General features: G+C 47.8%; 3 protein-coding genes and 1 pseudogene across 7 annotated transcripts; all 4 read left to right on the forward strand.

Moving 5' to 3' along the window:
• The first annotated feature begins 12162 nt into the window (after positions 1 to 12162).
• On the forward strand, positions 12163 to 88917 carry CORO1C (coronin 1C). Of its 4 annotated transcripts, none has more exons than XM_086348458.1 (11): positions 12163 to 12401; positions 39724 to 39923; positions 59844 to 59966; positions 74516 to 74645; positions 78329 to 78510; positions 80236 to 80355; positions 81224 to 81328; positions 82694 to 82839; positions 85042 to 85099; positions 85201 to 85446; positions 86512 to 88917. In XM_086348458.1, exons 1-11 carry the CDS (start codon positions 12299 to 12301, stop codon positions 86629 to 86631), a joined length of 1533 nt encoding a protein of 510 aa, XP_086204584.1. In that variant the 5' UTR covers positions 12163 to 12298; the 3' UTR covers positions 86632 to 88917. The 4 variants fall into 4 exon arrangements, with proteins under 4 accessions (XP_086204584.1, XP_086204585.1, XP_086204586.1 ...); XM_086348459.1 differs by lacking the exon at positions 12163 to 12401 and adding an exon at positions 12733 to 12822; XM_086348460.1 differs by lacking the exon at positions 12163 to 12401 and adding an exon at positions 13271 to 13476.
• LOC147355649 (translationally-controlled tumor protein-like) lies at positions 21394 to 22162 on the forward strand (annotated as a pseudogene).
• A 13198-nt stretch (positions 88918 to 102115) lies between the features above and the next one.
• SELPLG (selectin P ligand) lies at positions 102116 to 118359 on the forward strand. Its single transcript, XM_086348463.1, has 2 exons — positions 102116 to 102191; positions 116354 to 118359. Exon 2 carries the CDS (start codon positions 116359 to 116361, stop codon positions 117670 to 117672), a length of 1314 nt encoding a protein of 437 aa, XP_086204589.1. The 5' UTR covers positions 102116 to 102191; positions 116354 to 116358; the 3' UTR covers positions 117673 to 118359.
• Positions 118360 to 131437: 13078 nt separating this feature from the next.
• Positions 131438 to 137889, forward strand: TMEM119 (transmembrane protein 119). 2 transcript variants are annotated; one of them, XM_086348464.1, is made up of 2 exons: positions 131438 to 131519; positions 135773 to 137889. In XM_086348464.1, exon 2 carries the CDS (start codon positions 135785 to 135787, stop codon positions 136649 to 136651), a length of 867 nt encoding a protein of 288 aa, XP_086204590.1. In that variant the 5' UTR covers positions 131438 to 131519; positions 135773 to 135784; the 3' UTR covers positions 136652 to 137889. The 2 variants fall into 2 exon arrangements, with proteins under 2 accessions (XP_086204590.1, XP_086204591.1); XM_086348465.1 differs by lacking the exon at positions 131438 to 131519 and adding an exon at positions 133111 to 133259.
• Positions 137890 to 141918: the final 4029 nt, after the last annotated feature.

Genomic DNA, 141918 nt, shown 5'->3' on the forward strand with positions numbered 1-141918 from the left:
TTCAAGGCTAAGTTACAAAACGCATTGTAGCCTCTGTCTTGGTTTCCTGAATCGCTCAATCCGGGGAAGCCAGCCACCATGTCCCGAGGGCACTCAGTCAGACCTGAGGAGGAACTGAGGCCTCACCCCAACAGCCCCCCTGTTTGTCAACCATGCATGTGGGCCAATTTGGAAATGGAAGTGGGGTCTCAGGCAAGCCTTCCACTGACTGCAGCCCTGGCTTTCACCCGACTTCAAACTCATGAGAAGCCCTGAGCCAGAACCACGCAGTGAAGGCTTCTTTCAGATCTCCAGTCCCCCAGACATGATAAATGATATTTCTGTTTTAAGCTAACCTGTTTTGGGTGATTTGTTTCACAGCCATAGGTAAATAATATGCTGAACCGAAGACCAGAGCATTCTTTAGACGCATGATGGAGAGTGCCAGTTTTTTTCTTCCCTTTTTATATTGTCAGATTGTCAGCACTGACTTTGACATGTAATTGACCTAATGATTGAAAGTGGCCTCTTGACAGGAGTTCCCATTAGCTCTGGAAATGCGGAGTGAGTGAGTGAAGTTTCTCAGTTGTGTCCGACTCTTTGCAATCCCATGGACTGTAGCCTACCAGGCTCCTCTGTCCATGGAATTTTCCAGGCAAGCATACTGGAGTGGGTTGCCATTTCCTTCTCCAGGGGATCTTCCCAACCCAGGGATTGAACCCAGGTCTCCCGCATTGCATGCAGACGCTTTACCATCTGAGCCACCTGGAAATGCGGAGTATATTGGAAGGCCCCATATGTGACCAAAGCTTCCCAGGTGGCGCTAGTGGTAAAGAATCCACCTGCCAATGCAGGAGAATCAAGAGACGCTGGTTTGATCCCTGGGTCAGGAATATTCCCTGAAGGAGGAAGTGGCAACCCACTCCAGTATTCTTGCCTGGAGAATCCCCATGGACAAAGGATCCTGGTGGGCTACAGTCCGTGGGGTCACAAAGAGTCAGACACGACTGAAATGACTGAACACACATACACGCATGTATGTGACCAACAGCCCTTTCCAGGCTGTTCCCATATGCAGATTGGTTTTTGATTTGTGGCCTTGAGCCCTTCCAGAGAAAGATGTTCACAATTTGCTTCTGTGCCCGGCTAAAACTTCTAATAACCTGAGTTGCACAACAGAGAAAGCCCAGTCTGTTGTCAGTTAATTGCTCCTTGCTTTCTCTAGATTCTCAAAAGCTTTTGAAAGTGTCAAAGATAAAAACATGTGGCTCACGAGGACTATTTCACCAGAGGACATACAACTCGAATAAGGGTTATCATGAGCAAAGCGGCTTCCATGTCTCTGACTCATGTGCTCTGAAGATTCCCCACGTGATGTACAGACCTGGGGAACCTGCCTGAGCACTTGGAGAAATACCAAGGGCTCCATTCATTCGATCATTAGTATGCTCAGTAAATATTTATTCAGCATCTCAGACACTGTTGAGATGATTCAGAGGTGTGTAAGTCATGGTTTTTGCGCTTAGAGTCATTCACAGAGGCAGCAAATAGTGTAAAAAGTCCATAGTTGTAACAGTATGTACTGGGTTCAAATCCCAGCTAGCCTATCTAACAAACCGTGTGACCCTGGAATGCTTTCTGCCCTTCTCTGAGCTTCAGTTGCCTTTCCAAAAGGAAAAGATGACAGTAGAATCTGTTGCAATGGTTTGAGGTTTACATGAGCTATGCCTATGAAACAACTGGTTCTGGACCTAGAACCTGGCATGAATTAACAAGTACTGAGTTTCTTACGGTTGGTAGTAAAAGGTCCCACAGGGCCTCGAATGAGCTCACATCAGGAAACACGACAGATTCATATACGTATATTTTTAATTTTGTTGAAGTATAGTTGATTTACAATGTTGTGTTAATTTCTGCAGTATAGTAAAGCGATTTGGTTATATATCTGTCTATAATATATATTCTTTTTCATATCCTTTCCCATTATGGCTTATCACAGGGTATTGATTATAGTTTCCCGTGCTATACAGTACAGTACAGTATAGAACCTTGTTGTTCATTCATACTATATATAATAGTTTGCATCTCCTAATCCCAAACTCTTTATTCATCCCTCCCCCTGCCCCGTGGCAACCACAAATCTGTTCCCTGGGTCTGTGAGTCTGTTTCTAACGAGTACTGACTTTGTTACTATTGGTAATATAGCCTTGAATGAGTCCGCATCACAAAACAAGACAGATTCTTATTTGAATCCCAACTGTGTGACTGCACACGCATGCCTGCAGCAGTCAGAGCCTCTATTCTTGATCTGTAGACTAGGTCTAATCAATGCACCTTCCCAGCTATTGTGCAGATTAAATAAGACAGTGTCTGCCTACGGACACTCAGCACACAGACCTGTAATGGTCGGTAGCTATTTCTGTGAGGGAAGATGATCAGAAAAGCAAATTATTGCAATGCAGTTTTATAATTGCTGTAACCAGGTCTTTCCCATGGGTTTTGAGACTGGGCATGGATTTCTGAGGAATCATTCTGTAATCCTTTTGTGTAGCTAGGAACTGACTGAGCAAGTCCTCACTGACTCTGGAGCTGGAACTCTGGCTGCAGAGGCAGGACCCTGGGTGGTGGGCAGATGGTCCTGGAACTTCCAGGAATGATGGAGCTGTTACAAGAATTTGTCAGACCAGGGTCCACGATTCTGCGCACCATCAACTAGCCAAGTGAAATTAATCAATGCAGTCACGACTTTGAACCTCAGTGTCTTCATCTGTGAAGTCGTGTTAATGACGACAGTTGGCATGCACTGAGGGCCAGCTATGTGCCGGACCTTGTTTTCAGTGTTTATATTCCTTCACTCACTTAATCTTCATAACAGCCCTATGAAGCTGCTGCTAGTATCACATTCCCATTTTGCAGACAGGGAAGGCGTGGCCCAGGGAGGTTAGCTCTTTCACTGGTAAATGGCCTGGCCAGGATATAAACCCAGGCAGTCTGAGTCCTCAGCCAGCGTTCTTTTAACTCTGTGTGTGTGCGTGTGCTCAGTTGCTCAGTTGTGTCCAGCTCTCTGTGACCCCATTGACTGTAGCCCGCCAGGCTCCTCCGTCCATGGGACTTCCCAGGCAAGAATACTGGAGTGGGTTGCCATTCCCTTCTCCAGGGGATCTTCCTCACCCAGGGAGTGAACCTGCATCTCTTGTGTCTCCTGCATTGGTAGGCACATTCTTTATCACTGTGCTACCTGGGAAGCCCTTTTAACTCTGCAGCTTTATTTTTTAAAAAAATAATATTTAATATAACGTCCATATTCCAGCTACTTCTCACACTACTGGGCTTCCCTGTTAGCTCAGCTGGTAAAGAATCCACCTGCAATGCAGGAGACCCTGGTTTGATTCCTGGGTCGGGAAGATCCACTGGAGAAGGGATAGGCTGCCCACTCCAGTATTCTTGGGCTTCCCTGGTGGCTCAAATGGTAAAGAATCTGCCTGCAATGCAGGAGACCTGGGTTGGGAAGATCCCCTGGAGAAGGGAAAGGCTACCCACTCCAGTATTCTGGCCTGGAGAATCCATGGGGTCTCGAAGAGTCAGACACGACTGAGCGACTTTCATTTCATGGGGTTTAGGGAAGGATTAAATGAGGCAAAGCATGAAGAGAGCTGTACCCAAAGTCTGTGGCATAGCGTGTGCCCTGTAAAGGAAGTTGCTGTGTACTTTTTTTTTTTTTTTGCTGTTTTATTCCACCTTCTACAAGGAAAGTATTTTTTCATTGATCCATATTTCAGAAAGGTCCTACATTCCTCCATTGCTGGCCATGAGATACACAGAACAGGTGACTAGGACACAGAGGGGACTGGTCAACATTTGAGGGTCCCCCAGTGAAATGGTACCATGCCTGGGTTGGGAAGATCTACTGGAGAAGGGAATAGCTACCCACTCCAGTATTATTGCCTGAAGAATTCCATAGGCAGAGAAGCCTGGCAGGCTACCGTCCATGGGGTCACAAAGAGTCGGACACAACTGAGCAACGAACACATACTATTGCCAGGCACTGTTCTAGGCACCGGGAATACATCAGTTGGAAGAATTTCTGCATCCTGCAGACACGGAAGGAGAGCTCCCTAGACCCCACATCACACGGTTCCTTCCTACTACTAGCAGTTTGGGAGGCAAAAGCGTCTGTGTCTCAGAGCATTTGTTCTCCCATCTCAGCCTCCCTTTGGGAAAAGCCATTTTTCTCGCCTCTCAGAAATGGAGGTACACTTCCTTGGGGAAGAGAGATGATCCTCCATCCAGCTCTTCTGCTGGGAAAGGTAGCCACTGATGGGGACTAACATCAAAACTTGTAAAGAAAAAGGGAACAAATCCAAACCACTCGACAGGGGCTCCTGTGGCCCCGAGAACTGCAGGCTGGTGTGATGTCCCTCTGCGTGTTCAGGGAGTTCTGATTCTGCACGAGAGCACAGCACCCGTTAAGTTCCAAATGCAGCCCTGAGACAACAGTGTCTCAGCAGTTTGGGTACAGGGTGTGGGGAGAGAAGAGTGTAGGTGCTGAGTTAGGAAAATTTTTTTTTTTTTTAGCTGTACCACGCTGTGTGGCACGTGGGATCTTAGTTCCCCGACCAGGGATCAACCTCATCCTTGCCAGTGAAAGCACTGGACCCAACCAGGTCCCAACCAGGACCCATGGTCCCTGGTCCCAATCATTGGACTGACCACGAATTCCTGCAACATGATTCTTGTTTTGTTTTTGACTGCACCTCGCAGCATGTGGGATCTTAGTTCCCCGGCCAGGGATCAAACCTGCATATCCTGCATTGGAAGTGTGGAATCTTAACCACGGGACCACCCAGGGAAGTCCCCTTCCTTCAACACGATTCCTGATTCTGCAAGATGGAGTCATAATCTCAGGTTTCCTGCCGAGCAGACGCCTCAGTTTCTTCTTCTGTAAAATGGGCGAATAATGGGCCCTATCTCCTAGGTAGGATTGCTATGAGGATTAAATGGAATCTTTCCTGTAAATCCCCTGGTGCAGCCAGACTTAATAAGGTTCTGTGTTGGCTTCCCTGGTGACTCAGATGGTAAAGAATCCACCTGCAATATGGGAGATCTGGGTTTGATCCCTAGGTTGGGAAGATCCCCTGGAGGAAGGCATGGCAACCCTTTCCAGTATTCTTGCCTGGAGAATCCCCATGGACAGAGGATCCTGGTGGGCTACAGTCCATGGGGTCGCCAAGAGTCGGACAACGACTGAGCAACTAAGCACAGCACAGTACATGTTTGACCCAGGGTTTCTCGATCTCACCACCACTGACTCCTGGGACCTAAGCCTTTTTTGTTGTGGGCTGGGATGGGGCCTGTTCTGTGCACTGCAGGATATCAAGCGCATCTCTCATTATTATATACATTAGATGCCAGCAGCGCCCTCCTAGCTGTGACAGCAGCTGTGACAACCAAAAATGTCTCCAGACAATGCCAGATGTCCCCGGGCAGGAAGTGGGGAGCAAAACTGCCCCCGGCCTGGTTGAGAACCTCTGGTCTAAGCCTTTCTTGTTGCTATTATGAACAAGAGTTCCCTTCTCAGGTGAGGCTGAGGCACCTGGTTTGCAAGGGGAGGCCAGGTTGAGCTTTGGAAGCTGCAGCTCTTGCTGCTGCAGACTGCCTGGGCAGTTTGCAAGGTTTGTAATAAACCTCAATTTCAGTAATGAGATTGACACGGTTGAGTGATTTTTTTTTTTTCCCCAAAATTCATGTTTAAATTTTGGAAACTTTACAGGAGCATTGTGTGGAGAAATTGTTCCAGCTGGGGTTCTGCTGAGGTTGTCAGAGGGTGACACTGGGCTTGGAGTCTGGAGAGAACACCTTGAATTTATAGAATTTCTCCTTTCCCTTTAAAAAGATAATGTTTTTCAAAATGTATATCATTGAATGAACTTTGCAAAAGAAGTAGAAAACACAAAACAGGAAGTGTAACATGGAAACTCACCCATAACGTGGATCCTGTCACTCAGAGATCATTTCTATTATAGTATGTGTAAAGAAAATTACCGGCCAGTATCACTGATGAGCATAGATGCAAAAATACTATTACAAAATGTGTGTTTTATAAAAACAGGACATACTGTTTTTTGACCTGCCTTTTTCATCTAACAGCGTCTGGAATATTTTTATGTATCATTAAACAACAAATATTCTTCCATAAAATTTTTTTACTTTTACTGCTTAAAAATCTCCTGTGGCTCCTGGCAGCCTGGAAATAGTCAGGATTCACAGGGGAAAAGGCTGAAGCCATACTCCTTGACTCATGTTGTCCAGGTTTTACCTGGACACGTGGAGGCAGAGACCATGGACCCCATGAAAGGAGAGGGCAGTGGTTGGGTTCTGGGAAGTCATTTTTGCCTCCAGGGCGAGGTGCAGACATTTCTGGCTATTGTGCATTGTCTCCAGTGCCTAGCCCTATCTGTCTTTCTGATCGTGTCCCTCATTTATAGCCTTCTGTCCAGTTCCTACCCTGGAGTGTATTGATACTAATCCATCTCGTCTCACTGTTTCCCTTGAGGGCTGTTTCCCTAGCAGATAGTGGTGTGATAAGCATTCTTCCACATATAAACAGTTAATCTTCATTATTTGTGGACTCTATATTTTCAAATTCAGCTACTCGTTAAAATTTGTGACCCCCCCACAAAACCATACTCACTGTCCTTTATTAGTCATTTGTGGGCATGTGCGCATTCAGAGTGGAGAAAAATTTGAGTTACTCAATGCACAGGTTGCCAGCTGAGGTTGAAGGAGGTAAAGCTCTGTCTTCTTGTTTCAGTTCGTACTGTAAACAAGTATCCTTTCCCTATAAATCGAGTACCACATTTTTAGCATTTGTGTGTTGTGGCATGATTTTGCTACTTATAATGGCACCCAAGTATAGTGATGAAGTGCTGTTTAGAGTAACTGAGGACAAGAGGGATGTACGGTGCCTTATGGAGAAAATACATGTGTTCGTTTCATTCGGGCATGAGCTGTGCTGTTACTGGCTGTCAGTTCAGTGTTGGTGAATCAACTCTGTGCGTGCGTGTGTGCTCAGTTGCTCAGTCATGTCCAACTCTTTGAGACCCCATGGACTGTAGCCCGCCAGGGACCTCTGTCCATGGAATTTCCCAGGCAAGAAGTGGGTTGTCATTTCCTTCTCCAGGGATGATTCTTTCCAACCCAGGGATCAAACCCGCATCTCCTGCATTGGCAGGCAGATTCTTTACCACTGTACCGCCTGGAAAGTTGAATCAACTACACACACACACACACACTCACATATATATATCTCAACAATGTACATGTTAAATAAGATGTCTTCAAGCAGAAGCACACGTTATATATAAAACCATGTTATATATGATTGGTTGGCGAACATGTGACCAGAAGCCTGTAGGAACCTTATTTTATATTTCTCCCAGAATTAATGATTCAATATTCACTCATTTAGTGTGTGTGGTGATTTTATAGAATATATCTCTTGAGTAATGAGAGTTGATTGTGTTTTTGCATGTCACCATGATTATTGCCTTAGGTTAAATTTCTGAGAATGGAATTACTGAGCCCATATAGAATGCCTCTACCAAGGTCTTTTCAGTTTGTATCAGTTAGTTCTTACTGCGTAACAAACCTGTTTCCACCTCTGTAAAACACTGATTTTTAAAAAGCCATATTATTTCCCGTCAACTTACGAGGAGTCAAAGAGTTAGTGTTTGGCAAGTTGGTTAACTCTGGGCCTGGTGAGCAGTATGTGGTTAATAAGTACAAGCTCCATCATAGCATTTATTTGTATTGAAGATCTGTAGCAGGTACACACACAAACATAATCATAGGTTATTGTTATTTCTCCCCATTGAAGAGATAAGGAAGGTGAAGCCCAGGGAGGTAACACGACTTGTCTAAGATGTCAGAGCCAGGAAATGGCAGGACCAGTCATTACATCAGAGTTTCTACCGTCAGCTCAGTCCAATAGGGCTGTTGTGCATGGACTCATTATGATGGTCTAAGACTGAACCCACAGTATCTCTGAGGTCTGCCTGTACCATATGACCCAGCAATTAAACTCCTGGACATTTTTCCAGGAGAAATGAGGACCTGTGTTCACACAAAAACCTGTACATGAATGTGTATAGTGTTCATAGCAGCTTTATTCATAACAAATGATTCCAAACAGGAAACAGCCCAGATGTTCTTCAATGGATAAAGGGTTAAACAAATTCTGCTCTCTATGGAATATTACTTAGTCATAATAAGGGACAAAGGAAAAATGAAAAACTAACAACAAAAAGAAATAAGGAACAAACATGTAACAGTGTAGGTGCCATCTCCAGAGAGTTATACTGAGTGAGAAAAAGCCAGCCCTCAGCTGCTGCTGCGGCTGCGGCTGCTGCTGTTAAGTCGCTTTAGTCGTGTCTGACTCTGTGCAACCCCATAGACGGCAACCCACTAGGCTCCTCTGTCCCTGGGATACTCCAGGCAAGAAAACTGGAGTGGGTTGCCATTTCCTTCTCCAATGCATGAAAGTGAAAAGTGAAAGTGAAGTTGCTCAGTCGTGCCCGACTCTTAGCCATCCCATGGACTGCAGCCTACCAGGCTCCTCCATCCATGGGATTTTCCAGGCAAGAGTACTGGAGTGTTCATACAATATATGAATTCATTTGTCATTCTTTTTTTTTAAACATTTATGTACTTTTTAAGGGCTTCCCTGGTAGCTCAGAGGATAAAGCGTCTGCCTATAATGCAGGAGACCTGGGTTCGATCCCTGGGTTGGGAAGATCCCCTGGAGAAGGAAATGGCAACCCACTCCAGTATTCTTGCCTGAAGAATCCCACGGATAGAGCAGCCTGGCAGGCTACAGTCCACAGGGTCGCAAAGAGTCGGACACGACTGAGCGACTTCACACACACACACACATGTACTTTTTGGCTGCACGGGGTCTTTCATTGCTGTGAGTGGGTGTTCTCTGGTTGTAGCCAGCGGGGCTACCCTTCATTGTGGTGCACAGGTTTTCCATTGCAATGACTTCTCTTGTTGCAGAGCATGGGCTCTAGGGCCCAGAGGCTCAGTAGCTGTGGGACTTGGGCCTAGTTGCCCCTCAGCATATGGGATCTTCCTGGACCAAGGATCAAAGCTGGGTCCCCCGCATTGACAGGTGGATTCTTAATCAGGGGAATACCAGGGAAGTCCCATTTGTCATTCTTAAAATCACAAAGATTATAGAAATTGCCCGAGGTTAGGAGGGAATGGGGGCAGGAGGGAAGTGGGGGTGGCTGTAAAAGGGCAATGTCAGGGATCTTCCTGGTGGTGGAAATATTCTGTCTTGTATCAAGATATAAATATCCAGAGTGTGAGATTATACTCCAGTTTTGCAAGATGTTACCACCGGGGGAGAGCTTCCCAGGTGGTGCTAGTGGTCAAAGAACCTACCTGCCAGTGCAGGAGATGTAAGAGACACTGGTTCAATCCCTGGGTCAGAAAGATCCTCTGGAGGAGGAAATAGTAACCCACTCCAGTAGTCTTGCCTGGAGAATCCCATGGACTCAGGACCCTGGCAGGCTAGAGTCCATGGGTTGCAAAGAATTGGACACAACTGAAGGGACTTAGCAAAGCACACACCATTGGGGTAAAAAGCACATGATCTCTTTGTATTATTTCTTATATTTACATGTGTACCTACGATTATCACAAAATCGAACATTTAAATTAAGAAAGGCATTCCAGACTATTATATATAGAATGGATAAACAATAAGATCTTACTGTATAGCACAGGGAACTATATTCAATGTCCTGTGATGAGCCCTAATGGAAAAGAATATGAAAAAGAATGTATATGCATGTATAACTGAATCACTATACAGTAGAAATTAACACATTATAAATCAGCTATACTTCAGTAAAATAAATTTTTGAAAAAGACATCCTACCCATTGCCAATCAATGATTTCTAGTTCTATTTTGCAGAAAGCAGCACTCCAAGCAGTGAGAATCAAAATTGATCAATGGAGGGTGAATTTTTATATTCCCCAAGTTTTGTCCCCTTCTGTCACTCAAGCAGGGGTCTTGCCTACTATTATTCCAGTAATCTGAGATTACTTCCAGTCTTTCATTTAATTGTTTTATCATTTGTTAATGCTTCCATGGGGCTAATCCAGCTCAGCTTCCATGTTGCCCTGGCAACCTAAGACTAAGGTCCCCATTTGCTACTAAGAGAAACTAGAAAAAAAGATTTTCTTAGGCGCTTCCAAATGCAGGTCTCACAGTTCTTTCTTCTTCATACATGAGCTGGCATGTGTATCATGTAGGATATGGGACCATTCTTCTTTTTCCTGATCACTAAATTCACCGTCATTTAGCGTCTATCTTTTAAGGCTATTTCAGAAATCAGCAGCTTTTGAGAGCAGAAGACTTACAAATCACGCATCTTACCTGCACCTAAATCTCTCCATTTGGGGCCAACTTGGACAGACCCAAGGTTTCCTTTCGAACCCTTGAAGAGGTTGCTATGGATTCAAGAACAATGGGATGATTTTTTTTTTTTCCTCAAAGAGTTATGCAATTTTCCAGCTGCTTCTGGAAGTAGCAGCTCTCCACTGAGCACATTTGGGTCAGGTGTGGGGTGAGCTGGGGATGTGGCATTGCTTCTGGCTTTGGATCCTTTCTGTCCAAGAATCATCTTCCTCACCCTAAGGATAAAACTGGAAGACAGATGCCTTGGGATCCTTCTCAGTATATTTCATGGTTGTGGTATGGTGGTGTCATCTGTGGGGAATTGATGTTCTGGGAAATTTTGCTTTAATTTTATCATTTATAGAACTGGGAGATGGGAATCAACACATTTTAAATACCTTCTGAATGCCAGGCACTATGCTGGATGCTTTGCCATGCCTTAATTCATTGACTCTAAACTCCTGAATCTTCAAAACCATTCCCTGAAGTAAGCACTTGGATGAATCCCACTATATAAAGGCGGAGGGCTGGGTGCAGAGAGGGGAAGTGACTTGCCCGAGGTCACACAACTGGTAAGAAGTAGAGCCTGGATTTAGAGCCAAGTCTGTCAGAATCTAAAGTCCATGTTTTTTCTATTCTGTCATGTTGCCAGAGAGGCGTTTTAATGTTTAGCGTAATGACTAACTGAGGGCTTATGCCAAGTCAGGCTGCTTGATAAGTGTATTACTAACTGGGACCTCATGGAATCCTTCCTAAGGTGCGTCTATTATCTGTCTCTATTTTACTGAGGCTTAGGTGGGCCAGTGGTTAGGGCTGTGGGTCCAATGTAGGGGGTGCTGGTTTGATCCCTGGGGAACTAAGATTCCATATACTGTACAGTGCAGCCTGCTCACCCCCCAAAACCCTGAGGCTTAGAGAGGAAACATAATTTGCTTTGATAGCTGTTTTGGTTCAGGTGGACCCTGCTTTACATAACACACACTTCTCTGGCTGATGCTGAAAATGAAAAATTCCTCACTGTTAACTGCAAAGGTGTTTTGCTTTGGGAAGTAAATAGCCTACCCCATCAGAAGATCTGCTTTGTCAGTTCAGTTTACCAGGCCTGAAGATTAGCTTCCCCAAATCTTGACATTTCAGAGCTTGGTATTTGAGAAAGGGACTCTGGCTATCAAGAGGACAGCTTCACGCTATAGATCAGGAAATTCAGGTCGAGAGAGATGAAGGCAACTGCCCCAGGACACACAGTCTGACGGCAGCAGAGATGGACCCGAAGCCCCGCGCTCTGACTTTTTTAGGCCTGGGTCGCCCAGTTATTAAGTGAGGGACTTCGGCCAGGAAAAGAAAGGGAGAGACCCTGTAATCCTTCATTTCCCCACCTGCGAAATTGGGTCAAGATAGGCCCTCCTGTGTAGTGGTGGGGGATACGCGAGTGTGGGAGTCCAGGGGCCGCCACCTTGTGCTAGCAAAGTGACAAGGTGTAGTGGAATGAAGATCAGCCTCAGGAGTTCCCAGAGCGGTGGGAGGGTGTGCTGGCTGCAGAGGCGGAGCTTCGGGAGCCAGAGGCGGGGATTCGAGGGTTCTGGGCGGAGCTTGATATTTAAAACAGTTAGATGGGCCCTGGGCGGGAATTCAGTCGTGTCCGACTCTTTGCGACCCCATGGGCCGCAGCACGCCAGGCCTCCCTGTCCATCACCAACTCCCGGGCGGGAATTGCGATGCCACAAATAAGGGTAGTTCGCCCGTGGGCGGAGCTTCTAGAAGTTGGGACTGGGTTTGTGACGCAGAAGGGACAGTTCTGAAGGAATGGGAGGGGAGCTAGGCTTAAGGACCCAAGAAGCCGGCGAAGGGTTCGGATGGGGCAGTGGGCGGAGCTTAGAGGAGCTGATGTTCCAGTTTTAAGGGACTCTGGGGGAATTTTTGAGGAGCCAGGGAATGTGGCTCGGCCGAACCAAGCAGGTCAGTGGGCGGGCTCTAAGGTCGCCGCTCCCTGTTCTGAGGGAGCGGTGGGCGTGGCTCTCCGGTCACTCCGAGGGCTAGTGGGCGGTGCTTGCGCTTGGGCACCGCCTTCTTCCAAGGCCCACCTGCATCCCTCGGCGCGACCAGAGGAGGCGCTAGGGAGAGTGAGGCGTGGAACGCGGGGTGGGAAGCGGGCTACCCCTCCCGGAAGTAGGCGTGGCGTGCCGCAGCGCAGCGGCCCTGGTTGGGCGCGGCACGGCGCGGGGGCGGGGCCTGCGTGCGGCGGCGGGGGCGGTGGCGGCTGTCCGCGCCCCTCCCCCGCGCTGCGCTCAGTGCCAGGCGGGAGGCGGTAGCGGTTGGAGGCTTTGCCGGGCTTTGCAGTGGGGACTTCGGCAGCGGCGCCTCAGGCACCTCGGCCCTGGTGAGCTGCGCGCGCCCGGCAGGGCCGCTTGGGAGCAAGCGGGGCGGGTGGACGGATCTGTCCTCTCAGCATGTGCGGGCGCCGGCTGACAGGAGCCGGCGGGCCGTAGGGCAGGGCCCGGTGGAGCGGACAGGGCTGGGTGGGCGCGCGCAGCGCGGGTCCCTGGGTCGGGGGCCCGCCCTGGCCGGTGTGCAAGAGGCAGGGGTCGGGGCTGCTTCGGGAGACTTGGGGTCCGGCGGGGCGGGGAGTTGAGGACCGAACCGCTCGGCCTGAGGAGAGTGAACCCAGGTCGCCTGTGGGGAGGAGGCTGCTCAGGGGAGACTTTTAGGGGTCCGGAACCCTCCTGGACGGGTGAGAAGCCGCGTGGGAATGGGGCTACCCCGGGAAGGATTGTAGGGGTCAGGGCTCCGCCGGGTTGGGTGGGGTCTTGGGTGGGGTGGGGCTGCGAGAGGCCAAGGCGCTGAGCCCGGGGGCGCCAGGCCTGGAGGCGGGGCTTGAGCCGCCCTGGGGAGCGAGTTGGGGGGGTGCCAGGGGCCGGGCTCGAGTGGGGTCTGGGGGAGCTGGGTTCTGCTTGGGAGAGGTGAGGGCGGCGGTCTGGCCTCGGGGTGCCTGCTTTGGGGTGAGAGGCCGGCTCTGGACCCTGAAGAGCTCTGGGTAAGGGGTCGGGAAGGGCGGGGCAGGGCTGGGGCTGGACTGATGTGGGTGGGGGCTGTTTGAGAGGAGGCTGAGCCGGGCGGTGGGAGCCGAGATCTGGGACTGGCGGGGGAGGGGCGAGGGGGCAGGTTGGGAGAGGAAGAATGGGGCAGGAAGGCGGCAGGGTCGGGAGCCTGGAGCGTCCGCGTGCGCTGGGTGATTCAGAGCTAGGCTCGGATGAGAGCGGAGCAGCTGGCGAGGGACGCAGTTAAGACGGAGCGCGGTGCAGGTGGGGCTCCGCTGCGCCTAAATGACTGAGGATGAGCTCAAATGTAGAGGCTGGAAATACGGGAACCGAGCCCTCCCGCCTGTCCACACGGGCGCGCACACGCTGCCCTCCGTCTCGAATGATATGAATGTGTTGGGGGCAAGTGGCCGGCTGCGGGGAGAGCCGAGAAGAAAGGGGCTTCCTCTTGCAGGAGAGGCGCTGGTCCTCCCGTCCTTTTTTGGGAGTGTTCAAAGGGTTTTGATGGCTGGAAAAGGAAACGTAGCCTTTACTGCATCGCGGTTTAGAATCACATCCTATATTTGGCTTTAATGTAGGCTGTCCTTGTTTTGTGGTGTCTGAAGTCCTTGCTCTACATGTTGCAAACGTGGGATTCAGGGTACGAAGCAAAGCAAATTGCAAGTCGCTCATCTTCCCCAGGGGAGCAAGATACAGAGGCCTTTCTTTCCTATACGGCATTTAAGCAGAATTGAATATAGTGCGCGTTTGGGGAACGAATGTATTTACTTTTGGAAATGGTTACAACAAAATAGTAGGCCCTCTCACTTCAGCCTTCCTGCCCCGGGTTCCATCCTCAGACAACACTTGTAGGGCTGGTAGTCACTCTATAATAATACATTTCATTGTCCTTATCTGGCAGAACTCTCTCCTGACACCAGCCTGCTAGAATAGACAGAAACATGATTAAGTATAAGCAGTTGCTTTGTACCGTCTGCTGTTCAATTGTGAAGGCAAATAGATATCTGTTTATAGGACTGCACTTTCTGCACTGCCTGTAAAACTGAAGACATGGGAAGACTCTATTTTGGACTTGATTCTATGTATTTCAGAAAATTAATTTAAAGGAAACTTTTTTTTTTTCTTTTGCCTTGGAGGTACATTTCAGAGTCACAGCACCATGTTTGGATATGAAGCCTAATAGTAACTCTTGAATCTGAGAGTTTGCATAAATAAATAGGGGGAGAAAGTGAAATAAAACTGGGAATTGTGTTGTATATTAGGCCTCCAGGTGCCACGTTCTGTGGTAGATGTTTGTCGTGTGTGCTGGGGATTGAACAAAGATTAGTATAAAGGTTGGGTACACACCTTTTTGACCAATCAGGAATGTGCCCTGTCTGTGTTTGTTTTCAGTTATTTGTGGAAGGTGCATTAAAGCCTGATGGATTCTGACGGACACATACTAACGAGAGATCACTGCACAAAGTATTACATTTTTCATGACCGTTTGTTTCTTTGCATGCAGATTGTGCTAATCAAAAGTTATGTCTATTACTTTATATATAGTTTGGGATCAGATTCAGGGTTGACAGACAAGACTTTTGATGTGTATGCTGCTTCATTTTTTTTTTTTTAATTAAGATGTAATTGACATGTAACATTGTTAGTTTCATGTGTACAGCATAATGATTTGACATTTGTATACACTGAAATGATCACCGTAATAAACCTAGTTACCATTCGTCACCATACAAAGTTACATTTCTGTTTTCTTTGTGATGAGAACTTTTGAGATTTAGTCTCTTGACAACTTTTAAATATGTGCTAGGTTATTGACTGTAGTTACTGTTGTCTGTAAAATCCCATGACTTATGCATGTTGTTACTAGAAGTTTGTACTTCTTGACTCCATTCACTCCTGACATATAGCCCTTTTTAAATACTTGGATTTTTTGATTGAAGTTTTATGCTTACCACAGCTGTCGCTGTTGAGATTCACTCCACCCATGAAGAGAGTCACTCAGATACCTACGAAATGGAATGTACAAAAGGAGAAGCGATCAGTTCTTATGTTATGTCACTGGGGGTGTGGAAATTCATTTCTGTAAGATGGCAGATTATTTCTTAATACTGTGTTTTGTTGCAAACAGTATTTTAGAAATATTATATTTTGGAACCAAGTTGTTTTACCTTTGATTTCTTTTTCAGAAGTGGAACAATAATAAATTTTGCGTGGTATTTTCAGATGCAGGGTACAAATCCAGGTTTGTTTTCCTTTGGATGCATCCTGTTCCTGAGTTATAAGAACTCTTTTCTGACACGTGTATATCTTTTTAAACATAAGATGCCTTTTCTCTATTAAAACGTGGAAATACTCATGAATATTTTAGTATGACCTAGTACCCAGAATGTTAAGTAATAGAATCTCTCTGGGTTTTCATTGCCCTAGTTCAGATCCTTTAAAATGAGTGAACAAGATTCTGTGCTCCTTTTGAGAGTTTATTTTGTATTTCAGTGGCACAAAATGCAATCCTTTTTGTTTTATAACTACTTTATGGAGCTATAATCCACATATCATATAATTCACCCATTTAAAGTGTAGAATCCAATGATGTTTAGTATATCCACAGAGTTGTACAGTCATCATAACAATTTTAGAATATTTTCATCGACCCAAAAGAAACCCTGTACCCATTAACAGTCAGTCTTACCCCTGTCCCTCAATTCTTCTCCCCCGCTGCTCCAGACAACTACATATCTACTTTTTGTCTCTATGGATTTCCCTTGTTTTGGACATTTTCTATAAATAGAATCTATTATATGTGGTCTTTTGTGTCTTTTATTAAGCATAGTGTATGGAAGATTTATCTCTGCTGCAGAATGTGTAAGTACTTCATTCTTTTTCTAATAGTTGAAAAATACTCTGTTCCATTGTTTATCCATTCATCAGTTGATGGACATTTGGGTGTTTCTCCTTTTTGACTATTATGAATAATGCTCTGTGAACATTTGTGTACAAGTTTCTGTATGGACATATGTTTTCCTTTCTCTTGGGAATTACTGGGTCATATTGGTTACTCTGTGTTTAACTGTTAGAAGAACTGCCAGATTTTTCCAAAGCAGTTGCACCATTTTACAATCCCACCCGCAGCGTATAAAGGTTTTGGTTTCTCTGCATCTTTGCCAACACTTGTTATCCTCTGACTGTTTGATACTAGGCGTCCTAGTGGGTGTGAAGTGGTATCTCATTGTGGTTTTGATTTGCATTTCCCTCTTGTCCTTTGGGATCCTCCGTGAAACCTGCCTTAGTCCTCGCAGGCAGACGCTGTCCCTGTCCTCATGCCTCCGACATTCATCACTCCCATCTGCTACAAGGAACTGTATCTGAACTTGAGCTCACTGTCTGAAAGGCGCCTTCCTATAGAAGGCAGAATGTGAGAGAGAAATGGACACGGAAGGCAGATCGAGATTCGCTTGCTCACAGCGCGGTCTCTAGTGCTGAATGATTATTTTTATTGAAGTTAACTGGCAAGATCCTGAGGTCAGTGGTTTGTTTCTCTGGTTATTAGTTACACCTTTGTTGCCTATGTTAAAATAACATGAAGTACAGAGGTAATTCCCCTCTGCCTTTCTGGCACCTGAGTCCAACTCTTACCAAAAAATTGCTCAGATGTAAACTGAGTGTCTGAAACATTTTCCTGAGGGCAGAATATTCTCATCCAGGCTCTTTCCCCCTAATAAACAGTGATGACTGGCTCACAGCCTTCTCAGCAGGGCAGATGGCCAGGGAACACATTTGGTTGGTATGATTTAGCCCCACCAAGTGCAAGCAGGCCTACCCTGATGGTGTTGAGTCAGTCAGTCAGTGCTGGAACTGCTCGTGTGCACCCCTGATGGTGGGTGTAGGTTGAGTTTTAAAGGTGCATACTGCCTTCCTTTTCACTTGCTCTTGCTTCTCTCAGAGCATCCGATTAACACTTTAATTAAAAATACTCCATTTAGTATCTTCCTAAGAATTAGAAAAAAAGCAGTTGGCCATTTGAGGTTATGTTTTCTTTTTCGTGTGGTCACTGAAGTGATTGGAGTGGAGTGAGGTAAATTTCTAGGACTTCCTTGGTGGTCCAGTGGTTAAGAATCTGCCTTGCAGTGCAGGGGTCATGGGTTTGATCCCTGGTTGGGAAACTATTAATAAGATCCCACACGCCAAGGGGCACCTAAGCCGGGGTGCCTCGACTACTGAGCCTGTGCTCCACAACTAGAGAGTCTGGAGCGGATCCCTCATGACGCAACAAAGATCCCGTGTGCTGCAACTAAGACCTGACGCAGCCAAATAAATAAATAAATGCTTTAAAACTAATAAGAATAAATTTCACATTTGTTCTTTGTCTCATCAGGCTCAATGAGCTATCTGTTCTTACATTGTTTCTTGCTCTGAGAGTTTTGTCTTTAGAGAAGTTGAAGCAACGAAGAATGCAGACCTTCAGAGCCAGACTGAGGGGGTTTCACTCTCTACTCCTGTTTTTAATAGCTGTGATTTTGTCAATTACCTGACCTCCCTGAGCCTTAGTTTCCTCTTCTGTGATACAGAGATGCTAACGGAACCTTGCTAGGTTTTGAGTAGACTCCAAATAAATTTGTGTTCCTTCTGTCTTCACTCTTAAATGTCTATTAATGAATGGAATTGGGGAGAATCAACGAGGGGCAGTTTAACACATTTTATTTTTGATGTTAAGCTATTAGTATATGGATTCTCACTCCTACCTCTGCATTTTAGACTTCATATCAAACTTGAATCTCTGGAGAGGAAAAAAGTGTTTAATTTTAGGATAGGAAGGTAGTGTTAAAAATGAGACAGTTTTTGGCCATCGGTCTGAATTGGATCTGTCTATTCAGACGAGCTTCTCTTATGCAGGCCTTAGGCTGTATTAGGTCTGTGTATTTTAAGGAGAAAGGTTTAGCTACTGGCAAAAAAATTGATCTTTTTAGGATTTGGAAGGAGATTGTGCTGCAGTGTGTGAGATGCTCACGGGATGGAGTACGCTGTGAGTGGCAGTGTTGTGATCAAGTGTAACGTTCTGTGTGGGAATAGAGCCTCTGTTGTCTCATGGGATGTTAAATTAGGCCTGTCACTTGAATCTTATATTAATGACAAAAATCGTTCCTTCGGTTTGCCATAGTCAAGAGAAATCAAATTAACGCGGAGGTTGGGGTGAAGGTGTACTCTAAGTGGGAGTAGAAACGCTTGTGTTTTGCATGACTGAAGGTGGGAATTTCACAATACATATTTTTCCCCCTTTGGTCATGCAATTATCTACATTAAAATTATCAATAATGGATCGTAATTTTAGCACTGGTAGGTCACTGTCTTTTGACGAATGTATCGTTTTAGTGGGTTTGGGAGATTATTTCTCAGGCCCAGAGGTCCTCAACTTGATGCCCGTGAGGTTCAGCTTGGTCAGTCCAGCTGCCTGGGCTCCAGCTCCCTGGTGACTCTGAATCACAGCTCAAGCGGAAAGTACCTCGCTGCCTTGTTCCTCATCTGACGACCAGGGGACTGTGGTCACAGGCGCTTGAGAAGTCCTGGCATTCTTGGGAAGTCCAGGAATTTGACTGTCCCTCCCTTCTGCCTCCACCTCCCTTCATGGATGGTGTAAGTTCATTTTTGTAATTGGTGGTGTTGATTTATACTATAGTGTGGATTTTTTTTTTACAGTGTGAACCCTGATGGGCTTTCCTTAATTTTTAGTCCTTGACACAATGCAGCGATTCCCTCTTAAGCTTCCACCATGGTCTTTTGCCAGATTTACACAGTGAGCCCACTCACTGTTGTTTGCTTCAGTTCATCATAAAGATTGGTAGTAAGCACCAATTTCTTTTTTCCGCTTCTCATCTTCAGATTGTACATGTATTAAACTAGGAAGCTTGGTCCAGATTTTCAGGGTTTCTTTTTAGATGTAGTTTGGGGAAACTTGAAAATACATGGAATCTCTCAGATAAGCCTTTGGTAGACGTCCCAGTTTTCATGTAAAGCTCCTTGACAGTATTTTATTGACCCCTTTTTGTGTCCTCAATCTTGTAATCTGACCGTTATAGTATGTAGTTATGGTAAGGATTTATCTTGGGTGTTTCAAAGACCAATTAATATTGCAAAGGTCAGCCCCATTAGGCCATCCATACATGAAAAGGCTCATTTTGACAGGAACAAGATCCGACGGGTACTGGGACTATAGACAGGTGTAATGAAAACCCCACAGGGTTGGCAGAAGTTGATCACTGCTCCCCAGAGTGGTCATTATGTCTCTGGGGAGCCAGGATGGCCTGGGAGCCTGGGCAGGTGGCCATTCAGTGTAGGAGCCTTTTTTGCCTCATTGTGAACTCAAAGTATGTCCTTGTGTTCTGACAGCTGCTGAGGTCTTCATCCTGTGTGAACGAAGCCATAGTTTTTTCACTTTTGTAAATGGCCATAAACACACGTTGGAAAGAAAGTGTTGGGAGAGTGAAGCCTTTGGGGGTGTATTTTCCACTCTTGACATTATCAGGGTTCTTGACAAAATTCACAGGCTCCCCCTCTGTAGGATGAATGTTTACTCACCATTATTTGCTTGCTTCCCATGAAAGATACTTAAATTCCTTTTCATGATGGTCAAGCATTCTTTTCTAGTTAAAGACTCTAATTCCTTTCATTCTTAGGAACTTAAAGAATTGAGGCCGATTTATTAATATAAGAACTCAAGCGCTGCCTGAGCGGTGACTGAGAAACACATGTAAACTTGCGCTATCATCTCCGTTAAGCCGAAGGATTTATTAGGAGACTAGTCACTTTACAAGCTAGATGGTAAATTAATTTTGCGGTTAGTAGTGTCTTTAGTTTAACATTGTCATCCTAGTTTTTCTTGGCAAGCAGGCGAGAGGCCAGAGCCAACAAGTGTTGGCCATCGCTCTTTGGGGTGACACTTAATAAGCTGCGTGTTGTCTGGTTTAGAAATAAAGTAACTGTCCCCTTAGGCTCCCTGTCTTTTATGTGAACCGCTGTTGCTTTACCGTGTTACAGAGGAAAAGGGAAACTGGAAGTGTGTTTGTTTGTTTATTTTAACTCTGAGATGTCCTTTGTTTTATGTAGTATAGAGCTGTCTTGCATGCCCTGGGCTGAATTACAATGTCAAGTGGAACAAGTGATATGTCTTACCTGCAAAGGATAGTTGTGAGTCACGTGGTTCCCTGACCCTGAAGGGTTCAGCTACAACTTCTGTTCTGGAGGCAGTGTGTCCATTCAGTCCCCAACCCAGGATTGGGTTGCATTCCCAAGTCTAACTCAGTTATTTGGAACCGAGAAGGCATGTTTTTGGTATAGATTCAGTGTTATAGTGGTGGGTAAGTTCCCAGCCTAGACTGAAGAAATCTGTTTAAGTCTCAGCACAACTTTTTAAAGTGTTAGTGATGATAGCTGAATTCCGGGTCTTGGGAGCTGGGAGTCGAGTAAGGAAGGAACCCAGCTCTCCCCGGTGCCCAGCCCATGCCTGTCTGTGCAGGGACATCCCGCAGCCTCAGGCCACAGCAGGCCTCCAAGTTCAGCTTCCTTCTCTCTTGACTTGAAGCTTCCACTCCCCTGTTCAGCTGATGTCCTTTAAATAGAAGTTGCAAAGCAGGTGGTTCAAATGTGTTTCTACTAACTAATGTGCTTCTGGAGGGCCACAGTTCCTATGAGACTGCTGTTACTCAGTGCTAGAACAACTGTGGCCTTAATTGTCTCAGCTTATTTTGCTCATGTCTCTTGCCCCTCTTAGAGATACAGTATTATTATTTTTACAAAGGAGATTCCTTACTGATAAACATCATCTCTGTGAAATGTTGGCCTGTAGTCAGTGTAACAGAGTTTAAAGGGAAAGGTTGAGGGAATTTGAGCGGGCTCAGGCAGAGCCCATGTAGGAGGCAGCCCTGGTTCCTGGAATTGGGAAGAAGCCTTGTCTGCTTTAGAAAGGTTGCTTCTGGAGAGCAGATGATGACATACTCTCCCACATCCACAAGACCTGGGAGGTTGTGGACGGGCTGTGTCTGGAGGTGGAGGGGAATATGGTCAGTAGGACAGAGGGTAACACTGGTGACTCGCTCCTTGGTGGCTGTGCCTCTGCTGAAGTCCCCAAGGGCAAAGGTGCTGAAAGCAGAGTAATCACTGGTGTTGATATTGTCTTGAACCATCACTTGCAGAAAACCAGCTTCACAAAAGAAGCCTACAAAAAGTACATCAAAGGTGATATAAAGTCAATCAGAGGGAAACTTGAAGAACAGAGACCAGAAAGAGTAAAACCCTTTATCTTAGGGGCTGCAGAACACATCAAGCACATCCTTGCTAATTTAAAAACTGTCAGTTCTTTATTGATGAAAACATGAATATGGCAGGTTGCTCTGCTGGACTGCCGTGAGCGTGGTGTGACCCCGTATATGATTTTCTTTAGGGATGGTTTAGAGATGGAATATGTTGATACAGTTGACAGTCACTGTGGGTCCGTCACCTGTCGTCATAACTGGCTGGCTGCTGCTTTTCATCCACACAGCACCAGGGCTTAGACAAATGGGACTGATGTCATCTCAAGCTCTTCATTTGTTCTGAACGGTGATTTATTTGGCGCAAAGGCATTGTTTTTAAGCAAACATGTCGTGTACGTAGTCTAAAAATAAAATGCATTTAAACTCAAGAAAAAGAAAACTTCCTCATTCAAAACTCTCATGATCCTTTTTTTTTTTTTTTTTCTCTTTTCATTTGGGACCCGCGGCTTGAAAGGGTTTTAAGTTTTAGCAGTGACTTGGTTTCTGGAATCTTGGAGTAGTGGTAGATCAGGTCAGGGTAATGGCTGTAAGTTGGGGTGACTTGTGCTGGCCAGAGCTGTGTGCTAGTCTCCACCTGTATTTCTAATCCTTTATAAACTCATCACAAAGCCCCTTCTTTCCTCAAACAAAGGGAAATAATTGATCTTACCTTTTTGTTATTACCTCTTTAAAGGGTTTGGAAAACATCTTCAACATTTTATGAAACTATAATAAGGATTAGGGACTTGATTTTTCTGGTGCAGGTAGAAAAGACTTCTTCACAAAGTGTTAATGGCAGGCTTAATGTTTTGATTTACTTTTAAAATGTGTAATAGTCATAAAAATACAAGCTTCCTCTAGCCCCCAAGTATACAGTTCTTGATGCTGAATTCTCGGTGTGGGGCCTGAGCCCTGTGGGGGTTGAAAGGACAGGGCGGTGGAGAGTCAGTGTCTCTGGGACACTGGGTTGAGGCCCTGCCCTGGGGTTCACGAAATGGCAGTGTGCTGACTCAGGGCAGGTGTAACAGGGGAAGAGTAACGTCGATGGACAAGGCAGATGACCCAGATTGTCCGAGGTCGTGAGAACAGAGCACACGTTCATACGGTGCATTTGAGTAAAATGGAAGTGTGGGTTAGCTGTGGGGTTATAAAGGCAGAGGGAAATGTAATTTATGGCTGTCACTAACGGTGCTGATTTCTGTGCTAATAGCAATTACATTTTGAGCTAAACGAGTAGAAAGTTTAAAACAAGTGTGGAATTATTATTTTCCAGTTTGTGAAAGTGAACACTGGCACCACTATATGCCATGTTCCTCAAAGGCAGGGAAGTCTCAGGTTTTTTGGGCCTTCATTTCCCAGTCCGCTGCCATGTGCCTGGCATACAGTAGGTGTTCAGTAAATGCTAGTCAAATAATTGAACTTCAGTTTTGCATGTTATACTTGTGCTAGGAATTGTTAGTCTTCCTATTTTGCTAGAAGATGAAAGGAATAGAGGGAATTTTCTGTGGTATAGTACTGCTGATTGTAAACATTTGCTGGTTAAATTATGATAAGCTAGTCATCATTTTCATTTAAATAAATGTGTTAGCATATATATACACATTTACGTACTGAAACATGTTTTATCTGTGAAGCAGATTTTGGAGTTCTAGTTATTTAAAGCATGAATTCTGATGAACGAATTTATTGAGTAAATTGAAAGTACTGGTAGCATGGAGTTCTTAGGGCTTTGATTTGTGGTTTGGTTAGCAACTCTGGGGCTTCCCAGGTGGCACTAGTGGTAAAGAAGCTGCCTGCCAATGCAGGAGACACAAGAGCTGCAGGTTTGATCCCTGGGTTGGGAAGCTCTTCTGGAGTAGGAAATGGCACCCCACTCCTTTATTCTTGCAACTGTGACTTCAGAAAAAATCTGAAGAAACGTCCTAGTGGAAGTGTGCCTTCGGCTGGAGAGTTTCTGTCAAAACAGGTGTGGGAAGAAACCTGATCTGTACCAAGGTGAGGATTTGTAGTTAAGGTAGCCCTTGAAGAAATGGAGTTTCCCTTTATTGTCTTTCTCCTTCTGTCCAGTTTCCTGTCCTTTAATATACTTGCTGTAAAGTGCCCAGAGTGGACGCTGCAGGGCTCCCAAGCCAGCCCCAGGGAGTCACAGGGCAGGTCTCAGCTCATTTCAGTGGCTCCTAGATCTCCAAGAATTTAATATGTTTGGGTTCATTTCACTTGAAAAATTGACAAGAACCAAGTACATTAATGTAGGGTGAATTGGGCACCCTTCCAGCTGTTGAATCATTTAGGAGTTCATTTGTGCAGTATTAAAATTTGAAAATCCATAGGCTTTGGTTTATATCCCGTTATAACATGCGATCACAAAAAAAGAATCATTTTGTAGCTGCATTTTTGTGTGTGTTATTTTTGGCCATTTTTAGAGGTTCCTGCAAACTATACATGTAAGCTTGTTATAAATGTAGTTTTTAGACAAGTAGTGTTAGGGGGTGGGGCACCTCTGACCTTCCTGCTGGCCTTCTACTCACAATGCCTAAAGGATTCTTCCTGGTTTCATTTGAGGCATTTGAAAATTCTCTTTTAGTTACTATTATGTAGTCCAATTAATTTAACATAAAGGATTAAGGACTATGATTTTCTTTTCAAATCTTTATCCAGTTTGGAGGGAAATTGGATTTGGAATGGATGAGGTTACAGTTTTACCAGCTAAGTCTGGTAAAAGCTTCTAGTAATAGAATTCACTCCCAAAATACTTAGCCCAAATGAAAGCTCATTTTGCTTCTGAAAGTGAGCTTTATTTGTCTCCACTTCCCCGGAGGTATTTTCATTTTATTAGTAAAAGAAGATGTGTGACATTTCCCACTTAAAGAACTGAGACCTTCTAAAGGTTTTGAGTGGTGGTAAAGTATTTTTTTGATAGTAATTACATTTTCCCTAGTGATGTTACATTTTACAGTTTCTTGGTTGTAGACACTGATATTCTGATTTTTTTGTGTTTCCCCCCTTTGGAAGAGAGGTATGCTGATGAGGAAGTAGTTTGTAATTTTACCAAAAAGGATTAGACAAAATGACCTGTCCAAAGGTGCAGTAAGACTTCACGAGGTACCGGCATGCTCACGCTCAGTTGCTCAGTTGGGTCCGATGCTCTGCGACCGCATGGGCCATCACCCACCAGGCTCCTCTGACCATGGGATTTTCCAGGCAAGGATATAGAGTGGGTTGTCATTTCCTTATCGCACTTCACAGATACAGTTTTTTCACAAAGTGGAAGGTTTGTGGAAGCCTCGCATCCAGGAAGTCTGTCAGCACCGTTTTTCCAACAGCGTTTGAGCACTTCACGTATGTGTTTGCAGTTTGGTGATTCTTGCAGAATTTCAGACTTCTTCACTGTTATACTTGGTATGACGCTCTGTGATCAGTGGTCTTTGATGGTCCTGCTGCAGTTGTTGTGGAGCATCACGAATCACGCCCATGTAAGTGGTGAACTTAGTCAAGGGGTTTTCTGACTGCGCCACTACCTGGCTGCTCCCTCGTCCCTCTCTCCGTGCGCCGCCCTATTCCCTGAGACACAGCAGTGTTGAAATTAGGCCCGTTAATAACCTTGCAGTGGCTTCTAAGTGTCCACGTGAGAGGAAGAGTGTTAGGTCTCTCACTTTAAATCAAAAGTTAGAAATAATTAAGCTCAGTGAGGGAGGCTAACAGACTTCTTGGGCCGGTTCGTCCAGTTGTGAATGCAAAGGAAAAGTTCTTGAAGCTTGCTCGTGAACCTGGAATGATAAGAAAGTAAAGCAGTCTTACTGCTGATATGGAGACAGTTTTGGTGGTCTGGAGAGAATACCAAACCAGCCACAGCATTCCCTTAAGCCAGAGCCTAATCTCGAGCAAGGCCCTAACTCTCTTCAGTTCTGTGAAGGCTTGAAGTGAAGAAACTGCAGAAGAAAAATTTGAAGCTAGCAGAGGTTTCTTCATGAACTTTAAGGAAAGAAAGTGTCACTGTAACATCAGAGTGCAGGGTGAGGCAGCAAGTGCTGATGTAGAGCTGGAGCAAGTTATCCCGAAGATCGAGCGCAGGTTGTTAACGAAGGTGACTACACTGGACAACAGATTCTCAGCACGGATGAAGCACTCTTCTAATGGAAGAGGATGCCACCTAGGACTGTCGTAGCAAGAGAGGAGGGGTCAGCGCCTAGCGTCAGAGCTTCAGAGGGCAGGCTGACTCTCAGTGGCTAACGCAGCTCGTGACCTAAGGTGAAGGCAGCGCTCGTTTACCATCCTGAATATCCTAGGGCTGTGAAGAATCACTCTAAATCTACTCCGCCTGTGCTCTATAAATGGAACAACAAAGCCTGGATGACAGCACAGCTGTTTACAACGTGGTTTCCTGAACATTTTAAGCCTACTGTTGAGACCAACTGTGCAGAAAAACATTCCTTTCAAAATATTACTGCTTGTTGCTGACATACTTGGTCACTCCAGAGCTCTGGTGGAGAGGTAGAATGAGGTGAATGTTGTTTTCCTGCCTGCCAACACAGCTTCAGCTCTTTAGCCCACAGATCAAGGAGCAGTTTCGACTTTCAGATCTTACTATTGAAGACATACGTTTTTGTAAGGCTATAGCTGCCATAGATGGTGAGTACTCTGATGGATTGTGGCAAAGTCAATTGGGAACTTTCCGGAAAGGACTCACCATTCTAGATGCCACTTAGATCATTCATGATTCATGGGAAGAGGTCAGAATACCAACATTAACAAGAGTTTGGAAGAAGTTAATTCCAGTCGTCATGGATGACTTCAGTGGAGGAAGTAACTGCAGATGTGATGGAAATAGCAAGAAAGCTAGAACTGGAGCCTCAAGATGGGCCTGGATTGCTGCCGTCTCATGATCGGACTTGGACAGATGAAGAGGGGCTTCTCACAGGGGAGCAAAGAAAATGGTTTCTTGAGGTGGATTCTGTACCTGGTAAAGATGTGAAGATTGTTGATATGACAACAAAGGTTTTATTTAGAATATTACATAGATTTAGATGATAAGGCAGCAGCCGGGTTTGAGAGGATTGACCCCAATTTTGAAAAAAGTTCTATCATTGGTAAGATGCTCTCTAACAGCTTCGTGTGCTACAGAGAAATCTTTTGTGAAAGGAAGAATCAATTGATGTGGCAGGCTGTTGTCTTAAGAAATTGCCACAGCCACCCAGCCTTTCGAAACTACCACCCTGACCTGTCAGCCATCAACCAAAAAGGGTTATCACTCACTGAAGGCTCAGATGATAGCTAGTTTTTCAAAAAGGCAATTAGGTATTTTTAAATAAAGATGTATACGTTGTTTTCAGACATTATGCTGTTGTGCGCTCAGTAGACTGTGTGCACGCTAAGTCGCTTCAGTCGCATCTGACTCTGTGACCCTGTGGACTGTAGCCTGCCAGGCTCCTTTGTCCTATGGATAACGTGAACGGAACTGTTACGTGCACTGGGAAACCCTAAAATTCTTGTGACTCACTTTACTTTGAGATGTGCTTTGTTGCAGTGCTTTGAAACTGAACCTGCATTATCTTTGAGCTGTGTACACCTGTGCACTTTCCTGTCTCTATAAAATGGCTGAAAATTCTGGAAACAGGGAGATTTTTTTATTTTAAACAATGTTAGTTTTGTTTTCAAATAGCTTGTTCTGTATGTTTACCTTCAAGCTCTGGGGCACCTCTGTGGGCAAACTACCTTAGTTTGTTAGCCACAGATTGTTACTAATCTGAAAAGTCACAATAAGTAATTTAAATATTTTCCCCTAGTTTTTGCTGTTTTCAGATACCCTGCTTATAAAGAGAAGGCTCTTGGGAACTCCTCCTAAAAAGGTGGTTCACCCTGAATTGACTCCCTGCCCCATGTACTTTGCGTCCCAGCAGCACAGTGACTTTGGTGTGAATATTCTATTGCAGTGTCTCCTCTTGGAGACTGTCAGCTCCATGAGAGCCTGGCTCCTCTTCTTAGCATCATGCCAGACATATGGTCAGAGCTCAGTAAATAGTTGGTGAATAAATGCATGATGAATGACTGGGATTAAAGACCTCTTCAGCATTCACAGTCGAGCATGTGTGTTATGAGTATAACCGTATGGGTGCTGGTAACTCCATTCTCCTTGAATTGTGTGTGTTTTATGGGGGGATGTAGATTGCATCCCAGTGAAAGAAACGTTCTGTATAGACTTGTAGGCTTTAGATTAATACATTTAATAATAATTGTATTAGTAATAGCACCCTAGAAATAATTTATTTTAGTTCTCCCACTTTTAGATGAAGAAACAACCAACCATAGGACTGAATTGATTTAGTGGTTAGGTGACTGTGTCAGGTTAAGTTTATCTTGCATCAGGCCAGAGTTATTCCTACTCTACCTCCCTTGAAACAGGGTCAGGAGTGTGTTTATTTGATCACTGTTTGCCTAGGGTATATGGTATTAAAAAGGGAAGACGGCAGTTCTTCAGTTGAAGGAGATTAGTGGGGTTTTTTTTTTTGACATTGCTACTTTTTCCTATGGCTAGCTTTATGAGGGAGAAGGCAATGGCACCCCACTCTAGTACTCTTGCCTGGAAAATCCCATGGATGGAGGAGCCTGGTAGGCTGCAGTCCATGGGGTCTCGAAGAGTTGGGCATGACTGAGCGACTTCACTTTCACTGTTCACTTTCATGCATTGGAGAAGGAAATGGCAACCCACTCCAGTGTTCTTGCCTGGAGAATCCCAGGGACGGGGGAGCCTGGTGGGCTGCCGTCTATGGGGTCGCACAGAGTCGGACACGACTGAAGTGACTTAGCAACAGCAGCAGCCTTATGAGGGTCTTCATAAAAATGCCTTTAAAAACCCACAGAAAGATCTGGGAGTCTGATAATTTCATTTCCTGCTCTAAGTATATAGCTAAAGAATCATTAAAATTTTATTCCAAGAGAAACTCCATCTCAGTAGTTGGAACAGACTTAGCAAGTTTGAACAGTCATACACAATGTGCTTTTCCCCCAGCTGTTGATAAGAAAAGTAGGTCATCAGTATAGAAAGAGCATTTCAAAACACACTTGTCATTAATTTTTAAGTGAGAGTGCTGGGTCAGTCATGTCGGTAAAGGTTCTGCAATTGGGATGAGCACTCTTGGGATTAATTTGGCTCTTTGAAGAGGGAGGCAGAACCAAGCTTCCGAGCCTGGTCTCCTGTGGGGCACTTCAGGGAGATGCTTCAGCTCAGAGGATTTTATTTGGTTCCATCGTGTTGTCTGGGCAGGCGGTGCCTGTCTCTTGGATGGGGGATTCTTCAGCGATCCTTTCTTAAAGCTCCAGGGAAGCATAGCATGGTGCATTTATAAAGATGCTGCTGCTGCTAAGTCGCTTCAGTCGTGTCCAACTCTGTGCGACCCCAGAGACGGCAGCCCACCAGGCTCCCCCGTCCCTGGGATTCTCCAGGCAAGAACACTGGAGTGGGTTGCCATTTCCTTCTCCAATGCATGAAAGTGAAAAGTGAAAGTGAAGTCGCTCAGTCGTGTCCGACCCTCAGCGACCCCATGGACTGCAGCCTACCAGGCTCCTCCATCCATGGGATTTTCCAGGCAAGAGTACTGGAGTGGGGTGCCATTGCCTTCTCCATAAAGATGCTGGTGATAGCAAAAAGCTGGGAGATACAAGGGACTGTCGTCCTTATATGTAATCTTGGGGGAAACCTGCCCTTCCTTTGATAAAGTAATAAAAAAAATTCTGTCATTAAAGAGCTAGAGATGAGCCTTGCGACCTTTTAAAAGTTCTTGATTTAGTAACTAAAATTCATGGCATGTAATTCTTCTTCATTTTAAGGGAGTTCCAACACAGACCTCTTTGGTTGACGAAGGGTCTTTCTTTAAAGAGACGAGCATGCAAGAGCTGAAGTGGGATTTCGAGTTTTTGTATTTAGGATCTTTTTCTGTTGCTGTGTTGCTGTTCACGTCATGCTCATTTCTTTTTTAAAAATTACAGCCTTGTTGAGTGTGTTGACAGTTACTTGTAAGGTGTCTGAAGCCTGCCTCGTGGTGATCTGGTGCAGATGACGGCTTGCTTGGTCCCTTGCCGCTGCATTTTTTGCTGTCACTCTGAGCTGCCCATCGTACTCTGTGTCATCGGGGAGCGCCTACTGATTTCATTTTAGAGACTCTGTAACCAGGTCCTGTGAGTACAAAGTTATAAACTGTAAAAGCAGGAGTTCTTTTCTTAGAAAGCTCAGTACCTCACCTTTTAGAAAGTATTCTTTTTAAAAAACTAATTTATCTTATTTTCAACCGTGCCAGATCTTGGTTGCTGTGCAGGCTTTTCTCTAGACTGGGCGCGCGGGGGCTGCTCCCTAGTTGCGGTACATGGGCTTTTCACCGCGGTGGCTTCTCTTGTGGAGCACGGGCCCTGGGCTCGTGGCTTCAGGAGTTGAGGCACTCGGGCTTAGCTGCCCCAAGGCATGTGGGATCTTCCAGGATCAGGGATTGAACCCATGTCTCCTGCAACTGAGCAGCTCCCAGGGAAGCCCAGAAACTATTCTTGACATGTAGATCTCCAGCTTTTTATACATGCCCGGCTCTTCTCTTGGACATTTGAGCACAGAGTCCCTTGACTTAAACCTAAGGGTTTTCAATCAGAAGCAAAGATGGGTTTCCTTCGGCATACCTGATGTGTTCTGTCATTCGTCTCAGTGTATTTGAATGTAAACAGCCAGCTTCTATAGTTTATAAAGTGTGAGCCCAGTGTCATTTCCTATTTAAAAATGGCACCAGCGGGCCAAGTGGAACTGTGAACTGTGGAGGCACCGCCTGAAGGAGTTCTGAGAGGCGTTGCTGGCTGATGTGGGAAACCCAAACTGAATGTGTGTGTGGAGTTTATCACTGAAAAAGTATGAAAGTTCAGGGGGTGAGAAGTTGAACTGCCCTGTACTTTGTGGTTCGAGGTCAAACTGTCTCTCTGGAGTCCTGTATCTTTGGGCGAGTCACGCAGTGTCTCTGGACTAAAAATGAAGGGCCTGGAACAGATGACCCTTTTTACTCCAGGCTTCTTCTGTGGGGCCCATCTGGATACTTCTTGGTAAATCCTACTTGCATTTCTTCGTATTTTCTTTCCAAGAAGCATTTAAAAACCAAAATGTTGTAGGATTCTTGGGTCAGAGCAAAGTGCACTTATTGTTGGTATGCCTCATTTGTGGCATTTGACCTAGAACCTGAGTGGATAAGGGGACGTCAGTGTTTGGAAAGCTATTATGGGTGAATTTTCACCCATTACTTTTGCCCTTTTTTTTTAAGTCTTTTATTGAATTTGTTACAATATTGCCTCTGTCTTATGTTTTTTGGCAAAGAGGCCTGTGGGATCTTAGCTCTGACCAGAGATGGAACCCACACCCCTGCATTGGAAGGCAGAGTCGCAACCACTGGACTGCCAGGGAAGCCCTGTCACCATTCCTCATGTCATGATGAATTGAACCAACATCAAGGCTGTTTCATAGTTGCAGTCAGTTGTCTTAAGTGGTCAGCAGTTTTTCTAAAAAATAATTTCCAACATCTCTGGAGTGCAAACTTTCACCCTTAGCTGCTGTGTGTGAGGAATGTTGTGTGTCTGTCTGACTTTCTGCTGTGCTTTACATAAAGCAGATTGTTGCATGTGGTCTTTTTTTTCTTTCTTTGTAAAACAGCTTCTATTAAAGTAAGTAAATTAGGCTTTTTTTTTTTTTTGAGGATCTCATATATGGATCTATTAAGGGATTGGATGCAATAAAAGTAATTTGTTAGGTGAACTCTTCAAGTATCACTGGTGGGTTTGGTTTAAGGCAATTCAAAAAAGCCAAGCCATCTCATATCCAAAAGTGATGAACCTTGAATTTCTGTATTTAATCAGAGTATCTCCCGTATTTGCTCCTGGTGTCTGCTGTCTTAGGAATGTGCATCCTACATAGGCTTGTGTGATACCTTTACAGCTTCTCACAAAGACTTTTTAACTGTTGGTGCTGCCGTTTAAATAGCGGATTTGGGGACCCTTGTTTCCTCCCCTGCTGTCCTGCTTGCCACTTTCTATTAAATAACGTGTCTGATCTCTCCCCACATCTAAAAGGGCCAGAAAAACAGCAGCTCAGGGAACATGTCCTTTCCCTGTAGGGACACTCTGGAGTCTTCCTGTGGTTGCTGCTGCTCAGCCTCCTGAGCCCTTGAGCGGTCTGGCCTCTGGAATGGTCTCCGCACATGTGCCGAGCAGGATTTTGCTGCTAGTAGGGGTTTTCCTGTATGTGTTCCTAGCAGGATGTGCTTCCTTTCATACACACCACAGAAGTGCATCTGCTGGAATCTTTAAACAGATAACTTCTCAATAAACAGGAAAATGTCAAAATTGTGGTCCCTTTTTTATGAGATTGATGGAAGCAGAGAGAATGGAGAAAAAACGCAGTGACATTTACTCAGGTGTTTGAGTGTTTTATTTGGTGCCATTATAAACACCCTGTTTTGTCTACGTTTCCCCCTGTAAACACCCAACACATTTCTTTTATGGCCTTTGAAATATGTTTTCTCTGTTAACTTGACTAGGCATTACCACAAGAAGCATGCCTTTACACTCTCGTCGAGGTTGATGATGATCAGCTGACTGTGAGATGGAAGTTTTCTTCTGAGAATGATTTTTAGCAAACTTTGCTCTGATGCCTATAAAATAGGTCCTTAAAACATGGACCTTATTTTTCACAGTTTGTTCTTGGTTAAAATGTTTACCCAACATGTAAAGAAAATTTTAATAATTTTTTGTTTCCTTAGATGAACTGTTAAGTATTGTGGGCATCAATAGCTTGTAGGTTTTCTTTCTTTTTTTAAGAGTCTTTCTTTACAGATCAGCTTTATTTATCTCTGGCTGTGCCGGCCTTAGTTGCTACACTTGGGCTTTCTCTAGTGCGGGGAGTGGGAACACTTTTGGTAGCAGCTCCTGTGCCTCTCTTTGTGGTGGCTTCTCTTGTTGCGGCTCCCAGGCTCTAGCACACTCGGGCTTCAGCAGTTGAGGTGCATGGGCTTAGTTGCCCCACAGCATGTGGGGTCTTACCAGAGCAGGAGTCAAAAACCTGTGTCCCCAGCATTGGCAGGTGGATTCTTAACCACTGGACCATCAGGGAAGCCCTAGATTTTCTTCATGAAGCTGAAAACAAGGACATATTATCTACTGATTAGAAATTTGTGCGGGAATGTAAATTGGTGTAATCAGTATGGAAGATGGTATGGACGTTCCTCAAAAAGGTAAAAATCGAACTACCATATGATCCAGCAATTCTACTTCTGGGTATTTATCCAGAGGAAACTAAATCATTATCTTGAAAAGGTATCTGTACCCCTGTGTTCATTGCAATATTATTTACAATAGCCAAGATAATGGAAACAACGCAGATGTCTGACAGATAAATGGATGAGAAAGTGTAGTATTGTGGAATATTATTCAGCCATTAAAGAGAAGGAAATTCTGCCATTTGTGACAAGATGGATGGATCTTGAGGGCGTTATTCTAAGTGAAGTAAATCAGAGACAAATACTCTTTATCGCTTACATGCTGAATCTTAAAAACGAAAGCCAACACAAAACCCAAACTCTAAGCAAATAGCACATTTGGGGGCTTCCAGAGGTGGTGGGTTAGGTGGGCGGGTGAAACGGGTGAAGGGGTCTGAAGGTGCAAGCTTCTGGTTGTAATATAAGCGAGTCCTAATATGCAGCCTGTCAGCTACAAAAAGGGTAAATGAACTGAAAAGAGGCTGCCATGATGGCTGCTCAACAGTCAAGACTTAACTTTTAATCTGCTTGCTTGGCTTTCAGTATCATCTAGAGACTCGGGCAGAGGAGATGTGTCTGTGAGAGTGTTTTATAGTTGAACCTGTGCTCTCAGCCTGTTCTTACAGTCTTTGTCTTTCAGATATTCATCAGTTTTTATTATAATGAAAATCATTCTAGAACAGTCCCAGTCTTACTGGAAATTTGAGCAGAATGATCAATTGCTTATTATAAGGCCTTGAGTAAGGTTCATAATTCCCAACATTTCGTGGAAATTAAAAAACACATTGCAAACAGAACAAAAACCACATTGCATTTTTTCTATCTAAAATCAGTTTATTTTGAAATTTGTAAACATTGATTGCTTAATGATTGCTGCGTTGTCTCCCTCTTTATTACCACGAGGACCTTAATTACTGTGACAGTTGGAAAGAAAAGGCCCTATGCAGTTCCAAGAACTACACTTGAAAGACTAATGGGCAGACAACCTCTCCAAGAGTGAACTCTGATAAGATATTTGAAATTGAATGTATTCTATCCTTGGGCTTTGTGTCTGTGTATTTGTTCAGCATTGTTTCATCTATTCTTTTTAATATAACTGAAAATTAAATTTACTTATAAAATGCCTTCATTTGGGGGATGCTTTAGTTGTGTAATTTGGGATACGATATTTAATAAAAGAACACCTAAGTTTGATGGTATGACACTTTGGAAATTTATAGCTGAACATCTAAGAAATTGGTGAAACACTAATGTATACTACAGGCTTCTTTATCAGGAAGAGGTTTGTTTTTCTGTAGTGAACACCATGCTGCCGTGGGAGAATATAGAGTTTTGTAAAGGTTCGTTGATAACTGTTGCTAGGTCATTAATGTGAAATCGTACTTTTGGCTCATAAATTGGCAGGAAGTTGACTTGTTTTTTTTCCCTTGGGGTAGGGAAACCTATTAGCAGGCTCTGAAATAACAGTTGCAGACATTTATCAGACAGTGCTTACTATGTTTCAGACTCTATACTAGGCACATTGCATATTTTTAAAAAACATTTTTATTGAGAGATAATTCACATATACAATTCACCCTACTTAAAGTATACAGTTCAATGGTTTTTAATATATTCACAAATATGTACAAATATGTAGAGCTGTCACCACAAATCGTAGAATATTTTCATCACTTCAGAAAGAAAGGTTGTACTCTTTAGCTATAACCTCCTATTCTGTGATACCCCTTTCTCCCCACAGGCAATCACTAATTTGCTTTCTGTGTCCATGGGTTCGCCTATTCTGGGCCTTTGTGTGAATAGGAATCATAATATGTAAGCTTTTGTATTTAGCTGCTTAGCATAATAAGGTTTATTTAAGTTGTAGCATGTATTAGTATTTTTTTACATTGCCAAATAATATCCCTTTGTGTGGATATATGCCATTTTGTTTGTCCATTCATTGTCCAGTGGGGATCGAGCATTTGAATTGTTTTCACCCTTTGGCTGTTGCAAATGGGCTGCTCTTAAAATTCTTGTACAAATATTTGTCTGACTACCTGTTTTTAGCTCTTTGAGGTAAGTTCCTAGTTGTGGAATTTCAGGGTAATAGTGTAACTCTGTTGAATCATTTCAGAACTGCCAGACTGCCCTCCCAAGCAGCCCACTACCTGTGTCTGAGGGTTCAGATTTCTCTGCGTCCTCATTGACACTTATTCTCTGGCCTGATTCTAGCCATCCTGGTGGGTGTGAAGTGGTATTTCAATGTGATTTTGATTTACATTTCCCCAGTGACCAAAAATATCCAGCATCTTTTCTTGTGTTTTTGGACATTTCTCTTTTGGAAAGACCTATTCAAGTCTTTTGCTCATTTTGAAATTAGATTGTTTGTCTTTTTTATTACTAAGTTGTAGGAACTCTTTATACTAGAGACAAGTACTTTATCAGATATATTATTTCCAAAAATTTTCTCCCATTCTGTGAGTTGTCTTTTTACTTTCTTGATGGTGACTTTGAAGCATAAAGGTTTTTAGTTTCGACGCAGTCCATTTTGTATACTTTTTATTTTTGTTGCTTGTGTTTTTGGTGTCATATCTAAGAATCCTTTGCCAGATCCAAGGTCATGAAGATTTACTCCTGTGTTTTCTTCGAAGAGTTTTAAAATTTTAGCTCTTAGAGTTATATCTTTGATCCATTTTGAGTTAATTATTTTATATTATGTGAGGTCAGGGTCCAGCCTTTTTTTTAAAATCATGCGTTTATTATGAAAATATGGTAACACATTTACAAAAGACTTGGAAAATACAGAACAAAGTTACATAGAGTTCCGCTTCCAGCTTCTTTTGTGTCTGTTGTGCGGTCTCAGCACCAGTTGTTGAAAAAAAGAGTCTTATTCCCCACATTGAATCATCTTGGTACCCTTGTTGAAATCGCTTGATCAAAGATGTAGGAAGAACTGTCAGTTCTATTCCATTAACTTATATGTCTGTCCTTGTTCTGATTTTGTCAGATACTTTTTCTGTGAGATGGTCATGTGATTTTTGTTTTTTATTTGATTGACACGTTACATTAATTGATTTTCAAATGTCACACCAACCTTGCATTGTGGGAAAAGTCCCACTTGGTCACAGTGTAGAATCCTTTTCACATGTTGCTAGATTTGGTCTGCTAGTATTCAGTTGAGGATTTTTGCGTCCATATTTATAAAAGATATTAGTCTAGTTTTCTTGGGATGTCTTTGTCTGATTTTGGTATCAGAGTAATACTGGCCTTATAAAATTAGTTTGGAAGTAATTGGTGAAGAACTGGTATTGATTCCTTAACATTTGATAGACTTCAGCATTGAAGTCATCTGGACCCGGTATGTCAAATATCGTTTTTAATTCTTATTATAAGGTATCATCCTCTTCCATAGGTGAGGAAACTGAGGCTCAGAAAGGTTAGTGGCAGGAGTGGAACTTGAATCCGGATTACCTTATGTCAAGGACCAGGATGATAAAGACAGCTGTGTGTCTCTGACTGTATAGGGCAGTGTAATAAAATGCGATCCTGCTGCAGTCCCGGTAACAGGGGCTCGTTTAATGGTCACTGCAACTTTATGTGTATTGTGTCCATTTCCAGGCAGAGACTCTGACCCTGAAGGAGGTTATGACTTGCCCTGCTGAACCCCAGCCAGGAGGTAAACGGAGTGCTTTGCGCTCACACAGCTGCCCGACTTGCGAGCCCGCCCTGTTCACTGCTCTTCTCTGTTGTGTGCAGTGTGAGCAGCCGTGCCACACGTGGGCAGCTGAGCCCAGATGAGGTCCGACCTCGGGTGTGGATGGCCTGGCCCAGACAGCGCAGCACGGCCAAAGCCCTGGCCTTCGCCCTGTCTGCTCTGTCACTAACACTCTGCTCCGTGGTTGTAGCAGAAGAACCTCTCACTCAGACTTCGTGTACTTGGGATGGAAATTTGTGTAACATATGTCACTCTGTGTAATACAGACGTGACTTTTAAAGGTATTTTAGTACGTCAGACAGCCAGCAGCTTTGTGAGATGTTTTCCAGTGAAGACATTCAAAGCATATTTATATTAATATTCACATTGTTGGTGAGATTAGATGGTATCCTGGCCTGTTTGACTGAAGAGGAAAAACTGTCTCCATTTTTCAAGGTAGAGGGCTTCCTCACACGTCTGTTCACACTGACTGAATGGTGGCCCGAAAAGCTGACCCAGTGCCCATGTGGGTGGAGGGGCTGGGTGGGTGGACGACTTCCCAGAGGGCGACGAGAGCTGTCTCGGCTTAGCAGCCAGTGTTTGGGACCTGCTGGGACACTGGGGCTGGAGGCTCCACTGTGCAGACTCAGGCTGTCTGGGTGGCACCTGCTGGTACCTCTGCTCACTTGTGCTGTGTTGTCCTGTCCAGGGCCCCTGTGTGGCTTCTGGAGCGGGTGGGGGCAGCGCCTGACTGTGCCACATGGGAGGAGCAGAGCTGGGTGTCTGGCTGCTCCTAACTAGGCTGTCGGTCAGTTTTCCCTGCAGCACCCCCCCCCTACCCCGCCGGCCACGCACCGACATCAGTTTCCCTTCTGAGCGCTGGGCCTGGCGTCCTGTGAGCTGCTCCTCCGAGACCTCTGCTGCGGGGAGAGCACTCACTTCTGTCAGCTCCACGGGCTCGACAGCATTCCTCTTGCACAGGCTCGTGGTCCCGCTTGCTCTCTGTAGGCTCCTTTCCAGTGTCTTTGCTTCTCTTTTGGCGTTTATACCTGTGTTTATTCTTTTACTGTCATTTTATTAGGATTTCAGGAAGGAGTGGAGAGAAATGCCATTTGTGAATTTCTTTTGTAAATTACCTCATCGTGTCCTTTGTGTGATTTCCCATTGGGATTTTCATGTTTGAAATCTGTAAAATCATTACTTAAGCGGGATCAACTCTTTGGCACATAGTGCAGGTCTCCCTTCCTCTGCGTTAACTGCACTTCTGAAACGCCTGCTAGAAGGTCATGGCGGGGATTCCGGCTTCTGCGACTTGTGTAGGTGGTCAGGGAGGGAAGTGGACCCTGAGACCAGCTGACTGTACGTTGCTTTTTGTATGGACGTGCTTTTCTTTAGGTTTCACCACCTTGTGGAAGCTGTCTTGTCTTCTCCAGCTTGAGACGAATTCATTCTGTTGCACGGATGGAGGGCCCCGGCCAAGTGGGAGGAAATAATTTACCGTCTCCTCACTGAGGGCTTTCGGCATCTGCTCTTCCTGGTCAGCTGGGAAGGTCTGGCAGCTGCTGCACTGAGGAACACGGGTGCTCAGCAGCCTGCCAAGGCTTTGCTGCCTCAGCCCAGCCACATGCCCTGGGCTTCTGCACTTAGCAGTGGGCCCAGAGCCGTGAGGAAGGGGATTCAAGGGTGGGGGCTGGTGGTAATTAGCGGCCCCCCACATATGTCCCATTTGGCACGAGTGGACAGGTATTATGTGCCCTCCTCTGTCCTTGGGGACAGGGGAACTAGTTTGCAGCTGAGTTGTGAAGGTTTGCCTGTGTTTCATCGTCACGTGTTTTCCGGGGGCTCCTTCCTCCCTGGCCAGCATGAATGGAATGTCCTGTGTTAGCGGACAGGAAGATGACACTGCGGTGCAGCCCAGGAGACCTCAGTCAGGTGGAGCCTGCTGCTCCTAAAGCCTGACTGCTTTCAGTGTTGGACAACCCAGTGGAATTTGGGGTCTAAAATGACCCCCGAGGAAGCCCGGGAACACCGGCTTGGTGTCCCTTTCTGTCCCCAGGTCCCCTGGGCCCCTTGGGAAGTGGCTGTGCTGAGTGGTCAGCTCTGACATACTGGTTTCCTTTCCCTTCCTTGAGTTTTTCTTTTCCTCTGCTCATGGCTGCTGCCGTGATGACCCCAGGCCTTTCTCCATCACAGCAGCTTCTTAGCCCAGCCCCTTTCTGCCTGATCAGTCCGGTGTGCTGGCGGCACCCCTCTTATCATCCAGTTCATCTCCACTTTCATGAAAACTTTTGCCTTGCTTTTTCTCTTCCTCAGCCTGGCTTTGGCCCCATGATAGCAGAAGTAGTCAGACTGCAGGTGACATCACCAGAGATGTGGTTCTCAGTTGCTCTGACTGTTCTGCTTGTGTTGGAAGCCTCTTGAAGGCAAGGGCGGTTTGTTTGTGTTGAATTCTCCACTGTTTGTAGCTGGTCTTGTGGAAACACTCGTGAGCAGACACTGCTCTCAGACGGCAGAGTGCTGATGTCTGGGGAAAATGCTTAAAAATGGAAAAATTACCTTGGCAGACTAAGGAAAAAGCCACAGTATCATAATTTGGGAGAGGAGGGCATTCCTCAGCTTCAAATCAAGCAAATGACTTCACTTTGGAGTTTTTCTTATCCATAAAGGGGTGGGGGTCATAGTGGATTGTCTTTTCAGTCCCACCCAGCCCTGAAAGGCTAATTTCTTTCATTCTTTACCTTGATCTTTCTCTTAAAATTAAAACTAATGAGCTGTTTCTGGATCTCGAATTTGGAATTTTTCATTTCTTTGTAATTCTTTCCCTGACGCATTTTGCAGTTCTCTCTGAGTACGTGCTGCTAAAGGAAATTTGGATTTGCCATTTGGCCACCATTTAAGAGAGCAGACAAAATGCTCTACTGTTCTGTTTTTTTCCCCTGACTTGGAGCTCTTCATTTGTGAAAGTAAACTTTCTCTCAGGGGCATGATTTTAACTTACTTTTTGTCCTCCCACAGACACGATGAGGCGAGTGGTACGACAGAGCAAGTTTCGGCATGTATTTGGACAAGCAGTGAAAAATGACCAGTGTTACGACGACATCCGGGTTTCTCGAGTGACCTGGGACAGTTCCTTTTGCGCTGTCAATCCCAGATTCGTTGCCATAATCATAGAAGCGAGCGGGGGAGGAGCGTTCCTTGTACTCCCTTTGCACAAGGTAAGTCATCTGACTTTCCGTCCTGTGAGATGACACCCTCCAGTAATCTCTGCTTAGCCTATAATGGATTGATTTTGGAGATTGATAGTTCACTAAGCATTGTGTGATTTCTGGGACCATTAGACTCTGCTGTAATTGACGTTAAGTTCCACACGCTTTACTAACCACATTAGTTTTTCTTTGACAGAGAATCATTAAACAGAATGGTGAACTCTGTTCTGGACATGCCCTCTATGGATAGGAAAGATTCTTACAGTGACGCTGTGAGTGTGGACAGGCACAGGGACTTAATGATTTTGTTAGTAACCATCCGCTTGCCTTAAAAGATTCCCACCCAAAGTGCAACTTTAAAAGCAGTAATGTTTTTAAATGGGCAGAAATTGTAAAAGATATATAAGAAACTCGTGTGTATGTGTGTATGTGTGAGTGATCATGAGGAATGAGACTCCTTGGTTTTGTTTTGTTTTTGAATGGTAAATGGGATGAGAGCCCAAGAAAATGTCCCCAAACAATGCAAATTGCAAGTCTGTGCAGTAGTAAGTTTCAGCATAGGATCTAAACAGCATTCACAAGTGGTAGAAATAAAGGCTATCTACTGAAAGTGGTTCCATGTGATTTTCAGCCTTGCTGGGCTTCCTAGTTCTCCCTTCTGACTTCATCCTTCCAGAGAACCCTCTCTGATATAGGGGAGCAGATAGGCGGTTTGTAACTTTCTGACCGTTCTTGAAAATTGTAGATGAGGTCCGTGTGAGCTTTAACAGGAAATCCCAGAATTGCAAATAATGGAGGGGTGGGCGGGCGGGAAACACTGTGAAGAGAGAGCCTGGAAAGAGTCATTTTCTGATTAGCTTTTAGGAGGAAAATAGGTTTGGTGAGTCCTGAGCCCTCATGATAAGGATGCAGAGGCTGGGTCACGTCACAGCTGTTTCCACTCTGCTGGAAACAGTGGATCTCCCTGAGCCCGAGCCATGCCTGTTAGGGGCGTGTGTCCTCATGATGGGCCGTGTGATCCTGAAATGGTTACGGTCCGTGAATTTCTGTCAAAGTTTGTTTCCCATTGTATTTTGGTGTTTTTTTTTCTTAGGAAGACTCCTGCTGGGAAAGCTTCCAGTTTTTTTTGACTTTTCATTCTCTCAGATGCTCATGACCAAACTTGTTTTATTTTAGCATCTGATCTGCACCTCGGTGACTGGATTGATGTGGTATTGTACAACAGAACCATCTCACTACAGAAACAGGACATGGATGCCTTTGGGGAACAAATCTGATATATGTCTCCACATGTACTTTCTTATTGGCAAAGTTGTCTTATCATTTTTTAAAGAAGACTCTTCATTAAATTGAAATTATTTTGTACTCAGATACTTTCGCTTTTGTGGAGAAAACGTCTGCTTTGGTGGTGAATAATACATTCAGTTCAGTTCAGCCGCTCAGTCATGTCCAACTCTTTTCGAGCCCATCGACTGCAGCACATCAGGCTCCCCAGTCCATCACCAACTTCTGTAGCTTGCTCAAACTCGTGTCCATTGAAGTCAGTGATGCCATCCAACCATCTCATCCTCTGTCATCCCCTTCTCCTTCTGCCTTCAATCTTTCCCAGCAGAATAATACATTACACTGTTACATCTGTACTTACCTGATTTTGGAGTGGGATTTGGAATCTAATGCCAGTTTTGCATTTGATTGCCACGACTTTTTAGTTGATTTGTCCACCAAGAGCAAGGAGCACTTGAAAACTTGACTTTCAGTGGTGTCTTAATGGTGGCTAGCTGAGAAGATAGCTTGTTGACTAAGATCAGGCTCTGAGGCACCGTGATCTCTTTTGAGTTCAAGAGGATAAATTTAAGACTTTTGGGGTTGTTTTTTTTTTTTTGCTTCAAAGAAATGGAACAAGCCAATTAAGAAGCCCAAAATAAACTTCCGAGTGGCTAATCTTCCTCTGAGTTCAGACAGTTCTCTTCAAGTCCTACATCCACAGAAGGCTTTGTGAGTCCACTTTAGCTTTCACCAACCATGGGAAGCTTAGGGTTCTGCTTATACCATGTAAGGGAGACTCGTGTGCAGGTCCAAAGCCAGCTGGATCTTGTGCTTTGGTTTTTAACATGAAGTGGTCAATAAGTAGATTTTAGCATTTTGTTCTTTAAGCAACTGTGTAGGAATTAGGATAGAATGAGTTGCTTCAGAAATTATCATGTTTGAGCAAAGTGGTGGTTTTGGAGGAGCCTCCAGGGCCTGTATTTCCCAGGCTTATAAATAGCATTCTTTGCTCCTTAAATATTAATTTGTGTTGGAGGAGGTGACATTGGCATGAACTAAGCCCAGTGACACCCATTGGAAATAAATCCAGTACTTGGGGTTACCAAATTTTATAATCAATGGGTTCACACATACTCTGGGATTTTTGTGTATTAAAGCATGTGTGTTGCGTCCTTAGGATCAGTGTGGTGTTGAGGAAGGAACATGGGCCCGGGAGTCGGGGAGCCGGCCGCTCAGTGCTGCCTCGGTCACTGACTTCTGGTAGGGCGTGGATTCCTCACTCTGTCCTTCTCTCCCATTTCTCTATCTGGAATGTGAAAGGCTCTGTATTATACGAAAGTGATTTTCTGCTTTGGCAGTTCCAGATGATCTTGGAAGTATTTCTCGTCTCCTGTGGCACTCAATGTTAATATGACTTCTCATTTTGCTACCCAGAAGTCAGCAAGGGAAATGCTGTTGTTCCTTTTTTTCCCTCCTTAGTGCCAACATGTAACTTTGCGAAGTAGATGCCTGTTTACTCCTGGTTGCTTTTCTACCAAAGGCAAGGCTGAGCCAAGCAAAGAAAAGTAATCCTTGGCCTCTGTAGACAGTCCTGTGTCTCAGCAGCTCTTGAAAGGCTCTGCTAGGATGGCAGGGCCTAGCCCAGAGCCCTGGAGTGTCAGGTAACACTCCCCTTTCTTTTCTTCCTAAGACCCTGTCCCTTAACTACTTACTACCTGTGCTTTTAGAAAATAGAACTCTGTTCCACATTGTCAGGAAACCTACATTTCTGCCTGCTTTGTAGGGCCGACTGCCCCCAGATATCTCTTTCCTTTTAATTTTAGTTTAATAGTATATATTTGAATGAGGATCATAAGTTTTACGTTTTCACAAGTGATAGTTCATTGGTAGATGTGCACAGTTGGTTAGATGCGCATGTGATCAGTTGGTTTGATCGTCTGTAATCTCTGTCCTCCAGGAGTGCTGTGTCTACCTTTTATTGTGGTCAGTTTCCTGACACCCTCCCCCATCCCCCGAAGATTGCTGGTACTGAGATGTTTGTCTTCCCTTTAGAAGTGCAGCCTTGAAGGAGGAAAACACTAGGGACCCCGAGTGCATGTTGAACCCTTGATCCTGAACAGGATTCTGTCCTGGAAAAGAGATCCTGCAACTTCAGTGTCTTGGCAACTTTGAAATTGTTTTATAATGAGGTGCTGCTTTTGTTTAAAGGGAAGGGAAAACCAAATTCCCACATGTAATATGAAGTGATGCTTGAAGTGAAGATTGCAGGGAATGATGCTCTGGGTGTGTGTTGGGCTCCTGTGTGTGAGGATGGCAGTCTAGGATTTCTCTAAACATGAACTTAAGGGGATGCGTATGGTTTTAAATAAATATCTCAGAGATTTCTGGTAATGTGCGTCGCCCCCTGCTCCCCACCCGCCACGTCCTCCCCTCATGCCCTCTGCGGCTGCAGTTTTTACCCCTTCTTATAGTCAGCCAGGCTGGTTTTGGTGGTGCTTTGGAGGTTTTCTGTCCATATTAATATTGAATAAGTGTGTATTGATTTTAAGATGTATTGTGACTCTTTCTGAAAGGCTCCCCATTTTAAAACATGGCCTCTGTGAGTTTTTCTTCAAAGTTAGTGTCAGCAGTAAATACGACTGACTGCAGCCTCATGAGGCTTGTGGTTAGATTCTAGGAGAATCATGGTCTCTGTCTTCCAGGATTTTAGAAATGGAAAGAGTATTAGAGACAAATACATTGACATGTACACAGCAAGAGATAAGCTTAGGAAGGAATATGTTTGTTTAAGTGTATTGGTTTATGAGGTTTTTGTCCAGAAGATTTTATAGGATTTTAAAGGGTCACTGCTGGGGGAATGTGGAAAGTACTGAGCCCCGAGGTGGGGCAATTTAGATTAGTACGCATGATTCAGGGTTTCTTCCTTAATGCTTCCATCAAGCTGCGGCATGCTGTCCTGTCATGACTTCTCGAGGTGTGGCCTAGTACGTTTTCTGGTTCTTTGGTCTTTCAGAGGATGAATAATAGCTGTCTTGCCGAACAGAAGTTGGCTCTGTGGTTTTGGCCATGGAGTTTTCCCACAACTGCACAAGCTGCCATGTCAGAAGCATGCAGGTTTTGGCCCCCCGTGCGCTCTACCACGTGGGCTGAACAAGCCTTCCTGAGTATGGGAGCCACACTCATGATGTGGGACTGAGGCACTCCCATCCCTGTTGTGAGCCACTGTGGCTTACATGAACACGGCAGTGTTTGTGGGTAGGTGTGTGTGTGCACGTGTGTACACACACACACACTAAAGCTGCCGATCACAGAGAACCTGGAAATCCTAACCTAAACAGGGGTTGAGGAAGTTGGTTAGAATTTTTGCTCGCGATCTCTTACCCACTCGGGTGTAGGATGCAAAGTGGAGGGCTCCTGTCTTCCTTCCTCCCTTGACGGTCTTACTTCAGAGGATTGGCGTGATTGCTGATTTCTTCTTCCCAGCAATTGCCTTGGAGAGCAGGTCTGCTCTTGGCCATGCTGGGGTGGATGTGGCTCAGTCTTTGCTAACCCTCTGGGCCTCTGTCTCCCCTCTGCTCTTGTTCCTCTGGTGTTAGCTGTGTCTGCCTTCTTATACATCGTTATGTTTCTCCCATATATTTTGTGGGAGTATTTGGGATCTTGCTTTCTTTATGTCCATGAACTATCTTTTCAATTCATTTGTAGCCCTTTACAACTAGAGTTTTGTGAAAGAATTCGGCCCTACAGAAATCATCTCCGTGAATATTTTCTTAGTTCTCTCAAGGAATGGACATTGCTAAGCCTTGTAGATGCATAGGAAAGAAATTAATCCACTATGTAAGTAGCTGCCTCAGGGCGTTAGGACTTAATTCTTCCATGGACTCAGGTTGGCAAGGGCTGCTTTAGAGTACTTTTCTGTCATATTTATTGAAGAAGAAATTTATTGAGGAAGAAATCTTGATTCATTGTAGTCAGTATTCTAAGTGCTGCTGCTTGATATTTAGTATCCAACTCAGAGTTTACCTCTGATTCACTGAGACAGTGGAAATCAGACTTTGGATTTCCTGAGCTGCTTGTCTCAGGCTGCATCCTCAAGCTGTCAGGTAATTATGCTTTTAGCCACCTGACAGATAGAGGGAGGGTGGTTGGGGTGGTGTGCAGGCTGGCTGGCCGGCTGTGTGGCAGGGCTCTCCGTCGTCTCGCCTCACTCCCTGTGGGCGGCAGCCTCCAGAGTGGCCTCCAGTGGGCCTCACCTCCTCGTGTCTCGCCGTCAGGCGGTTTCCTCCCACATTAAATGGAAGTGACCTTTCTCGCCGTTGGGATATGGAGGAACTGATGGAGTGTGGCTTCCGAGACTAGGCCTTAAAAGCATATTGACTTCCGCTTTGTTTCTTTTGGAGCTGCCATGTTGTAAAGACCCTCAGTTGGCCTTATGGAGAGGTCCTCGGGACTGCCTGCCAGTGGCCAGCACCAACTGACCAACCTCGTGAGTGTGCCGTCTTGAAGGTGGATCCCTGCAGCCCTGGCTGACACCTTGACTTTTGAAAACCCTCAGCTGGAACCACCCAGATAAGCTGCTTTTGCACTCCTGACCCCACAGAAACTTTGTGAGATAAGAAATATTTATTGTTTTAAGTAGCTAAATTTTAGGATGACTCATTAAGCAGTCCAAGACACTTGGCCAGCAAGATCAAACCAGACAATCATAAGGGAAATAAACCCAGAATATTCATTGGAAGGACTGATGCTGAAACTGAAGCTCCAATACTTTGGCCACTTAATATGAAGAGCCAACTCATTGGAAAAGACCTAATGCTTGGAAAGATTGAGGGCAGGAGGAGGAGGGAGCGGCAGAGGATGAGATGGCTGGATGGCATTGTCGACTCAATGGACATGAGTTTGAGCAAACTCCGGGAAGTAGTGAAGGACAGGGGAACCTGACATGCTGCAGTCCATGGGGTCGCAAAGACTTGGACACAACTGAGTGACTGAGCAACAACAATTAAGCAGTAATGATAACTGAAACATTGTACAGTTGACGCTTGAACAACTAGGGTTACAGGCACAGAGCCCCCAGGCAGTTGAAAATACACGTTTAAGGTTACAGTTGGTCCTTTGTATTCATGGTTCTGCATCTGTGGATTCAACCAACTATGGATCTTGTAGTACATCCTCATTGAAAAAAATCTGCATCCTAAGGGGACCTGCCTAGTTTAAACCCATGTTGTTCAAGGATCAGGTGTATTCTCAGAATATGATGCTTACTTGACTCATAATGTTAGATCACACAGTGCGTAAATAAATAACTCAAAATAGCCTAAATGTCCTTTGCGTGCATGCTCAGTCACTTTGGTTGTGTCTGACTCTTTGTGACTCTATGGCCTGTAGCCTGCCAGGCTCCTCTGTCCATGGGCTTTCTCCAAGCAGGAATAATGGTGGGGGTTGCCATGCCCTCCTCCGGGGATCTTCCCAACCCAGCCATTGAACCCATGTCTCTTACGAGGCTCAAAGGCCTTTTGGGTAATTTTAGATACTCTTTCCACCTCTCCTTTTAAAAAAATATATGTAGATAAATATATAGATACATAGCATTCTTTAATAAATCTTAAATGAATATTGAGGGATTATGTACAGTAGCAAGAGAAATTTATGTTGGATGGCAAGGTACTTTTATCCTATGTTCTGTGATTTTGTTATACAACCTAAAAATGTGTTATAAGGTTATAGTCTGCCTTATGTGTAACTTCAAATTATGTTATTAATTTTGGGGGAAAACTGTAATGTTAACATAGATGGTGGGACTAAAGGTGATTATTTTCTTCTTTATAATTATCTGTACTTCTTTCAAAATGTTTTATAATGAATTTATTACATGTAAATATTATTTTTAAAAAGCATTCTCATTAATATTACCAAAGTGTATATGAAGAGCTACTTGTTGTTTAAACTTTAATGAAAGCTAAATCAGTACTTTAGAAAAATTACATTAATTCATTCACATGCTTATTTATGAGACATTTGAACACCTGCTCTGCCAGAACGTGTGTTGGATTCTTGCTCTTAAAAAGGCTTTGCCAGCAGTTGACGGTGATCCCTGCAGTGGGGAGATATGTTTGTGCCTAAAGGGCTCTTGACACAGTGATGGGAAATGAGTTCTCACCAAGCCTCAGAAGTCAAGGAAGATGTCACAGAGAATATGTATAGTCTGTGAAAATAAAGTCTTCCAGGATAGAATACTGCAAGTTGGGTTTCTCCTGAGCGTGGGAGCCAGAGGTGAAACAGAAGAGGAGCGCAGCCAACTCACTAAACTCATGGGTGAGAAGAGGGGCCCTGTTCCCAGGAGGGCAGAGAACCAGGGAGAGCCCTGTCCCTCCTCCCTGCGTCGGGAGGACCTTTTCTAGTGTTGGAGAAATGGAATGTTTGATTAGGGGGGAATTTGGAGGAGCTGTAGAACAGCCTTTTGGTAGAAAAATCTCACGCTTTTGGGCCGTTTTTCCCTTCACTTCCAGTATAAATAGTGCAGAAGTGGTATTTTCCTTCACCATTATATGAAGGAAAACCAGAGTAAGCATTGCTCTGAATTTTAGGATTATTGTTAAAAGTGGATCCATATAGCATCTTTGCACTGTTTCAGCTTCAGAAAGCGGTGGTGACTTCATGTCATATTCACGACATCAACAATGTGCTTGGCGGGCCCCATTCACACATCATGTCTTGGTTTTTGCATACAGTGGGGTTGCTGTCATACACCTGTTCTACAGCTGCAGAAATTGAAACTCAGACCGAGTGACTGCCCAGAGCTCTGAGTTCTTCCGTGGATTAGAACTTTGAGTCTCTATTTGATTTGTACATGTATATTTTTGATTAACATTTATTTTTTCCACTGAGGGTGAAAGATTTAAAAAAAAAAAAAGAAACCATGGCCTAATTGACACTTAATCCTTTGCATTGTTTCTCTGGGGTTGGAAGGCTTAATAACAAAAAACACTAGCCTGTCAGGGCTCCGATGCTGGCAGCTTGAGAATTGTCTTGAGGTTCGGAAAGTGCTTGGTCTCCGCCGCGCTCGCACGCAGACAGCGGCTATGATGGAGTCGCAGCAGCTCACATCATTGAAGGCTTCCTCTAAGTGCCAGGCGTCGTGCTGATAAGTGCCTTCTTTCATGGACTAGTTCAAAAGGAACGGCAGTCTCCCGATGGCGCTTTTCTCTCTGACCCCCAGTCACTGCCAGCACCTGCTGGATTTGCATTGGCTGTGACTCCCCCTGACTGTACGCCGCTGACAGGCAATTTCCATTCCCACAAATAGCGGTGCCCCGTTTTGGAGAGGGCTGGCGATGCTGGTAGCCCTTTGTACCGATGTGGACGTTTGGCACAGGGTAACTTTGGTGTGACGGGCCAGAGCTTTTACGCAGGGCCAGTGTCCTGATGTGTCCCGGGATGCCCATTCACTGCCTCCTGAAGTAGATGCTGTCTGCTGCCCTGAGCACCTTAACTGTCGGTTGTACGGACAACTGTGAAGGGCCAGGGGGTGGGGCTGGGGGTGGCGGTGGCGGTGGCGGGCACCAGGTGCAGAACAATGACTTCCAAATTGTGTCCCGAGCTGCCAGCCCCATGAGCGCCGCACAGCCTCATTACCACATGAAGCGCCACAGAAGGACCTTTTCATTTTCTCCCAGTGACTGTTCTCCACAGTCGTGCTGGGGGTGGGGGGCCGGGGGGACACCCTCCTCACCCCCAGTTATTAACAGTGGAGCACAAAGTCCTGGCAGAAGGAACCTCACCGTGTACCCGGGGGCTATTTTTGATTACAGCGAGTGGCTGGCTGTGTCTCAGAGTATGCCCTGGCAGATGACGCCGCGCCCCCGCCCCTCACCCTCCGCCCTCTCCTGGAGATGAGCAGGCAGCCTGTCCTTTGTGCGTTTCCTTGGCTGGCCTCTGGCGCTGCTGCAGTTCACTGATATGTCCACAGCAGCCGGCCCGCAGGCCTGACAGGCTCTGACAGTGGTTTTTACCATATATGGCCATCAGAGCTCTGGGGCTGTCAGCCGGCCAGCATCGTTTCCTTCCTTTGCTTTGATTGGCTGCACAGCGGGCTTGGAGAATGGTGGGATCTGGGAGTCTGTGGTGAGGGGAAGCCACTGAGTCAAGTGCAAAGAACATTTAACTCTTTCCTGGTTTTCTGGAGCGTGTGAGCCCGGGCTGAGCACACAGGCAGTGCTGCTGGCAGAGGCCTCTGTGTATAAATGTGACGATGACCCCACGTTGGGCAGGCAGCGAGGAGCAGGTTTCTACATACCAATTACGCTACTGAAATAGACTCCAGGTGCCGTAGACAGACTCCTGCCGTCCCCGCTTGTCCAGAAGCCTCTTTGTAACCATATGTAGTAGACGTTCTGCTCTCGCCAAGTTGAATTCCGCGCTGACTGGGGGTGGGACCTGAGCTGAGTCCAGGCTGAGCCAGAGGGCAGTGATGAGCACGTGTTGGCCTTCTCGGAGGAGCGGGGACTTGGGTTTCCTTTCTGGCTGAGCTATAAGTCGGGAGTAAATGATACAGGCTACTGAATTGGGTCTCTGCTCTGGTGCTCCCGCTTGTTTACAACCACTGCAAGATGTCAGCTGCATTGGCCATGCAGCCCAAAGCATTTGCCTAAAGAAAGAAAGAAAAAAAAAAAGAGCTGTGATATTTTTCTGGTTTTCATCCCCACTTCAAGGAAGGGTGGGTTTCTGCTCTGAGGCTTGTGGGTAAACCAGTGCAGAGCTGGGATTGGAAGGGGTGGTTCTGGGGCTTTTCCCCATTCGTGGAGGGTCCTGTGGGAGGAACCCCCAGGGTCAGGGAGATGACACTCAGGACAGGGGTTCGGCAACCAGTTCCCCTCCTTTCTGAGTGGGTGTAAAATACTTTGTTTTAGTTTCCTGTAGTTGCTCTTACATGGATAGTTCTTTTGCTCTCCAGCTTTTCCTTTCAAGCTGAACTGTGTTTTGACTCATTTCTACCTCATCATGGGTTCCTAGTTTTTCTTTGTTCTCAGACCAGAGGTAGTATATGGAATTATTTGTCTGCAGTGATGAGGTTTTTGCTTTATAAATTTTCTGTTAAGTCAAGAAGTTAGGAGATAGAGCCTCTCCGTTTGCTGTTGTATATTTAGGCGTGGCTGAGCCAGGAAATGCCAACTCTTCTACCTTTCTGCTTTCTGATGATAAAATATCCATATTTTTACAGTAACTGCCGCCAGATTCTTCATGGACTTTTAAAATGGTCTCCTCACTCTTCAACCCAGTTTTTAAAGAGGACCTGCAGTGCCAGAATGGTTTGCTTGGCATTTTCACTTGTGCCCATAGAGACTGTTTCTTTTTGCTCACATGCAGGTGAGGGCTCCCACACCGTGCCTGGCGGCTGTGGTGGCCAGCTTACTTTCCAGTGCCTGGTAACCCAATCTGTGTGTGCTCTTCCTGAGCCCCTCCTCTCACCTCCACCTAAGGCTGGCGTTTCTGGTTCCCTTAAGGTAAAACCTCCTCAGAATGTTCCATTCCTGGGCCATGTATGAGCTGTCACTCTTGGTGACCGCCTGTCTGCAGGCCCTGTGTCGTGTGCATTGGTCTCCCCGGCCAGCTGCTGGGCGCCTAGCCTTGCCCTGTGGACCACTCTCCCTGCACCACCCCCTGCCCCCCACCAGTCACTGTAGCTCCTTCCTGTGGAGGAGTAGGGCCTGAAGAGATTTCAATAGAACGCATATCCACATAAATAATACTGCTCTAAGAAAAAGGAAGTTGAAAAAAAAAAAAAAAAAAAGAAAAACCCACTTCAATAGTTACCCTTTTTTGACTCCTTTGAACTCTGCACAGTGTGAATGGAGGCCTTATGCCCAGGCTCTGCAAACTTTTCCTTTGCGTCTGAGCACATGTTTAACTTACCATTCTCCTTGTGGAGAATGAGTTTTCAGGGAATTATTCCAAGGCTGGTGGTGAGAGATGACCGTGCCTCTGAAAAGATCTTCTGATGTATCAACAGTATGATAGTTACTGAACTTTGGACACGTCAAGTGATTTTGATCAGCATTTTTCCCTAAAATGAAAACCTGTATGAATATAAAGTAGGGATGAACAGTTTGGAAAAATCTTTGTTCCTTGAGCCAGGGTATGGGGGGAAGCTGTTTGGGCCTTACATCTGAGGATGGTGTAACCAGTCTGGATAATAAACTCAGATTATCATAATGGATTATAAAATGGCTGAATTATAAGACGACTGCAGATGAGAAGTTTGGAGGGCAGTCGTGGGAGCTGCCTGTACTGGACTGACTGAGGGAGACTGCTGAGGAAGCAGGCAGAACCCATCACCCCGTAACAGCCTGCATGTCTGACTGAATCCAGAGGGTAGACCAGAAGGACATAGTGTGTGGAATACTCTCAGCATCTTAAAAAGGAATATCTGATTTGAATGATAGAACTAACGTGTCACTTTTTGACACCATGGGAGTTTTGTTTTTTTTAAACTTTACAGAAACATGTTAGTTGTGAGAAAGAATAAGCCTGCCGGGTAAAGTGTTGTATGGCTTTTACCAAAAGTCGCTTTTGGAAGTAACCAGTAATTATCAGATTGAGCCTCCTTGGCACCAGTTTGGTAGCATCTTCAATTTAATATTAAGCGAGCTAATGTGTGGATTGAAAGCAGTTACCATGTCAGGCGGTCGGTCTTAAATCAAGAAACAGTCACTTAAATGATTAATGCAAAGGTCTTATGGAAGCGTTCCAGAGTTGTATTTTGAGACTTTGGGAGGGTGAAATGTCTGCACCTGTAAAATACACCATTAGCTTCCTTGAAAATACATCCCAGAGTGGAACTCCTTTATAGAAACGTCTGTGACAAGATTTTTGCATGTGTCTGTTTTGTATGTATCCAAAGGGCTTTGATTGCGTGGTAGTGTCTTCAGTGACTGCGATGAGTGCACTTCCTAAACGTGGATTCTTTTTTGAAAGGAGATACAAAAGGTAAGGTCGGGAAGAGCCTCTGGAGAAGGGAATGGCAATCCATTCCAGTATTTTTGCCTGGGGAATCCCATGAACGGAGGAGCCTGGCAGGCTACAGTCCGTGGGGTTGCAAAGAGTTGGACATGACTGAGCAACTAACACTCCACTCTATGACACATAAGTAAGATACTATTAGATGTAAGTGGAATCAGTTGTGGTTTCCTATTCAAGCTAATGGGAAATACCTTTGCAATTAGGAATATTTAGTTATGTTGAACTTTTTATGCCTAAGGAGGAATGTTTTTGCCAACTTATTTAAAATTGCAAGCATTCCTTCCTAGAGCAGTTTTACAAAGATGTATTTACTAATGCTTAAATTTTGATTTTTCACCACCCCCCCAAAAGAGAAAAGAAAGCCTATGGGAGGAAAGTGTTCCCAAACTCTGTGGGTTTAGTGAAGCGTCAGTCTCCAGGAGCTGTGCTGAGGCTTATAGCCCCTTTGAAATATTTGAGAACTTTTCCCAAACCCAGAGTAAACGACAGTGCCAGTGTCCTGGTGGTTCTCAGCTACAGGAGTGCTGGCTGGAACCTGTCGGAACTGCCAACCTCAGCCAGGGCCGCCACGTGGAAACTGCTGTCACAGCTGTCCCTGGTGCCAGCCACACATGCACTTCGGAGCTACATTTTACCCGGGGCTCATATTGCTGGATCTCCGGCGGGCCACTGAGTCCTTTAGATAATAATAGTCTGTAAGCCAGTGCTCTGACCTATTTCACTGATATGTCCCACAGGTGTATGCAGTGGGGTCTGAGCCAGAGCCTTTGGGAACCTTGGTGTTGGTCATTTTCGCCACTTAAGTTGACTTGCTGGTAATTCTCATCACTTGGAGTTTTAGCTGGAGAGGTACAGTAGAAGTTGTCCTATGGCATGTGATGGGGATAACTAGTAAATAATCAATATATTTAAACAATTATTTAAAGCAGGAAATTTACATCTGACTGGCTAGTCTCAGCTAAGCTTTGAATTCCATGCTAGCAAAGCAGTAATATTCTAGATGATGTAACTGAGGTGACGCATCCTTAATGAAACAGTGGACTGATTTGTTAGTAAATGAAATTATTCTATATATAAGCCTTGGGAAATTGATGAGTAGTTCTTAAATCACTGTTTAGCCAGAGATGATACTTTAAAAGCTGTTATTAAGTTCTTGTCAGTCTTCCTTCCATCCTCTGCATTCATTTAAGTTTGCTGCTTAGATGTGCAGGTAAGCCATGTTGTCACCATGACTTGTAGTCATGTCTTTCTGAATGGCCCTTCACAATCTAGAGTTAGACATGGATTCCTCAGTTTATTCACTGGATGATAAATGAGGATGTGTCATGATTATGAATGAGAAGTGCATTGGCATTAGGTCCCGGTGCAGAAGGACTTTCAGAAACGATATGCCCTCATCTTTACCATATAAGGCCGTTATTGTATGGTTTCCTTCGGTTTCCAGGGACTTGAGCTCTCAGCAATTTGTAATTCCCCAGCTCCGCCCTTTTAAAGATACATACTCATGGGTGAAATATGTTGTTGTGCTTTGGGTTTGATTTTATTGCGGGTAAGAAACTATTTGGATGTGCAAGCCCTTGGAATCAAGGGCTGATGCCTGACCGTGTGTGGAGAGCATCCTGCGTGTGAAACCACCAGTGCACACTGAAAACGGCAGTGTTCCTCACACGCTCTGCCTTGTGTTCCTTTATCACTACCAGACTTTGAGTCGATTCCCTTCCTGCCATGCTGTAGGAGGATGTGACTTTCCCTGCTTTATTTGTTGTAAGGATTTAGGGCGATGTTATAACCAGAGGAAGCAGCTGTTTGCAGGGTATCAGTTTTGATTAACTTTGGGTTTCTGATGACCAGCTGCCAATAATTTCCACTTTACTCTCGTGCCTTTTTCACAACCTCATGGCATAGTGGAAATTATCTTTCCCTGTAGAAACCTTGTAGGATTGTCAGTGATGTTTTCGATCTGTGCTTCTTGGCTTTCTCTGTTGGTATTTCTTTATCTAGAAAATGGGAATAATAGAGTTGCTCTATCATGCAGGAAGTTGTGCTAATGCAGATTAAAGATCTTCATACAGTTCTTAGCATGTAATGTAAGTCTTCTGAAAGCACTAATGATTTTTATTACTGATTTTTTTAATAGAAAGGAGGGAAATAAGTGGCACGTGTCCTTTAAATGACATCCAAGTCCCTGTGAAAATGTTGGGCCCTTTAGTACTTTTATCCTGTAGACTTGTTGGGGCTGAGCTGAGAATGCAGAAATGCGTCTTACTATTCTCAGGTACCTTACTTAACTGAAGAATACTGGTAAGTAGCTATTAACTTTTGGCCAGGGTTGTGTAATTTTAACCTAAAAAAGAAAAGTCATTTAATAAGCTTCTGAGTATATAAGAACAATTAGTTCCCTGGTGGCTCAGCTGGTAAAGAGTTAGCCTGCAATGCGGGAAACCTGGGTTCAATCCCTGGGTCAGGAAGAGCCCCTGGAGGAGGGCGTGGCAACCCACTTCAGTATTCTTGCCTGGAGAATCCCCATGGACAGAGGAGCCTGGTGGGCTGCAGTCCATGGGGTCGCAAAGAGTTGGACAGGACTGAGCAACTGAGCACGCATAGCACAGCATTAATGTACTCCCAGATTCCCCTCAAGATTGCTGTATACCTAAGCAAAAGCTCTTCTTAGCTCAGATTGAAAAAAATTATTTGGTGTCCTTAGCTTTTGAGAGCTTAGTGACTGTACTCTACCATTAAGAATGCCACAAGTGGTTTGCTAGGGAGAGCCCCAGAATGCAGAGACCCTGAGATCAAATAAAACAATTCAGGTAGAAAAATTTTCTAAAGTTAAACATTTAAAAAAAAATGTAAATTAGTAGCAATGCATTAGTGTGTTTCTCAACCTTATTATATTTTAATTATTTTTAAAACTAGGAAACAAGTCATACATAATAGAACACTCCTGTGCTCACCCACAAGATTAAACAGATGTTAAAATTTTGCCATGTTTGTTTCATCTCTGTTTTTGAAAAACAGTAAAGCATAACAGATGTAGCTAAAACACCATTCCCCTTTTCATCTTTTTTCCTTCCCCAGAGGTAATCATCTTCTCAAAGTTGCTGTGTATCATATGTTTGTACTTTTATTACATGTACATACACCTGTAACACAGACTGTTATTTTCTATGTATTAAACTTTTATGTAAGTGAGGTTTATTCTTATACCAAAGGACAGTTAAATTGCTTCTGCTTTTTTCACTATTTCCAACAGTGCTGCCATGAATACCCTTCTTGTGCAAAATATGGGACAGACCATGTAGAAGTGGTATTGCTGAGGGGTGGGCATCTTCCACTCCAGTTGTTTCCAGACTGCTCTCAAAGGAATTGTGGCAGGATACTCTCCTGGGTGCAGTTTTTATGAGTTCCCCTTTCCCAACATCTTTGCTAGCACTTGTATTTAGATTTCTAAATTCTTGCCAGTTTTAATAGGGGTCAAATATTATTACCTTATTGTTTTAATTTGCAGTCCCCTGATTACCATTGAGATGGAGTGCTTTCCATACATCTGTTGGCTCTTCAGGCTTCCTTCCCTGTGGATCCCTGTTCCTGTCATTTGCCCCTTATTCTGTTAAAGTGTTGTTGATTTTGTCAGATATACATTTTATGTATACATGCATATAATAGTGTACAAATACAGATGTAAATATTAAATCTCCTCCCATTCTGCAACATATCTTTTTACTTATGTTTTTTGAGAACAACCCACACTGCTGAGTTTAGTTTACATTTTCCCCCCATTTTGAGGGATGTTGGCATCAATATTTATGTCCTGTAGGTTTCCTTCATGTCAGGTGGTACATTCCTTAGGTTATGGCTTCAGCAGTGTGCCTTGATTTTCTGTTCTCTGGGAATGTTGGTTGGAGATGAGTTCTTCCTTGAATGTTGGGTAAAACTCATCTGTACAACCATCCAGCTCTGTTACATTTGGAATTTACTAACTGATTGGTTTTGAGTGGGCAGTGAAATATGGAGTTTACAGTACTGGTTCTTTTATGGTTCTGGGTCTCTCTAGGTTTCCTGTTTATTGAAAAACTTTTGATACATCACATATTTTCTAGGAGATGGCTTATTTTGTCTGGAATTTTAAGATTTGTTTTAGCTATATTCTACAAGTTTTGATACGGCATGTATTTACTGACCAGTTTTAACCTTTTTCTTACACTTTCACTTTTCTTTTTTTAACCTTTTTCTATTGGCTGTTGGCCAGTTTTGATTTTCTATGTGAATTATTGAGTAATTTGGATGCATTGGAGATTTTTGGTTTATATTTTTCTGTTAATTTTTAATTGTATTGCATTGTACTCAGAACATGCACTTTAGGATCTTGATTCCTTGGTATATTTGGAGATTTACTTTGTGGTATCCTAATTGGTTATTTTAAAAATAAATATTTAATGTGTGTTTGGAAACGATGTTAATATGTGCCTTGTCTTACCTCTGTTGCAGTTACTCATAATTACTACTGTTCTATACAGTCAGTGCTCATTTACACTGATCACATTTACCAGTTTTTTTGCTCACTGCTTGATTTGGGATCCCAGCTCTTTCTTTTGGTTAACTTTCTTTTTCCTGAAATAACCCCTTGAACTTAATTCTTTGAAATTATCTTTGAAATAAGTCCAAGAACTTGATTCTTTGCATAAGAGTCTTTAAATGCTAAGTTCTCAGTATCTTTTTGTTTAAAATGTCTCGTTTTTTTGGCCGTCCATCACTTTTGAATGATAGTTTATCTGGGTATAGAATGCACAGGTGGTTGTTTTTCTTAGCGTTTCCAAGATATTCCCCCACATCTGTGTTTCTGTACTTGCTTTTGAGAAGTCTGCCCACAGTTGACCTAGGCATGCTCTCTCCAAGTAATTTGTCTTCTCCCTCTGGCTGCTTTTGTCTGAGATTTTGTCTTTGTTTTAGGTGTTTCGGAGTTGCACTAGGATGTGAATAGATGTGGATTTGTTCTTTTTCTCCTTGGGACTTGTGCCTCTTCAGTCTGAAGATTTGACCTTCAGTTAAACCGGGAAAATCCTCCGCTCTCATCTCTTCAGTTTTTGTCTTTCTTGCATCCTGTCCTTCTGCGATGTCTGTTGCAATGTGTATCAGGTCCCACCTTGGGCTTCCTGTCTCAGAATGTTTTAAATTACAAAATACCACACATTCAAGAGAGTAACTACTATATAGTTTAAATAATGATAATAATGCATAATATGATGATAATATTAGAAAACAAACACGTGTAAGTTCACCGCCAGCACCTTGAGCAGTAGACTGTTACCTGGGCAGGAGCTCCAGGGAGGAGTGCTCACAGGGAGAGTCAGGCTGAGAACTCCCGGCCTAGGTGCTTAGTGACAGTTCCTTCTTTATGGAAGGGTGTGGTCAGGGATGCTGATAGAGTGGGTTCCAGCAGCTGAATTCTGGCAACATTTTCTGAGCGTTCGAAGTGTTGGGACAGTACCACGTGCTTTCCCTTGATTGTGTCAGTCCGTTCTCACATCCGTTCTGGAAGAAAGAAGTCTAGGGTTCTCGTTTTACAGGTGAGGACCTGAGGCTTGGCCAGGGCCTCAGGGAGAAAACGGCAATGCCACACCCCAGCCCTGGCACCTGGTCCCTGACTTTTGCTGCTTTGTGGCCTGTCAGTGACCCACATGGCTTCTCATATATGACCCAGCTTCTCTATAATACTAATTCAGGACCCACACACACTCTGGGTTGAATTAGTTTTGCAAGAGAAAGGGAGAGTGTGTGAAAAAACCCAGGCCTCAATTCTGTAGGCTGGTCCATCTTCACCCCTCAACTGAGAACTCGCGTTTCTCAGCAGAAAACCCTCCCAGAGACTAAGCCCGACGCCTCTGGCTGACCGTCTTCCTGTGTCCCCGCCGCCCGGGGCCTCTCCTGCTGCCGCAACGTCTTGTGCTGCGCTGTAACTGGAGCTTTAGATGGATTCCACGCTTGGCCAGGCCAGGCCTCCCTGCTTACCTCTATGTCTCCAACACTCAGCTCAGTATCTGGCCCAAAGTTCACAGATAACACACATTTGTAACTCTTAGTGATGGAGTGAGTGAATATGTTATGCAGGAAAAACTAGTAATAAGTGCCAGTTTTTCATTGAGTGTTTACTGTATTCCAGGTACTACAATTTTTTTTATAGATCTTATATAGATCATTGTAATGCTGGGCTGTGATTTACCTCATTTCTCATTTCCTCTTCATGGTAATCCTAGGAGGTAAGTATTATTATTACTCATTTCATAGGTGATGAGCTGAAGCTTACAGAAATTACTTGTCTGAGATCATATGCTGTTTAACCAAGAGAGCCTGGGTTTGAACCCATATCTCTCTGACTCTGAGCCTGTGATCTCTGTTTTAGCACACTGCTTCCCTGGAGATTTCCATAGTCAGTGGAAAAATCCAAATTCACTGATCTTAAACATTTTCCAAAAAGCCTGCCCCTGTGTTGTGACAATTGGCCATAACAGGAGAGGTTCGGTTTTGCACTGTGGTGATCCCTTTCTGTCCACCTGTGTTAGCACATGTAGAAGAACCTCAGAAAGGACTGGCATTAAGCTTTTAAAAAGGAAGTGGCTTTTATACACCTGTTGTACTAGCGTTTGTCTTGGTTAACACTGAATTGGTCCAGTAAGCCACATTGGCTCGTTAGGTTCAAGTGTGTAACGTGAGCACACTGTGACGGTTGCTATGACCAATCTTAAAAGTGGTGCTCTTAATGCGATGTGGATCTGTAGTGACTGAGTGCTAAAGTGGTCTTCTGTTGATTGAAGACAGCAGAGACCTGGGCACATCCTATGTCCTTCAGCCCCTGAGCAGTGGTGAAGGCTTTTCTTTGTATTACCTTCACTTGCTTGCTCACAGTGCCATCCACTTCCAGAGCTGTTAATTTGTATATATTCAAGGGTATTAGCTTATTATATTAAAGGTTATATTTTACACTTTGAGTAGTACTCGGGTGTTTGTTTTTTTTTTAAACAGTAGAAACACCTATAATTTACAATTCAGCTGTTTGTTAGAATTGTATTTTGGTAAAAAGACTTTTTCTTTTTTGTTGTGTCTCTTAATGCCATTGATTAATTAAATCTCTGGTTCTGGAAATGTAGCTCCTTTGTTTGATAGAGTGTCCCCAGTAGTAACTCAGAGAAGGCAATGGCACCCCAACTCCAGTCTGGAAAATCCCATGGACGGAGGAGCCTGGTGGGCTGCAGTCCATGGGGTTGCTAAGAGTCGGACACGACTGAGTGACTTCACTTTCACTTTTCACTTTCATGCATTGGAGAAGGAAATGGCAACCCACTCCAGTGTTCTTGCCTGGAGAATCCCAGGGACGGCGGAGCCTGGTGGGCTGCCGTCTATGGGGTTGCACAGAGTCGGACACGACTGAAGTGACTTAGTAGCAGCAGCAGTAGCAGTAGTAACTATTTCTAGAAATGCAAGTTGACAGTTCTTATTGGTTGACGTTGGCTGATCTGAATGAACATTATCATTGGTAGAGTGTTGAGAGTTCAGGGTAGAGGTAATAAAGGAAAAATAGATCTGAGAAAACATACAGACTCTGTGGCCTTGATGATACCTAATAGGTATGTTTCTCTCTCCTTTCAGACTGGTCGAATTGACAAATCCTACCCAACAGTATGTGGCCACACAGGACCAGTGTTGGACATAGACTGGTGCCCACACAACGACCAGGTCATTGCCAGCGGCTCGGAGGACTGCACTGTTATGGTAAGTCCCCGTGGTGTGGTGGGCACGCCAGCCAGCGCAGCTCACATGCTGCCTCCCAAGAGTGTGTGTGAGGAGGTTTGAAATGCAGAAAATCGTGGTAGCTTTGATTGTCCATTGTATTATGTAAGAATTTAGCAACATCAAAGTTTAACTTTGGTAAATCATTTTACAAGCCCTTATATCAAGGAGTTGTACTCTGTTGTCTTTTTTTCTTCTTTCGTGTGAGTGTGTGTGTGTGTGTGTGTGTGTGTGTGTTCTTCCTTGTTAACAGTTGACACATCTGCTTGGTTGGGAAGATTTTAGAAAAGATAAAGTGACTTTCAAATATTTCCGTGAATGCCATTGGACAGCATAACCTTCCTCCCCACCAAAAAGGCAGAGAAAATTGTTCGCATGAATTGCATATTCCAGTGAAATATGATGCCAGAGGTTATACAGATAAATGGGACATGAAACAGATACTGAGAGATAGTAATGAATTTTTTGCAAGTGCTTGTTTCCAAGCTAATGTTTGTGGACCCTGATTAAGAAAGTCCTTTCTCTGCAGGTGTACAGACATCCAACTTGAAAGATTTTTAAAGTAAGTTCTTTATGTTCCCTAGGTTCTGAGAGTAGGTTATGTGTGAAACCAGGCTTTGGTGGAAGGAAGGAGTACTTTTGAAAGTGAAGCTTCTTGTTCTTGATTATGTTCTTCTTAGCCTTCAAGTGTAATTATGGGTTTGAATGCATTTTTAACCCTATCCCAACATCTGCTGGAAAGGTTGAGCCTGAGCGCGGAAGGGGAGTCCTGAAGTCAGGTCTGGATGGGAGCAGGTCTTCCCTAAGGCAGCCTCTCACTTGGCAGTGGAGAGCTGCAAGAACCGCACTCGGGTAGCTCCCTCTTGGTTTTCTGTGCACTGAACCAGACCTAGAAACATTGTTTGGAAGGCTTTGTTAATTATAATTATTTTACATAAACACAAATTAATTCCTGAACTGTGCCATTTAAACATTTACCAATTTTTCTCATGGACTTTTGGCTGAGAATAACTCCTCCTGTGATCTCATGATTTTGGCAGCCAAAGCATATTAAAGAAATATGCTGCTATTAAAAGGAATTGTTCCATTTAACATGCCTTGCTAAACTGATCATTTGAATGGCTACAGACACATTTTAGCTAAGGGAGAAGAACAGTGTTCAGACCCAATGCCAAATCTTAATCTAGGAAACCTTAACCTTTCTTAGAGAAGGGTGTTTGACACATCTCTCCTCATCTCCAGCATTATTGTTCATGTTGCCCTTAAAAAAAAACAAACAAACCACCTTTGTGTTATAAAACACACTGAACAGTTAAGTGAAAAAGTGAATTGAGAGATTTATGACAGAGTGAACATCCTGTGACCACCACCCAGGTCAAGAAGTGGGATTCTCCCAGCCCTCTCAGACTCTTCCTATGCCCACCCCAATCCTGAGCCACCCCTCCCTCCACAAGTAACCAGTAAATTCACCTCCTTGCCTCTCTTTGTGGTTTTAATCATGTAAACGTGCATCTCTGGATGATGCTAGAGCTCAGCCTTCCAAGTTTTAAGAGCTTGATAGGTCTTTTAAGTCTTTCCTAGTCTACAGGAGGAGTTCCTCCTCCATCCTTTCCTTGTTGAAGATGCCTGACCTTCGACCTGAAGCTTCCAGCAGTCCAGATTCTGCTGATTGCACCCTCATGGTCCAGTTCAACCTGCTTCTCTGTCTTTCAGATTCCCTGCGAGTTGGCAGCTGCATCCTAGAGTGTGATTAGATTCAGATTCCAACCCTTTGACAAGCCTAGAGCTCCAGCTCTGGTCTCCTTCAAGGCACGAGGTCTCAAGATGCCTGTTTTTTTGTTTTTTTCTCTTTTTTTTAATTTGCACAGTTACTGGGTATCAGTTGTTTTCAGTTTTCAGCTGGTAGAAGTTGTAAGCTGGTCCTACCTCTTATCTATTTAGTTACCCAGGAGTACAGTTCATACAGGAAAGCAGGGTAAACATTTGATTCTTTCCTTTTATTTACCCAGTTTTCAAGATAATGAATTGGTTCTCGGTCTTCCTCAGAAGGTGACCAATTAGTTTTTCCTTTGGAGGTTTTCTTCCCCTTTCATTTCATATGGAACTCATGGATTTGAACTTATTTCACAGTTTTTGATCCATTACGGTTCTTCTTTCAAAGCTCAGCTCATTCAGTCTTTGTTAATGGAAACCTGTCTGCAGTTCCCGAGTCCTTCTGACATGACCCTACTTGTTTCTGTGGCTTCCTTACTCTTTGGTATGTCAAAGTGTCCAAGGCCCATCCTGGACATCTCTAGCCCCACGCCTCGAATCGGCCTTTCTCTCAGAGGCCCTGGTTTCTTTGAATGGAAAATGGGATTTCTCGGTCACTGTCCGGGTGCTTAGGGATGCTCATTGTTACTGTGGTGATCATTGTTTATAAGACCGTGTGGTAAATTTGTTTAGAATATACATATATATTTAAAGATATGATACCTTGTGACTTAGTTTTAATCTTTCTAGTTCAAAGTCAGGACTGTAGAGTTTTTATCTGACTTCTTTAATAATGCATCTGTCTCCTTTCTTTCATACCCAGAATCCTGGTTTTCAGGGAGTCAAGAGGAATTAAAATATTCTAATCTATCTCATTTGCTGTTTCACGGTATACACACAGTAATCTCACACTAAAAATACCAATAGTATCACCACTGTCATGATTGCTGAAAGCAGTTTAAAAAAAAAAAAGTCATTTGGATCATCTGACACTCCTCCTCTGGTCGATTGTAGACCCCAGTTCTCTGGAAACCAATCTGAGAGGGCTCCCTCCTGGGACGGGCTGGATCCATACTGAGGAGCAGTTCCAAGGGACGGAATCAACTAGGAAAGGCTCGTGGGAACACGCGCTCTAAGCTCTTCTATATTGACAGCAGCTTGTTATGACCTTTATTATTTATTAGTTCAGTTCAGTTCAGTCGCTCAGTCGTGTCCGACTCTCTGTGACCCCATGAATCACAGCACGCCAGGCCTCCCTGTCCATCACCAACTCCACGTCCATCGAGTTGGTGATGCCATCCAGCCATCTCATCCTCTGTCGTCCCCTTCTCCTCCTGCCCCCAATCCCTCCCAGCATCAGGGTCTTTTCCAGTGAGTCAACTCTTCGCATGAGGTGGCCAAAGTACTGGAGTTTCAGCTTTAGCATCAGTCTTTCCAATGAACACTCAGGACTGATCTCCTTTAGGATGGACTGGTTGGATCTCCTTGCAGTCCAAGGGACTCTCAAGAGTCTTCTCCAACACCACAGTTCAAAAGCGTCGATTCTTTGGCGCTCAGGTTTCTTCACAGTCCAACTCTCACATCCACACATGACCACAGGAAAAACCATAGCCTTGACTAGATGGACCTTTGTTGGCAAAGTAATGTCTCTGCTTTTGAATATGCTATCTAGGGTGGTCATAACTTTCCTTCCAAGGAGTAAGCGTCTTTTAATTTCATGGCTGCAATCACCATCTGCAGTGATTTTGGAGCCCCCCAAAATAAAGTCTGACACTGTTTTCCCATCTATTTGCCATGAAGTGATGGGACCAGATGCCATGATCTTAGTTTTCTGACCTTTATACTTGAAGGTAAATTTTTCTGGATATAAAATCCTTGGCTTGCAGCATTTCCTTGAGTATTTAAATATCTTATTTTGGTATAAAGTGTTGCTATAAAAAACCAGATGATGGTGTAATTTTCTTTTCCTTATAGATATGTTATTTTTGCCTAGATGTTCATAAGATTTTTGTTTTTTTTTTCTTAAAATGTAGTAAATTTCGCTAGACTATTTTTGGTTATTCTGAGTTGGTGTTTCTGAGTATGTGATGTGCTCTTTCAGTGTAGCTTCAGGTCTTCTTTTTTTTTCCCTACCCTCCAGGAAAGTTTTCTTGACTTAGAAGTCTTCAAAGTTTGTTCTTTTGCTTTGGTTTTTTCCTTCAGGGACTCCTGTTATCCAAGTGCTTTATCGTCTTTCTTTGATGTTTGATATTATCTATCTAGCTTTGATATTTATCAGTTTCTCTCCAAACCTTTCTTCTTCTTCTTCTTTTTTTAGCATTTACAAAGATGTTTAATAGCACTCCTGTCTATTAAAGAAAATACAGAGTTCAAATGCCCAACAGTAATTATGTTTAACACTTGGTATATACATTTGGATAAAGAGAAACGCTGCTGAGTAGACATTGGATTTAAATAAAAGTGTTGTAGGTATAATTCATTACAATTTATATTATGAATAAATTAGAAAAAAGGGCTGAAAAAGACAGTAGAGGTTTATTTTTCATTATTCTTTCATTTGGACCCAGCACACCATGCCCCCGCCCCGCCAAGAACTTATTACTTCCCACCATTGAACCATCATGATGACTCTCCACCAGGCAGTCACAGCACAGAGCCAGCCCCTGGTTCAGTGGAAACATGTTTGGCTCTACAGTTCATATCCTAACTCCGCCCCAGCTTCAGGAGCGCAAGCTCATGCCTTTGGTCACTTGAGACTTTTTAAAAAGCACCAGCTGATGGTGTTAGCTGATTTGGACCCAAAATGCCACTGTGCACCAGAGAAGAGGCTCTCACTAGATTCCGAATCTGTGATTTATTTTTCAGAAATCAGAACAAGAAGAAACTTATGAGAACAAGGCCATCCTAGGAATGTTCATAAAATCTCTCTTCAGCTTGTGACTGAAGATGAAATTACAGATAAATAAATATCCCCTCCCTAACCAGGTGTGAGGCTTAACCAGCAGCTTCAGAGGCCTGGTCTATCTATCGTGTTCAGAAAGAAACTTTGCCTTAAAAGGTCAGACCAGTAACACTGCAGCCCTAGCGGCCTCTGCAAAGAGGCCTTGCTAGCCACCGGCAGTGGGACACGATAGTGTCCAGCACCAGGCCCCAGGCCTCCGTCCCTGGAGTTTCACAGGCAGGATCCATGTGAGGGGAGCAGCCCGTATTGCTGGAGGATGGCTCAGTATTCTCCAGGGCACACCTGGGCAAAGGGTGCCAGACTTTCCAGGCACAGGCAAGTCGACCACAGTTGAGCCTGACACCTCAGGGCTCTGGTTGTCCCCAGTGGGTCCCTAATCACCAGTGACAGACAAGGCCCGAGGTCCTGGAATTCCTCGACATTCAGAGAGCTAGTGTGAGGGCTGAGGTTGGTGCTGGTGAAAGCAACTGGTCCCCCAAATGCCTGGGCCGAGTCCTGCCTGAAAGGCGTGGTCAGGAACCCGGATGCCTGCAAGAGGAGTGGAGAGGTTCAGATCCTCCGAGGGCTCCATCCCAGGGTCACTGGACCTGGTGGCAGCGGGTGGCTCAGGAGCCCCTCGGGTGCGCTCACATGGCGGGACCTGTAGACTTCAGCCACACTGGGGTCTGCGGGCCTTGGCCCCCTGCATGGGCGTACCAGAGACATCCCTCCTACTCATTTCTTGTAGGCTAAAATGTTTCTGCTTTTTACCTTTTATTTCTTTGGGGTTGTTATTTGTGTCTGTTTGCTCTTAGTTTCGGAGAAGGCAATGGCACCCCACTCCAGTACTCTTGCCTGGAAAATCCCATGGACGGAGGAGCCTGAAAGGCTGCAGTCCATGGGGTCGCTAAGAGTTGGACACGACTAAGTGACTTCACTTTCACTTTTCACTTTCATGCATTGGAGAAGGAAGTGGCAACCCACTCCAGTGTTCTTGCCTGGAGAATCCCAGGGATGGGGGAGCCTGGGCTGCCGTCTGTGGGGCCGCACAGAGTCGGACACAACTGAAGCGACTTAGCAGCAGCAGCAGCTGTTAGTTTCTTTGTTAGCCTTTGTTTCTAAAGTACTTTTACTTTGAGATCTAATTTTTTCTTGATTTCCACCACCTGTTCTTGAATTTTTCAAGTTCAGACTTATAACGTTTCCTGTCTTGTTCTCTTAATAATGTCTTTTGAAGCCTATGTGATAGTATTTAAATCGTTTTTTGGCGCGGATCTTGTTAGTGTTCTGTATTGTCTGTCAGGGTGCTATTTCTGTACCGTATTCTCTTTTATTCTCATAGTAGTTTTGGAGCCTTTATTTATTTATTTATTTTTGCCCTCTCTCTTATTTTAATGTGAATTTAGTTTTTCCAAAGCTTTCAAAAGCTGGCTTGCTTTATAAAGCTGTTCAAACTCTGCAGAGCGCCCTCTTCTGTCGTTTTCGGGTAGTGTTGAGGAACACCGCGGCTTGCTCTGTATTTCCTGACCTGCTTTTAATTTGACCTTTCTGATTCCTTTGTCCGTCTTACTTCGGTCCTGCTCAGCTTTGCTTCCATTCCTTGGAATTGCCTCTCGGTGTGGGCCTGTCTCAGAAGGGAGTCCTCTCTGGCTGGCTTCGAGAATATTGGGGTCTAGATTTCTCAGCCCCTGCAGACCTTTGCTGTTTAAGACCCTGTTCTCGTCCACTGCTGGGGAAGGCAGAGCCCCTCCTGTTTCCGTTGTGGTCTCCTAACGGCCTGCTCTGCTCAGGTCTGTGGGGCCCCCGTTGCTGCCGCAGGGGGTTTTCACACAGAGGCCGACAGCACACGGGTCGTGTGGCTGTTGGTGATTTTCCTCCACCCACTTGCATCTGGTGGTCGCCTCGTTTTCTGTAAGTGTGATCCCTGTGTTTTGTTTTGTCATCTGGGTGCTCTGTGTTTTTCTGCAGGGACCTGGGGAGATCTGCCGCTGACACCACCATCTTCCCGGAATCCTCCTGTGTTGCCCCTTTATTGGTTTTGCCAGAGTGAACATTCTGTAAATTTGGGATAAATCTTCCTCCAGCTCTTTTTTAGTCCCTTAAGTATGGGGCTGATATTTTAATCACTTAATTTGCCTCAAATCATTTGATATTATCGGGCTAATTGCAAAATGCTTTAATAACTCAGCAGTTGAAAAAAAAAGTTTTTAAGAAGTATTTGATCTCCTACCCCACCTGCTTCTTAATACCTCATTTTCCACTTGTTCTGAAGATAAAAACACCATACAATAGATCAAATAATTTCAAACAGCAGCTTTTATTAATTAAAAAAAGAAGAAGAAAAGTTGGCTGTAGTTTCCTCCTGGTGATAGCCCAGGAGCTGCAAATGTAGATTGCTATCAGGGCCCAGCTCTTTTCGAGAAAGGATGCTGAGAAGGTCCCAGGCCACATCTATCTATTTATCGATCTATGTATATCTGTGTTCTCAGCCTTAGTTACCTTACTTGTTTCAAAAACTAAATTAAATAAATAAACACACAAGTACGCCAATTGAGAGGATCAAGGAAGGTATAAATATATAATGAGTTATTTTTCTTACAGTGAGTTTTGATGTATACTTAGAGTGGATTCATGGCAGTAATAATATCTTCAGCAGATAATTCAGTAGGAAAAAATACAACAAAACCAGTTTACCAAATGAACAGTAAATGATTAAATTAATTTTTAAAACTGCTTTTTATATTTATGGTGTAATTCTATGATGTCCTCTGCATTTAAGTGGTGGTTAATTCATGGTGTGAGCATTGATTCTGTGGCAGTGATACTAGTGTTGATCGCAGTTTTAGAGAAGAAATACCAGCCTTATGGTACATCCCTTCATCATTTAGAGATGGCTTCTTGAAGCCACCTGAAGGTAAATTTTGCAGGCATAGTTTGCTCTTGATGCCCTGCTTGTTTTTTTCTTCTCGTTTTTTGGCCACTCCTTTGGCATGTAGTGTGGGATCTTAGTTCTCTGACCAGGGATCGACGCTGTGTTCCCTGCAGTGGAAGCGCGCAGTCTTAACCACTGGACCTCCAGGGAAGTCCTGGTGCACTGCTTCTTAAAGTGATGTTTTGTGCAAGCAAATAGCAATGATATAAACCCTGCTCCGGGAAACGATACTCTGCTCCTAGGTTTTCCAGATTTTTTGATACTGTGAGATTGCAGCTGTTGAGTATTTTATTTGGGAAAATTTTAGCTCCAAGAAAATAACCACACCTTATATAATACAAAGAGCAGCCAAGGTAGGTGTAGTGAATTGTGTCGATTCAACTCTGTCCCTTATCTGCAAACACAGATGCAAAGACCAGCTGTCCAGACAGCGGGGCCACCTGGCTGGCTCCTTCAGAGTCTGGGAGAGGGGATGTTCCTGCAGAGGAGCACTCTTACGTGTCTTCACCTGGAGGCTCTGATGGTCCCAGATGAGGAGGCTTAAATGGCCACTGTTCTCTTTTCCCAAATCAGTCTTAACATTCCTGTGGGCATCAACAGTGATCAGCTCCCTAGTTTAGACAGTTTTGCGTCTGTTGTAAATTTTCCTGTTGTGGGCTTTGCCTTGAAATAAAGGTGGAAGTGACGTGGTTGGTGATGAGAGCGCATTCCCCAGGGCTCCAGCCCCTCTCAGTCATCCAGCAGGACTTGTTATTTCCATTCTGTCCAGATTGCATCTGGGCCGTCGGCCAAGTGGCTATTCCTTGGCACGTTGGAACCCCTCTCTCAGTGCTTGGTTTTCTGAAGACCAGCGTTGTTCTCGGTGTCATGGTTCGTGAGGGGTGTCCTGACTCTGCATCCTGCCCGTGGGGGTGGTTGGAAGGTAGCTTCTGCGGGGGGTCTGCTACTCTGCAGGGGCTGCGGTCTCAGCCTCTCCCTGTCCCTTCAGATCAGCGCTTTCCTTCATTCTGCCTTTGGAGTTGATTTCTTCTGCATTTAAAAAACGCGGCCTTTGAGGGGAATCCTTTTTGTGGCTGTAACTCCAGTAGCTGGCCCAGTAGCAAGTTCATGACGGGTAATTAAAGCAGAGAAGCGGTGTCTGGAAACACTTTGTGTTTGCTTTAAATTTGCGCTGTGTTTGAGAAATAAAACCGTCAAACAGATACACTTTAAAATGACTGCTTTGAGAGAAATCCGCTTTTCTTAATTTTCCTCACTTTTTTCCTGTTAGAACTGTTCTCTGGACCTGTCCTTTTTCATATTCAGAAATTCACGTGGGAAAAGGAGGCCAGTGATACAGTCATTCCTGAACAGGGGCTTAAAGTTGTTTTTTTCCAGAACCATGTTGGCTTTTCACCCACTGATTCACTTTTTTGTCTGGAAGCCCTAAAGACTGATGGCATTTTTACCCCCTTTCTTTCAAAACGAAACAAGATAAAACATTGCCTTAGTAATGTATCATCCACACAGAAAATGCCAGGAATACACAGTATTATTTTAAAAAAGGAAAAAAGCCAGGAGGTGAGGGGATAGCTTGTAGTGGCTGCCAGGCTGAATGCCCGCTGAGGGTTCAGCAGAGGGTGTCTGATGCCTCTCTTCCTCTCTGCTCCCCGAGTATGTGTCTGGAAGAGCGAGTGGTATTAGAGTCCTTGCCGTGGCCACAGAACACAGAGAAGCTAACGGACCAGCCTGGAGATCAGAGCTGATCTCATTTGTGCTAATTGGCCCAGGCATGAACTAGAGCTTTCACACATGTGATATCTTGGACATAAATTAGGCAGTTAGGTAAAGGGCTGAATTAATTTGAAGACAAATTAATTTCATTGCCAAGAATCCTGCTGTTGAGACTTAAAATTACATATTGGGGTCATAAGGGTCACAGTTACCAACAAGAAGAAGAATCATGAACATAGATCCTTTTATTTTGCCGGGCACCGTGTGAAGCCTTCACGTGGTGCTTATTTTAATCACTGTTAACAGCGCAGTGAGGCAGGAGCGTGTCCCATTTTACTACTCAGGAAGCCCAGGCCCAAGAGAGGTGACATTTTGTCAAAGGTCACTCCGTTCGCAGTAGTTCACCTTTGGGTGGTGCTTGGGGGTGCTTGGGGGCGCAGAATGTTTCCACGTGTTGACCTTTCCAGTTACCCTCAGAGGGTAGAGCTGCTGCTGTCCCTTGAATCAAACAAGGAAATCGAGGCTCCAGGAAGTGAAGCCCCTTCTTCATGCTGACGTGGCCACTTAGCGTCCCAGCTCTGGCGGAGACCTGGCCTCTGACATCCTGGCCCGCGGCCACACCAGGCTGCGTCCCGGGTCGTGCGCAGGGAAACTAAACATAGGCTGAATGAGACTCCCGCGACCTCTCCAGTCCAAACTGGAAGGCCGTTGTGGCTGCAGCAGGGAGCCCAGCAAAGGGCAGAGAGCCACGTGCCAGCGGGCCTGTGAGCCAGCTCAGCGGGCACCGAGCAGGGCTGTGTCCACTTCATGTGCAAGGACCTACAGGTGTGCCAGGCCTTTCCCGAGTCCACCTTCCTCCCTGCAGAGGCTGGAGGGCTGCTGTCTTCATGTCTCCTCGCACAGGAGTTCCCGTCACTGTCCCCTCCTGCTGGGGCTCTCCTACCAGTGTTATCTTTTTACTCTGCTGTCTCTCAGCCCCTCAGCCAGCCTCTTTGGAGCATCTACTCTTTAGAAAATTGCTCCCTACAGCTGTTTTCTTTTGAAACTAGATCCTTGATTTCCTTCCTTCCCTCTCCCCTTCCTTCTTTCCTGCTTCCGCCTATCACCTAACTCCTATTCATCCTTAGAGGTGTCTCCTCAGGGAATCTTCCTGGATGTACCAGACTCAGGTGGCAGGAAGGCAACCTCGTGACACTTAATTTTCACTCCACTTAGCTTACACCAGTGTCGTGTTGGTAATGTAGACTCTGGTTTCCTAGTGAAAAAGACAAGTAATAAGTACAGCTAACACTTACCCAGAGCCTGCCTTAGGCCAGGCATTGTTCTGAGTGCTTTAGATTGCTGTTGTCACATTGGTCTCCAGACAACCCCAGTGAGAGCAAATTCCTTATTATTCCCATTTTATAGGCGAGGAAGCTTGAGGTCCAGATAGGTTAGGTGAATGTCCCCAAGGTCATACAGCTGATATGTAGAATTAGGATATTCCACATCCCTGCACTGTACTGGGGGCACTGACTGTGTGTCAGGCACTGTTCCAGGACTTTCTTAATTCGTTTAGTCCTTACGGCACTAAATGAAGTCTGACGCTTCCCTGCGCTGAGCCCTTTGACCATCAATGTAAGAGGCCTGGGCTGGAGTGGAACCAAGATCTGCTTGGTTCCTGAGCCCATGCTCCAGCTGTCTGCTTGACTTTGCTGTCTTTTGCTTTCAGTCTCATAGACTGACCACTCTGCTTTGTTAAGACTGTAAACCCCTTGAGAGCAAGATCTAAGCTTAGTTGCCCTTCCCCTCCTTGCCTGGTAATGGGCGTGTGTTATGGTGGCTACTCAAGGAAAATGCTCTTGAGTGAGTGACCGAGATAGTAAGATGGGTTAGGTGTCTGCGTGAAATGCATAAGCCTTGTTGACGGAACCGTGAGGTCTGCCAAAAGTGAGATAAAGAAGGGACAAAGAATTTCCTCATTTTTAAAAGTATATAGTAAATATTATGCTCCATCACTAAAATCTCCTTGCCATCCAAAGAAAAGATGGATGAAGAAGCTTGAGAAAGAAGAGGTGAAGTCCTGTTATGAGCTCTCATGTTTAAGACAGGAAATGCTGATTATATCCAAAGCCACCCATCACTCCACGCCTCATTAGGGATTTTGAAAATGCACTATTTAATCGGGGTCAGTCAGGCACTGAAGGTTTTACGATCCTTGTGGGAAAACCCGGCAGCCCGCGGTCACAGTGCCACCTGGAGACAGCATATGGAATTACATGCTTTCTGTCCCAAGCCTGGTCAGAATTCATTTTGCAAAATGCATTTCCTGTTGAGTCATTGAAGTCCCACTTCCTAATTGTTTCTGTGCTGACTTCGTGCTTTGATTAAATCAGTACGTGTTTTCTGTTCAAAATTTCTGTCCTGCTTTACATTCAAATAGCCAAGTTCAATGTGGAGCTGTTTTACTGATCATAAACCCTTGAATAAAAACAGGGGAAAGCAAACAGATAACACTGGAGGGTAGCAGACACCCACACTCCAGGAGAGGGGCCGCAGGCCAGAGTCTGTTCTGTCCGGAGGAGAGAAGCCTGGTCTGGGTGAGGGGTGAGAAGGAGCAAGGTCGACCCCCCTTGCCTTCCCATGCTGGTTCACATCTGCCTTAAAGCCCGCTGACTGATGGAGCATTCAGGGAAATTAGGTGGTTTCTTAAGCCATCAGAAGGCGGGTTTATGGATAATCCCGTAATTCACGACTTACCTGCAGTCCTCAGACTGGCACCCTTTTTGCTCTGATTCTTTGCAGGACAACAGCCGAGCTGAACCTTAACCACTCCTAATCCAGACTCTGCCTCCGCTAAGCGATTGAAAACACACAGTTGTTTGTCTCCTCCTTAAAAACTCCCAACAAAGGAAAATTCTATTTCTCACTTGTTCCACTGTTGAGCATGATTTTTTCCACTGGCAAGTTCTAAATTTGTTATGAACTAGTTGCATAAACTCTTTTATGGTAGAAGATGTACTTAATACAGAAGAAAATAATTGTTTTAATCTTTAACCTTTTCAAAAGCTTAAATGTTACTTAATATCTGGTTTTAACAGCTTTATTGAGATTTAATTTACATGTAGCTCACCCATTTAAAGTGTACAATTCAATGGTCTTTAGTATATTCACAGATATGTGCCACTTATCACCACAGACAATTTTAGAATGTTTCCACCACCTCAGAAAGAAACCCCATGTTCTAAGCTGTTGCACATGCACACATACACCCCCAGCACTAAGCAACCACTAATATACTTTCTGCCTGGGGAGTTCCGTGGACAGAGGGGCCTGGTGGGCTGCTGTCCATGGGGTTGCACAGAGTCAGACACGACTGAAGCAATTTAGTAATATACTTTCTGCCTCTATAGATTTTCCTTTCTAGACATCTCATATGCATGAATCCTACAGTAGGTGGGTTGTCATCACTGGCTTCTTTTACTTAGCCTGACATGGTCAAGCTTCCTCCACACTGTAGCATCTGTCAGTGCGTGCGTGCTCAGTTGTGTCCGACTCTGCAATCCCATGGACTGAAAAGCCTGGCAGGTTCCTCTGTCCATGGCATTTTTCCAGGCAAAAATACTGGAGTGAATTGCCATTTCCTCCTCCAGGGAATCTTCCCCACCCAGGGATCAAACCTGCATCGACAGGCGAATTCTTTACCACTGAACCCGCAGGGAAGCCCAGTGTGTCAGAACTTCATCCTTTCTTTGGTCATATATTCCTTTGTGTTTCACATTTCTTGTATTCATTTGTCAGTTGCTGGACATTTGGGTTGTTTCTACTTTTTGGCTATGATGAATAATAATAGGTGTATGGTGCAAAACATATATTTTCCTTTCTCTTGGGTAGATACCTAGAAGTGGAATTGCTGGGTCATAGAGTAACTTTGTGCTTAATCTTTTGGTGAATTTCTAAACTGTTGCCCAAAGCAGCTGCACTATTTTTCATTCTAGCCAGCAGTGTATGAGGGCTCTGAATTCTCTACATCCTCCCCAGTACTTGCTGGTATATGTCCTTTTATTCCAGACTTGTAGTGGGTGTGAAGTGACGTGTTACTGTGCTTTTGATTTGTGTTTCCCTGGTGGCTCATAATGTTGAGCAGCTCTTCATGTGCCTTTTTGCCATCTGTATATCTTCCTTGAAGAAATATTTAGATTTCTTGCTCATTTAAAAAATGGGATTATTTTTCTTTTCTTATTGCGTTCTTTTGGAGCAGGCAATGGCACCCCACTCCAGTACTCCTGCCTGGAAAATCCCATGGGTGGAGGAGCCTGGTGGGCTGCAATCCATGGGGTCGCTGAGGGTCGGACACGACTGAGCGACTTCACTTTCCCTTTTCACTTTCATGCATTGGAGAAGGAAATGGCAACCCACGCCAGTGTTCTTGCCTGGAGAATCCCAGGGACGGGGGAGCCTGGTGGGCTGCCGTCTCTGGGGTCGCACAGAGTCGGACACAACTGACGTGACTTAGCAGCAGCAGCATTGTGTTCTTTATATGGTCTAGATAAAAGTTGTTTTTCAGATATATGACATAAATTATTTTCTCTCATTCTGTGGGTTGTCTTGTCCCTTTCTTGATAGTATCCTTTGAAACACAAAAGTTTTTAATTTTGATGAAGTCCAATTAAGGTTTTTCTTTTGTGAGAACATTTCTTCAGTACATGTTACAAAACTATTAGGTATCTTTTTATTTTCCCAATGTAAAATTATAGAAAATATGATGTTTGAAAAACTATGCTGCCGCCCAAGAACCTTTGGGATAGAGTTTGCTTTCCCCTCAAGACCATGGGCTCACCTAGGGGTTTTCACCCCAGTGCTGCTTTTCGTGGGTGCTTGCTTCAGTCATTTTGTATTTTTCTTTCAATTTTTTGGTATGCGTCTAACTGGAGAGTTTTTAACTTAACAGTGAATGTAAAATAAAATCTCCACTAATAGTAAATAAAAGCCAGAGAGGTCTAACATTTTTAGAGCTTATGGATATTTTGCTCTTTGTTATCCTACTCCATTTGAAGAACAGCTGTTCGTGTTTCACCACATTCTGCCTTTCATCCAGAGACCACCGTGCGTTCTGTTTACTCACAGCGAGGCTTCCCACAGGATGCTCACAGTAAATGTGATAACAAAAGCCGACCTCTTTCATGTGGATCACCTTTCTTCCTCTTCCAACAGGTATGGCAGATCCCAGAAAACGGACTCACCCTTTCCCTGACTGAGCCCGTGGTCATCTTAGAAGGCCACTCAAAGAGAGTTGGCATCGTAGCCTGGCACCCGACGGCCCGCAACGTGCTTCTCAGCGCAGGTAGGAGCTGAGCGGCCTCTGCTTTCCCCTCCCCGTCACTCCCCACGGCCCCGTGTGGAGGGAGCAATAGATACGTTCCAACTGTGCTGGCGGCTGTGAAATCAGAAGAACCCAGAGTGGGGTGTAGGTGTCCCCCAACCCGTGTGTGCACTCGCGCGCCCGTGTGTGTGTGTCTGTTAAGGCCGCTTGGGCAGATCCAGTGGAAGTGTGGACTTCTTGTCTAGAAGCAGGACGGACATGCGCTCCCTTAGTGCGTCTAGCACTTTGTGGCTCTGGTGAATCTCAGCAGTCAACGGTTCCTGCGGGGGCTCCCACAGCCCTCGGTTGTAGTTACTCCTGCTGTGCTAGAAGGAGCCCGAGTAGGAGTCAGCAGCTCTGGCATTGCTGCCGATGTTGGGGTGATCTTGTTAGTTAAATGGGGCTCCCATAGCCCTCGGTTGTAGTTACTCCTGCTGTGCTAGAAGGAGCCTGAGTAGGAGTCAGGAGCTCTGGTATTGCTGCTGATGTTGGGGTGATCTTGTTAGTTAAATATGCCCTCTCCTTTTAAAAATACTTCCATGTTTCTCCTTGTAGTCCATGTATATTACAGAGAATATATATAAACAAAAAGGAGAAAGTAAAAATCACTTATAACCCCATCACCCAGAGGAAACATCATTATTACCCCATTTTGATGTTTCCAAAAGATATTTCTGTGTGCATAAATGATTTTACATACAAAGAAGGTTCAGACTCTTTCACGTGACCTGCTTTCTGCACTTGCTGGTACACTGTGGTCCTTTTCATACATACTGTATGATATTTTTAATGACTCCATTAATAGTCCATTGTCTGGATACCTCTGTTTATTTAGTTAGTCCTCTGTTTTTGGACATGGAGGTGGTTTCTGCTTTTTCACTGTTGAACAGCACTGCAGTGAATCTTGTGACCAAGTCCTAGTTGTTCCCTACTGCTTTCCCACTTGTATAGTTTCCAAGTTTCATCTTAAAGAAATCTTCTTCTTTGTTCAAAAATATGAGCGTTTATCTACTATCATAGAAGCAGTACAAAGGACAGGAAGGAGCTTTGTTGGGTGATGGAAATGTTCTAGATCTCGCCTGTGATAGTAGCTAGATGAGTATATATGTCTGTCAAAACTTAACCAATGTATACTTAAAATGAGTGCCTTGTATGCAAACTGTACCTTAAAAAAATTGGCTTATTAAAAATGCAGTGTTAATGTTAGCGGTAGAACTTTAAAGTCTTTCACTTTATCAGTAAAAAAGAGGGGAGAAGTCCAGTTTTTAACTAGAAATGAAAGGTATTTATAATATAGTGAGTTAATTTAAAAATCTAATGCCTGGTGCCTATTGAAACCAAGAACTACTTTTAAAAAAAAAAAAGGTTCTGTTTTTTAAAATCACAATTGACTATAACTGGGAAGCCTTCCAGTGTTTAACTCAGAACCTCAGTCTGATAAGGAGAGAAAACAATTCCAAAGGTGGAATTCCATCATGGAAAATACCCTACTGCCTGCCTCATCGAGGTCAGACCTAGGCTATCATCGGCAGACCAAGCCCAGTCTCCCTTGTACAGGCTGAGGAGAATGGTTGATTGCAGCGTTGTGCATATTTTAAGACTATATGATCCATCCACAGTGGCTGGAGTCACTTATTTGCCTGTGATGAAGGAGGAAGAGGACAGGTCAAGTCTCCATCCCAGAATTTAGTTCCAACTCTTCATACTGTTGTGCAGCTTTTTCACCCATTTCCTACTTCTAAAGAAATGGGAATAGCAGACCACCTGACCTGCCTCTTGAGAAACCTGTATGCAAGTCAGGAAGCAACAGTTAGAACTGGACATGGAACAAGACTGGTTCCAAATAGGAAAAGGAGGACGTCAAGGCTGTATATTGTCACCCTGCTTACTTAACTTATGTGCAGAGTACATCATGAGAAACGCTGGGCTGGAGGAAGCACAAGCTGGAATCAAGATTGCCGGGAGAAATATCAGTAACCTCAGATATGCAGATGACACCACCCTTATGGCAGAAAGTGAAGAAGAACTAAAGAGCCTCTTGATGAAAGTGAAAGAGGAGAGTGAAAAAGTTGGCTTAAAGCTCAACATTCAGAAAACGAAGATCATGGCATCCGGTCCCATCTCTTCATGGCAAATAGATGGGGAAACAGTGAAAACAGTGGCTGACTTCATTTTGGGGGGCTTCAAAATCACTGCAGATGGCGATTGCAGCCATGAAATTAAAAGACACTTGCTCCTTGGAAGGAAAATTATGACCACTCTAGACAGCATATTAAAAAGCAGAGACATTACTTTGTCAAAAAGGTCCATCTAGTCAAGACTATGATTTTTCCAGTAGTCATGTATGGATGTGAGAGTTGGACTATAAAGAAAGCTGAGCACCAAAGAATTGATGCTTTTGAACTGTGGTGTTGGAGAAGACTCTTGAGAGTCCCTTGGATGGCAAGGAGATCCAACCAGTCCGTCCTAAAGGAGATCAATCCTGGGTGTTCATTGGAAGGACTGATGTTGAAGCTGAAACTCCAATATTTTGGCCCCCTGATGCGAAGAGCTGACTCATTTGAAAAGACCCTGATGCTGGGAAAGATTGAGGGCAGGAGCAGAAGGGGATGACAGAGGATGAGATGGTTGGATGGCATCACCAACTCAATGGACATGAGTTTGGGTAGACTCCGGGAGTTGGTGATGGACAGGGAGGCCTGGCGTGTTGCAATTCATGGGGTTGCCAAGAGTCGGACACAACTGAGTGAATTGACTGAACCCTTAGGTAACTTAGCTGTCCTGGTTATCAGTAGCTAATTTTTGTAAGTGTTTGCAGAATTGGCTTATTGACAGGAGTTTCGCCTTCAGGATGTCCATCCTTTATGTTGCTTCCTCCTTGTGCTAATGTCCTGGAAGCAGCAAATGGTGCCTCTTGGGGCTTCGGGGACAGGGGGCTGACCATGGAGGGAAGGTGGGTTGATGAGCTGAGGGGCTGTGGCTCAGTTGACCTGTGGCCTCTTCGGGGATCAGGTTCTGAATGTATGTGCCTATTTGATGGCAGTTTGTGCTTCTCAAACCAGGCCAGTCTTGGCCTATTTTTCTCTCCTTTTTGAAAATAAAAATCTGCTATGAGGAGATGGCTGGGCATTTCCGTTCACTTATTGTAATTTATATGCTTTGGTCCAAGACCATGTCTTACAGCACCATTGATTGCAGTAACCTCCTATCCAGTCTTTGTCTTGAGCCTCCTAAACCGTTATTTAAACCCTTTATTTTTAGTTTCTCCGGAAAAGAAAGAAGTTGTATTCGTTCTGATGCATGTTTTACTAGAAAAGGAAACTTACAGTCACTCAGGGTCCACCAGCCCAGTTAACTCTATTTAAAAAAAAATAGGATTCCATTTTCCTGCAGTTCTTTGTTTTTGTTTGCTTGGTATTCTTGTTTGTTTCACATGAACTCAGACTTAACAAGCTGTATTTTTCCTTTACCATGTTTCTTTTACACAAATCTGTTTTTTCTTTGGTCATTTCAGGTTTTGACTCCTGACAAGTGGGGCTTCTTATAATTAGCATCTTCATTTCAATACATATGTGTGTTTATCCTCCCTGTGCTTATGATTTTCACAGATGTGTTGTTGTGCAGGCGTTTCTCATCCCTGAGGGTGTGGTTGTGCTTGCTTGCAGGCTGTGATAATGCCATCATCATCTGGAACGTGGGGACAGGGGAAGCCCTGATAAACTTGGACGACATGCATTCAGACATGATTTACAATGTCAGCTGGAACCGGAACGGCAGTCTGATCTGCACAGCCTCCAAAGACAAGAAAGTGAGAGTAATCGATCCGAGGAAACAGGAGATTGTTGCTGTAAGTATTCTTAGGGCAACAGCCCCTGTATTTGTAGTGCTCCAGTGGGTGAGAGCTTTCTGCTTTTTAACACAGACCAGAGAGTCTGGGCTGCAAGTGCACGGGCCCTTGCTGTATACAGAGACCCAACTGTGAATCAGAAAGGGCTTGTCCGGGCTTCTGTCTCCCAGGCGCCCTTCTCTTCAGAGCTGTGCATGTGCAGCTTTTACCCAAGCCTTCCTGGTAAGACTTCCCTGGTGGCTCAGATGGTAAAGCGTCTGCCTACAATGTGGGAGACCTGGGTTCAGTCCCTGGGTCGGGAAGATCTCCTGGAGAAGGAAATGGCAACCCACTCCAGAATTCTTGCCTGGAAAATTCCATGGGTGGAGGAGCCTCGTAGGCTGCAGTCCATGGGGTCACAAGGAGTCGGACACGACTGAGCGACTTCACTTTCTTTCTTTCACTTTCTCCCTCTCAGTTGGCAACCATTTCTCACAGAGAGACGATTGAGAATTTGCAAGTCTAGGGCTTCCCTAGTGGCTCAGTGGTGAAGAATCCACCTGCCAATGCAGGAGACATGGGCTCAATCCCGAATCTGGGAAGAGCCCACATGCTATGGGTCAGCTAAGCCCATACACGACAACTGTGGAGCCCGTGCTCTAGAGCCCGAGACCGCAGTGCTGAAGCCCAAGCACCCACGAGCCCATGCTCCTCCACAAGGGAAGCCGCCGCAGTGAGAAGCCTGCGCAGCGCACCTAGAGAGCAGCCTCCACTCCCCACAGCCAGAGAAGGCCCGCACGCAACAACAAAGACCTAGCACGGCCCGAAATAATAAGTAATAAGTAAATAAAGTGAAAAGAAATTAAGTTGAAGATACAGTATCACCCTTAAAAAAACAGACTTGGCAAGTCTAGATCAGCTAACCCACAGAGTTTTAACTGCATGCTGGCCTGGGACTGCAGGTAGCTCAGTGGATTCCTTCCCCTGCTCCTCAGTTGGTTGGTAAAGGGCCTGATGATGCCGAGCGTTCTTCCCACAGCGCAGCATCCTCGGTCCTGCCCTCTGAGCCAGGCCTCCACAAAATCACACATTACGACAGAGATGGACAGTCAGGCCTTCAGTCACTTCTCCCCTACTCCGTGCCCCATCACAGCCCTGTTCTGAGAAGGTAGCTCTTGCCCAGCATTGCTTTTTATGAGTCAGGCGACAGGCGTGGCTGGTGCTTATCAAGGCCCTGTGCGTGTGGTTTCTCCACTAGAACCTTCCATAGGGCAGAGCTGGTGGGCTCCCATTGAACAGATGAGGCCAAGGAAGGGGTTAACCAGACTCAACTTCCTGTCCCATGAAATTGCTGGACGCCATAGTGTATATCCACCTTTAGGTTATTATCATACTTTTGAGAAACAAATGTTTGGCAGAACCCTTTCACGTGTTTTTACAGAGGCTGGACTGGAGTTGGTAGCAGGGGCTGGTGGAAGGGCTGAGCCTTTCAGTCCAGGCCTGGCGTGCTTGCTCGCCAGCCGAGGGGCCTCAGGCAGCTCCCTCGGTGCCTCTGTTTCCTCCTCCTTTAGGGAGGGGAGGTGGTCAGTACTGACGTGCACGTGTGCACACACAGGTGCGCACACACAGTCACACCTTTGATGTGAGTGGCATGTGGGGTGTAGCTGGGTTCACTGAGCCCCCGCCCTCCCTCACTTTTCCTTCCTGCAGTCTATGTGTAAAGTGCTTCTTTGCTTTCTCACCCAGGAGAAGGAGAAAGCACATGAAGGAGCCCGACCCATGAGAGCCATCTTCCTGGCTGACGGCAATGTCTTCACCACTGGCTTCAGTCGCATGAGCGAGCGGCAGCTGGCTCTCTGGAACCCGGTATGTACCATCGCGGCCCTGCTACCGCTTCGCAGCCTCGAGCTCTCCCTTTTCTGAGCGCGCCTTGAGATGGGTCAGTAGATGATAGGGTTCTTGGTGTCATATGCTGAACTCCCGCTTGTCTTAAATTGGATGTGACGTTCTCCTCCTCACTGGAGACTCACTGCTGAGTGTATTTTAAAAGTACATTCTTGATGCTCCAAGGAGTCCATGTTTACTGTTGTTTTTCGAAAGAATGCATGAAGAATCCAGGGTTTTAGACTTGGGAAATAGGTTCTAAACTTAGTTAAAATGTTTCCTAAAGAACGTGATCAAACGTCTAAATCAAAATAGTCATGCTTGGGAAAGTGTTCATGGCAGCACAAGTGGGAAGAGAGTACTGAACTGCATGTGTGGTCTGACCCCGCTGCGTGTGCTTGTGTGCCGGAGGGGAGCAGCCAAAGCAGTCGTTGCCCCACACCGGACCGTGGGATTATGGTGTATGCAATGACTTTTCCTATACCTTTTAGCTTTCTAAAGAATATGAGTTTTTTTTTTTTAACTAGAAAAAAGTACTTTAAAAAGAAAGTAGTCACAGAAGAGATGGACTCTCTCATCTCTCATGGGATCACACTGATGGGCGCAGTAATTATGCAGTCAAGTCAACACACTTCAGTGAGCTGGATCACATATGGTATTCTCATTAGTAATTACACATATGAATATTACATGTGTGTTCTTTAAACTTTCATTATTATAGGGAAATGGCTAACTTAGAGATGAAAGAATGTACCATCTTATGAAAATTCATCTTTTAAAATGTGTGTGTATGTACGTGTGTTTGTGTGTGTATACATATATGTGAGTGTGTATATATATATACTTCCAGAAAAATATGGAGGAACCAATTGCTCTTCATGAAATGGACACTAGCAATGGGGTTTTGCTACCTTTCTACGACCCCGACACCAGTATCATTTACTTATGTGGCAAGGTAAGCAGTAATTTTCCTGTTTGATCTTAAATTTAATCCTGTAAGAAGAAAAGTTTATTCTTCAAAGCTTTAGTAGATGGGCAGTTGTATAGAGCGCTTTGTAGATGCGTGCTTTTGATGGCCTCAGAGACTCTCCAGAGGGTTCTCACTCCTGGAGTTCTGTGTTAAGAGCCAGGCCTTGGATTATGTAGCCCGACTCAAGTGTCAGAGGTGACAGTCATTACAGGAAGACCCCACACGAAACTCGGAACCCCTTTCTGCTGCCTGATGATCTCTGCCTGACTAAAGTGTTGGTAGCTGTATCTTCATTACTGTTACATCATTTTAGAAAGTGGTGACCTCAGCATCCCTTCTTTTTTTGTAGGCTCAATAATCATGTAGAATTTTTGTAGTTGAAGTAATTGAATTAATAAAAATAAATCTGTTGATGTGTTCCCTTCCCCAAACCTGTCAGATAGTCCCTCACTGGGTGAAGCTGGGGGTGTCTTATTATTACGTCTGGTTCACAACTGATGGAGTGAGCTGCAGACCTGCTTGACATTTTTATAGGTCAGTTAGAAACTGACATCTTGTCTGTTTCCTTGAAAGTTGTATTTGCGATGTTAACAGCAGCCATAGACCTCATCGTCAGCCAGATGTTACTAGCATTGGGTGGAAAGTTATTGTGAGTATGTAAAAGCAGTGTGTGCTTAGCTTGTCTTCATTGCTTTAGATAGTTATGTCATTGAAACAGATGGAGATCATGGGAAAGGAGAGGAGGGTGGAGTACTGCCCAGCTCTTTATCTCTTCTTCCACAGACCTCTTCTCTCCCCTCTGCCAGGCAGGACTGCCTTCATTCTCAGTTTCATGTAACTGCATGATAGTTATTTATACTCAGGCTAGTGTACTCAGGTCTTCAAAAAAACTCTGGACCATCTACGCAAAATGATCACAGAACCTGACAGATTGCAGTGAGATAGCATTCCAATCTGAAGTTAAAGGGTGCTCGCTGAAACTAATGTTTCTTCAGTAGAGAAATCTTACTTCTTCTCCTGTTGTCTGGTGTTAGTGCCCTCAGACCTGTGCCATGAAGGAATGTTAAAATCATTCCTTTGGGCGATGAACCTTTCCTCCCCGACTCTGCCTCGGTGTCAGACACAGCACAGGACAGTCAGAGCCCTCAAGAAGAGGCCGTTTTGAGGGCATGCTAGCCTTGCACGAGTGAGGGTTTGCCCTGCCAGAAAGTGAAACCATCTGAGGCCAAGCCTCCTACGGGGAGGAAGAGGTCAGCGCTGTAGTGGAGTCCCAACCAGCACTGAGTTCAGGGAGGAGTGAGACGCCCACCTAAGCCAGGTGTTTTGGCTCACGTCTCCTGTTTCTTGTAGGGCGACAGCAGTATCCGCTACTTCGAGATCACGGACGAATCCCCTTATGTCCACTACCTCAACACATTCAGCAGCAAGGAGCCTCAGAGGGGGATGGGCTACATGCCTAAGAGGGGACTCGATGTCAACAAATGTGAGATTGCCAGGTAAAAGAATCGGTATTGGAGAGCATTTAGAAGGCTTACACCATCTGTGTTCTGGGAGAGCTTGTGATTGTGCTGTGCCCAGTCTTTCTGCCTGTGTGTGTGCAGTAGAATCTTAGAACTAGTGTCTCATTTACTTCTTAGAAACATGGGATTTGAGAGCAAGAAGGAACCATTCAAAATCATTTAATCCAACTGTGCCCTCCCCGTCCTCCAGATTATAAACTTGAAATACAGCAGTTAAGTGGCTTTGCTGGGGTGACTCACACCCTGATTTAGTGAAATCTTTGTCTCTTGTCTTGAGGCTGCAGCTGCGGCCAGTGTCCCTTGGCAGGCAACCAGGGAGCCTGTCCCCAGGATGGAACTGAGGGGTGGTTTTCCTGCCCTGTGAGGGGACCTGCCAGGTTCCTAACTGGCTCATGGACCTCATGGATCTGAAACTAGACAAGCAGAGATCCATAGTGGGCGTTAGGTTAGTTGGCTTAGGAAGCTCATCTATGTTGTGTAACATCTGCTTCTCTCTACTACTCTGTGGAGTTTTTAAAAATGCATATTCCATGATGCTAGTGACTTTCCTAAGGGGCAGGCTTTTTTTCTCAGTACCAACCGACTGCTGGCCATTTTGAACAACAGAATAACTAGCACAACATTATCAGACATATGATCATACCACACATCTTTATAACACTGCATTTACATGGACATTTTTCTAAGTGTGCTAAGCTGGTCACACAGATAACTGACACATCTTTAAAAATAAAAGAAATTTTTATGAGCCCATTTTTATATAATCACCGCACAGTTGTTTTTTTTTTAAAAAATATTTCAACTATACTATTAAATACTTCAATTATAGCTAGAATAATGAAGCTGTCGCAAATACTTCTAAATTGCAGTTTTATTAAAGTAATCAAAATGTGGTTCAAGGACTTCCCCAGTGGTTAAAACTCTGTGCTTCCACTGCAGGAGCCACGAGTTCGATCCCTGGCCAGGGAAACAGGCGTGCTGTCCAGGGCAGCCAGAAGCAAAACGTGGTTCAAAACAGACTGAATCTGAACTTTAAATTTACATTCAGGATTTGGGAATGGGTTTACTCTACTGTCATCTAAAAGTTTGAAGAGACCATAGTCAGCCCTTGGAATTTGCACGTTCTGAATCTGTGGATTAAAAATACTGAGGGGAAAAAGTTCCAGAGAGTTGCAGAAAGCAAAACTCGAATCTGCGGCATGTGGGACACGATTTACACCCAGCGTTTACGTCACCCTAGGTGTCGTAAGTCATCTAGAATGATTTAGACTGTAAAGTGATGTGCCATTTTGTATAAAGGACTTGAGAGCGTCCTTGGATTCCCATGTTTTGGGGCGTCCTGGACCCATCCCCCGTGGATACCGAGGAGCGACCGTTTAAGTGGGTCAGTCAGGACGCCTCCTGTTTACTGTTTCTGGGGTGTTGGTTGCGTGTGGGGCACTGTGTTAACCACACGGCCCAGGTCCCCTTTCCACATGGTGAGGTGGGTGCTGGTGTACCCCCTTCATGAATGAGGAGCTCAAGGCCGGCTGAGATGGACACAAGCCCCGGGCTGGGAGTGGAGCTGGCCATCCAGCTCAGGCCTGTCTTCCTACCACTGAGCTGACTGCACAGGTTTGGGGCTTGGTGTTCCTACTCTTCTCACGCTCTGAATAATTCCAGATTTTTCTTGAGTGTTACCCCTGATGTGGTTTGCTCAGATGCCAACATTTAATTCCTAGGATTGTTTTCATTTCCTTTTTAAAAACCCTGTTTATACCTACGAATGTTCAACCACTTCATGTTGGCGGAAGACCTGGCATCCAGGTCGTGGAGACTCTCAGAGTGGTGGGTGTTCGTTGTCTTCTGGCTGTCAACCTGGTAGTTTTCTCACAGGCGGTTCCTCATTGGTGATGTTAACCATTTCCTCACAGCTCGTCAGCCCCCGATAAGTGGCACTTGACTGTCACCGTAGCGCACGGCCTCTGCTCCTAGTTCACGGCCCTGTCCGCCGTTCCCCGGCATAGCTCCTCCCACTTCCCCTTCCTCCTCTGTGGATGGGAACACTGAGTTCTCCCTGCTCACCAGGATTTGTCAGATGAGGCGATGGGCAAACGCAGCATGTACAAGAGTGCTTACTAAGCCTGTTACTTGGCCTGTTTCACTTAATACAACTTTGCCTTTATCTCTCTTTTGAAGATTCTTCAAACTTCACGAGAGAAAGTGTGAGCCTATTATCATGACTGTCCCCAGAAAGGTAAGTGCCCAGTTGTCTAGGTGATCTGTGTTTAAAAAGAATTTTAAGCATTCCACACCTTTCTTCCTCACCTGTGAGTTTCTCTTCTGTGTGTCATGTAGTCTGACCTTTTCCAAGATGACCTGTACCCCGACACGGCAGGGCCTGAGGCGGCCCTGGAGGCAGAAGAGTGGTTCGAGGGGAAGAATGCCGATCCACTCCTCATCTCTCTGAAGGACGGATACATCCCTGGAAAAAACAGGGACCTCAAGGTGGTCAAGAAGAACATTCTGGACAGCAAGCCCACAGCAAACAAGAAGTGCGACCTGATCAGCATCCCCAAGAAGACCGCAGATGCGGCCAGTGGGGTAAGGACCGCCCGGCCTGGGGGAGTGGGCTGTCCGGGCCTGGTCCTTCCAGAGGCGCCTGCCAGCCCTGGGCCTCTGCAAGTACTGTCCCCACCAGGCAGGCAGGGTTCAGCTGTGATAACAGGCGCTATCTGTAGGAACTACCTTGACCACATGGCATTTATGGGTTTGATTCTTTTAGTTCTTTTTTTATGATGACTGGAATAGAAGTCAGCCTGTTACTGTTGTTGGGGACAGGAGGTCCCGGAAGGAAGGTCCCTGAAGGAAGGAGTGGTGAGAGAGTGTAGGAGTTGCTGGGTGTTCAAGTGATGGAGTGAGTGGGACTTAGAGGCTGAGATGACCCTGGGTATCTTAGCAAGAGTCATGTCAGGGAGCAGAGGCTGGCAGTGAAGACCTGTGTGGCCCTGGGGAGGGCAGGGGCAAGCCAGGGAGGGGAGGGAGTGGGGCGTCAGCAGGCTGTGGAAGGGAGTTCTGGGGGCCAGGAGGGCCGGGCGTTGTCGATGACGAGAGGAGTGGCAAGCAGAGGACAGGTGCCCTCAGGCTGTGGCCAAGGAGGCTGCTTGAGGCACCGTGACTTTGGAGACAGCAGGGTTTCCTCCCGAAGAATCGGCTCCACGAGGGAGAAACTCAGGCTCTTAGAGGAGCCACAGGGCAGGGGATGTCATTCCCAGGAAGGACCTTCCGCAGGAGCTGATGGGTGCTCGGCAGCCTCTAGAAGGTCACCCTCACCCTGGCCCCATAGAGGGTGTTCCTGCTTGAGGAGGGTGACGGGGCTGTCTAGAATGTGGGGCAGCCTTGCAGGGTTCAGTCTCTTCTGACAGCTTAACTGTATCCCAAGAGTCCATCCAGGCAGGTGCACAGGTGAGGGGCCAGGAGCCATGATGCACAGTTGCTTTGCTGTGGGGTCAGGGGAACTGGCCAGCGCTCATTGCGTTCCTACGAGGCCCAGCCTGCGACCTGCTACTTCCAAGGAGAACATCCCGTTCACGCCCCATACGTGCTGCCTGTGCTGGACTTCGCTGCCTTTAGTCACCCTCTCCCCTCCCCCCTTTTTTGTTTCCTTAGCAAAATGAAGCCAAGTTGGATGAGATTTTAAAAGAGATCAAATCTATAAAAGACACAATCTGCAATCAAGACGAGCGTATTTCCAAGTTAGAACAGCAGATGGCGAAGATCGCAGCTTGAAGGTCCACCCCACCCCCCAGATGGGAGCAGGAAGGCGTGGTCCCGGGGAGGGCGAAGGGAGGCACTGCCTTTGGAGACATTCCATTTCAGATCTGTCGACCAGCGACAGGCCACGTTCCAGTAAGAACTCAATTCGTCTCCCAAATTTGCAGAAACAAAATGTGATTTAAAAGCTGAGCTTTTTACCAGAAAACTTTTTTTGATGTTTTAAGTGTTATGTGACTTGTGAACTTCTAAAAGACAAAAGTGCTACTTTGAGAATCCCAGATATTCTGAATTTTAGAAACCCAACCAATTCTGATTCAGTGTCCTGCCCAAGCACCTTTTTTTTCCTTTCTATTTTTTTTTTTTTTTTTTTTACAAACAGGGACCAATGCCACATTGCTTTTTATATTTCTTTTTTTTTTAATGTTGCCAAAACCAAAAGTAGCTTTTTTTTTCCTTTATATTTTGCTACTTTGCAGTATTTGTGTGTGGGTTTTTTTTTTTTTCCTTTAATTTGAAAGGGACAGCACTGTGTATGTTTATAAACTAAATGAAGATAAGATATTATTTTGTATAAACATTCATCTGAGAACAGAGCCGTAGCCACACGGTGCTGACTTCTCTGCAGCACAAACCTGGTCATCTTAATGACTGTACAAAAGGAAGACTTGAAAGATCACGTGGATTCGTATTCCCACCCTTCCCCTCCCATTGAGTCTTCTGGTCCAAAAAAAAAAAAGGCTCATATTGAATCATTTTCTTTCTCTTTTCTAGAAATTGGGTGGTTGTACCAGAATGGAATTTTGCTTCTTGGTTATCCTGTGCTTCAGATGATTATAATCTAACCTAAACTAGCATGTGTTTCTGCGGTTTTGTTACACACATAGAATCTATGGCCTTCATCCCTTTTGATGTCATATTTCAGGTTTTGGTCAATACTTGACAAGGGTGTCCAGGACAAGGAGCCACACATGCTGTGGAGTGTTCCTTCTTGTCAATTTCAGCAGCTTACCCAAGGTTAGACGGGACACAGACTAGGGAGCCCAGAGGGGAGTGTTCGCCCTGCGTGTCGCCTTGTGTGATCCTCTGCTTTCCCGCTTGTCCTGTGCTGGACAGCTTACCACCCCCACCCCCCCGCCAGCATCCCTGAAGCTCCTGCCCTTCCTTTCTCCCTTCTTCTGTATGTAGCTCTCCCTCTCAGGGCTTCCCTCCTCTTGCGTTTCGGTCCTAACTGCATTCTGCTGAGCTGCGGCCAGAGGGTGCTGTTGAATACCGAGACTGAGAAGGGCCAAGAAGGAAGCAGACGTCTGCTGTAGCTTTGATGGTGTCGCTTGTCCTTGTGCGCCCTCTACATAAACTCACCCACGCCCCCTGCAGCGGCTCCAAGGCTGCGTCCAAACCCAGAGGCTGCCTAGTCCTGGGCCAGACACTGAGCTTCCAGGCCTGCCCCGCTCCTGGGTTAGCAGGAACCCCTCTCCATTTCCATTTTCTCAGAGCGCATGCCTGAGAAAAAAAAGGTGTAAGGAGCCCTTTTAGAAGAGCTGAGCGATGGAATAGGAATTGTGTCATGCCTTTGGGACCACGGTGGGGACGCTTGCATGTGTGCCTGTGGGCGTGGGGCCGGGACGGGACTGGCTGGAATAATTTGTGAGCAGGGGGCCAGGCTGAGGCAGAGTGTGGTGTCGGTGGGTTGGGCCACGTGTGCAAGCTGTCCATGTGTCCACGTAGAAAAGGTACCATGTTCTTAGCCAACCCTGGGATTGCTATCTCCACAGTTTCAGGGTATTTGAATGTTTGGTGTGGTTTTGTGTGTACGTGTGTGCTTTAAATACTCAAGTGGATAATGAGATATAAAGAAAACAATAATTACAGTGGTTTATATTCAAGCCTGTATGTGTTTCTTTATCAACACAATCTGCTGAAGACCTTCATTATTAAGATTCAGAAATGTTCTAAGGTTCTGATACCCAATTAATTAAGTGAGCAAAATTGTTGTTGGTGGTGAAACACCATAGGGAATATGGCTTGGAGACATAAGGAGGCAGGAGCCAGTTATTCTGACCTGAATGTGTAGCTTATGGCTTATTTAATGAACGGATTCCCCACCAGGCTCAGAGTTGGTGTTTGACGCTCTGTGGGTTATTTTTCTTGTTTTGTCTTTTTTCTTTTTTTAAATCCGAGCTATCCGAGAGAAGACCCAGTGAATTACTCCTAGATCGGCTCTTATAGAGCAGGCATCGTATTCTGTCGAAACACTTGCTTCCATTTTAAAAGATAAAAGAAAAAAAATTGATTACAAAACGGTGTCCGTGTTTATTTCACACGTCCGCTGTCTTTGAGGCAGTGAGTGCCTTGCTGCCTGACACAGTGTCTCTGACTCAGCGGAACCACCCCCCACCCCCCACCCCCGCCTTTTTTGGAGGGTAAGTATGGGGCATGTATGAGTGGGCCCCCTGGCTCTGGAGGTGGAGTGGGGTTCAGAACCCATCTCCAGCCTTCCCCAGGGGTGGATCTGGGGCAGACTGCCTAGTCTTGCTGAGCCCCTTGTGGTGAAGGAGGGACGAGGGTTCAGGTGAGAGAAATATAAGCTGTGTCTGGTCACCCAAGGAGCCCCCCGCACAGCTACCACAGTTCCTCTGACGAGCTGATTCCCTGGGAATCAGGGCTTAGGAAAGCGTCTCTTTCTTGTAGAAGCCCAGTACCCTTGGTTTGACTGTGATTTTTATTCCAACAAAAGGTTTTCAAGGTCATTTGAATTTCGTGGTCCTCTCTTAGCTCCCCTTTCTACACTGAAAGCATTATCCTGTGACATTTCCGTGATCACAGCAAAGAATTTCCCACTGTTTGATTTCTCTAAATGTCTGTGACTACGATGACCCATTGGCACGAAGCCTCCCCTCCTCAAATTCCCTCTCCCAAAGTTGCTGTAGTCTGTGGGGAGAACAGAGGCCAGGGCCGTGGTCTGCCCGTCCGTCCATGTCTGCAGGAAGTGGAAGTCGGCCACGTCCGTCTGCAGCCCCTCAGCGCCCCCGGTCAGGGTGCAGACTCGTGGTGCAGGATGTTTACGACTGACTGGTTTTCTCCCCTTGGCCGCCTTGCTTCATTGCCAGAAGACCCAGGGTGTTAGCCCCAGACAGTCAGCCAGGCCCCATCAAGGGAGAACTTCTGTTTTTCGAAAGGCTACTTCCCTTGCCGTCGTTCTTGGTGTTCTGTGTCCAGAGGAACTTCTGTTGGCACTTCAGACTTTCTTAACCCTGAGTGGCCCTTCTCTTTTCACCAGCACATCTCCAGGTCCTCAAGCCATCATGAGGTCACAGACATGAGTCATGGTCAAGGACACCCACTTTTCCTGCTGTGAATGGGCTGAGAAGTTTTTCCTCCACTCCTGGAGAGAGTGTATGTAAATTGGTACCTTTGCTGAGCGTAGGTTGATAGGGTATATCAGAAGCTTTAGGTGTTTTCATCTCTGGAAATTCTATCCTAAGGAGGCTAGCAGGAGCCATGTTTGGGAATTAGAGGAGTAGGAGTTAGTTGAGCAGCTTGGGTTCATTATTAACCACCCCAGAATAGGTTGTTTTTGACAAACCCTCTTAAGGATATGGGGGCTTCCCTGGTAGCTCAGCTGGTAGAGAATCTGCCTGCAATGTAGGAGACTCCAGTTTGATTCCTGGGACAGAAGGTCCTGGAGAAGGGAATGGCTACCCACTCCAATATTCTTGCCTAGAGAATCCAATGGACAGAGGAGCCTGGTGGGCTGCAGTCCATGGGGTCACAAAGAGTTGTGGACACGACTGAGCGACTAAGCACACAGCTTTGGGATACATGTATATATAATGAATATTTATATGTAGGATAAAGACCTCTTGAGAAACCTATATGCAGGTCAGGAGGCAACAGTTAGAACTGGACATGGAACAACAGTCTGGTTCCAAATAGAGTACATCAAGGCTGTATGTTGTCACCCTGCTTATTTAACTTATATGCAGAGTACATCATGAGAAACGCTGGGCTGGAAGAAGCACAAGCTAGAATCAAGATTGTCGGGAGAAATATCAATAACCTCAGATACGCGTATGACACCACCCTTATGGCAGAAAGTGAAGAGGAACTCAAAAGCCTCTTGATGAAAATGAAAGAGGAGAGTGAAAAAGTTGGCTTAAAGCTCAACATTCAGAAAACTAAGATGGCATCTGGTCCCATCACTTCATGGGAAATAGATGGGGAAACAGTGGAAACAGTGTCAGACTTTATTTTTTGGGGCTCCAAAATCACTGCAGATGGTGACTGCAGCCATGAAATTAAAAGACGCTTACTCCTTGGAAGGAAAGTTATGACCAACCTAGATAGCATATTGAGAAGCAGAGACATTACTTTGCCAACAAAGGTCCGTCTAATCAAGGCTATGGTTTTTCCAGTGGTGATGTATGGATGTGAGAGTTGGACTGTGAAGAAGGCTGAGCGCCGAAGAATTGATGCTTTTGAACTGTGGTGTTGGAGAAGACTCTTGAGAGTCCCTTGGACTGCAAGGAGATCCAACCAGTCCATTCTAAAGGAGATCAGCCTTGGGATTTCTTTGGAAGGAATGATGCTAAAGCTGAAACTCCAATACTTTGGCTACCTGATGTGAAGAGTTGACTCATTGGAAAAGACTCTGATGCTGGGAGGGATTGGGGGCATGAGGAAAAGGGGACGGGAGAGGATGAGATAGCTGGATGGCATCACCGACTCGATGGACTTGAGTCTGAGTGAACTCTGGGAGTTGGTGATGGACAGGGAGGCCTGGCGTGCTGTGATTCATGGGGTCGCAAAGAGTCGGACACGACTGACTGAACTGAACTGAAAGGCCACAAATGTTGCCATGTAGGGTAGCAGTTGAGGGTAATTTTTCATTAACTGGATTTTTTTTTCTGAATTTCTCAATTTCCTATAAATGTCTTAATTCCCAGGAAGAAGTTAATAATGTACAAGTGATAAATTAATAGTTCGTTAAAGCAGGAGGCGTCATCGCTCAGTGATGGGACATTAAAGTCACATTGGGGGCAGGGACTCCTTAGGGCCTCCCAGCAACACCAGTGTCCATGCTTCACGGGGTCAGTAGTTAAACAAAAGGAAACTTTTTTGAAAATTGGATAATTGCTTTACAATGTTATGTTGGTTTCTGCTGTTTAACAATGCAAACCAGTCATAACTATAGATACAGATATAGATATACTGGAATGGGTAGCCATTTCCTTGTCCAGGGGATGTTCCCAACCCAGGGATCGAACCTGGGTCTCCTGCATTGAGAATACAGGCAGATTCTTTTCTGTCTGAGCCAACAGGAAAGCCCAGATAGAGGTCTATATATATTCCTTCCCTAGTGAGCCTCCCTCCCCGACATTCCACCCCTCTAGGTCATCACAGAGCACCAGGCTGCTCTGCCAGGGCAACACAGCAGTTTCCCACCAGCTGTCTATCTCACACGCGGTAAGTATGTATATGCCAGTGCTATTCTCGCTTCGTCCCACCCTCTCCTTCCCCCACTATGTCCGTGAGATACTTCTCTACGTCTCGGTCTCAGGAAACTTTTCTGTTTTCAAATTTAGAAGGAAAAATAAGTCCCTTCTTATCTAGACTTAAGAGTGGGTAAAAGATTTTAAATCCTAAAGCAATTGAATGCATCACAGAGGAAAAGACAGATTAGCTGCATAAAAAGCAAATTATATATTCAATACTTGGCATAAAAAATGAAGGCCACAGAAAGTGGGAAATATGTTTTCAACCAACACGATATGGGGTAACATTTTAATGTGCTTAATCTCAGTCCCAGCTGCCACCTCTGTTTGAACAGGGATGGTTCTACCTCCCCAGTGGGGCATGTCCAATTTTATTAATAAGTCCAAGAGGGTTTTGATGTGCAGGTAGCAACAGTCTTCCTCCCATCCCCTGGAATTTAGTCCACCACCTACTGGTTTAACACCGACCTAGAAGTGGAAGGGGTTTGTTAGGAGACACTAGTCATAGAACACTTGATTGAAGTTTCCGAAAGAGAAAAGTGGAAAGAGAGAAATTACTCCGGATATAAAGATCTCTGGGGGTCAGATGGCTGCCAAGTTTGGTAGTTGGGTTGCACGTTGAGGAAGGTGAGTTGAGAGAAGCTGGTGGGCTCTGTGAGATTCAGTGTAGTTTCATGTTACTGCATGGAAATGAAAATGAGAAAGCTGATTTTCAGAGCCTGGGTTCATGAATGGAGGGTGGCAAGTGCTGAGTGGAAGAACCCAGCTCCCCTAAGCAGAGAGCAGTGCCTGGAGCTGGGGTCAGACCAGATGTTAATCCATTGATGCAGTCAGCTCAGGAGACTGAAAAGCAAGCGGACAGATTGTTACCGAAACCACTAGATGCTGAGGGTTGGGTTTTGTTTTTTTTTTAATGGAGGCTTCCTCATGGTGATCTGAAAGATTCAATATTTTTGGAAAATATGACATGGTGGGTTTGGAGCAGCACCAGGGAGAAATGATTCAGACAAAGGACTGCAGACAGTTTCGGGTGTAGGAAAAGCTTTGGGTTGAAAGAGGCGAGGGGGGTCATCTGTGTCTTAAAGGGGAAGAGCAAGTAACTGGTCTGGTGTCGGGTGCTATGTGCGAAGGCTTTAAACACCAAGTACCATCCCACCTTCACGGCCGGCTAGTCCAGAGGGTACGGACAGATCACAGTGTGAAGGGGTCACACACGGTCCTGGGGAGCCCTGAGGTGCTGCAGCAGCTGGAGGGGGGCAGGGCGGCCTTCACCTTCTTTACAGTCTTGCTGTCTTCTCATTACTCATTTCTAAACCACCCCTCCCCACCATGGTTCCATTCATCTTGCCATTCACTGAGGAAATACTTATTTTTATAGTGAGAGATTTTTTAAAGGGCCTGTAGAAAAATTGAAGTAGAGCCAATGACCAAGCGGCCCAGCCAGGAAAGGTTGTTTGAATCAAAGCTCAGTGCCCCGTGGGTCAAGAAGTCAACCTTCAGGGTTTTAGCAACAAAATCCGAGCTCTGGGGGCTCTAGTGGTGAGGCCTGAGAGCTGGGAAGTTGCCCCATAGATAACAGGAAGTTGCTGCAGATTCATTTTTGTGCCAAGATGCTATTTGGATTCTAAAAGGTAAGACAGAGCACTTCCCGGCCAACACATCGCCGTCCTCAACCTCAGGTTCCCAAAGTGACAAGCCAGTCCTTTCAGCCTGGCCAGCTTCTACCAGGGCAGCAGGTTCAAACGTCCCCAAAGACCGCAAGGCAGAGGTCCGCATGTAGGCCCTGAGCACCTGATTTCTCACCCCTCCTACAGGGCGGCCAGCCGTTTGAACAGCCTTGTAACTGGTTCCTCTACCTCTGCCCCTACCCGCCTCTTCCCTTTTTTGCTTCCAGAGTGACATTTCCCAGAATAGAATCTGTCGAGGTCTGGGGAGGGGGGGGGACACAAATGGTTCCCCTCTTGTCTCCAGCTCTTCAGCCTCCCTATATGAGAGCCCCTTTGACTCACCCCTGCCTCCCACCCACCCCACCTGGCTCCTGTCTCCTCTCTCTCAGCCCATAAATCACTCATGTCAGCTCCAGCTTGAAAATAACGTCCGTATTCTAGCTACTCACACTGCCCCTGTAACCCTGGTAGTTCGTGCCCCCTTCCTCTCTGAAACAAACTGACCTGTATTATGTTTTCCCAAGAAAGAGAACTAACGAGACGTGTTCATATATGTATATAGTGAGAGATTTATCAAAAATGGGCTCGCATGATTGCAGAGGCCAAAATCCCCATATCTCCAGTCAGCTGACTGGAGACCCAGTGTTTCAGTTTTGAGTCCAAAGGCAGCAAAACAGTGCTCAAAGTCAGGCAAGGAGTTCGGTCTTACTCAGCCTTTTCTATTCTAGTCTGATCTTCAACTGATTGGATGAGGCCCACCCACGCTGGGGAGGGCATTGGATGAGGCCCACCCACGCTGGGGAGGGCAGTCTGCTTACCTCAGTCCACCGATTGAAATGTGCATCTCACCCAGAAACACCTGCACAGACACACCCAGGATAACACTTGACCAAATATCTAGGTACCCTGTGACCCAGTCAAACTGACACACAAAAGTTAACCATCATGTCTTCCTCACCAAGCTTCCTGTTGTCCCCCACTTTAGTCTGTTCTTGGCACCGCAGCCAGAGTAACCTTTTAAGATACTAAGGCAGGGTTGGGTAAACAAAAGCCCACAGGCCATATCCTGCCTATTGGAAGTTTCTGTATAGTCCACAAACTAAGAAGTGTTGGTTTATTTTGCACTTTTAAATGGCTGTAAGAAACAGCAAATACACAGAACAGTGACAAGCAAAAACTGTATCAAATTCAAGTTTTAGTGTCCCTAAATTTTATTGGAACACGACCACACCCATTTGAGCAGCATCTGTGGCTGCTTTCAGTCTACATCTTCAGAGTTGAGTAGGTACCAGGAGACCCAGTGGCCACAAAGCCTGAAATTTGCAATATGGCCCTTTTAGAAAAAGTAGACTGACTCCTGTTTGTAGGCTCCAAACCTTCCATGGCTTTTCATCCCACTCAGAATAAAAAGCTGGAAGATCCTCAAGGCTGGCCCTTGGCTTCCTGACCTCCTCTCCCCTAATGTTCTGTTTGTCAGAGGCCTCCTACCTCTGAGTTTCCACCTGTGCTATTCTCAGGACCACCCATCCTTCCCCCACCCCCGGTATCTGCAGAGCTCCTAACACCTGTTACCACCAGGTCTATCAACTCTTTAAGTTTCTGTCTCTCCCAAATGGAATGAGGACAGGACCAGTACTTGACGCTGGTGTCTCTAGAATCTGGCATATGCTGTTAATAAACATTTGCTGAGTGAGTGAATTGACTCAACAGACATTATCGGAGATGAAGGTGCCTAGTGGAATATCTGGGCAACAGTACTTTGCTTCCAGAATATGACCTTCCCCTGACCACAGTCCACCCCAGGCTGGACCAATGAACCCGCCACCTTCAGTGGCAGCAAGTCCTTTACGAAGGAGTTGGATTAGGGGTGCGGGGAGCAAGCAGGCAGGGCAGACAGATGTGCAGTGATAGAGAAAGCATCCTGGTTTCCTTCTGCTCCCTGAGTCCATGCCTGAGATGCAGCTTTCCGAAACACCCTAGGAATCCTGCTGCCCAAGCCAGTTTGAGTTGAGTTTGTCTGCAGCCAAGACCGCTTCCTCATACGGCTCTGTTTCTCCCATTAGAGCCCCTTGAGTTCCGAGGTCCAGAGTTCTTCATCTTCGTACCTTTAGGGCCAACGAAAGCCCAGGGCTTGGGGTGGCTTGTTGGAGGCATTGATTTCTTCAACTGCTATGTCTTGGAAAAATCACTGAGTCTGGAGCACCATTTTAAAATTTGATTGCCGTCTGGCCTTCCGGTCTGGGACCAGCCACTGTCCACCCTAAGCTGATCCAGTGAGCCCTAGAGACTCCCTCTTCACTCTGAAGGACTGGCTTACTCTGTAGGCTTCCATCGAAAGCAGCCAGCTCCTGGGGCTGCCCAGAGATGGAGCCAGAATCGGGCTGAAGGTCAACTCCCCGAAGTTCTGTTCTCATTGAGAAGGGGAATTGTTGCAGGAAGAGACCCCTTCCAGGGCCCAAGGGTTGGCTCTTGTGTAGCACTCAGAAGTGAATTGTCCTAGGAGACACAGGTGCTGATGAAGTAAGAGACTTTATTGGGAAGGGGATCCCGTTCCCCGGGTGGAGAGCAGCAGGGTAAGGGAACCCAGGAGAACTGCTCTGCTAGGTAGCTGACAGTCTCAGATTTTATGGTGGTGGGGTTAGTTTCTGGGTTGTCTCTGGCCAATCATTCTGACTCAGGGTCCTTCTTGGTGGCAGAAGGACCACCCAGATGTAGTCCTTCTTGGTGTGGACCTAGAAGCTAAGGTGGATTCCAGCAAGGATGCTGGGAGGTTCATAGGAAATATGGACTGGCATCTCCTCTCTCCTCTTCACCCTTCCCGAATTCTCACAGGTGGTGGCTTGTGTTCATTACCAGAACCTCCTGTTGTAAGATAACTCATGCAAGTGGTTACTATCAGGCCTGGCCAGGGTGGGCGGTTTCCATCAGTGTTCCCCCTAACAGAATGACATCCTGGCTCTGCTGGGCCTTAAAGTGGCCATTTTCCCCTTCAGACATTCAAATCAGCAAATGGCATTCTGTGAACCCTCCTTTGTGTCCACGAGGGTGTTGGGGAAAGGGGAAGGGAAGGGCAGGCATTTGGGTGTAGTCCCCTCTGCCTCTCCAGGGCAGGACCTTTTATTACAATATCTCTGTTCTGTATTTTAGAAGAACTTTGTTTTCACTTGAACCAAGGGTCCCGTGGCAGGTAAATTTGAAAACTGCTGCGTCTCCAGCTGTGCCATGCTCAGCCACTCAGCTGTGTCTGATTCTTTGCGACCCCGTGGACTGTAGCCTGACAAGCTCCTCTGTCCATGGGATTCTTCAGGCAAGAATACTGGAGTGGGTTGCCATTTCCTATTCCAGGGAATCTTCCTGACCCGGGGATTGAACCTAGATCTCTTAATGTCTCCTGCATTGGCAGGCAGGTTCTTTACCACTAGTGCCAGCTGGGAAGCCAGACCCCTCTTTGTCTGAGAGGAAGCCAGAGGCTTTGCTATCTGGCTTACCTGGGCTCCGATCCCCTGGGCCCTTCCCTGAGCCCATTTCCTCAGTGGCACAATGGCCACTTAGGAAGACAGGCATGATTCTATGAGACGCCACCCCCGTTTTCCTGCAGTTTCCTCTGTTTTTTGGGAAATGGATGTAGGGTCACGCAGGAAGTGGACATCTTGTTGGGGGGGGCGGTGGGCCCCAGCGAGTCCCCAGCAAATTGAGAAGATGATCAGATCTCAGCTACTCCTGGCCTTTCAGATACAGTCCCTGCTTGTCCACATATTTCCAGAATTCCACAAGTTTTGTCTGTTTTTCTTTTCTCGTTTTCTTCAATAAGTGACCAGCTTATGTCTGGTAAATACCAGGTTGAGGCTAAATTCTGCTGACTTTGGCCACCTAATGCTTCCTCTCTTTGTCTCTGTGGTATTGTTTCATAAGAACAGTGTTCCCTACCTCAGTCCCCACCCAGAAAAAACTAAGGAACCAAATGCAACCATAGATAGTCCTTGCCACAAGCAGAGCCGTATAGGTGGTGCTGAGGCTGCTGGGACTGGGCGCCCACCGTGTGACTGCGGCCATCACCACGTGGTGGCTGTGGCACTCACACCCATCACCCAGCGGCAACACGACTGCATTTAGCCCCCAGATGAGTATTTAGGAATGTCTGAGTGTAAGAAGGTTGCGGGCTGTTTGGATAGCAAATCCTTAGTTGTTCAGCTGGGGACCCAAGGAGCCACACCATTCACTTTAAGACAAGGCTGCTCCAAGCTTTAGTTAATGTTCAGGGACACATGTTCCCCAGAAGAGTCCTAAATGGCCCTCGGTTCCCAGTCTAGCTCACCCCTGAACCCTGAGAGAAAATTAACGCTCCGTGGCTTTGCTGATTGCAATTCCTGCCCCACACCCCAGCCACTCGTGTCTTGGTGAAGAGTGCTGGGAAGTACTGCATATCCTTGCCTCTGCCTACATCGGTGGGCCTACCTGCTGTCAGGTCTTGACTGAGTCTTTCCGTTGTTTGGCACTAAGCATTCAAGTCTCTGTTTTGCAGGTGAGCCAGCCTCAGAAAGCTCACGTGAATTCCTTAACCCCACACAGCAAATGTGAAGCAAGGACCCAGTTCTCCTGATCCTTAGGCCTGTGTTCTCTTCCTGGCCACGTTTAGTGCCCCTGCCTAGTGGCTTTTGGCCTGACCACTAACCTGAAGGCCCCCCAGGAGGACAAGGACAGGTATGTTCCCTGCTTGTGGCTCATCCCAGTGCCTGGTGCTTGTCAGGGCTCAATAAATGTGTCCAGTACTGAGAGAGCCAGAAGCGTAGACTTAAGTGGACCAATGTTTCATTCTGCCCATGGGTGGGGACCAGGTGGGGCCCTTCGCCAGTCTGGTTCTTATAGCCAGTGACTTCTATTTTTCTAGATCAGGGATCAGCAAACTGCAGCCTGTGTGACAAATCTGGCCCTGCATCTGTTTTTGTAAATAAAGTTTTATTGACACACAACCATGCTCATTTGTTTACATATGGACCATGGCTGTTTCCATGTTACAACTGCAGAGTTGAATAGTGGTTGACAGATCCACAAAGCTGAAAAGCTTTGCTTTCTAGAATTGTACAGAAAAAGCTCCCCCAAAACCCCACAAGGATAGAAGCAGTCAAAAACTGCAGCTTGTCTAGCCATCCTGAAATACAGGGTGTCTGTAAAGTCCTTGTACCGTTTAGAGCCTATTTCCTGATAATAAAGCTGACATATACATCATTATATACCCTTTTCTATTTAAAAATACAGAAAACATTCAGAAAGAAAGGGCCACTGTTATGCTTACAGGGCACTGTAAGCTTCTCTTTCAGTCCATCCACTAAGCAACCACATCCAGTTGAAAGTATGCTGTTTGTACACTTTTTAACACCCCGTCCTTTTCACCTAACAAGGTACAAGTGCTTTTACACACATTTAGCATAAACGTGACTTTAACGCCTGCATCTTTATCCCATCAAAGGACAGGTTTCCATACTGTGGGACTTGTGTGTTTCTTACCGATATTTCTCTTAGGTGAAATGTCATTGCTTCAATCCCCAAAGACATCTGCAGTACTTTTCTGGTTCCATCTGTAGAAGTGGAAACCCACTCAGTCTGCATGCTTGCGTCTTACTGGTGTTTAGGTGCTGTAAGGTATGCTTTTATGGTTTTCGCACAGACGCCAAGAACCAGCATCCCCTTAGTACTGTTTGCTCCTCTGCCGGGCAGACTTAGCAGCACAAGTCTTAACCTTGACATAGCTTACCTGCTGCTGAGTTACTACCTTCCTCCTTATGTAGAGCACTTGCTGGTCATAAAGAAGATTCACCAGTACTCTAAAACTCTAAGCCGGCACAAGCACGAGCCAGGGGTGTAGACTAGGGGCTTTTTTCTGGCTGCCTGGACTCTGCCACTGACTCTGTATGACCTTGAACAAGGCACAGCTTCGCTCTGAGCCTCAGCATCCTAACCTCCAAAGGCTGCTGTGAGCCTACAAGAAGATAGATGCACAGAGTCTGGTGCTTAGCAGAAGCCAAGGTAATGTTAAACTTCTGTATTTTAAGGCTTTGCAGGAGAGGAAACCGAGGCTCCAGAGAAGTGACTTGCCTGGATCACTCAGCTTATAAAAGGCCAGTTGCCAGGCCCCTGGTCTTGTGAGTGGTCCCCTATGGGTCACTGCTCCTGGATGGTTTTTCAAAGCTCACAGGGGCATAAGGGCCCGGGGCCGGCCTGTGGAAGAATAAACTTTCCTTTCAGCTGTGCCAGAATCTTCTGAGAAGCAGCTTGAAGCTGCACAGGGGCCAGGAAGGAAAGGAGGTGTCTGGGGGTGTGGGGCCATGACTCTGCTTCCTTTGGACCCCCTGGCCAGTACCCCCACCCCAATTCCACAGGTGGGGCCCACAGCCTCCCGCACCCCATTCACAATTGAACAAATGACCAGGTCCTCTGGCTCTGTGGCTTGGGAGGGGCTGCTCCCTGCTCTAGGATGATCAACTTATCCCGGTTTGCCTGGGACTGACCCAGTTTTAACACTAAAAGTCCCACATCCCAGGAGCTCCTTCAGTTCCAGCAGGCCTGCCTCGTTGATCACCCTCTGTGTAGACTGTCATCCCTGAGCCAGACTCTCACGGGGTCTTTCCTGCTGCAAAGTCAGGGCTGCTCCCCTCTCCACCCCGGCAGGTGGGCGATTGCCCCATTGTTTGTTCCCATCAGAGTCTTCCTCCTGTCTCTCTGACTTGGCCATTAGCATCTGCCCCTAGTTCTTGGACAACCTTCCATCTTTGGAGGGCTTCCTGTTTTATGAATCAAGCACTGGGACCTGGATGGGGTCACACAGGTCTCTGACTCCTGGCCAACGCTGTTCCCTTGACCTCTGCGTCTTGAGGACCTCGTCATTGACTTTACACCTGTGGGCCAGGTGATGGGCTCTGGTTTGGGATGACCTGGGGTTTGAGGTGGACATCTAGGGCGGAGCCTAGCAGAGGGACTGTCCCGCCTCCGATGGGCTTGTGAACCCGGGCCAGAAGAGATGTATTAATATCTGAGATGCTTATGATTGGGGCATGGCCTTCCTCCCCTGGGTGAGGCGTTCAGAGTTTCTCAGCCCCTGCCCGTGAGGGCTGGCTGTTCCCACACCTGCTGAGGAGGAGCAAGAATCTCTGAGTGTCTCCCTTCCTCTTTGGGGGCTTCAGGTTCCCTGCCTGTACAGACTGAGTGTTTGGGTCCCCTTCTGGCTGTAGCTTCCTCAAGTGATCAAGATTCTGTCATGTGAACACCCACTGGGGCTCTGATTTTCAGTTTAAGACAACAAGCCAGGATGTGGTGCTCTCTGTGCATGTATCCTGAGCCCCACCTTGTATTAATACAAAGGCGCTGGCCAGACCCTGGAAGGCAGCCCTCCCTGTTCTTTGCCTTCCTTGAGAGTCTTTGCGTTCTCAGGCCTCCCAGCTTTGCACTCTCCTTGGGCTGTTGCCTTCTCCCTGGGCTACTTGTCATCTCAGTGGCCACTTCTCCTTGGAAGAGTCTCATGTCAACTCCCTCCCCTGCCCAGGGTAGGTTTGGGGCCCCTCCCTGGCTCATCCAGAAGTGACATGACCACACCACTCTGTCCTAATGATCTGTTTACTTGTTTACTTGCTGGCTTCCTCATCAGATGAACAACCACAAGAAGGCCAGAGGCCAGAATTACTTGCCTTAGGGTCTCAGAGCAAAGATGGTGGGGTGTCAGAGTTGGCTAAAGAACCAAAACAGGAAAGAGAAATAAAACAGGCAGAACCTGCCCTCATGGATTTTGCAGTCTGTCTCCCCAGAGAGGTTCTTGATTGCAGCTAAAAGGAGCACTTGGGCACCTTCGAGAGATTCTTGGATCTCCAAAGAATGGTTACATTTGATTTGCAAAGCTCAGGAAGATCTGTGATTTGAATCTCCCCCACCCCCAATTCTTTTCTTGGCCAAGAATCGAGAACCATCCTCCTTTGCATCTGGTCAATCCCTCCCTTCCAGGGCGGGGTGCCTTCTCACCCCACCCTCCATCCCTGTGGTAATACTGTGGTGTGGCCTTTCTCAACTTGAGCCTCCTCCCAACTACTCCCCCACGAGTTCCCATGTGGTTCTAGGTGTTTTTCACGGTCAGGAACCTGAGAGTGACCTCAGGCCCTGCGGGGCCCTGTCTCTCACTCCCCACCAGGCTTGATTAACGTCCCCGAAGCTGTCACAAACAAGGGGCTGTGGGCTGTCACGTGGCCTTGAGTAACCACACTCTCGCTTCCTTCTTTTACACACGGCCGCTGGGGGTTGGTGCGATCCGAGACCACGGCAGGGGTGCCACAGCTGTGCTCGGCAGCACAGGCTGAGTCCTTGTCGCTAAAGCAGAGGAACCACTTCTCCTGGGCCCACGAGGTGGCTGTCCCATGGTCTGCTGAGCACGGTAAGTGCCAGCTTGCAAAACCACGGGGAGTGGCTGGGTGGTAGAGTCCCCAAGGGCCAGCAGGCCTGCCTGACAGACAAGGGCAGGCTGGCGGCCAGCCCCAGGCAGGACCTGAGGTGCAGCCCCTGGAACGAGCATCTCAACACTCTGGGCACTCGGGATTGAGGTGTGCCTGGAGTTCAGAGCTTTATTCTGCTGTCTCTTCTGGGTCCTAACCCCCTCAACTTTCATCTGTCCCTTCCCACGAGTTTTGCCAGCAGCTGCCGGCTTGGGGGTTACTGTGAATTCTTTTTTTTAATGGAGAAATCAGGAATGTTTCCCTAAAAATCATCCTACCCCTTCATGTGTGGGAAACCAAGGCCCAGAGAAGAGATTTGCTCAGGCTGTGGATCCATTTAAAATAGCATTTTTCAAACCTGTGTTCTTTACATTTTTATAGGACTGAGGAAGGGATGCGTGTGCACAGCAAATTATTAAAATATTAGAATTCAGAAACTACTGCCAGCAAAAGAGAAAGTCAGAATAATGATGAGAATATTCCTTTTTGTGTCCGGAGTGCTTTAGGGGCATATAAGGGCATGGTGGGGGGCTGGTGGCTCAAGCAGTGTCCCCCTATACACACACATACACAGAGACAAGGAAAGTATCAGGGCCGGTAGGCTCTGGTTGCCTGGAATTCTTTTTTTCTTGGAATGTGGCTCCCCTTGCCTCAGGCAGGCCACACCCTGCATGGTAGACGTCTTCCTCACCCGGCTTGGCTTGGCCCGCAGACCCGGCAGACTGAAACTGAACAGAATGGGCTGGGCTGCAGGGTGAGCACCACCTGGGAACCTCAGCCTTCAGAGGAGTCAGGGAGTCATCAGAGAACTCTGTGCCCCCTTTTAACAGATGAAGAAACCAAGGCTTAGAGGGGTGAAGCAGCTGCCCCCACGGCGGTACGGCTGGGAGGTGGGCAGGCTTGCATTTGTGGTGGCCCCATCTGGTCACTGGACCCTCATGGAGCCCACAGAGATCCCAGGTTTTGGTCTCCCGGTCTCCTTTTGCTGAGCCGGAGCAGGCAGAGGGTGGGGGTGGCCTGTGGCTAGAAGGAAATAGGATTGTTACTGGTTGTGCTGCTCACTGCAGGACAGGACATTGCATCGAGAGACAATGTGTTGGTATAAGGAAGAGCAACTTTATCCAGAAAGCCAGTTGACTGAGGAGATGGCCCACTAGGGTCCCAAAGAACCATCTTACTTGAGTTAGGATCCAGGCTTCTTTTATACTAAAAGGGAGGGGTGGGGTGGCTGGTTGCTGCAAACTTCTTGGAGTTGGAATCCTTTGTTCTTGCAGCTGTCCACAGTAGTTCTGGTCACGGTGTTCCTGTAAACCTCCACCAAGACAATTGTTATTTTTTGTTCGGCAACTTTTTAATCTCTATATGAATGGAAAACTGTTATACCTTTAAAGGTCAAGTCTGGGAGGCAGAGCCTTGAGAAACAAAACAGTATGTGTATTTCTGGCTATAGGTGACACTTTTTTTTTTTTTTTTTTCTTTACAAAAGTGCAGAGCCAGAAGGCCTAACCAGAGGCAACAGAATACAAAGGTTAGAGCTAAAGGAATAGATCTAACGGGGAGCCAGGTTTATTCTTCTCTGTTACGGCTCCCTACTGTCCGTGTCCATCCCACAATGTTGGCAGCGGTGGGGGTGGCGAGGGTGGGGTCAATGATCATCCTGGCTACTTCTTGCTGAACAAGGGCGAGGAAGGGGTGATGGGGGAATGGAATTTATCAACTTGAAACTGGCAGTATTCCCAAGTCCTAGGCTGAGCATAAGCCGTTTGCATTCTGAGGACACTGCCCCGCCTTTTTGCAGTTCTGTCACACTTAAGACAAGAAGACTTGCCAGGTGGCTCAGCCGGCCAATGCAGAACCTGAAGGAGACGTGGGTTTGATTTCTGGGTTGGGAAGATCCCTTGGAGGAGGAAATGGCAACCTACTCCAATTCTCTCACCTGGAGAATCCCATGGACAGAGGAACCTGGCAGGTTACAGTCCCTAGGGCCACAAAGAGTTGGACACCACTGAGTGAGCACGTATGCACACTTAGACAAGCACTTGAACACACACACGTGTGTATATATGTATATAATTCCACTTTACCTGTATATAAACTCTAGCACTTGAGGGCACTGAGGCTGCTCTGCCATGTGCTATCTTTGTATATTTCCCCTGTTAGCCCCACTTGGACAGAGCTTGATTAAAGCATTTCCTTTCCAGCAGGTACCAGTGAAATGAGAGAGTGAAGTCCTCATTACTTATATGGTAGGGGCTGACTTGAAACAGCAACTTAAGATCTAATGGATTGCAACACCGAGTCTGTCGACCTATTGGCTACAGGTTCTCTTGGTCAGGCGGACACCAGGAATCCAATATTTCAAAAGAGCTTAATTTAAGCTTGCTTCTGGGAACCACTCTAATCCTTTGCAGGGCAACTGGCAAGGCCTTATCCCCAGGTACATGAGTAGTTTCCAATCAATATGATACTTGGCTGATATTTGTAGATAAAAGCAAGCACGTTGTCACTGATGTTAGGCAATACAGATTGGGCGATAATTTGCCTTTCTTGGGATGCCATTGGCCCATACTTCTGGTCTTACCTTTCTGTAGACCTCAGGGAGATCATCTAAGTTTTGTCCATTTTTCTGAGTTTTCTAGGAGAGCCCTCTGTAGGTTTCAAAGCAGGTTTCGGTGGGACTCTGATATCTAGTGGTCCCATCGGAAAACGTCACTTGAGCATTTAGTTTACAGAGATGATCTTGGCCTAGGATGAGGATAGGGAATTCAGGCATGTACAGGAAACTATATTTTAATATCAGATTTCCTAGGTGGCATTCCAGTGGTTGTGAAAATGATCACCTCTGTACTTCCCCTGACAGCCCACTGACTGGCGTAGACTGGGAGGTTCTCTGTGCTAACTGAGGGTTTCAGTTCAGTTCAGTTGCTCAATCGTGTCCAACTCTCTGCGACCCCATGGACTGCAGCACGCCAGGCCTCCCTGTCCATCACCACCTCCCGGGTTTACTCAAACTCACATCCATTGAGTCGGTGATGCCATCCAACCATCTTACCCTCTGTCGTCCCCTTCTCCTCCCGCCTTCAGTCTTTCCCAGCATCGGGTCTTTTCAACGACTAAACTGAGGGTCTAGTATGGAGTTTGTTCCCTCGTGTCTACCAGAAAATCAACCAGTTTGCTACTCATTGTCAGTTTTACCCAGGGCTCCTGTGGGGATATTTGAATTGAGTGTCGTACATCCAGAGGAACCCCAGGCCTCTTCATTCATCATCTGAACATTCTCCCCTCTCTACCGTCTGATAGGCCCCACTCCTGTCCTTTCCTATCCATTTCTAGCCCTCTTTTAGAAACTTTTTTTTATTGAAGTATAGTTGGTTTACAATGTTGCATTGTTTTCAAGTATATAATACAGTGATTCAGTTATACATATATTTGTCTATATCCTTTTTCAGATTCTTCTCCCGTTTAGGTGATTACAAAATACTCAGGGTAGCTCTCTGTACCATACGGTAGGTTCTTGTTGTTTATTTTATATATAGCAGTATATAAGAATGTTAATTGCATATTCTTATTCCTTCCCAACCCCCTTTCCCTTTAGTAACCATAGATTTGTTTTCTATTTCTGTAGGTCTATTTCTGTTTTATAAAAAGCTGATTTTGTATCTTTTTTTTGAGATTCCACAAATAAATGATATATTTTTCTTTCTCTATATAGCTTATTTCACTCGGTATGATAATCTCTAGCTTCATGCATATTGTTACAACTGGCATTATTTTGTTCTTTTTTAATGGCTGAGTAGTATCCCATTGTGTATGTGTGTATGTAATACACATGTACACACCATATCTTTTTTTTTTAAGTAATTTATTTTTTATTGAAGGATAATTGCTTTACAGAATTTTGCTGTTTTCTGTCAAACCTCAGCATGAGTCAGCCATAGGTATACATATATCCCCTCCCTTTTGAAACTCCCTCCCATCTCCCTCCCCGTCCCACCCTTCTAGGTTGATACAGAGCTCCTGTTTGAGTTTCCTGAGCCAGACAGCAAATTCCCGTTGGCTATTAATTTTACGTATGGTAATGAGAGTCCCTTGGACTGCAAGGAGGTCCAACCAGTCCCTTCTAAAGATCAGTCCTGAGTGTTCTTTGGAAGGACTGATGCTAAAGCTGAAACTCCAATACTTTGGCCACTTCATGCGAAGAGTTGACTCATTGGAAAAGACTCTGATGCTGGGAGGGATTGGGGGCAGGAGGAGAAGGGGACAACAGAGGATGAGATGGCTGGATGGCATCACTGACTCCACGCACATGAGTTTGGGTGAACTCCGGGTGTTGGTGATGGACAGGGAGGCCTGGCGTGCTGCAGTTCATGGGGTCGCAAAGAGTCGGACACGACCGAGCGACTGAACTGAACTGAACTGAACTGAATATAAGTTTCCATGTTACTCTTTCCATACATCTCACCCTCTCTTCCCCTCTCCCCATGTTCATAAGTCTATTCTCTATATCTCTCCACTGTTGCCCTGTAAATAAATTCTTCAGTACCATTTTTCTAGATTCCGTATATATGTGTTAAAATACGGTATTTATCTTTCTCTTTCAGACTCACCTCACTCTGTATAATAGGTTCTAGGTTCATCCACCTCATTAAAACTGACTCAAATGCATTCCTTTTTATGTGTGTATGTATATATACACATATACACACCACATCTTCTTTATCCATTCATTTGTCAGTGAACATTCAGCTTGCTTCCATGTCTTTAGCCCTCTTTTCCTTTAATTTCAGGCGCTCTCTTCTCCCCAGTGTCCTTTCTCTTTACAGTAAGTCCGCTGTTTTGTACGTAGCGCTAGCTTACCTTTCTTAGAGCCTCCTGTCTTCCAGGAATCCAACACAGCCGTTAGAAAAATAGCATTTCACCTTGGGCTTCTTTTGTCTGTGTCTGTTCTCTACTGTTGAATACCTCAAAAGCAATGTCTACCAACTGAGAAGGATTCATTCTAAAGGCACTGTCTAATTTTTACAACTTTCTCCTGATATCTGGGGCACTTTGCCCCATAAAGTTTGCATTTGCCTTTTTAGTGTTTTCAGGGCCCTCAGGATCTGCATCTTTATAGAGTCTGATAAATTCTTCCACCAAATTTAGAGAGGTCTTCACTTGATTTGTGCTGAATTTCTTGAACTTTTTCAAACTCTTGTTTTGGGACCCCTTTTTGAAGCCCTGCCAAGATGCACTTACAGTAGTGCTCTAATAAGGGCATTGGGAATTCCTGGGGGTTCAGTGGTTAGGACTCAGCATTTCACTTCTGTGGCTCCGGGTTTGATCTCTGGTTGGGGAACTAAGATCCGCATGCTGTGCGGCATGGCCAAAAACAAGCAAAAACAGACATGGCTCCCCCACAAAGGCTCCCAGTTTGGTTCAGCTGTGGGTGCTGCCAAGTGGGCTTTGGGTGTACCATTTGAGTCCATTAGGTGGAGCTGGTATGCTTCTTCCCTGGCCTGATCAGTGACCATTTCTCCTTTCATCTCCTATGAAGATCATATTGAGAAGACTGTGTATGTCTGTTCAGGTAGGGTGGTTAATGGGTAGCAAACAATTCTGTCCTTTGGAAAGAATCCTCCCTATAAGGAGGGTTGTCCAATTAAATAAATCCAAGGTTGAGAAGGGTCTGTGCATCCATAGGAACCCAGCCAGCTGGCCTTTTTCATTTATGCCCTCTATGGGGCAATTGCCCTGCTCTGGGAGTGGCTCCCGGTCCAAATTGGGTGCCATGTTGGGTCTTGGAGAGTGACACCAGACCAGGTTCCAGTGCCCAGGAAGGTAACTGATCCCTTTAAGGAGAGGGAACCAGTCCAACTACTTCCCGAGCCCCGGTGTTGGGACGTAGGGCTGGAGCAAGAAGAATGGGAGGCAGTGGGAGGAGTGGATATGTTGGCATAGTGGCTGGAGTGGCTGGGACAGCCAGCTCCGCCAGAGGAGCACTTCGGGTCTGGAGCAACATGGCTTCAATCTCCTTCCTTTCCTTTTCTTCCTGTGTGACAGGTTTTCCCTTGGGCTTCTTTTCAAGCCTTTGAAAAGCCTGTATAAAGCAACAACTGTAGGACTTTTCTCATCCTGATGTAATTGTTTGCACAGAGGGGATTTTATCATTCTTCCCCACTTCTTCAAAGAATGGCTCTAATTTCACAATTGTAATTTAGAGAGTCATTCAAAGGCCAAGGTTTCTCAGATCCTAATAGGTACAGTGGCCCCCACATCATTACAGTAAAATGTCCTCTTCCTCTTAGTCATGGGTTCATATCTGTAATCCAGAGAAGGCAATGGCACCCCACTCCAGTACTCTTGCCTGGAAAATCCCATGGACGGAGGAGCCTGAAATGCTGCAGTCCATGGGGTCGCTAAGAGTTGGACACGACTAAGTGACTTCACTTTCCCTTTTCACTTTCATGCATTGGAGAAGGAAATGGCAACCCACTCCAGTGTTCTTGCCTAGAGAATCCCAGGGATGGGGGAGCCTCATGGGCTGTCGTCTATGGGGTCGCACAGAGTCAGACACGACTGAAGCGACTTAACAGCAGCAGCAGCATAGCTGTAATCAGACCACTCACTTACCCAAAATGCACCCCCAGAAGACTATTTTTGGGGATATTTGAAACATCCCCCGTCTTTTAAAGGCAGACAGGATGGAGTCAGGCTTGTTCTTCTGTTACAGGATGGCTGGTGTGTGTGTGTGTCCGTGTGTCGGTCCGTCTGTCTACAGATAGCCTCTGAAAATTGTCAGTTCTTAAGCTAAAACCAAGTGTAGGTCTCAGTGAATTCATTTGTGGAAGGACCTCACCTCCTCTGTTACCAGACCAGCAAATTTGGGTACGACAGTTGAGACTTGAATTTTTTTTTTTTTCTTTTCCATTTTTTTTATCCACACTGGAGGGGCATATGGGATCTTAGTTCCCCAACCAAGATTGAACCCATGCTGCTTGCATTGGGTTGGAGTCTTCACCACTAAAACCACTGGGGAAGTTCCAAGAGTTGGGTTTTTTTGGACAATGAGAGGAAGGAAAAAAAAAAATCTTAGATGTCACTATGGTTTGTGTCTCTGTAAAGGTCCACATAACATTCACCAGGTATGAAAAAAAAATGAAAGTGTTAGTCGCTCAGTCGCTTCGGACTTTCTGTGACCCCATGGATTGTGGCCAGCCAAGCTCCTCTGTCCACGAAATTCTCCAGGGGATCTTCCTAACCCAGGGATCGAATCTGGGTCTCCTGCACTGCAGGCAGATTCTTTACTATCTGAGCCGCCAGGGAAACCCTGCTACCCACTCCAGTATTCTCACCTGGAGAATCCCATGGATGGAGGAGCCTGATGGGCTGCAGTCCACGGGGTTGCAGAGAGTCTTACACAGCTGAAGCAACTGAGCACACGTGCGTAATGTCTGGAAAGGCTCCTTGATGGCTCTGGGGTAATTGATAAGAAAAGGTTGGGAAGTACAGGATGACGCACGTGAGGCCGAAAGTCTGCAAATGGCACACTCTGGGCAGCTGAGAGCCTGTTGCCAGGTCCCAGTTTGGTGTCCACTCCTGAAACACGTCTTTAATGAGCCCCCAGGATGCCAGGCCCGTGGGGACTGGGCATCCACTGGAGACTTGAGATCTGAAGGAGGTGGCCGGCCACGCTGCCTGCACTCCAAGGGATCAATATCACAGCACCTACCCAGCACCTGTCTGTCTGCTAAGCCCGGGGCATGTAGCATGAGTCATAAGAGTTTCTGGTTCCTATTTAGCATTTATGGACTGATGGGAATGAATGTTTTGAAAGTAAACAAGCATTTTTTTAAAAACATTTAAATAACCTGACTAATCATGCCTGGGTGATCTGGGAGGGCTTCTTGGAGGAAGCATCATTTATTCTGGCTCCAGAGAATGTCCAGGCCTGGTTCACAGGTGGTACGGAGCTGTGCCTATGAGGTGGGCTCTGGAACAAGACCACCCAGGTTCAAATTCCTGCTCCTTCTCTTACTGGCCATGTGGTTCTAAGCACCAAGTGAGCCTCAGTTTCCCCATATTTCACATGGGGTTAATATGAGGAGGTTGTGAGGACTGAGTGAGCTGATAATTCATGCATAGCTCTTAGAACAGTGCACAGGGCGTTGTCTATACTAAATACATGTGATTCACAAACCACAGGAGACTGAGGCTGTGTATGGTACCCAGGCTTCTGGGGCTTCTGGCCCTGGCTCTTTCTGACTAACAAGGTCAGAAGTGTGTCACAGCTATCCCAGGGTTGCAGATTTTTCAGGGATAGGACCTTCTGTACAGAACGACAATGACAGCAGCTTGCCTTTAGTGAGCGCCTGCTAAGTTGCTTCAGTCGTGTCCGACTCTGTGTGACCCCATAGACGGCAGCCCACCAGGCTCCCCCGTCCCTGGGATCCTCCAGGCAAGAACACTGGAGTGGGTTGCCATTTCCTTTTCCAATGCATGAAAGTGAAAAGTGAACATGAAGTCGCTCAGTCGTGTCCAACTCTTCGCAAACCCATGGACTGCAGCCTACCAGGCTCCTCCATTCATGGGATTTAGTGAGCGCCTACCAGGTACTAAATGTTCAACCTGGACCAGCTCACTTCAACCTGTAACAACCCCACAAAGCATACATAGGCGCTACTGGAATCTTGTATTCCAGATAAGGAACTCACGGCTCAGAGAGGTGGGTTCAGTTGCCCAAGGTCACACAGCTTGTATGTGACAGAGGTGGGACTGGATCTGGTTTGATACTGGATTTGATCCTGAGCGGGGCCAGGGCCTGTCTGTTACCAAAACTGGGGTCCGCTCTCTTGTGTGCAGTCAAGCCAATCTACTGACACCATGTTGTGGGGGAAGAAAAGGCAGTGTTTACTGCAGGGTAGCAGACAAGGGGTCTAGGACAGCTAGGGCTCAAAAAGCCGGAACTCCCCTATGAGCCTTTGCAAAGCACTTTTATTTTTTTAAAGACCTTTTTTGATGTGGACCATGTTTAAAGTCTTTATTGAATTTGTTACAGTGTATGCTTCTGTTTCTATTTTCTTTTTTTTTTTTGGCTGCAAGGCATATGGGATCTTAGCTCTCCAAGGATCTGAACCCACAGCCTCTGCTTTGAAAGGAAAAGTCTTAACCACTGGACCACACGGGAAGTCCTGCAAAGCATTTTTCAAGGCCAGATGAGGGAAGGAAGAGAGTTGCACAGTTCTGACTGGTTGATGGTTAGGTAACAGGGCAGCATCACAGAGGTTAACATCATCAAGCCTCGGGTGCCAGGTCTGGGGGCTACGTGTTCATCCACCTGGTGGGAGAAGGGCTATCTAGCATCTGTAAAACAACTCAGGAAATGTGCATCAGGTACTGTTATCTAGGTACTTCAGGGAAGAGCTAAAGCAGAGAATATGCGGGGGAGAGGGGGGGTGCAGTGTCTGTCCTAAGAAGGCCCCACAGGGTCCTCCTTGGTCACACGTCCAGTCCAGCAGAACTCAGACCTGAGCTGGGATCTTGGGAGTGGGGGGACGCCTGGGCCTCCACTGGATCCCCTCTCTTGAGGCTGCTCAACCCACACCCTGAGATGCTCCATCCTTTGGATCCTCAGATTTCAAGCTTTTGAATGCTGGGATTCAGGATTCCAGCTGGGAGGTCCCAAATGTCTTGAGTCCCATGAGTGTCTTTCCTGAGTGGTCCAGGGCAGCCGTGCAGAGTTTGGGGCTCGGGTGGGTGTGGGGGTGGCCCCTGGCAGCTCTCTAGTCTACACTGCCTGAGAGCGGCTCAGGCAGAAGTACCCCAGTTCAGGGTGGAAGGAAACGGGCAGTGTCTGATCACCTCTGTCGGGCAAGCGATGAGATAAATAGGATGTGGCATCTCTCTGCCCCTCTCTGTGCCCCACCCACCCCTCTCCGGTGGTAAGTGACTATTTTCCTGCCATCAGAGGAGAGAAGAGGCAAAAGGTGGGGGCTGAAGGAAATGGCTTCACTACCCTCAGCCTCGCTTCCCTAATCTGTGTAACAGGAACCAGAGCGGCCCGCGCCGGGTGGGTAGGCGAACGGGTCCCCCACATGATGAGTTGGTGAAACGATCCATCCACAGTGGGGGTTTATGCCGTCTTGTTTCGTTAGGGTACACGTGTCCTAGCAAAGATGAAAGTCATTATCCTACCTGCCACAGATGCTGCTTGCACTCTGCTCCTCTCCTTGTTACCTGCAAGGCTCTTTGCAGCCACAGAGCCTCTGGGAACCGTGCGGGTTTCAGTCATATGGGTGAGGCCTGCCCAGCTGCAGCCTGGCTCCAGGGTGCTGTATCCCCGGTAACCTTCCTCTTGAAGCCCACAGTATGGCAGGTCCCAGGGTCCTGGTTGCCTGAGACTGATGGGGACGAGGGATGGTCAGTGCTAACACTGGGAACATTTGGGACGAGCTGGTCGGCTTAGGCCCAGGCAGGGAGATACTGGCTTTTCCCAGGGCTCCCTGTTGCATCCCGAACAGGCAGGGAAGTCTCTGCTCTCACATAGGTCTTTGCAGCTTCCCTAATGTAGAGAGGTAGGGAGGTCGCCACCTCCGTACCCTCCCGGAGTCAAGAGGCCCGCCCCCCATCTCCTCTGTTCCTCTGTCCATAGCCCCCTGCTGGATGCCAGCATCAAGGGACCTCCCTGCAGCATCTCATTCTGTTCTCATCTTTGAGACAATACCACCCATCTTACAGATGAGGAAACCGAGGCTCAGACTTGGTAAAGCGATCTGCTCAGGTTATACAGCAGCTCAGTGGTCTCTCTTCCACCCCAGGCTGCCTCCGTGTGAAGGGATGGGTGCAGGGGGACAGCCCACCTTGGGGACCACAACCTGGCCCCTTCCACAGTACCCTCCCAATCTCCCTGACTCACCCAGGTACCTCCCTGACCCGGGAGCTGGTGGGTTGGGTCTTCTGTTTTGTTCTCCCTTTCCGCTTCCAGGAAGTGGCTAAGCGCTCTGCCTTCCAAGAACCGAGAACTGCCCAAGTGGGGGTAGTGGGGGTAGTGCCCAAGCTCATAGTTACGAAATATGTCCTAAACATGGCTTCTTCTTAAAGTCCCCTGCTGTCAGGAAAGTGGGGCCAAGATTAGGCCACATACTCTTTCCTGAGGTGCAAAGAATGTCTGCCTCCCAAAGGCAAATTCAGAGGCAAAGAATGTGTGTGTGCGCACACGTGTATGACACATTTATTAAGCACGAGCTGCAAGCTGGCACTTTTGAATTCATTATGTCATTGCATTCTCCCCAAAACCCTATGAGATGGGTGGCCTTTGTTGTTCCCATTTTACAGATGATGAAACTGAGGCTCAGAAAGGCAAAGATCTGAGTCAGGGTGATTTCACTTGTAAGGGACAGAGCTGAGACTTGACCATCCTTTTGTTGGACCTGAAAATCTGTGCTCTCAACCTTGTGCCCTGCATAGTACCCAGTACAGAGAGCACCAACCTTTCTGGGTGTTACAGCCTTCAAGGTCCTCCTGATTCCTTCTTTGCCCTCCCTCTCCTAACTGGGTTCCAAGGCTTTGCACCTTCTGCTCTCTCAGCTAGGTTAGGTCTCTCCACAAAGCCTTCCTGAGTTCTCGCTTGCTTTGAATCTGGTCTCCGTGACTTGGCAGCTGTGTGTCTTTGGGCAAGTCGCTCTACCTCTCTGAGCTTCACCCTCCTCAGTAAAATGAGGATATCTGTGAAAGCCAGATGTGTCTGGTGCAAATATCATTGTTTAGTTTAAGAAATTATTTTAAGGTAAGATCAGACTGGTATTTTAGAAACCATCATAATTTTAACTAACATGTGAGAGGTTGAATTGAGTCTAGAAGCAGAGGGTCTATGAGTGAGTTACAGATATTCAACAAATGATGAACAACTGTTCTCTGCTCTGAATTACGTGAAGTACAAGGAAAGGTATTGAATAAATGAGAAAATGCTTTGAAAAAGTAGATATATGTATCAACAAATGTATACTGGAATCACTTTGCCGTGCACCTGAAACTAACCCGACATTGTAAAATCAATTATACTCCAACTGAAAAAAAAACAAGGAAAAGTTTTGAAAATTATCCAGGCTCTGCTCCACTCTGGCATGAGCTGGTTGGCTTAGTCCCAGGAAGGGAGATATTGGCTTTTCCCAGTGCTCCCTGTTGCATCCCGAACAGGCAGGGAGGTCTCTGCTCTCACACAGGTCTTTGCAGCTTCCCTAACGTGGGGAGGTAGGGAGGTCGCCACTTCCATACCCTCCTGAGTCAGAGGCACCCCTCATCTCCTCTGTCCATAGCCCCCTGCTGGATGCCAGCATCAGGGTCCTTCCTGCAGCATTTCATTCCATTCTCATCTTTGAGACAATACTGCCCATCTTACAGATAAGGAAAGTGAGGCTCAGACTTGGTGAAGCAATCTGCTCAGTTTACACAGCAGCTCAGTGTTCCCTCCTTTGCCCTGGGCTGCCTCTGTGTGCTGGGGTGGGTTGGGGGGAAAGCCCACCTTGGGGACCACAACCTGGCCCCTTCCACAGTACCTTGGATTGCGTATTGCGGAAGGGTACTATGTCAGGGAATCGAGGAATCTCAGCCCAAAACACAGCTGTTGGTCACCACAGGATTCTCAGCTGCAAGATTTTGAATCCCACAAACACCAGCCACTGCCAGGGGGAGAATAAGGGGAGAGAGAGAAACCCAGGAGGCATGAGTGTTCACAAGGCCAAGAAGAAAGACCAATCAGATGGCCAAAGGGAGAGGCACTGCCCTTTCTGGCTCCCTGGTCGGGAGGCTGAGGGGTAATACAAAGACAGACAGTCACTTCTGCTACCCACAGGCAAACGAGACGACTGTCAGCTCCCTGAGGACAGGCTGTTCACAACAGATTTGAGTCGTTCTCCTGGCCCCAGATAGAGCAGTTGATGGCTCTGGGCCCTCGAGGACTTACAGGATAGATTTACTGAAAGAACCGAAGTAGCTGCTATTTGCAGGAGCTGGAGATAGGAGCAAAATGCTAAGGGCTTTGTAGGTATCACCTCATTTTATCCTCACAGTAGTCTACAGGTAGGTGCTATCATCCCCATCATATAAGCGAGGACCTAGTCAAAGGGAACTGGATCAAGCCAACACATGGAGAAAGGATGAGAAGACTGAGAATCTGAGGGACAGGCCAGGGTTGTGTGAGATGGGAGCCAAGATAAGGGAAACTGGAACAGAGGGATGCAGAGAGAGGAGTCAGCATCACACTCCAAGAGGCCTCAGAGGGCCAAACGAGCATCTTTATCCTGTAGTCCCGTGGTCACCAAACTCTTGCTCATGAACCCCATCGGTGGACAAGATAGGTACATTGATATATTTACAAATTGTGTACAGGTACCACTGTGCTCATGAGACATTGTAAATGTGTACACAAATAGAAGTTAAGTGACACAGAAGTTCATATAAGTAGAAGATCTAATGTAATCTTTCCACACCCCAGTAGACTGTCTTCCCACACTGCACTGGGTCTTCGCTGCTGCACATGGACTTTCTCTAGTTTTGATAAAACTAGTCTCTAGTTTGGACTTTCTCTAGTTTTTTGCGGGAGGGACTGCTCTCCAGGTGCGATGTGCAGGCTTCTCGTTGTGGCAGCTTCTTCTGTCGCATAGCACAGGCTCTACGGCACTCAGGCTTCTGCAGATGTGGAGTGTGGGCTCCGCAGCAGTTGCTCAGGGGCTCTGCAGCACAGCTTCAGTAGATGTGGTGCACGGGCTTAGCTGCCCAGTGGCACGTGGAATCTTCCCAGACCAGGGATTGAACCTGTGTCTCCTGCACTGGCAGGCGAATTCTTAACCACTGGACCACCAGGGAGGTCTGAGGCAAATATTAATACATTTCTGTGCACTGGGTCAAGGGAGTTGAGGAGTGCCCCCAGATGGATTCACTGATCCTGGTAAGTAGTAACAGCTGCTATTTGTGGAGGGGCTTCTGTGCACCAGGCATGTGAGGGGTGCTGAGGATGCTCCAGACCAGATGTGTTACCATGTGGATGTCCAGGGTCGCGGTCAAGGGTGCTTGGTGGGCCCAGGGGTGCAGCTATCCTGACGCCCTGTTGTCCATGTCCCCCCTCCAGGTGCCATGTTTCTGCAACTCCTGCTGCTTCTGGCCCTGCTGGGCCCTGGCAGCAGCCACCAGCTGGGGGAGACCAGCACGAATGAAACTGTGAAGGCTCCAGGCCCCCTATACCCAGGTGAGGAGAGAGACCCAGAAGACGATGAAGACTATGACTATATAGGACAAACGGACCCTCCAGAGATGCTTGACAGTAGCACTGAGGTCCCCAAGTTTCTGCCTATGGTGACAACGCTGGGGCAGAGAGAGTCTGCAGGGCCTATGATTCCTGAGTCATTCATTCTGGAGGTGTCCACAAGGGACTCTGCTGTCCTGAGTGCCACAGGGGCAACCACCGAAAAACTGAGTCCAAAACTGGTCACACCGGTCCCGCTGACCAGAGAACTGGTTACTGAAATCCCTCCCAAAGTGAAGGATCCATCCACAGAGCTGGCTGCAGCCACAGAGGCCCTGTCCACGGACCCCGTGACCACAGAGGCCCTGTCCACAGAACCCAGGCTTACAGAGGCTCTGTCCACAGAACCCAGGCTTACAGAAGCCCTGTCCACAGAACCCGTGGCCACAGAGGTCCTGTCCACGGAACCCAGGCTTACAGAAGCCCTGTCCACGGAACCCGCAGCCACAGAGGCCCTGTCCACGGAACCCAGGCTTACAGAGGCCCTGTCCACAGAACCCAGGCTTACAGAAGCCCTGTCCACAGAACCCGCAGCCACAGAGTCCCTGTCCACAGAACCCAAAATCACAGAGACTCTGCCCACGGAACCGGCCACCACAGAAGCCCCTTTCAGGGAGCCCACTACCATACCAGCCCTGCCCACAGATCCAACCACTGTGGAGGCCCTGCCCACGAGACCTGCTACCACAAGGGGCCTAACCACAGCCCTTCCTGTGGCCTCTGATACTCCCAAGGGCACCACTGTGGCAGCTGGCAACTTGTCTGATGACTTCACTGGGAACAAAGATCACAGCCTTTTTCCCTGGAGCTCTGTGGCCCCACTCCCCGCAGACGGCCTGCCAGACCCGGGCCCCGTGAAGCAGTGTTTGCTGGCCATCCTCATCCTGGCCCTGCTGGCCACCATCTTCCTCGTGTGCACCGTGATGCTGGCCATCCGCCTCTCCCGCAAGAACCACCTGTACCCCGTGCGCGATTACTCCCCCAGCGAGATGGTCTGCATCTCATCTCTGCTGCCCGAGCGGGGCGAGGGGCCTGCGCCCGTGCCCAACGGGGACCTGCCCAAGGCCAGGGAACAGGGCCGGAAGGCGGGGCCGAGGGAGGGCCGTGAAGGGGATGACCTCACCCTGCACAGCTTCCTCCCTTAGCTCCCGAGCTGCTGAGCCAAGGCCCATGCCGAGGCTCTAAGCCCTGGGTCGGGCTGCCTTGGATCCCCCTGGAGACGGGAATCTGCAGGGCGGGGACCCGGGCTGCCACACACAAGACTGAGAGCAGCTAGGCTCCAGGCACTGAAGCAGGCCTGGCAAACAGAATCTCCGGTAGAGGCTGCAGACGACCCCCCCAGCTCCCTGCCCAGCCCCCGTGTGTCCTGGGCTCCCTCTAACGCCTCCGTTCCCTGGCCACTGGAGTCTCATTCTCACGCACCCAGGAGGACTCAGAGTTCGTCCCTGCTGCCATGCCCACTACCGTTTCCTTCTACGGTCACTGCACAGGAAGGGGGTACTCTGAACTGGATTCCTTAGTTCACTTTCTATCACCCCCCGCTCCTCATTTGGGCTATCTCTCAGGGAACCCACGGTGAGTTGTGGGGGCTGGGTAGGTTCCTTAGGGGACTCTGTGGACCTACAAGCTATTGTCTAGTGCCAGCCTAACCCCATCCTGCCCTCCCTCGCCTCCCCCCCGCCGGGGCCTTGATTGAGGTGCTCGCAGAGGTCTCCCGGCGCCCAGCTCAGGGCCCAGGACGACACACACACACACACACACACACACGTCGCTCAGTCATGTCCGACTCTCTGCGACCCCATGACGGTCAGTAAATGTTTGGTGGTGAACAAGTGATGGCTGAGTGAATGCTTCAGGCTGCTTCCTTCAGGTGGAGAGTGGGTCCTTTTGCTGTTCCCCCAGCCCCAGGGCCCTTAGGAAGCCCCCTGCACAGGCTATTAAGGTTACTTCAGGGGGCACCTTGGTGTATCCTTGGGCGCTGCGGGAGGGGTTCAGGCTGTCGAGGGGCAGAGAATGCTGGCCCCAGGAACCACTTTGTCCAGTGCCACCCATGACATAGTTCAAGCCTGCAGAATTTGGTCCCCCCGCACCCCAAATCTCTGCCAGATACCCCCTCTAAACATCAATGCCATGCACCCCAGAAGCCCACCCTGACCTCTCTCTTCTGCATGAGGCTCATCTCCCCTTAACACCCAGGGGCCCCCTCCTCACAGGGGGAGCCTGGCTACACCCCACAAGGCCTTCCTACAACTGACTGGTTGTCTTACAGAGTTTGAAGAAATGAAGTGAGTCACTTCAGTCATGTCCGACTCTTTGCGACCCCCTGGACTGTAGCCTGCCAGGCTCCTCTGTCCATGGGATTCTCCAGGCAAGGATACTGGAGTGGGCTGCCATTTCCTTCTCCAGCATAGAGAGTCTGGGGCCCAGTAAACTTTTTCTTAAAGGGCAAGATCATAAATATCTTAGGTTTGGCAGCTCACGTGGTCTCTGTCGCATCTTCTCAACTCTGGCATCCGGCATAAAGGCCGCGATTGACTCTGAGTCATGGATGAAGGGGTTTAGCTGAATTCTGTTGAAACTTTAAGGCAGCAGGCTGGGTCAGGCTCTGTAAGTTAGCTTGTCCCTGACTTCAGTGTAGGGTGACCAGATGTCCTGAGACTTTCCTGGTTTCAGCACTGAAAGTCCTATATCAGTGGGATATAAGGTTTCTGGCTCCAGCAGATTAGGACAGCAAGTGGCCTTGTTTAAGCACTGAAACCCACGTGGACCCCGAGGGTCAGATCAGGAAGACAAAGGCTTAGAGAGGAGAAGGGTGTGGTTTACTTCCTGACATGGCTGAGCCAGGGTTTCAGACTTTTGATCTTTGCTTCCTAATGCCTTTTAGTCCTTTCTGTACACGGGGAAGGAAACACACACACACACACACACACACACACACACACACACACTTCTACCTTCTAGAACATTCATCTCAGGGGACTTTTTCTCTTCTAGAAAAATGCCTCCAAGGGCCTCTTTGGGAATTCAGGACCCCCTCCACTCAGTGGCATAACCTGCAGAGAAAGAATTCAAAGAAAAGGTCTAATTGGGGCAGGGGAAGTGGGGGTTGTTGGCTGCAACTCAGAGAAAGGGATGGGGGGAAAGGGAGGAGGAACACGAAAAGCAACAGGGCCATAGGGGACAGAGTCAGGATAAGCGGAGAACTGCCTGGTTCTGTCCTCCCCTGCCCCCTTGCCCTTGAACCTCTACAACAGCTGTGATACACAGGAAGGTGTGTTCAAGGTGCTCTGGTGGGGGCGCTGGTGCAGCTGGGTATCCGCCATGGGCGGGGATAGCCAACCCTGGAGAAGGTGGGGTCCTAAGACAGCAACAGGATTTCACTTCCCCTTTATCAGGGATCAGAAAACTCAGCTGGTGGATTCCACATCACTGGGGTGGGGTCCCAGAGGCTGGAGGACTTGGGGGACATTTGAGCAGTTCCTCTGGGACTTCGCTACCTCGTCCGTCTGGGCAGAGAGCAGGTCTCCGGGCTCCCCTAAGGGCCCCGGGGAGCACCCCTGCTCCCGCACGTTGGTTTTCCGTCTCTACCGGAAGAGGAGCGTTTCTCGGCAGCCCTCCCTTCAAGGTGCAGGATTCGTCAGCAGCGGAGATGGCGAATGCTTGAAGATGCCACCAGGGGGCGCCCACCACCAGCTAGTGGAGCCAAGGGCAGCCTGGCGCTTCGCTTGGTCCAGTCTCGGAGGATGAAGGAAGGATGGAGCCAGATCAGAGCTCCAAACCCAGTGGGGTGCTGGTATATATTTATCAACTGGCTTCGCAGGTGGATTGGTGCCCAAAGCACGATTTGCAGTGCTTGCCAATTTCTTTGCTGTAAATACTCCCATGGCTGATTTTGAGCCAGCCATTTATACAGTAGATCATACAAAAAATGTAAATAATGCCAATGGCATAGATGTAGGATGTAGTAAGATCATGCGGAAGCGATGAGTTTTAAGTATTGAAGACCTTGGTTTTTAACATAATGTAACTTAATTTTATGTAACAACTGGTTCAAATAATTCTGAAAATTTGACAACTGGATCTGAGCCTGATATAGGCTGGCTCCTGCATCCTAGTGTGCCCTTCCACTTGTCTGGACCTCCCTTGCCCTTGAACATCACCCCAGGAATTGCCCCATCCATCCACTGAACACGAATATCTGCTATGTCTCCATGGATCCCCTTAAACAGCCTATGAAGGAACTAGGAGTCTCCCCATTTTACAGAAGAGGAAACTGAGGCTCAGAGAAGTGCAGTCACATGTCCCAGATCATACATAAGGATCTGAGATTGGAATCTAGGCTTGAATCAGAAAGACACATTCTTACCACTAAGTCATGAGGTCCTTGAGATCATAGCGGGGTTCTGGGGGAATCCCGTGCCCCAAACTCCCACTCCTGCTGACCTGTCCTGGCGTCTGGAAGTCCCCTCAGCCACCCTTTGTGGCTCCCAGTTGCTGAGAGAAGGCGCTGGGACTTGTTAGTTGCTCAGTCATGTCCAGTTCTTTGCAACCCCATGGACTGCAGCCTGCCAGGCTCTCCTCTGTCCCTGGGATTCTCCAGGCAAGAATACTGGAGTGGGTAGCCAATCCCTTCCCCAGGGGCTCTTCCTGACCCAGGAATCGAACCTGGGTCTCCTTCATTCAGGCAGAGTCTTTACTGTCTGAGCCACTAGGGAAGCCCCGGGATGACGAAGTTGAACCCAGCTTGCAGAGAGCAGGCACAGAGCAGACCCGGGATTCAAGACTGAGAGAGGGGGCTGCACCAAGGCACGGGCATTTCCTGGGCACTCAGTCTATGCCCAGCCCCACGGCAAATGCTTTATCTGCCTGATCGCATTCAGGTCTCACAACAACCCGTGAGGTGAGGACAATTATTATCCCACTTCTCTGCTAGAGAAACTGAGGTTCAGAAAGCTGGGCCACTGACTTCAGCAAGTTGCACTGCTGAGAAACCAGACTCCGCTGACTTCAGCTCTGGCAGTAGGGAAGGAAGGAGGGTAGACAGGAAATGGGGGACAGGGGGTGGCATGCTGAATTTACTCTTGTCCCTTTGGAGGGGGGTTGCTGCCAGCCCTGCGGGTGCTTCATCTGGCTGTCAATCTGGACAAAGGCTCCCCAAACCTTCCTCCATACCCCACCCCTGCCTGCCACCCAACCAAGTCTTACCTGATGCCTAAGCACAAGATATGTCCTCCATAAACCATTTTCAGATACAGAAAAATGACTGGAAGTACACCAAATCGTTAAGAGAGATTAGCCACCAAGCGTGGGATTATAAGTGAATTTTATTTGGTTCTTTTGACTTTCCTGTGTTTTCCTAATATTTTTCAATGGGCAGAACAAAATCATAAGTGTTTAGGAAGTCTGGGGGTCCCAGGTCTCCCCAGCTAGTGAGTAAAACCATCCACTCTTTAGCTATGAATGCCCACACAGGAAGGCTCTGAGCTGGTGGTCCTGACCCGGGGGCAACTTTGCCCCCCCCAGGGGACATCTGGCAATGTCTGGAGATAAGCTGGTTGTCATGACTTGGGGGAGCATTGCTGGCATCTAGTAGGTGGTCAGGGACCCCGACAAACATCCCACAGTGCACAGGCCAGTCCCCCGAGGCAAAGAAGGGTCTGGTCCAAATGTCAGTGGTCCTGAGGTGGAGAAATTCTGCTCTCCCCACTTGGCAGTGAGGGCCCCTTGGAGTTCCCCTTCTCAAAAGTGTTTGGAAACCCGAACTGTGTGGCCATGAGCTTGATTGCTGTGTCTCCTCTTGGTGGCTGGAAGCCTGTAGCCATAATTGCTCAGGCTTTTGCCCCCTGGGGTCCCACGGGGCCAGTGCCCCATGCCCAAGCCTGGCACAGTAAGGATGCTGCTGCTGAACCTGGCAGGGCGGCAGCCTTGGAGCTGCTTTTCCGAGGAAAGGAGCCGAAAGGAACGGGCCCAGGGCAGGAGACAGGAGCACCAAAGGGGCGAAGATGCAGTCCCTTTCCCGGGCACGTGAACCCTGCCAGGGGCGAAGCACGGTCCCCTCCGGTCCCAGCACTGCTTCCGGGCTGCCCCTCCCTTGGGGCAGTCCTTCCGAGAGACGAATCGTTCTCCCTTGTGTCTGGCCTCTGGACCCCTCCGGCCTTCAGGGGATTTCCCCCAGAGCTTCAGTGGCCCCCTCAGCAAATCACTGGCTATAAATGAATCTGTAGGACGGTAGGGTGCCTTAATCCCGCCAGCAGCCGAAGCTTCTGGAAGCCAACCCCTGCCTGTTTGGACCCCCGTCTCACCCACTGGCAGACGTGTTGGCTGGATGAGGGCAGGAAAGCTGTCATCTCTCACTGTCACTTGGCTCAGGCCCCAAGAGCCTGCTGGTTCTTTCTTCCTCGCACTCTCCTGCCCCGGGTCCTTTGCACCTGCTGCCCCTCTGCCTAGTGCTCTCTGGCCAGAGGTCTGTGGGACCAGCATCTTCTCATCCTTTGTGTCTCAGCGTGAATGTCGCCTCTTCAGAGGGGCCTTCTCTGCGGCCCTGCCCCCACTTTTGTTTAGGACAACCCCCTGCTCCCCTTCAGGGTGGTGGTGGTGGAGCTCGTGCTGTCGTGTTCGACTCTTCGTGATCCCGTGGACTGCAGCCCACCAGGGTGCTCTGTCCATGGGATTCTTCAGGCAAGAATACTGGAGTGGGTAGCCATGCCCTTCTCCAGGGGATCTTCCTGACCCAGGGACTGAGTTGCATCTCTCACGTCTCTGGCACTGGTGGGCGGGGGTCTTAACCGTTAGTGCCACCTGGGAAGCCAGATGACCATGTGGATGTACGGATTTTTGCTGTGCAAGGGCGGGGCCTCTGTCCCTCACATTCACTCTCTCTATGACTGCACAGTGCCTGGCAGTCCGCAGGGGTTCAGAAGACATGGACCGCATTGACAAATGGGCAAGGGAGTTTGGCAAGGGGGTGAAGATGCAGAGACAGCTGTGGGACTGGCAAAAATCTAAGCACCAGAAGCAGAAATCAAAAGAGCCTTAGCTTTAAGGCTTAGGGTCAGGCCTGGGTTTCAATCCCTGCTCTGCTGCTTATTTCTGGATGTCGGGCAAGGCTAACCTCTGGGAGCCTCAGCTTCCATACCTGTGAAATGGGGAGAAAAGCCCTTGCTATTCATACAGCTGTGACATGGCTGGCACACTTCAGGTGACCAACTAGGGCCCACGTTAGAGAGGCAGTCCCTGGCTATGGGAGCAGGCGTAGACCCTCTGAGGGGCACCGTGGGGCCTCCACATCCCCCCATGCCTGGAAGTCCAGCCCCCCTGTGGTTTGGGGAGCAAGCCCCCGCCCTGCTAAGCACGCCGTCTTTTGGCCTAAAATTAGCTCACAAATTCCATGGCTGCCTGGTCGGTGCTTCCAACCGACAATTCAAACCAGATGTTTCCAGCTGTTGGGGCCCTTCCTCCCCTGGCCAGCGCCTGCATGTGCCCTGGGGAGGTCGGACTCTAGCCGGGGGAGATGGATCGGAGCATGCACTCGGGGGCCCTGGCAGGATCAGGAGCCAGCCTGGGCCTGTGGGCTCACCCCTCTAAGGATGGGGGCCGCCTTGCCAGCTGACCTGCCAGCGAGTGGGGGCTGGGTGGGTGACCGCTCTGCCTTTTTCGGTTCAGGAGCCTTGTGGAGCGCCTGCTGTATGCCAAGCCTCTGTTTTCGCTGCTGTCCAGATGCTGTGAGAAGGAGTCTCAGTCCGAGGCACCACTTGCGTCTCTGTTGTTATTATTAGCATATGTATTTAGTGCCAGGTGGCGCTACTGGTAACCCTCCTGCCAGTGCAGGAAATTTGAGAGACGCAGGTTCGATCCCTGAGTTGGGAAGATCCCCTGGAGGAGGGTAGGGCAACCCATTCCAATATTCTTGCCCGGAGAATCCCACAGGCCGAGGAGCCTGGCGGGCTACAGTCCATAGGGTCGCACAGAGTTGGACACGACCGAAGTGACTTAGCACACACATACACACCAAGCCTGTAAGGGCTTCCCTGGTGGCTCAGTGGTAAAGAGTCCTTCCACCTGCCAAAGCAGGAGATCCAGGCTCGATTCTACAGTTGGGAAGATGTCCTGGAGGAGGAAATGGCAACCTGCTCCAGCATTCTTGCCTGGAAAATCCCATGGACAGACGAGCCTGGTGGGCTACAGTCCATGGAGCCACAAAGGAGTTGGACGTGACTTAGCGACTAAACAACAACCGTAACAGATAACCAGGGCTCGTTACATTCGCACAATAACCCAGGGAAATGTTCCTATTGCTCCCATTTTACAGATGAGGGGACTAAGGGCCAGAGTGGCGGAGGAACTTAGCCCAAGGTCGCTCGGCTCTGAAGCAGCAGAACCCAGAGGCCCTGAAGGGTAGGTGGTCTCAGCTCACCCTGGCTGAGTTTCCCTCCTTGCTGTCACCCCCACGGGGCCCTTTCCCTCCTGGTGGATGGATCTGGGGGTTGTGGAAGACCCTCTCCGTGAGGCTGTCCCTGGGCTCGGGTGCAGAAGGTGGCTCACAGCAGCTGCCAGGAGAGGAGGTTCATTAGGAGACCCCGGAGCCAAGTGTCGGGTCCCAGCTGAGTCAGAAGCCGGTGGCTGGGGGAGGGGCTGTGGGGATCTGCGTGGGTTTCACAGGGGCCTTCCATGGAGCCCCTTCCCCATCGTCAGCTAGATCCCCTAGCTAAATGCTGCAATGAAAACTCCTGCATGCTGCAAGGAAGACTGAAGATCCTGGGTGCCTCAACCCAGACCCAGTGCAGCCAAAAAAAAAGGAAAAGATTCTCTATGATATCTCTTGCAAGCCTCTCACTGACTGAAGATAAATTGAAAAAAAAAAAAACCACACCCAGCACCTGCTACCTCAGGACCTTTGCAAGCGTTCTTGCCTCTGCCTGGACCGCTCTTCCTCTGATCATCTCCCTGACTCGCTCCGCCACGTCCTTCAGGTCTTTGCTTGAACATCACCGTTTCCCTGCTTTGCCTTCCTCAGTACTCCTTATCACCATCTATCATTCTGTATGTAATTACTAAGCTATCTTCTTTTTTGGCTGTGCTGGGCAGCATGTGGGATCTTAGTTTCCCGACCAGCAATGGAACCTCTGCCCCGCCGCCCCCGAAATGGAAGTGCAAGTGTCTTAACCACTGGACCACCAGAGAGGTCCCAGCGTTATCTTTTTGTGTATTTATTTGGCTGTTCTTAGTTGCGGCACTCAGGTTCTTCATTGCGATCTTTCCCTGAGGCGCAGAGACTCTTGAGGGCATGTCGGATCATAGTTCCCCATCAGGGATCGGACCTGCGTCCCCTGTGTTGCAAGGTGGATTCTCAACCACTGGACCACCAGGGAAGAAGTCCCAGAGTTATCTTTTGAACGGCCTTCTGCTCCCACCAGAAGGCAAGCTCCCCGAGGACAGAGACTTTTCGTCTGTATTGCTCTCTGCTGTAGCCCCAGCGGTGGGAAGTGTCCGACACATTGCATGTGCTCAATAAGGACTGAGAGAGAGAGAACAAGAAGAAAGAAATGGAAGGGAAGGATAGGGAAGAGGAAAGGAAGGAGAAGGAAGGAGGAAGGAAGGAGAAGATGAAAGAAGGGAGAGAGAGGGAAAATAGGACAGATGGTCTTAGTGTAAAGGGAGGGGTCGCAGAGCAGGAGACACACAGGATGATGTACTGTTTGGGTGACTTCAGGGCCCCGAAGTCCAGCTCCGGGCCTTCCCCACTCTGCCCCTCTGCTCAAAGATGGGCAGCACCCCTCTCCCCCCACCCCGCCCCTCGATTTCCTACAGTGCTGCCAAGGCGGTTCAGGACCACCATCTCAATTCCTCTTCCTGATGGAGGGTGGGGCGGGGCAGCAGGGGGCTCTTGCAGAACGGCCTGCCGGAGGGCACCTTGCTGAGGGCACCCCGTGGGCAGCTGGCACAGCGGGAGAGCCAGGCCAGGTCTGCGCATCTACACCCCTACCCTCTGACACTTGGGCTCCCACGTGGGCTGCACGGAGCTGCTGCTTGCACTGGGCTTGGGGAATGTAAATGTTTACAAGGCTGTGTGTGGCTGGCCAGGTCACCAGGGACACAGGAAGCCAGAGATCCTACCGGCTCTGGTGCCCCCACCCCACCAAAAAAAAATAATAATAACAAGAGGGAGGCAGGGCTCTTAATTTTTAAAGACAACTTTGAGTCATAACCTACGTAAAGCATAACCATCTGAAGTGTGAGGCTTGATTTTCCCATACACACGTGCCCCCATAACCGCCACCCAGACATTGTCCGGCTCCAGCCCCAGAAATTTCTTTGAGTCTCCTTCCAGTCAATACCCGCCTCCAAGGGTAACTGCCTTCTTCTTCTTCTTCTTTTTTAAAAATGTATCTTTATTTATTCAGCTGCACCAGGTCTTAGTTTCAGCACGTGGGATCTAGTTCCCTGACCGGGGATCGAACTCTGGCCCCTGGCACTGTGAGCGTGAAGCCTGAGCCACTGCACCACCAGGGAAGTTCTGGGTATCCGCTCTTCCGACTTCTGTCTCCACAGCCTGGTTTAGACTTTGTTCTAGAACTTGTAAATGGAATCACCCAGTCTGTGTTCTGTGGAGTCCCTTTCTTTTGCTCCGTGTGTCTATGAGATTTGTCCAAACCGTCTGCCTCCCATCTCATCCTCCCCCTGCGGGGCAGTGTCACTGCACGGACCACAGTCTATGCGTCCGTCGTCCTGTTGGTGGACATCTGGGTACTTGCCACGTTTGGTGTTTTTTCGGCTCTTATGGATAAACCGACTTTCTTGTCTGCATGTGGACGTGTGTTGTCATTTCTCTTGGGGAAATACCCAGAGAAGAGCTTGCTGGGTCATTGAGAAGCATATCTTTAACTTGATAAAACCTACCAGACTGTTTTCCAAAGTGGCTACGGTATTTTTCTCCCTACTGTGGTGGTGGGTTGTTTGCTGGAGTGGGAAATTCACTTAGAATCACACAGCAAAAAGAGTTCAGAGGAAACTCGGCTGACTCCTCCTGGTGTGGGAAGGGAAACTGAGGCTTGGCTCACACAGCAGTGCATGTGGGAGGGGCAGAGCTGGGAGTGAAGAAGACAGGTCTCTCGGTTTCTGAGCTTGAGTGACTCCTGGGCGAGAACCAATTCAGCACCTGCTCTGGTTTCCCTATAAGACGCTTGGTGCCAAGCCCTTTTCCACCGCAGAGCCTTTGAACTTGCTGTTGGCTTTCTTGGCCCTGGAAGCTGTTCCTCCTGCTCCTGGAGTGCCTGGTTGCTCTTACTGCACATGTCAGTGCTTACACCTCTTCCAGGAAGCCAGCCCTGACCACAATCACTAGAATAGATGACCGGACACCTGCCCCCGACCCTTTCCAAGCTACTTCCTGTCTCCTCGGCCTTTTTAGGGTGTCTTCTTGAACTGCCAGTTGACTTGCTTCTTAACCGGTTACCCTGAGAGGAGCTCCTTGAGGCAGAGCAATATTATGTCAGTGAATCCCCTCTCTGGGCCTGTTTCCCCGTCTGGAACACGGGCAGGTTGGACGAGAGTCATTCAGCCGGTGGAGGGCATTTACTGAGCACCTACTGTGTTCCAGGCACTGGTGCCAGGGATATGGTGACAGAAGAAGCCCTTATTCTGGACCCAAGAAGCTGACAGTCTAGAGACACATAGAAACAAGTCCTTACAGGGCACCAGGGGTGCAGGAACACAGAAGGAGCTGCTCATCTCCCTCCCCAGACGCTGGGGTTCAGGGAGGGCTTCCTGGAGGTGGTGATAACAGAGATGCAAGGCCAGGGGGGCGCATGGAGGGCAGTGCTTCAGGTGGAGGGAACAGCCAGAGGCAAGTCGCTTCAGCATCTGTCTCATTCACAGTTCTCTCCAGGCCCTGGGCAGCTCCTGGCTCACAGAGACACTCGGTAAAGAGCTGTGGAATGAGTGAACGTCTCTAGTTTACAGATGGGGGAGCTGAGGCATGGGGAGGTTTCACAGCACACCTGGGCCCTGGCCACTCTACCTCCTTGGAGCCCCCGACTAGGGGCCACTCCATGGGTGTCCACCCGCAGGCCAGGCCCGTGCTGTGATGGGGCCGCAGCCCAGGTCTCTCCAGCTACATGAAAATCTTGCGATATTTTTGCCCAGAAGGCAGGCCCCGGTGGCTTCGGGGGCTGTGTAATTAGAAGCGGCTCTGAGCCCGCGAGAGGCTGGAGCTGGGGGCTGCGGTGGGCCAAGCAGCTTGCCCAGGCTCAACCGGGGAGCACTCTGGCAGAGACTCAAGCCTGGGTGAGGCTTTCCCTCCTCCTCCTCCTCCCTGCCTCCTCAGTCCTGGTTGTTCAGCCGGGCGGGGGTGGGGGTGGTCACAGCTGCTAATTGCAGGCTAGGCACAGGGTGGGGGCTCTGAATTGCTTCCAGGCTGGGCAGAGGACCCGTTGCTCTGTTTCTGAAATTGTGGGTTGTGAGTGAGCGGCCTGGCCCCCTCCAAGCCACAGGCCTGCCCGCCCCCACCCTTGGAGCCATGCGTGGCGCTGTGGGCCGTGGGATCACCCGGGCCAGGCCCTACCATGGGTCCTGGAGCTGGAGAAGGTGGACTGTGAGTCCTTCAGGATGGATGAGGAGTGGTTAGATCCTAGGAACGTGAGAGTGGAGAGCAGAGTGGCACTGACATGGTCACAAGCATTTATTGAGCACCTCCTGTGTTCCAGGGACCGCCCTAGATGCTGGAGTTACGGCCACTCACAAAACAGGTAGAGGTCCTGGTCCCCCCACAGGCCTAGTTCATGGACTTTTGCTTGATGATGATCAGGAACTGCTCTGAAGGTGCTGGCTTCCTGTCTACCCCCGGGCCTTTGCACATGCTATCCTCGTGCATTCTTGCCTCCCAAAAGACCTCCACCAGTAGCTCTACTTCCACCTCCTCATGAAGGCCCCCATGAGCCCCAGGACCAGACTAATGCCCCCCAGACTGGCCTCTCAGAGCCTTGGAAATGCCCCATTCCAACTCTTAGCACAGTTTGCAGTTAGATATTCATTGCTTTGTTTACTTGCTTATTGCAAGTCTCCTCTCTCTGAGCCTATGTCTGCTCATTACTGTCTTCCAGGGCCTGACAGTGGCTGGGTGTAAACTCAGTGCTCAAGAAATATTTGTAGACTGAATACAATTTAGAATGTCACAGCGTTGGAACTTCAGAGGTGGCAGCCTTGCAAAGGGCATCGAGAACAACCCCACACTTAGCTGCAGCCCAGAGAGGGACGGAGAGTTGCCCAGCCACTCACAGCTGATGAGTGAGCCGGGGCTGGAACTCAGGGATCTTTTTCCCTCCCATTGGTGATTGACGTTTTTGTTATTCTCTCTTCAGATTGTGGGTCGGGATATTTGGCTTAAGGGGTGTGTGTGTGTGTGTGTGAGAGAGAGAGAGAGAGAGAGAGAGATGGTCTGATAGCTGTCTAATGGGGTCACTGGCCGGGTAATTTCTCTGGTTTTATTTTCTAAACAGCTGGCTCCTCTTTGGGGAGGCGAGTTGGGGCTGCTGGGACCATCAAAGGGAGTAGTTACAATCTAGGGCCCTGGTTCCTAAAAGGTGGGCATGATCTGTTGATTCTTGTACTCCCCATGCTCCAGACCTTCCCTGGCTCCCTGTTGCCCCTGATGAATGCTGTTCTGAGCCTTTAGCTCTGCTCTTCCCTTGCCCTCCTCTTTCGCTCCTCCCTTTCATCCACTTCATGCTCCAGCACAGTTTCGTCACAGTCCCCTGTCCGTGTGCAGCATTCTCAGCCACCTGCCTTCATCCACACTGGTCTTTCCTCCGGGAATAACCTTCCTGGGTCTCTGCTCATTCACAGTCACAACCTCTAGGACAACTCCCCTGCTTCTTTCAGTGGACCTGTCTCTGTCCTGGGGTTCCCTGAGCTCTTGGCTTCTCTCCCGCCGTGGACCCATTTCTGTTTCTTAAAAAAAGCAATTAATGTATGTATGCTTCTGCTTGGAAGTCTGTGAGCTTCTTGAAGGCTGGTCTGATTCACCTCTGAAACCTGCTTAGCACCGGGTCTGGTGCACATAGGTGTTCATTAAGCATTTGATGGACGAATGAATGAATGAGCGCAGGAATAAATGAATGCAAGGACTGCTGACTCACTGGACTCCTCAGATCAGCCAGAGGGCCTGGTTCCCGTGCCCACAACTGACTTATCTCAGTTCCCTGGAGGAGCCTCTTGAATGCACCTTGCCTCACTTTCTCAGTCTGTGAAACGGGGCCATGAAAACCCGTGTTCTGGCCACTTCATTTTGGGGTATCGCGAGGCCGTGGATCTCAGGATGTTAGAGGGAACCCACAGAGCTTCCCACCCATCCCTGTAAATGGGGAAACGGAGGCCTGCAGAAGAAAAGGCTCTGATTTTGGGTGTCTGAATTCCCTCCCTGCCTCAGGCCTGACCCTCCACGAATCCTTTAAGCACAGCCCAGCTCCCACTCTGTGCCCTGAGCTTCGGAAAACCTGAGTCACAGCTGGAACCAAGCACAGGGAATTTTCCTCCTCACTTCCAGGGGCCTCGGAGCCTCCCTGACCTCGTCCCCTTGGGCTGGGAGGCAGGATCCCTGCTTGCTGGCCCAGGGGTGCTCGGCAGGACGGCCCTGCTGTGTGTGTCTGTCGGCCTCAGTCTGCCCTGGGGACCCGTGGTCAGGGAGGAAATGCTGCATCTGGTGTCCCGGGCTGTGGAGGGGGCACCCGTGGAGGAGGGGGTGTCCGTGAGTGTGAGCGGGGAGGGGGACTGCGTGTGGCCGGGCTCGGCCCCGCCCCTCCCCTTGTCCCCACCCCAAACCCACTTAATGAAATCAAGCTGGACGGAGGGAGGGAGTGAGGGAGGGAGGGAGGGAAGGAGGAGGCTGGGAGGGCGGGGGAGGGCGGGCGGCAGCCCAGAGCCGCGGCCACTGGGCACCGCCACGGACTCCAACTCGCTCTGCTCCACCTGGTGGGATACCCTGTGTGCAGAGGAGCTGGTGAGTCCTGGGGCCCCCGCCTCTCTCGGGGAGCCCGGGGTGTCTTGGAGTTCAGGGGGCCGGCGTGAGTGCTTTAGGGGGCTTCTCTAAGTATGTGTGAGCCTTGAGTGTGTGTCGGATGTTGAGTACGTGTGTGACCTGTGTTAACACGACGGGTGGCCAGCTGTGTGTGCCCGGGGATGATGCGTCCTGAGCGCGGTGCTGTGTTGGCCAGAGAGGGGCATGTGTGTGCAGCTGGGGCCTTGCTGTAGGGGGTGTGCTGGAAAGTGGGCGTCGGGGTGGGTATTCCCAGGGTCCGCAGGAGGGTGGTGTGTACGAGGGTGGTCCCACCTGTGGGGCTCCCCAGCGGGTCGGGGGGTACGTGTGTGCACGTGTTGCGTGCGTCCGTGTGTGTTCTCTGTGTGTCTGGGCTGCGGGTCCGTGTAGCCATCCGGGGTGTCGAGACGCTGTGCATCTGTGTCTTTTGTGCCTGTTGTGTGTCTGTGAATTGTGTGTACGTGTGTGGGTTTCAAGACTTCAGGGAAAGACTCCTGTCCTTCCCCAGGCCTCCCCTCCAAGGGGCCCAGGGCCCTGTCCTTGGCTGCCCTGGAGCAGGGGCTTCAGAGCTTCAGCCAGAACCCCTCCCCCCAAGGCCACTAATTGAAGCCAGGTTTCTGTGGGCTCCCCTCCCCCTCTGGCCACCAGTCCCTGAATGGGGGCAGGGCAGCCCCGGCCCCTCAGCCTCAGGTCTTGGCGGGGTACCTTGGCCCTAGGGATGGATTTGAAGTATCTGCCTATTCCTGACCTCAAGTGGGGGCATCACATTTGAAAACAATGAACTGTGAGTGAGATGGGCTCTGGAGAGGGGCCCTGCTCCCAGCTTGAAGTCCTGGATAATCATGTGGTACTACTAATTGACATCTCCGCTGTGCCAGCCACTGCTATTTCTTGTCCTAACGATAGTCCAGGAAGGTGACCTTATCACCATCGTACAGATATGGAAACTGAGGCTCAGAGAGGTGCCATGCCTGACCTCAGGACACACAGCTGGGAAATGACCTCCACCCGGGTGTTCAGAGCCACCTCTCCAGTCAGGCTCTGTCCTGACCGACTGTGTGACCCTGGGCAGGCCTTTCCCAGTGTCGGGCCTGGGTTTCCTCCTGGATGAAATGAGAGGGGTTGGCCTGACCCCACCTCCTCATGGCCCATGAATTTCTGCGTCCTGGAAAAAAAAATGAGGAGCAGGGAGGAGCTGGGGGCAGCTGATGGGCAGGACAATCATGTCAGAGCAGCCCAGGTCAACGTGCCCATTCTACAGACTGGAAACTGAGGCCCAGAGAGGTCAGGGGGCTCGTCCAGCAGGGTCACACAGTCATGTTCTGTGAAGCCCCGCCGGCTCCCGGCACTCGGCCTGCACATCTCCCAGGGAGCCCGGGGAGGAGAGTCGTGGGGGCGATGAACGGACTCGGAGAGTCAAGGTCTCAGTCTTGAAGAGCCAGAAGTAGTTCGCGTGGCCTCTTTCCGTATCCTCTGCCCCAGCCCCCAAGGCTCTTGGGGAAAGGAACACTTCACTCTGTCTGACTCATTGCTGTGCATGTGTGTATGTGTGCGTGCGTGCGTGCGTGCGTGTGTGTTTGTGTGTGTCTGGTCCTGGATTCCTCGTTGGCTACAGCTTGGGGAGATTTCACTCAACGAGGTATTAATACAAATTTGGTCTTTCCTGGAGGATGGGGGGAAAGAGTGAGCACATTTACACATCAGGTGAGGATAATCATCATTTGTCCAGGGAGGGGGGTGGCGGTGGGAGAGTGCCGGCTGGTCTTGGATCCCTGCTGGCGTAGAAATTCGGCTGCTTCTGAATTCCATCTCCTCCCGCCCCGCGCCCCCCCCCTCCCCCGCGCCCACCCCCCTCCCCTGCCCTTGCCACCGGGGAGCAGCAGCTCCGTACCAGGCGCTTTCTGAACTTGTGGTCTCATCTGATCCTAACAGCTCCGAGAGGCAAGCCCTGTGCTCACCTCCTTGCCCCGCCCCCAGTTTACAGATGGGGAAAGTGAGGCCCAGAGGAGCCGGGCAGCAGAGCCAGACCCAGATGGAACCAGGAAGCTAATACCGGCCTAACTGGCCTTCTCAGTCCGGTGCCTGCAGAGCTTCAGGGCGGAACCTTGACGGCCGCTGCCGCAGGGAAGACCCCTGGTCTTCAGGCCCCACCCGGCCGGCAGTCTATAGTGAGAAGTTTCAGCTGCCACCATGAGAGGTCATTCCAGGGCTTGACTCGAAGCAGCAGGCAGGGAGGTGACTGCTGAGGGAGGGGCAAAACCGCCAAAGATCAAGGCTGTCTGTAGGAACCTAGGCTAACAAGTACCAGGGGAAGGCTCCTGAAGCTCGTGGAACTGCTCAAATTCTGGTCCCAGCTGACAAGTGATGTCAACCAGGGAGTGTTAGCCCATTCCTGGGTCAGCCGGGGGCACATCTGAGTGTGAGTGTGTGTGTGAGTGAGTGTTTGGATTCTCAGAATCACAGAGAAGGAAGGTTCAAATCCCAGCTCTAACACTTAGCATCTGTGTGTCCTTGGGCAGGTCACTGTCTGTCTCTGGACCTCCAATTCCTCATTTGAAAAATGGAGACAATACTAGTGTTCTGGGCTTTTTTGGAATTGCACCCACAAAAGGGGCTCAGATGAGCAACCTGTGGTAAATGTACACGGTGACCTACTCATTTAAAATGTATCTCTTGACTTCCCTGATGGTCCAGTGGTTAAGACTCTTGCTTCCAATGCGGGTTTGATCCTTGATCAGGGAAATAGGATCCCACATGCCATGGAGCATCCCCCACAATTTTTTTTAAAAGAGCCTCTGGGTGAGTGTTGCCTTGTCTGATGTCCTGGAAATTTCTTTTGTATTTTGCTATCTGAGCCAGTTTGTCTGCATTCATGTCATATTGGGAGGCACCAGGTCACTTGGAACGAGCCAGTCAATGGCTCCATGTCATTCTTACATCACTTCCTGTATCCCCAAGTCACCACGAGTTGGTACCGTCACCTGCTTTGCAGAGCGGGGCCTGAGACCTGGGCTCTCATGGGGACCTGCTGCAAGATGTTGGGCACCTGACTCCTTCAGCCCAGGAACTCGCTGTGTGGCCTGAGGCCTGCCCCTTGCCTTCTCTGGGCTTCTGTCTCTCCCATCTGCATCCCCGAGAGGGGGCGCCACAGTCAGGGGCATGTGAGGCTTTCCCATCCTGGCACATACAGCCTCATCCAGCATCAGGGTCCTGAGCCCTCTGCTGGGCCAGGCAGCGGCTCTCAGGGGGCGGCCTGGGGTCCCTGGGTTTGTCTGAGAGGCCAGGCCAACTCACACCAGCTGGGAGAGTTAATGCTTTAGAAGCCAGGCTCCTCCATAAAGCTAGGCCATAAGGAATTTATTAGTCATCCAGGCTGTCTGGGCCAGGGAGGGTCTGGGGGTTCAAATAGGGAGCAGCCTTCCCGTGGGGGAGGGAGGTGCGGAGTTCATCTGGATCCCATTTGGTGGCGGCCACAGGACTCCGGCTCCAGCTTTGTTTTAGGCACAAGGGTTCCCCCGGGGGGCCTTGAGGTGGGGGTTAGCCGTGGGGCACATGCTCACTCAGGCCCCTGCTGAGCTCAGAATCTGGATGCTTCAAAACTTATGACTCTTTTGGTGACAGGACCGCAGATAGGCCAGGGGCAGTGGGGAGGGCTTCCTGGAGGAGGGGGTCAGCTTGCTCACTCACTCACTTGGCCCTCCCTCGGTGCCTACATCCAAACTCCAGCTCTTCCTTAGCAAGTCTTTGAATCCCTCTGAGCCTCAATTTCCTCACCTGGAAAATGGGGAGAATGTAGTACTACCCCCAGCAGGTGGTTCCCAGGAGTCAAGAGAAATTCATCTAAAATAAAATAGGGCCTGGCACATGGCAAGCAATGAAAGAGTAAGTTCTTATTCGTTGAGCCAAGTCCATCAAAATGCATTTATTGGGTGCTTACTGTGGCGTCCAGGACCCAGATATAATGCAAAACCCTGAAGTTGCCCAGATGACTAAGATTCAGCCTGTGCCCTCTAGAAGCTCAGATTGAAGTGAGTCGTTGGGGGCAGGGGAGAACCTACGTGAACCCCGGGATGGGGTCTATTGCACAGTGGGGAGGCTCAGGCCCAGGGAAGGGAAGCGATTGGCTAGAAGAGGTTCTGTGTCCCCTGCACCCCCTCGGGGTCCCCTGAGGCCCCGGGGTCCCACCCTGATGTCTCCCCTGCCTCCCTTCCCCACAGGTCCCCGGCAACATGGTTTCCGCAGCGGTGCCCAGCCTCGCCGTGTCTCTGCTGCTGCTGCTGCTGCGGGTCCTGCCCACCGTGTCCTACTCCGTGTCCCTGCAGGCCGGCTTCCTTGAGGACACGGGGGGCAGCGGGGAGGCCGAGGGCTCGTCGGCCTCCTCCCCTAGCCTCCCGCCGCCGCAAACCCCGGCCCTCAGCCCCACGTTGGTGGGGCCCGAGCCCACGCCCCTGGCGGGCCCTAAGCCCCCCACCAACTTCCTGGACGGCATCGTGGATTTCTTCCGCCAGTACGTGATGCTCATCGCCGTGGTGGGCTCCCTGGTCTTCCTGCTGATGTTCATCGTCTGTGCGGCTGTCATCACCCGCCAGAAGCACAAGGCCTCTGCCTACTACCCCTCATCCTTCCCCAAGAAGAAGTACGTAGACCAGAGCGACCGCGCAGGGGGCCCCCGGGCCTTCAGCGAGGTCCCCGACCGGGCTCCCGACGGCAGGCCTGAGGAGACCCTGGATTCCTCACAGCAGCTCCAGGCTCACATCCTTGCCGCCACCCAGAACCTCAAGTCTCCCTCCAGGGCCGCCCCAAGCAGTGGAGACCTAGCCAGGGCACCAGAGGGCAGATCAGAGGAAGAGGAGAAAGGCCCCCGGGAGGCGGACCTGGAAGCCCAGGGACGTGCGCTTCCGGCGGATAAACCCGAGGTGCCTCCTCTGCCGGAGGAGCCCTGCTCAGTGGAGGCGGACGCAGCTGCAGGCGCCGCGGCAGCCGATGAAGGTCAAGGAGAGCCAGACGTGGCTCCCTTACTCGCCCAGGAAGCCGGGGGCCCAGCTGGTCCCCCCGAAAACCCCTGTGTTTGCGGCAGTGTCCCCCCCAGCATCTAACTGCCCCCTCTCGAACTGCGGGCCCTGACTGTTGGACCCCTAGCGGTCACCTTGGGCATAGAAAGGCCCTTGGTCCCTACCGCGCTCTGACCACCCCGCTTCCCCGGCCACTCCCCGCTGCAGATCCCAGCGTGTCTGACCCTACTACAGTGGGCGGAGATGCTGGTCTCTGTCCCACCTCAGGAATCTCACCGACTTCCAGAACATCTGTCCCCGCAGCCCCAAGGGGCTCATCCGAAAGGCACAGCTCCTCTAGGGGCTGGGACTGGGAGGGGGGTGTCCCAGTCACAGACACATCCGCTGGGAAACAGAAGTCTCAGGTCCCTTGTGACAGTGCCGACGCCGCTGCTTTCCATCAAGGCAGAAAAGAGGAACAGAATAGACATTTTGGAAGAGGTTGAATGAATGGGGAGACGCACAGGGGCCTGGAGGTACCACAGAAGATCCATCAGGAGGTTTCTGTGAGGGGCCCCTGCGCGTAGCACGGGCATTTCCCAAACTGGCTTCCCTGGAAGGACTTTGAGGGCCAAAGAACGAGTCGAGGAAACATTGCTTCTCTGCTCTGTGTACCGTCTCTCCCCTCACCTGCCTAACGAAAGTCCTCCAAGGCTCTGACAAGTCCTGCAGTAAAGGCGCCCATGGAATCCGGTTTCGCTTAGCCTTTCCCAAACTGCTTTTGACCTTGGAATACTTTTGTTTTGTTTTACAGCTACAGAGTAAAATCCTGCAGAGAACACTCTGGAAGTTACTGCTCTAAATGTTCCACGGGGTGCCCCCTCCCCAGTTTCTGGATGGTCCAGGGTGAGGGTGGTGGGGTTTGGGGTCTCGGCCTCTCATCCTGCTACTTACGGCTGTAGGGATGGGGCAAGTGAAGTTCACCTTTCTTGCCAGGGACTCCAAGCGACCTAGAAGCTGGCTGGGAGGTGCTTCTAGGTGTGTGAGGGGACCCCATTCTAGGAGGGGTCTGAAGGTATGGGGGAGGGCTTCCGACACCCAGGCTGGAAGCAGGGGTCCATGGCCCCCCACCCTTCACACACACACACACACACGCCTGGCAGCCTGTGCCCACAGCATTCTTTAGTCTTCAACAAGGGAGCCTGAGCTTCATCCAGGATTTGGGGAGGCCCTGTGAGGGGATTCTTGTTTCTATTCCTCCGTCCAGGCTCCACCACCTCTGCACAGCTGTCCAGGTGCTGGAATATAACAAACCAGCACAATAAACCTTTATTCAGGCCTGAGCATGCTGGTTTTCTGGGGGTGGGGAGAAGGAGTCTGCTGGGAGGTTGGGGGGCATTTCCTCTGGGCTTTTCTGTAGGGATGGGGCAACTTTTGGAGGGGTGGGACAAATCAACCTGGCCTTGGGGGCCGGGTGGGTGTGGGAAATGGAGGGAGGGATGGATGCCGCATGGGAACAGGGGCCAGAGTCTGTGCCCCAGAAGCCCTGGGCTCATGGCCACCGAGGCAGCGTCCATTCGCGCCTCTGCTGCTTACGGTGTCTGCAGGAGAACCACCCACCTCTGTTTCCCCCAGGAGACAGGGGCCGTGGAGGGGCTTGGAGCCAAAGTTGTAGTTCCCCCTCTCCCTGCAGAATGGCTGAGGGCCGTTCTGGGTCTCAGGGACAGCACCACACTGGCCGCACCCTTGGCCTGCGGTGCCTGGGGTGGAAGGCCGTCCCTGCCTTTTGTCTCCTCACCCACCAGGCTCCTCCTTGCCTTTGATGGCGATTCCTGTGGCCACTGCTACCCCAGCTGCCAGCTGGAATCCAGACGTGGCTGGGCTGGGAGCATGTGCTGGATCCCTGGGGTGATGGGGGCGGGAGGCTATCCCCACCTCCTGCAGCCCCTCTCCTCCTCCGACCCCACATCCATCCGGAGAGGGCCGGGGTTTGGGTTTCAAAACACACAATGGCCACTGTCTGGCTCAGTGGGGAAGGGCTCTCCCTCTCAGCCCAGACAGGCGACCGCCCAAGGACGTAGGGAGAATTGAAATACAAATACTGAATACCAGGATGCTGTGTGGCTTGGACCAAGTCACTCCACCTCTCTGGGTGTGACGAGCCCTCTGCTTGTTCCTGAGCTCCTGCGGGGTCCTAGGCGCAGGGGTGTGGCTAGGAAGTACATGAAGCTTCCCCAAGTCAGGCAAAACCCAGGTAAGACAGCAGCAGACATTGGAGATCCCTGGGGAGCAGGCAGGGCTGGGTCTCCGATCAGCAGTTGCCTGGCCAGTGGCTCACCGTTAGTGTCCACTGGGCCCTCCAGAGGACGTGGGGTGTGCAGTTTTAGCCACAGCCTGTTTCCCCAGGGACTGGGGAGGAGATTAAGGAGGGGGTCTGAGCCACAGTGCAGGAATTGACCTCTCACCGCTGAGCTTTTACAGCTACTATTCCCTCTGCCGAAGACACCCTTCCACCCCCTCCCTTGCTTTGCTAACTCTAATTTTCTTTTTGGCCATGCAGTACGGCATGCGGAATCTTAATTCCCTGACCATGCATTGAACCTGTGCGCCCTGCAGCGGAATCTCGGAGACCTAATCACCGGACAACCAGAGAATTCCCGTTAACTCTCATCTTTTAGCTTCTGGCTTAGATATCCCCTCCTCCCCCCTCCCTCCTTCCCAGTCTCTCTTCTACAGTCCTGTGGGCTCAAGGATGACAATAGTCGCTTAGTTATGGAGTATCTGTTATGTGTCAGGTACGGCTCTAAGCAGTGGACATCATCAACTCATGGCAACCCAGGCACTGTCGTCATCCCCATGTCACAGCTGGGGAAACAGAGGTCCAGAGAGAGGAAGTCAGTTGCCCAGATCACAGAGCCAGGATTCCAGCCCTGCGGTCTGATTCCGGAGTCTGAGTTCTCTGGGCTCCACTGCTTTTTCAATGAATGAACGAGTGACTGAATGAAGGACGCCCTTGGGGAGGACAGAATGGCTGCACGACCTCTAAGGCTTGGAGCCCCTCCGCCCTGCCCCCCGCATCTGTGATGGAGTCACCCAGGAGGGGCCTTTGGTGGGCTCACATCTGGCCGGCATCAGCGGGGAGTGAGCCGCGGAGGGAGACCACGGTGGGGATGTGTGTGGCGAGTCCAAGGGAGGAGGAGACAGCACGGCTTAAGGGAGCGGGTAGGGTGAGGGGTTCCAGCGTTCCCAGGGATCCCGGTATCTGCCAGGGCAGGAACAGGCCCCCCCTGTCCCGGGCCTTGTAAAACCCCACAGCTGCCCCCAGTCGGGGAGTCTGCCCCGGGGCCAGCCCACGGCCGCCTTTGAGGGGGAGGGGGAGGGCCAGCAAAACCACCCTGAGACGTGAACCCCAGCTGGTGTGGGAATGGGGCTTCAGGTGACGTGAGGTGGGGTGGGGTGCTGAAGAGCCCCGTCCCTGTGTCCTGCCCTGCTCTGATCGTCTGACAGGCTGGGCATACTCTGGCTGGCATTTTGCTGAAAACAGGAGGGACAGAACCCACACCTGCCGGGCTGCTCTGTGCTGGGCTCATCATCTTTACCCCTTGGGGTTCTCACAGTGGTCTGGGCTCTCCGGTGAGACCACCTGAGTCAGTGCCAGCTCCACACTTGCTTGCCTGGCTGCGTGGCCTTGGGGGAGTCCCCTCGCCTCTCTGGGCCTCTGTGGATAAAGAGAAGATGAACCCACTCCAGCCCGCAGTGTTCTCCACCTGCCCAGCGGGATTACCTGGGAGCTCAGAAACTCCTTTCTACCTGGCCCCCACCCAGACCAATGAAATCAGAGTGTCCAAGGGTACAGCCAGGCAGTTGTCACAGCCAAGATGCAAAGTCCACCGGGAGAGGGGCCAGGGATCTGAACACCACTGTCTCTCCAGCACTCAACACTGCCCCTAGCACATAGCAAGCGCTCTGTGTGTGCACATGCATGTAAGGCAAAGGAGGGATGGTGCCCGCACATCCATAACCACATCTAATCCTTCCTACACTCTCCACGGAGAGAGGAGCAATATCATTACCCTCCCCCCATTTTGCAGATGAGAAAACTGAGGCTCAGAGGGGCGTAGTGACTTACCTAAAGTCACACAGCAGGGCATAGCTGGTCTTTGAACCCAGGTCTGTCTGGCTTCTCAGCCTGGACTCTTCAGTGCTGAGCCTCCCACCTCATTTTAGAACTTCGTGGCCCAAAGGGAGAGCCCCTTCCCTGATGGTAGAGTGGGCACGAGCATTTTGTATCCATTGCATTTCATCTTGGGTCCCCCTTCCTTGTTCTGACCCCACCCTGCCTCCCGGGGTGATGACAGTGACTGCCCACTGCCTGTCTTTGTTTTCATTCATAGATTCTTGGAATCATCCAGTTTTTTGCCTTGCCTGGGATGATGTAACCCTCTGAGTTCTGAGGTGGCCCAGAAGTGTGTAGCAGGGTCATAGATCTTTTGTATCCCAAATACAGTTCTTTATGAGCACCTACTCTGTGCCATGTATTGGGGAGGAACTGTTAGCAAAACAGATCTGAGGCTACATTCTAGCAGAGGAAATGAAACTTCATCAAAGAATCATCCAGATGCAACCACAATGATTAATAACGGAAATAGCCACCATTTATAAGTGGACTGTTATGCACGTGTCTGGCATTTTACCCATATTACTTTTTACAGCTTTACTGAGGTGTTATTGACACACAATAAAACGCACATATTCAAGGGTGAAATTTGATAATTTTGACACGTGTTTAAAGCCATCACCACAATGAATATAATGGATATACCCATCACCCTTTGTAATCTCTCCTTACTGCTCCCCCACCCCCACCCCAGTCCCCAGGCAACTATTGGTCTGCTTTCTGTCACTGTGAATCACTTTTATCTTCTGGAGTTTTATGTAAGTGGAACCTCCAGTGTGTACTCTGTTTTTGTGTATGGCTTCTTTCACAGCATAAATATTTTGAGATTTATTCGTGTTATTATATCTACCAATATTTCACACTTTTTTATTGCTGAGCAGTAGTCCCTTGTGGGCGTCCCATGGGGCACAGTGATAAAGAATTCACCTGCCAGTGTGGGAGAAGCAAGAGACGTGGCTTTGATCCCTGGGTCGGGAAGATCCCCTCGAGTAGGAAATAGCAACCCACTCCAGTATTCTTGCCTGGAAAGTTTCATGGTCAGAGGAGCCTGGGAGGCTACACTCCATGGGGTTGCAACAAGTAGGACACAACTGAATACACACACAGACACACACACAGTATTCCCTTGTATATGCATATGAAAACTTATCCATTTTCCTGTTGATGGATGTTTGTGTGGTTTCCGGCTTTGGCT

The sequence above is a fragment of the Bos grunniens genome, chromosome 17 (assembly GCF_055505025.1).
Source record: "Bos grunniens cultivar Pamir isolate PY7600 chromosome 17, Bosgru_T2T1.0, whole genome shotgun sequence".
In the NCBI taxonomy this organism is placed as follows: Eukaryota; Metazoa; Chordata; class Mammalia; order Artiodactyla; family Bovidae; genus Bos; species Bos grunniens.

Bases quoted from the DNA above. Each gene is read 5' to 3' on its own strand.
- CORO1C (XM_086348458.1), top strand. From the start codon at position 12,299: ATGGGGCAGTGGGCGGAGCTTAGAGGAGCTGATGTTCCAGTTTTAAGG. The intron at 12,402-39,723 runs GTCAGTGGGCGG...GTCCTCCCACAG, and splicing joins GGCTCGGCCGAACCAAGCAG to ACACGATGAGGCGAGTGGTA. The intron at 78,511-80,235 runs GTAAGTATTCTT...TTTCTCACCCAG, and splicing joins GGAAACAGGAGATTGTTGCT to GAGAAGGAGAAAGCACATGA.
- TMEM119 (XM_086348464.1), top strand. From the start codon at position 135,785: ATGGTTTCCGCAGCGGTGCCCAGCCTCGCCGTGTCTCTGCTGCTGCTG.
- SELPLG (XM_086348463.1), top strand. From the start codon at position 116,359: ATGTTTCTGCAACTCCTGCTGCTTCTGGCCCTGCTGGGCCCTGGCAGC.